We start from the raw sequence: 144,179 nt of genomic DNA on the forward strand, positions 1-144,179 counted from the left end.
AGACAGTGAAGGCAGAGGAGACTGGAACATGATGCAAATGGGCCCCTGTGGCTGTTGGACTGAATATTTATGACCAAGGAGTCTGAGCCTCACAGAGTTTAACTTCTGTGGATACATCCATCCTGAGCAGTGTCACGGGCAAAAGAGCATTTGGGGCCTGGTTTTTAAGTAAGTTAGGTGTTCAACTGCACACATATGTTTATGTGCCCAACTTCTCCATGCAATTGCCACAAATTAGGGAATTGTGTGTGCACACAGATAACTGTGCCCTTTACATGCAACGATAATTATGTCCCTTGCAATCACAGTAATTGCGCATATAGTTCCGTCCCTTAAAGATCAGGCTCCTAGAGTGTTAGTTCTTTGGGGCAGGAAGAACATTTTACTATATGTTTTTACAGCACTTAACACAATGAGGCCACAGGTGGTTTACTCTTCTAGGTGCTACCACAATATAAATGATAAATAATAACAGTACCAATGCAGGTTGTATGTACTGTATCCTACTCCTTCTTTCAGAGGTATTTAAGACAAATGCCTGATAAAGGTAAGGTCCCCTCTCTGTAGGATCCATCTACAAACCATAATCTCCCTTTCCCCTGCCCCCAAACTATCAATCACTGTTTCTTTAGCCCTTCTATTTGGACAGCTGTAATGGTCCAAAGTGAACGAATTGCTCCCATCCTGTATCCTCTCCCCCATAGAATCATAGAATCATAGACTATCAGGGTTGGAAGGGACCTCAGGAGGTCATCTAGTCCAACCCCCTGCTCAAAGCAGGACCAATCCCCAACTAAATCATCCCAGCCAGGGCTTTGTCAAGCCTGACCTTAAAAACCTCTAAGGAAGGAGATTCCACCACCTCCCTAGGTAACCCATTCCAGTGCTTCACCACCCTCCTAGTGAAAAAGTTTTTCCTAATATCCAACCTAAACCTCCCCCACTGCAACTTGAGACCATAACTCCTTGTTCTGTCATCTGCTACCACTGAGAACAGCCAAGCTCCATCCTCTTTGGAACCCCCTTTCAGGTAGTTGAAAGCAGCTATCAAATCCCCCCTCACTCTTCTCTTCTGCAGACTAAACAATCCCAGTTCTCTCAGCCTCTCCTCATAAGTCACTTTGTTTGATGGTCTCCAGATGATCTCTTTGTTTCCATTCTAGACTATGGTTGATGGTCTGGTTTTAGGAATCCACTTTGCAGGAGTAGATTTGGGAGTTAGCTTTCAGTCCTTCATATTCTGATAAGTTCATGGAACATAGGTCCATCAGTAGCTGTTAGCCAAGATGGTCAGGGACTCAGCCCCCGCTCTTGGTGTCTATAAACCTCTGATGGCCAAAAGCTGGGACTGGACAACAGGGGATGGATCACTCGATAATTGCCCTGGTCTGTTCATCCCCTCTGAAGCATCTGGCACTGGCCACTGTTGGAAGACAGGCTACTGGGCTAGATGGACCACTGGTCTGACCCAGTATGGCCGTTATGTACTTTTTATCAACTGACTGATGGAAGAGAGAAATACAGACAGACCCTTGGGGGTAAGTTCTACTCTCATTTATACCTGTGCAACCCCATTGGCTTTAGTGACCCGGACATTAGGGCAGCAGAGCCTTACATCATTCCTACACTCAAACTGGGTCCTGTTAATATCTCTCTGCTACCCTGGAGATCCTCAGCCACCTGTTCCCCCAAGGGGTGAAGCACTGCACCACAGCTGTAGCTGTGGCATTCCGCTAGCCAGTTAGAAGCTGGAGAATTTGTTACATTAACAGCCCTCATCGGCTTCCAAAAGAACAGGGGCTTTAACGAAAAAGATCAGCAAAAGACATTGGCAGCAGGTTGTAAGCGAGGGTCTGTGATACATACCCAGGAGAAGCCAGGGCTTTCTGACTACAGGCTTGTGCGCTATCTGTGAATCATAGCTTCATTCCTGGGTACTGCAGCGGTCTGACAGTACTGTGAGACCTTACATAATGGACGGTGCGTGCTGGCTGTACGCAGGAAGGCTTGGCTGTATGAGCTGAAGGCAGCCTGCCAATGCTCCCTTCACTTTGAATGCCCTTTGCCTTTCCCAGCCTAGTTTCAAAACATTTAAATTCTTTTTAGTGTACGGTGATGTGTTTTAATGACTGGAGAAGAAAGGGCAATAACACACATTTGGTCTCAGGCACAGGTGTTAGGAAGCTCAGAGGCCTGAATCCAGCACTGGCTGAATGCTGCAGTATCTGTGCCTCAGTTTCCCCATCTCTCAATGAGGATAATGGTACTTTACCCACCTTTGTTAAGGGTCTCGATTATCCTCATCTGAAAGATACCACAGAGATGCACAGTATTATTATTATTAAACCCAGTGTGCTGACAAATCTGTGATCTTCCACGGGGTATGACCTAGGAAATGGACCGCGTTGTTATAGGCACCGTGAAAACACATAGTGACAGACCCGCCCCACACAACATATAAACTAAACAGAAAGGAAGACCTATTATCCCCACTTCACAAGTGGGGAACTGTTTCTACTTGCTCTCAGACAAGGTGTCAACATAGATGTCTTCACCACAATACCACCTTCCCTCTCAAGGAGCGTGAGGGTAGAGCAGGAGGAGGCAGGTTTATAGATCGGGTGTTTCTTTTCAACCAGAACATTCAGTTCCCTAGTGAGGAAAGACAATGAGTGAAACTTTCCAGATCAGAATGTTATAAACCAACCAATGAACAGGGGAGTTTGGATGACTCATGAGATTTGCAATGGGATACTTTTGCTTCTAGGTGAGCGATTAAAATCTAGCTAACAGCAGCAGTGACTAAAAGTTGTTACTATCTGATGGCTTCTGGGTGGCCTATGTGAAATGAGTCTGCTGTCTTAGTCACATTCCTTGTATCTACATCACAACCAATATTCTGGCAGGCAGGCCAACAGAGAGGGAAGGGTTTGACTGGGCCAAGGATGGACTGTGGTTCTTCCTCCTGGTCAGAACTGAGAAACATTGTTAATATAAGGTGTTGGTGGCCTAATTAGTTAGGGTGACCAGACAGCAAATGTCAAAAAATTGGGATGAGGGTGAGGGGTAATAGGAGCCTATATAAGAAAAAGACCCAAAAATCGGGACTGTCCCTATAAAATCGGGACATCTGGTCACCCTATAATTAGTTAATGCAATGACCTATTCTCTCTGGACAGCTGGGATCAAATTCTGGCTTAGGTTGCAATGAGATAGGAAGTTTTGGTGGTCTTGAAAAGTCCCACCGGCGCTAACGCACCACGGTGTTCACCATAACTGGACCTTTTGAACTCAGGAGATGCTCAGGACTGGAGGGACCAGGCATGAAGCCAGTACTGAGGTGTACTCATAAAAGCTATTGTAGGGAAATTCACACCGCACCTCCTGGCATTAAGCCTGGGTTTAACCAATGCTGCCAGTTGCTTAACTTCATGAACTCTAGAACAATGAGTTTTTTAAAAGTGGGAATTCATTCAAATAAACCAGAGAGAAGAAATGGCAGGAGGGAACAAAGAGAATGAGGAAGCTGCTGCTTAAAGCTGCTAATAGAGCAACATGTCACCTGAAATAGACTCTAAGGCCCAACCCAAGCCTGGCTCAAGCGACAATAGGGATCATGTATAAACAGTGCTCTGGTCATTTTCTAGCTGAGTTTGCCCAACCTAGCATACACAGGAGGGAGGCTTAGCTCAGTGGTTTGAGCATTAGCCTCCTAAACCCAGGGTTGTGAATTCAATCCTTTAGGGGGCCATTTAGGGATCTTGGGCAAAATCAGTACTTGGTCCTGCTAGTGAAGGCAGGGGGCTGGACTCAATGACCTTTTGGGGTCCCTTCCAGTTCTATGAGATAGGTATATCTCCATATATTATTATTTTTTTATTTACAGGACCAAATCCTCACCGACCCATGTCCAGAAATGGTGTTTCAGCCTATGGTGGACCAGGTTTTGAATGCTAGAACATTGCTAGAATGTTTTCTGTACAGGGTCATGTGCACGGATGGCACTCAGCAATAAATACATGCTTAGAAAATAAATGAGCCTCACCATAGAATCCCAGCCTAGGTTCTGACATAATTCTTTTAACATAATTTGGTCTGATCTACATTGGCTAGCTAAGCCACAGGCCAGACTGTGAATCCCTTGCTCGTACTGATGAGCGGTAACTCATGCGAGTAGGTCCATTGAAGTTAATGGGAGCTGGAGGTACTCAGCTTCTTGCTGTACTGAGGCCATAGTTCTGATCAGGAAGTCTTCCTCAGGAACAATCTGTGAACTAAAAATAGGCTGGAGAACAGGGTGCTGCAAATACCAGGCTGGATCAAGGCCTGGCCAGAAGTTGAAGGTAGACAAATTCAAACTCGAAATAAGGCGTACACTTTTAACAATTAGGTCATCAATCTTTAGAACAACTTACCAAAGGCCGTGGTGGACTCTCCAACACTGCACATTTTTAAATCAAGACTGGACGTTTTCTAATCGATCTGCTCGAGTTCAACCACAACTATTAGCCTTGAAGCTGGAATTAATAAGTTCTCTGGCCTGTGTTATACATGAGCTCAGACTAGGGGATCACAATGGTCTCCTGTGGCCTTAAAAATCTATGAATTTATTAAAGCACCCAGCACCCAATCCTAGGCCTTCCGCAAAAAGCAAGACCAAATGGATAGAGGAGGAGGAGCAGCATCCTGTAGGGAGGAAGGGCCTGGCAAAGCTCCGGGTGATGAAATTGGCTGGAAATATAGAAAACTTTCCCCTGCAATACAGAGCAACAGTAAAATCAGCCAGGAGCACTTCCCATCACTGCAGTTTCCAGGAACGGAGCTGAATCATTCTCCCAACACACGGCTGCCAGAATCTTTAACAACATACTAGAATCTGCCTGATTCGGAGGAGTTCTGGGCACACTTGCATGGCTAGAGATATTTTTAAAGCATTTTCAGTGGATTGAAAATGAAATGCAGACAACACTAATACACATTTGGGGGGTAGAGTGGAGGGGATTTTGGCTTTACAGTATAATAATACTTTGCACTACGTAGCCTCTCTCCACCTGAGGATCTCAAAGCACTTTTCAGAGGTTAATATCATGGTTACGCCTCATTACAGCCTCTGAGTTAGGTGACATTTTACCTATTTTACAGATGGGTAAATAAATAGACGGAGAAGTTAAGAGCCAAATTTTCCAGTGTGTTCACTAATTTTGGGCTGTCCACCTGAGAGACTTTGGGCTTGATTTGCAGAGGTGCTGAGCTCCGCTTGTAGTCAATGGGTCTTCAGAACCTCTGAAAATTAGGCCCCAGGTGTCTCAAGTTGGCACCCAAAATTAGTAGGTGCTTGAGTGTGAGTGATTTGTCCAAGGGCATGCAGTCAGTCTAGGCCTGGGACCAGAAGTCTCGACTCCCAATCTGCTGCTTCACCTATTGGATCTCCAACTTAAGCAAAGATCCATTCATCTTTTTACGTGTGCTTTCATAGTTCTATTATGTTTGCTGCTGAAGCCATTGATTTTTAACCATTCTCACCTTCCACATCATATCCAAGTTTGGCATAACCAACCTATGTCTCTGCTCTCTATTTCCTCCTACTCCCCCACCTGCTGGCTTTGCTCCACATAAGCCACACTTCAGAACATTCCTCTTGTCTCCTTCTCCCACCCATGTCTTCATAAATTCTTCCATGGTACCTTTTCTGGTTGCATCCCCCTCCACTCCAAACTAACACCGTCTGTTCATTCAAACTGAACCTTAAAACACACTCCCTCTGCAAGACCTTTAGCTGAGAACCCAGCAAAGAAAGAAGAATGTATCTCAATAAATAAATGGAATAATAGTGCTGCGTCTTGCATTTTTCACTATGGCTTGGCCTTGTCTGGGAGTCCTATTGATGAATTTGTGACCTATCATCTCCCTAGGATCCAGCTGTGATGTAATACACACAGGATCATGGCTTCACTGCCCAACCAGTGCAGAAGGAGACACTGGAATTGGGGGAAAGGAAGCCCTTATTAAATGCACAAATACAATTGAACCTCCAGCAAAGCCAATAGGCTGCTCTGTGTTCCCAGCAATCACTTGAGAGCAGAGATGAGCCCGAATCAGAACCCTGGATCCAAACATCCTTGAAATCTGAGAGAGGTCAGGTCCAGATCCAAATGTGATATCTGGAACCGAAACCCCCAATCGGAAGAACTCCTCCAAAGCTGTGAGAAAGTCTGGGTCCCATTCGTTACACTATGCATCTCAGACCCATCTCTACTTTAAAACAATGTCAGGGGTTCTAGCACCGTTGCATTTGGCTTTTCATTGAAAATCCACCTGCACTAGACTTTTACCGGCCTCTGGGGCATTTTTCATTCCGGAGGGAGCCATGTGCAGCAGGGGAAGAAACTCAGCATGGCTTGGGTGGGGGTAGCTGGGAAACAGGGAAGATAAATGTGGGGGGGATCTTGGGGGAACTTCCCCTCCAGAGAACTGTGCGGCTAATAAAACATTTGTCAGACCTGAAGTAATTCTTGAACATACAAGAATGTGTGTGTGTGAGAGAAAAGAGAGAGAGAAAGATCCTGAAGGTTCCATCCATTACACTTTGTTTTTGGGGTGCATATTTATGATTTTTTAGACAACTGACCATCAAAGCCAAAAAATCCCTGACCTTCCGCTGCTTGAACTGCCTGTTTTGACACCTTTGATCCTTGCATCGGTGCACACGGCCTTATTTTGTCATGGATCCACAGCCGGGGAGGATCTAGACAGAAGAGGTGAGAAGGACACCTCTAAACAAATATGGTGTTGGGGTGTTTGAGAGATGCCAGGGAGGGAGGATGGGGGGCTGCTGGCCAGTATATTTCTCAGGGACCATCTGGATATTCCTCAGTACGCGGATGGCCTTTGAACTCCGCAAAGGCCATCATTCAGAGCAGTCAGACAAGTTGGACAGCAAAACTCATGTAAACTAATATTTGCCATTGCTGAGATTGCAACACAAAGGCAAAGACAGATGGATCATTTCAAGACTTGGTGTCCTTATCTCCACCTACTGCCGCCCACAAAATCACATCAGAAACCAGCACACGGGAGGCGGAAGTTTGGGTTGGAAACCTGGAGGGAGATGGAGCAGATCTGGCAGCATGGAGTAGCAACGCTCTCAAAGAAAGGATTTTAAGGTTACAGGAGTGAAATTTGAGGCATATAAAGTCGCCCACGTATTGGGTTCTGAGCTCAGATTCCACCAGATAATCAATGTGTCACCACACAGTGGAGTTCACGCTCTGCCTCAACGTTAATGTGCTCTTCACACAGTGAATCTGAGCTCATCTCTCACCTGGCAGTCCATATCCAAAGGAGGAGCTGAGTTCAAGTCCCTTTCTACATGGCTGGAGAAGCTTAGAGGCACTGCAGAGACACCCAAACAGAAATGAGAAAGCACCTGGCATCTGGCATAGCTGACCCAGAATGGGAGGTCTTAGAGGGAGCTTCAGTCAATGCCGCTCAGCCAGAAGGACTGTCTTGTCCAGTTTGGGTCCTTTCCAGGCCAAAGAAGGAAAGACAGTGCAGAAATTCTGCTTCTCCCCACCAAATATACCGTAGTGTATACTGAGTCCCTGCTGAACATATACACGTGGACAAGCAAATAGCTCATACAGCTAATGCTGAAAAATACCCAGCATGCTGTGCCCAGGTGGATGGCTTTCTTGTTTGCATGTAACTCCAGCAGGTGAAACCTTACTGAATAAGGAAAGAGCTGAAGAAGGTGGATATGTTGTTTGCGGTAACTAACGGTTGAAATATCTTACAGCACACATACATACATACACACACATGCACGGGGCAAAGGCAAAGCTGAAATCCATGAGAGCGGCTGTGTTTTTACTAGCCGGAAGAGCCTGAGCACAGTAAAAGATGATGCATTGTTGCAGCTGACATTCTAGCCATCAGCTGTGTTTAATTGATTATTCAGGAGACAGAGCTATGTAGAAAACCTGGTGCCACAGAGGAGTGAAATCCCTGCAAGCTGCATGGGCGTCTTTTAAAGACACCATAATAGAGGCCCAACTTAAATGTATACCCCAAATTAAGGAACACGGTAAAAAAACTAAAAAAGAGCCACCGTGGCTTAACAACCATGTAAAAGAAGCAGTAAGAGATAAAAAGGCTTCCTTGAAAAAGTGGAAGTCAAATCCTAGCAAGGTAAATAGAAAGGAGCATAAACACTGCCAAATTAAGTGTAAAAATGTAATAAGAAAAGCCAAAGAGGAGTTTGAAGAACGGCTAGCCAAAAACTCAAAAGGTAATAACAAAATGTTTTTTAAGTACATCAGAAGCAGGAAGCCTGCTAAACAACCAGGGGGCCCCTCGATGATCGAGATACAAAAGGAGCGCTTAAAGACAATAAAGTCATTGCGGAAAAACTAAACGAATTTTTTGCTTCAGTCTTCACGGCTGAGGATGTTAGGGAGATTCCCAAACCTGAGCCGGCTTTTGTAGGTGACAAATCTGAGGAACTGTCACAGATTGAAGTGTCACGAGAGGAGGTTTTGGATTTAATTGATAAACTTAACATTAACAAGTCACCAGAACCAGGTGGCATTCACCCAAGAGTTCTCAAAGAATTCAAATGTGAAATTGCAGAACTATTAACTAGGGTTTGTAACCTGTCCTTTAAATCTGCTTCTGTACCCAATGACTGGAAGATAGCTAATGTAACGCCAATATTTAAAAAGGGCTCTAGAGGTGATCCCGGCAATTACAGACCAGTAAGTCTAACGTCGGTACTGGGCAAATTAGTCGAAACAATAGTAAAGAATAAAATTGTCAGACACATAGAAGAACATAAATTGTTGGGCAAAAGTCAACATGGTTTCTCTAAAGGGAAATCGTGTCTTACTAATCTATTAGAGATCTTTGAAGGGGTCAACAAACATGTGGACAAGGGGGATCCAGTGGACATAGTGTACTTAGATTTCCAGAAAGCCTTTGGCAAGGTCCCCCACCAAAGGCTCGTACGTAAATTAAGTTGTCATGGGATAAAAGGGAAGGTCCTTTCATGGACTGAGAACTGGTTAAAAGACAGGGAACAAAGGGTAGGAATTAATGGTAAATTCTCAGAATAGAGAGGGGTAACTAGTGGTGTTCCCCAAGGGTCAGTCCTAGGACCAATCCTATTCAACTTATTCATAAATGATCTAGAGAAAGGGGTAAAAAGTGAAGTGACAAAGTTTGCAGATGATACTAAACTGCTCAAGATAGCTAAAACCAAAGCAGACTGTGAAGAACTTCAAAAAAATCTCACAAAACTAAGTGATTGGGCAACAAAATGGCAAATGAAATTTAATGTGGATAAATGTAAAGTAATGCACATTGGAAGAAATAACCCCAACTATACATACAATATGATGGGGGCTAATTTAGCTACAACAAATCAGGAAAAAGATCTTGGAGTCATCATGGATAGTTCTCTGAAGATGTCCACGCAGTGCGCAGAGGCGGTCAAAAAAGCAAACAGGATGTTAGGAATCATTAAAAAGGGGATAGAGAATAAGACGGAGAATATATTATTGCCCTTATATAAATCGATGGTACGCCCACATCTTGAATACTGCTTACAGATGTGGTCTCCTCATCTCAAAAAAGATATACTGGCACTAGAAAAGGTTCATAGAAGGGCAACTAAAATGATTAGGGGTTTGGAGAGGGTCCCATATGAGGAGAGATTAAAGACGCTAGGACTTTTCAGCTTGGAAAAGAGGAGACTAAGGGGGGATATGATAGAGGTATATAAAATTATGAGTGATGTAGAGAAAGTAGATAAAGAAAAGTTGTTTACTTATTCCCATAATACAAGAACTAGGGGTCACCAAATGAAATTAATAGGCAGCAGGCTTAAAACAAATAAAAGGAAGTTCTTCACACAGCGCACAGTCAACTTGTGGAACTCCTTACCTGAGGAGGTTGTGAAGGCTAGGACTATAACAGCGTTTAAAAGAGAACTGGATAAATTCATGGAGGTTAAGTCCATTGATGGCTATTAGCCAGGATGGGTAAGGAATGGTGTCCCTAGCCTCTGTTTGTCAGAGGGTGGAGATGGATGGCAGGAGAGAGATCACTTGATCATTACCTGTTAGGTTCACTCCCTCTGGGGCACCTGGCATTGGCCACTGTCGGTAGACAGGATACTGGGCTAGATGGACCTTTGGTCTGACCCAGTACGGCCGTTCTTATGTTCTTATGAGATTGCTTGCTTTTAAGCTTTTTTAATCTCTATCATTCCTTGGAAACTTTGGCTTTATTTAATAAAACCAAAGCATTTTTGTGAGATAGATTTAAGCAGGTGCTTCGTGATTTATTGGTCCACAGGAGGAGACGAGCACAGAGCTTGGTAATATGCCAGGACAACGGCAAGTAACGTTAGGTCAATGCAAAGGGTGTTCCCTGCGCACACTCTATCAATTAGAGGTCATCGCTCCAATATGACATGTGCGAGGTTGAAATCTCTTTTGATTAAGAAAAGCAAATGCAAAGCCTGTTAAGAAAAATGTCCTGAGACGCCCACCTCACCCAACAGCAGCCCTGAGCCAGATTTGCAGCTATTAACCTTTTGATTTCTTATTCGGTCATGTCTAAATGAACCGGATGATGAAATGTTTTTGCAGTAAGCACATTAAGCCCACAGAGCCAGGTTTGTTCCTAGTACAAAATCTACTAGGTTACATTAGGGATGAATTTGATCTAGAGCTCCCCAGAGTGTTAACTATGTGTAATCCTCTGTCCGTTCCAGGTGTGTTGGATGTCCCTTGCTGTGGCCAATCCACAGATGACACAAATGTGTTCCGGCTCCCAGCTCCAAGAATTAGCCCTTTGGTTCAAACGTCAATGGGCTTTGGATCCAGCCCATATTCAGTAATCATTTCAATGATCATTGAAATGCAGTCCTCTCTGCAGTGGAGCATGGCATGTAATGCAGCAGTGGATTGAGGTCAGTGGCTTAGACTAATGACTCTTTGGAAAACGCCAAGGATACTAAAACGGCATGTGCTGTCCTTAACACCGAGCCTTTGTTTATTGTATGCTGGGAGACGGGATACTGGGAATTTATATTTTGTCAGCTCCAGGCCATATTTGCTTCCTTTGCAAAGTTATATAGTGTTGGGTTGTCACAGGCTTCAGGAAGGAGAGGATATTGGTGCACTGCTGGTCTAAGATTATTAGCAGTGTTTAGTGAATGATTATATATATGTTTCGCAATGCAGCTTCGACACACTCTAAACCCTGATCCAAATTTTTCAGACAGGGCATTTTTCCTGCCTCCAAGTTGGTGGCTCTTCATATGAAAGATACCTGACTGACAACACTGAAGACGGAAGCCTCTCTTTTCCGCTACAGAGCAGGTGCAGCAAGCAAACAAGCACACACACGCATGTGCACACACACACACACAAACTGGATGAAAATTAGCCATGTCATCTACTGCCACAGATGGTTTCTTCAGCACTGAAACTACCAAAGTTTCCTTAAAATATGCAGGAATGTTTCCAGGTTGCAAAACTAGAATCACGCTGCCCAGACTCATTACATTCAAAGTCGGAGAATATCCCTTTGGCATAGGCTTCTAGGCCTTAAAGCCAAGCTGATCTCTAGCATAGCTCCTCTGCAGTCAGGGGGAATTACACCAAGGGATTAATTTTGGCCCAATATTGAAAACCACAGGCAAATAATAATAATCTCTGGGATTGAATTGATCCAATATACACAATTTCCCCTTAAAATGATCAGCTCGTTAATAATGTTAGATAAATGAAATGTTCACCAAAATTATTGAACTCTTATGGAGAGGAAATTAACGATGATTTACTGACGTGTCGAGATTAAAACGTCCCCCATAGTATAGAACTGCCTATATCCTTCAGCATCTAACTTATTCATCCCTTGAGTGTTTTTTTCACTCTATTTTCATTTGGCTTCTCACTGGAACCTGCTTTTACTAGCTGCTCTTTGTAGTGTTGGCTCGTGGTTAGAGCCACAGGTGAGAACTCAGGAATATTCCCACATGGACTTGCCATGTGATCGTAGGCATGTCAGTTAGGTCAGGGATTTCCAACTCCATAGCTATAGGCACCTCAGTAAGTGGCCGAATTTTCAGATGTGCCGGGCATGTGCAGCTCCCCTTGACTTCCAAGATCCGGCCCTTGATCCTCAGTGGAATGGGCTGCCAGTGTAGCGAAGTAGACCAAGAGTGCTTGATAGAGGAAGAGACCAAACTTTCTCAGGTGTTGCACCGAGGTCACAGGGCTCATTCCCACAAGAGAGGAGAATGACCATGCAGTACGATGCTAGACACGTACCTGGGCACCCTCCTGTTGCTTGGGCCGTCATGGCTAAATTCCTCATTTTTAGCTTGCTGGCTCAATTAGAGCTAGGACGGGATTTTCTACCTCCAGCTTAAAGTGTGCACATACCCTGAGGCGCCTTCATAAACTCCTTTGGCTGTTTCACTCTCTGTCTCTCACTCCAATCATGAGTGATAAGGGGGACTCCTATACACACACACACACTGAGAGCCGTTAAGGCACCCTCAAGAACACCTCGGTCTCTTTCACGCAATGTTTTACCCTTGCTTCCATTCTGAGAGGCAACAAGACTTTTCCTGGCGACTTCTCCCCACGTTAGGGACTAGGACTTTCTTCCTCGGTGACCCGTTCTCATTCCACCCCGTTACACAGTGCCTTTTTGTTACAAAACTAGGCCAGTCTTTCCCAAAGTGACTTGCGATTTTCTGACTCCACACCTTTCAGACCTGAAAGAGTCTGTTTCTCAGAAGGCAAGCGGTCGGCACCTTCTGGAAGCCAGGCCCTCAAGCTGGGAGCTTCAAATCATTAGTCGCTTCTGAAGACGCGGGCCACATATTTCACAGTCATTAGCAGAAAAAAGCTAAAGCGATGACGCGGCTATTTACAAGCAGACGTGGGAGGCGCATGGGAATTTTGCTTTTCCTTTCACCACTTTTCACCCGGTCAGAGAATTTGAAATCCAGCCTCGGGCCTGATTTTCTTGTAAAGGTCAATTTTAGCCCCTGTGTCTATAAAAAGGGCCACTGTGCTTTATGTTTTTCAAAAGAAGCCACACACACAAGCGTACACACAGAGTTACTGTTTTGCTGATGTCTGGGTCTGCCACAAAAAGCCAACTCAAAGGGATGCCCCCACGTCACTTGACTCATGTTGCATAAGGTTCTATAATTCAATCAAAGCGGCTGGCTGCTCTGGCTCAGACAATGAAACACCAAAGCAACAAGACGCTCACCAATTTCCAGTGTCAGGGAATGGCTGCCCGAAGCAGGTCAGGGTGGATTTTAGGTAACGCTAATGACCAACAGTGTATTGCGTTTGCTGGTTCTTGGGTCCTCGGCCCTGGGGAGTGATCAGTGGAGCGCAGTTTCGTAATTAGCTCTTGCTGGGTAGGACCTGAACACCTGATAAGTTTTGCTGAGAAGGTTTTGTTCTGTCTGAGCTCTTGGCTTTTCCAGCTGTATTGGGGGCAGGCATTGAGGGGAATAGCTGCTTGTAAAGAGTGTCTTTCTGCTTGTGCTTATAAATTCTTGAGTTTCTGTTTCATAGGCACCAACTCCATGGTTGCTCCGGGGCTCACGCATTCCACCGAAAAAAATAGGGAGTGCTCAGCACCCATAGGGCCAAATTAATCTTTGGTGGGCCCTGGCATCCAAACTGTGGCTTGAACCCCGCTCTGCCTGCACTCTGTCCCGAGGCCCCGCTCCCACTCAGCCTCTATCCCCCGAATCCCGGCCAGCCACACGCCTGGGGGACAGGGGGTGAAGAGGAGCACCCATGGGCAAAACCAAAAGTCAGCGCTTGTGTTCTGTTTAATGAAAGTACCAGAGTGAGATACGTGCAGAATGAAGGAGCAGGCACAAGACTCTGGAACAAAAGATCAGGACTCTGTTCTTGACTCGGGCACAGCCTTGTTATGGGACCTTGGCCCAGGCATTTGTAAAGAGAGTGGGCTAGGAGGGCTTTCCCCCTCCTGGGAACATTTTTGAGATTTTTTGGAAACGTTTCCTGTCCTGAATCAGGCTGAAAACTCAAAATTTCAAAAAAATTTGTGAGCTGAAAGTCTGTGGGTTTTTTTTTTTCCCAGTTTCAACTATTTTTTTTTTAAAAAGTGGTATAATTAGCTTAAATTTCTGAATGAAAAGTCATTTTCAAACTGAAAACTTTTGTTTAAAAAATGTCAAAACAGGACAGTTGGACAAGTCTGAAACTTTCTCCCAACATTTTTTTCACGTTGCGAAATTAATCAAACCGACCCTGTCCCGTGAAAAGTTTCCGTTTAGATGAACTGAGAGACAAGGTGGGTGAGGTAATATTTTTTATTGGACCACCTTCTGTTAGTGAAAGAGACAAGCTTTTCGAGCTTACACAGAGCTCTTCTTGAGGTCTGGGAAAGGTATTCAGAGTGTCAAACAAGGTGGAACAGATTGTTAAGCAAAGCAATAAATGCATGTTGCAAGAGACCAATCCAGGTGAAATGGGCAGATAATTCCTCTGCAGTCAAAGGACAAAGGAAGGTTAGTAGGTTACAGATTGTTGTAATAATGATTTTTAGTGTCTAGCAAAGTTATGAATTTAAGCTCCCAGATTCATCTTTGGAAGGTGTTGTGCATGTTTCCTTTGAGGACAAGGACTGAGAGGTCAGATATGGAGTGATCGCTTTGTGAAAAGTGTTTGCCGACGGGTAATAGGGTGTTTTTGCCTTGTATCATGTTTGTGTGAATGCCTTCAAGAGCGTGGTGACTGTCTCATTTCACCCATTGGCATTATCGATGGGGAAAAAAATTTTATCGAGAAATTCCCAACCAGCTCTTCATAGAACGTCTTTCTTCTTCAGTGCGTTCATCTGTAACAATGGAACGATAATCCTCGTCTACCTTGTGACAAGGAATGAGGTTTTGTTCACCAGGGTAATATCAGATGGAAGGTGCTACAGGAAGGCAATGTGTTATTGTTCCTCTATGTATTTCTAGTGCAGCTCACGCTTCCCCTAGGCTGCCTCACCAATGTATCTCAACCATCAGCTGGAAGGCGCAGAGGTGTCCATTTAGTCTCATGTGAGATGGCTAGTAATAAGGCCAAGGAGCACTAGTGAATTCTGATCACTGATAAATCACTTTTAGTCCTTTTTCTTCTTACTCCTAGCATGGTGGCCAGCAGGATGCTGTCTTGCTTCTGACTGTGTCTGGTGACTGAAGGGATCAGATTTGTCCGTGGTGTAACACCACTGAAGTCAGTTGGAGGCCCACTGGGGATATATTTGGCCCACTGTTGCTGGGTGATGAAATAGTCAAGAGAAATTAACCAACTGCTAGCTCCTGGCCGGTAGCTGCAGACGCACTATGTGTGCCTCCCAAGGGATACCGTGCAAGAGGTGCCAACCGGAACCACCACAGACCCCAGTTTTGATCCCGTATATACCCTCGCGAATCCAGGAAGTCAGTGGTGCTACATTGACTGGGATTAGTGAGAGGGAATTGGGCTCTTGCCGCGCTACCAAGTGAGCCAAAAAGGAGCCCCCTCTGGCTGAATTCAGTAGTGTATCTCAGCTGGGAGTCACTTTTTAGGTGGGACATGGAGATGGTTTATTAAGACTCTTAGGATGAATCTTAGTTTTTCAAAACCAAACTCAGGGTGATTCAAATCCAGGTCCCATTTTCTAGGAATATCAGATAAATGGTTCTGGGTTCTGGACCTTGCAGCTTATCCAGCAGTCCCTTCCATAACTGCAAAGTCCAGGCCAGGAATTATGAAGCCTCTATGTGGTGACATTAGGTAGCACAGGACGTGTTTAGTCAGCCTAGTAGTGAGACATCCAAGAAGAACTATAGGGTCTCTCTGTGTCCAGCAGCCTGAATAAGAACCCTCCCTATAACCAACCACTAGAGCTGAGTCCTGTCTCTTCCCTACCACAAGGGGGCACCACCTTTAGCTTCTAGAGATGGCCCAAGCCATGAAGTTCAGTTCTACATCTTCATCGGTATCCAGACCCAGCTTCCCGCAAGCTCAGGGTCGTTTGGCTCAGGCACGTTGGTTAGGGCTGATCTCTGCTTTTCTTGAACTTGTGTTGAGCAAATGTTTATTAACGGTACCATCTCGTATACCAGTCTCCAGACGAGAGTTCAGCGTGAAATTGACCAACCGGCGAGTTTGGATGGTGCAGGCATCAACCCAGCCATGTCGGAGGCAGAAGAACTTTATCAATTGACTCCCATGATGAGCATTTACATGCCATCTATAGGGATCGACTCTCTCGCCAAGCTGATATTGGTATTTATGTTTACATTTGTCATAAGCAGGATGACCAGATGTCCCGATTTTATAGGGACAGTCCTGATATTCGGGGCTTTGTCCTATATAGGCGCCCATTACCCCCACACCCATCCTGATTTTTCACACTTTCTGTCTGGTCACCCTAGCATAAGCTTTTCTGCCTCCGAGGAGGAATGTATAATGCCAAAGGAATGGAAGAGCTTGTGTCTGGGTATTTGCAACATCCAGGAGCTGATTGCCCTGAGGAAACTGAATCTTGAAACTATATTTGAGACCCAGATACTGGATAATTACAGATGCTGCCCTTCTATCTCCTTTGTCTTGCACCACACCTGTTATACTCCTCCTTGCCTGATGCCTCCTTTCCCTGCACAATGGCATGTGGAAGGCTGAAAGCTCTAAGCTGAAAGCTCCCTGGGGCACGGACTGTCAGGCCTTCAGATCCAGCGAGGCCGATGTCCCTTTTTAGGGCTTTAACGGGTTCAGAATAACAACAAGAACAATCAATAACAGCAAAAGAATCAGGTCAGCACACGGAGAGAGGTCTCGCGTTTCACGAGCTTCGTCCACCACGGTTAGGTTTCCAACTCAGCTCCAGCTGTAATTGGCAACTCTTTGAAAGCTCTGCCGCCCCGAATGCTCCAGTGCAGAGTTCAGCGTGAACTCACTCACAATTCCTAGCGGTCAGGTAGTTCCACGCGCCACATGGACAGTGGACCTGATTCTCTGCCCGCTTATGCTGGTGTAAATCAGGTATAACACCACTGAAGTCAATGGAATGTAGCCAGGCCAGTTCACACCCACCAAGGAACTGGCCTGTTTTCTCCGGCCTAGAAAGAGAACCTGCAGGTTGGCAACCTCCCACTCCCAACTGGGCATAGCAGAGATACCAAGAAGCTCTTCTCAGCAGGAGGGATGATGGATGTTACACAACAGGACACCACCAATGCCCTTATTTAAGGCTGAGCTCTATTTACAGCTTCCTTTCCCAGCACACACACCACCAGCATATGAATCAGAATGATCCACAGGCAGTCCTGGAGTAAATCATAGAAGCATAGAATTGGAAGGGACCTCGAGAGATCATCTAGTCTAGTCCCCTGCACTCAGGGCAGGACTAAGTATTATCTAGACCAGGGGTCGGCAACCTTTCAGAAGTGGTGTGCCGGGTCTTCATTTATTCACTCTAATTTAAGATTTTGCGTGCCAGTCATACATTTTAACGTTTTTAGAAGGTCTCTTTCTAGAAGTCTAGAATATATAACTAAACTATTGTTGTATGTAAAGTAAATAAGGTTTTTAAAATGTTGAAGAAGCTTCATTTAAAATTAAATTAAAATGCAGAGTCCCCCGGACCGGTGGCCAGGACCCAGGCAGTGTGAGTGCCACTGAAAATCAGCTCATGTGCCGCCTTTGGCACGCGTGCCATAGGTTGCCTACCCCTGATCTAGACCATCCCTGACAGTGTTTGTCTAACCTGCTCTTAAAAATCCCCAATGATGGAGATTCCACAACCTCCCTTGGCAGTTTATGCCAGTGCTTAACCACCCTGACAGTTAGGAAGTTTTTCTAATGTCTGATCTAAACCTCCCTTGCTGCAATTTAAGCCCATTGCTTCTTGTCCTATCCTCAGAGGTTAAGAAGAACAATTCTTCTCCTTCCTCCTTGTACCAACCTTTTATTGGTAACTTGAAAACTGTTATCATGTCCCTTCTCGGTCTTCTCTTCTCCAGACTAAACAAACCCAATTTTTTCAATCTTCCCTCATAGGTTATGAAGGCAACTCCAACCAAGCTGCACCTGCTTACAACAGGAGTGCCTTTGGCCCACTACCTGTCTCTCCCGAGTGATTAGCTGCCGATATAGAAGACAATTTCCCAACAGCAGCTGTTATCAGTGGTTTATCACCTCACTGACCTGGTCATATCATTAATGACGGCTACGTCCATGGACATCCCCATTGCAGAAGGGTGCTACTGGGGCACCAGCCTTCCCGGGTTTGTGCTATGAATCTTCTGCTAAGAGGACTGTGGCAGAGCAGACTAGTGACAGGGTAATTCCCTCGTCCTTTGGGCCAATGCTGGCAGCTTCCCCGTGAGCGAGAGCATTTCACAGGGGGGCTTGGAGGGTAAGGCGTCCCAGCACCATACTGGGGTCCCTATTCTTTTACCGATATTTCCAGTTGTCAATGGATTTAGTGCTAGTCAGAGTGTAGACGTACCCTAAGAGAAATGACCTGAGCAAGGCAATAGCAGGGGTAGGCGCTCAGCAAGTTACTTCCATTAGCATCTCGGCTCATGCACTCTGGATTTGGCCATCCTGCTGTTCCAGTCCTGCGGTCCCCACACACAACTCTGCTGACGCCCCTCGGTCCTGACTGATTGCCCCTCCTGATGTTCCAGTCCTGAGCCCAGTTCTCCCAAAAGATCTCTGTCCTTCCGCACCGTCAGAATGTCCCGTGTGGCAGAGACATGGTTCCTAAATCACTAACGGTATGTCTACCATAAGAACATAAGAATGGCCATACCGGGTCAGAACAAAGGTCCATCCAGCCCAGTATCCTGTCTACCGACAGTGGCCAATGCCAGGTGCCCCAGAGGGAGTGAACCTAACAGGCAATGATCAAGTGATCTCTCTCCTGCCATCCATCTCCACCCTCTGACAAACAGAGGCTAGGGACACCATTCCTTACCCATCCTGGCTAATAGCCATTAATGGACTTAACCTCCATGAATTTATCCAGTTCTCTTTTAAACGCTGTTATAGTCCTAGCCTTCACAACCTCCTCAGGTAAGGAGTTCCACAAGTTGACTGTGCGCTGTGTGAAGAAGAACTTCCTTTTATTTGTTTTAAACCTGCTGCCTATTAATTTCATTTGGTGACCCCTAGTTCTTGTATTATGGGAACAAGTAAATAACTTTTCCTTCTTCACTTTCTCCACACCACTCATGATTTTATAGACCTCTATCATATCCCCCCTTAGTCTCCTCTTTTCCAGGCTGAAAAGTCCTAGCCTCTTTAATCTCTTCTCATATGGGACCTGTTCCAAACCCCTAGCCCTGCAAAAAAACCATCCCACAGCAGTGAGTCCCAGAGCCCAAATCAACTGACTTGTGCTGGTGCTACGGGGCTAAAACTAGCAGTGTAGATGTTCCCGTTTGGGCTACAGCTTGAGCTCTGAGACCCACCCCCACGGCATGAGCCCCACAAGCCCTGGGCTCTGAGACTTGCTGCTGCAAGGTTTAGTGTGGGTGTACCTTGAGACACTTTTGAAAATGTAACCCTACGTTGAATTCCTCTATGTTTTGCATAGCAGTGAGTCGACTGATGGCTGTGATAAATAATAATATCTCTTTTCACCTAGCACACTATTTACAGGCTGTTGATTTGGCTGAATATGCATTTTTAACAGTAAGGATAATTGTGATGGGGGGTGTTTACCCCTCATAGGCCGGGAAGGAGATATTGTGGGACTGAGGGGCCAGTTAGGGCATCTGGCTGCACCTGGAGGGAGATCCAGGCCTAACTGAACAAGAAGCCCAGCTGGGCTGCAGTGGGCTGGATTACAAAGCCAGGAAGTTTGCAGCAGAAGGGGGTTGCAGAAAGAGTCTGCAGTCACTGTCTGAGAGCAGAGAGGAGGGGAGGAGAAAGCCCAAGAGGGAGAATTAGCCCTGGGGTTCTAGATCTGGAAGAAGGGGCGACCACAGAGGAGTTGAGAGGAAAGGAAGCCCTGAGAGGGGTAGGTAGGAAGAACCCCAGGGAACAGCAGCAAGCGATAGGACTTGTGCAGACCTTAGCTGCCTGTTATAGGGTCCCTGGGCTGAAACTGAATGTAGAGGGTGAGTCTGGGTCCCCCTACCAGCCACTGGGAAGTGGCACTGGGGTGTTGGAGATGCCTATCAGACAGCTGGTCCGGAAAGACTTTGTTACCCCGGAAGGAAGAGTGACCTGGTCAGAGAGCCCAGCCACCAACGAGGAGCACCCAGAGTCATGAAGTGAGACAGGGGTCACAGCTGGAGTTACCAACAGAAGAGGGCACCAGACCAAGCGTGCGCTTTCCCCTAGAGCAGCCACAAGGAGGCGCCACCTGCAGCGAGTGAACCCCCTCGCAGTAACTAACCACTGAAACAGCTTACCTAGAGACATGGTGGATTCTCTGTCAGTTGGCGTCTACATCAAGATTGGGCGTCTCTATCTAAAAGAACTGCTCTGACTCAGCCAGAAGTTCTGGGCTAGATGCAGGAATCACTGAGTGGAAAGCTTTGGCCTGTGCGATGCAGGGGGTCGGACTAGACAATCATAACGGTTCCTTCTGTGAATTTATAAATCCATTCCTCTGTGAATTCCTGGGCTTCGGAAGTGAATGGCTTGTGCATTCAAAGCTTTCAGCTCACATTCTGCTGCTTGCTGCTTTGAACATGTCTAATGATCTTTTAAAAATACTTCACCTCTGACTTACCCGAGTGCATCCCTAGTACAAATGAGAGAAGCTAGTTAGTCAGGTCCAGTTCTCAACCAAGTCAGTAGCCATTGTGTAACACAGCACGTGCTCTCCACTTCAAATAGACCTGTCTACGTTCTGTGCGCTGGATCGAGGAGCTATTTTTGAAGGGAACCCTTTAAAGAAGAATACAATTCTGTTTGTTTTCCTTGCTTGCTTGCTGCCCCGTCCCTGTTAATACAAGAGCGGTAATTAATGACTCCTGAAAATGTTGATGCTTTCAGAAAAAGCAAAACCAGTTTTCCGGTGCTTTCTTAAAGGGTCATCCCAGCAACTCACATGCACAGTTCAAAGCCCTTATAAACTACAATGCCCCTTCCCCCCCCCCAAACCCATTCATAACTTGGGTAATTATATTCTGCCAACCTGAACAAAAACCCTTCATAACGTCGGATGGCAAGATATTCTTTACTTCCCACCTGCAAAACTGACCTATACTTTCCCTGGCACAGAATAGTTACCATGATCCTCCCCAGAGGTGGTTGGATTTCAGTAATGGACACACAATTGGGGTTGTCAACCCCAGTCACTCCAAAATCACAAGGAAGGCCCCCAAATTCAGGAAATTATCTTGAAAATCATGAAACATTAAAAACATAAGAAATGGTGGGTGCTTTTTATTTGCCTTTTGTTTTTCGGGTGCCTTGAGAATGCAGTCGGGACACATTTTTAAGCTTTTCTCCACCATCACAAGGGCTAGAAACATACACTTAAAAAAAAAAAGATTAAAATGGAAGCTGAGGGTACTCACACAATCACAGGATTCCAGGAGCTGGGGCTCTAAGGAAAACACCTTGCAATGATGACACTGAACGAGCCTTATACAGCAAAACAGCAGCTGAGGGCCCCACCTCTGTTAGGTATCACCCTGATTCACAGGCGCTGACTTTCTGCTTTCCCCGGGGGTGCTCCACCCGCTCTCTGTCCCGAGGCCCCACCCCCTTCCCCCAAGTTCCCACCGTCACTCTGCCTCTTCCCGCCCCTGTTCCACCCCTCCCTGAGGCTCCACCCCACCCCACCTCTTCCACCCCCGTTCTGCCCCCTCCCCCAAGTGCGCCCTGCCCTCACTCCACCTCTCCCTGCTCCCCCTCTATCCCCTCCCAGTGCCTCCCGCCCACCGCCAAACAGCTGATCAGCGGAGGGTAGGAGACGCTGGTGGGGGAGGGGGAGGTGCTGATCAGCGGGTGGCTGGTGGGTGCTGAGCACCCACGGAGTCAGCATCTATGCCCTGATTGATGTGACCACCGTAAAGTACCCTAAGGTCTCCAGTATGTTGTGTTCAAACTTTAGCTCAAGGCAACCCCTGTCAGATGACTGGAGTTTTCCTGGTCTCTCATTGGCTGCTTGCGCTAGGTGTCCCTGTACAGCCTGTCTGTACAACAGATTAGGATGAAAAACACTGTGGACCCTCATGTACCGCTCCCAGGAGCCCTCCCGCCCCATGCCTCTGCACAAGTACTGGCCAGGGCCTGCTTCTCAGCACTCCATGGGCAGGAGGTGTCTGAAAGCAGGAGGAGAGGGGCAGGGCCAGGGCTCGATCCCTCCCTCACCCCCACCTAGCAGAGCTAGCCAGGCGTAGAGGGGCCAATCAGAGGCACTTGCTTCAGAGAAAGGGGGCTCGCTGCTTGGCAGCCAGAATTTCTCCTGAGGAATGTCCAGCGGCTTTGAGGCCCTTTCTCAGTCATCTTCCTCGCACTGAGCCGCCGGGGTGGGAATCCCACTCAGATTAAACGATGCCACAGTGCAAGAGGCTGTCCCGCCGGGGCTGATTTTGTGCCCTGGTGCCCACGCTCTGCCATGTCCCCAGGACGGACCCACCTGCCAGTCCGGACTAGCTTGTTCTTGTGCAGTCGCTAAGTACTGAGTCAAACCGGGGTGCTCGCCCACGGGTAGAAATAGCAGTGTGGGGGCCGTTCAGGCTAGCTGCAAATGTACATCCCCAGATGGGCGTGTGGGTTTGTACTCGTACTGCGCTGCTGTGGCCACGCGACTAATTTGAGTCACTGCCTTGCTCACAGCTAGTGTGTGGATGTCTTCCCGAGCTGGGAATTCCATCGTCCAGCCACCGTGTAGACATAGCGACAACAGTCACCACCTTTGCCTTGTGCTACACACTACTAGGACCATTGCTGGGTGATGGCAGTAGCCTGTGACACATTGCATCAACTCATCTTTGGGGATGGTTTAGGCATCTTTAATTTGGCCTAGATGGGGCAGCAAGAGGGGCAGCTTATTGTAACGGATAGAGCCTGAAGCCGGGAGCTTCTGAGTTCTAATCATGGCTCTGAACTGCCCCAAGTCCATTTCCCATCTCTGTTTCTCCATCTATAAGTTGGGGGTAATTATGCTCCCCACACATGAGGGATGTGCAAATTAACGTTGGAAAAGCACCGTGCACCTGCTAAGAGATGCTCTACACAGAATTATTTTTTCCTGCTGCTAAAAGTTGTAGATGGGGGTGAGCCATTTCAGGCACAACTATAACATTTCTAGTTTTGTATAAATCTAAAGAAATTAACAATAAATAAAATACAAATCAAGTACGATCGTCCCTTGAGACCTGAAGCGAATCTTTTAAAGCTTTGGAAAATTCAGGACAACCGTTTATACATATTCCTATTCTCCGGCCCCTTCATTTCCAGATTTTGAAGTGGGTTAACTTATTTTAAACTGTAGGTGAGCTGGAAACATGGAAATTTATATCTGAATCTGGGTCGGCATTTGGAACCAGGTTTCTAGATCAGCCCCTTGTAAATATAGGGACCATTTGCAACAGTTGGACCCAGATTCACATTGCTAACTCTACCAACGTTTGCAAAGGGGGTGAGGATTGGAGTGTTTAGGCTCTGAACCACCTCTAATTATAACCTGTGCCATAGTGCCTCTCCTTTCCTAGGGTTCTTGTGATTCTAGCTGACTGCCCTGTACGATGACTGGATTGCTGGTGGGATAACAACTTTCCATTTGTTTGTAGTACTGATGTCCTACTTGGCAGTGCTCACATCCTTCCATCAGACATACGAAGGGAAGAGCCCCAAGCAAAGCCGGTTTGCAGCCGGCTTAGCAACACTTCAAATGCATTCCTGTAAATTTCCAGGTTCAAGTGCGGTTTGTTTTCATTTGCTGTCAAGCCAGCTGAACTTCTCGGTCCTTGCTTGTCTCACCATTTCACTTCCTGCGGCTGTTCTAGGAACTGGGGCCTCTGGAATCAGAGCGAGGTAACGGGCGCAGCTCACAAACGAAGAAGAAGCTGGCACATTAAGGGGAAAGTGTTGCTTAACCCCCTCACCCACCCCCCCCAACAATGATCTTCCAAAGCAAAATGTGAGGTTCAGGTCCAGGTAGGCCCAGATATAGAGCGACACTGATTTACAGCCGCAGAAGTTCTGACCCATAGATATTATTCCTGCTGGACTTGTTAGATGGAGATTGTTTTGTTTTCAGTGGGTGCCTCAAATTACTTTGCCATTGACTTTGATGACCGAAGGAGCGGGGCTCTCCCGGACAAAGGCCCTAATCAGATATGGATATCAAGTTAATGTGAAGCTTTTCCTTGTTTAGTTAGGGTGTGGCCAGGGCTGCTAGGAAAACAAAGGTTGTGCAATTGTCGGTATTTACCTTCAATGTGTCCGGATTATAGAGCAGACAACACAAACACAAACGATGTGGCATTACCCAAGGAGCAGGGGCAAAGGGGTATTAGCCAAGGTTCCAGAGAATTGCTTCCCAGGGGTCTGGCTGGTGGGTCTTGCCCCCTAGCTCAGGGGCTACTAATTGCCATATTTGAGTCAGGAAGGAATTTTCCCCTACGTCACATTGGCAGGGGCCCTGGGGTTTTGCTTTTTGTTCATTTTGCCTTCCTCTGCACCATGGGTCATTTGCGGGCTTACACTTGTGTGAATGGTGGATTCTCTGTAACTTGACGTCTTTAAACCATGATTTGAGGACTTCAGTGTTGCAGCCCGAGGTTAGGGGCCTATTACAGGAGTGGGTGGGTGAGGTTCTGTGGCCTGTGATGTGCAGGAGGTCAGACTAGTTGATGACGATGGTCCCTTCTGACCTTAAAGTCTGAGTCTATGACATTGTCACCTAAGTTCCCTCTAAGCTGTGCGGGTGCGCAGCAGCTCATTAAGCACCGCGCAGGTGCTCAGGGCTGTGGCGGGGAGAGATGCCTCTCCCGCAGCCCCAACCCAACCTAACCCAGCCCCGGCCTGGACCTGCCACGGCCGGGGGAGAGGTGCCCCTCCCCCAGCCCAGGTACTGCTGCAGGGAGAGATAGCTGGGGGGAGTCCTCTCTGGGGGGAGTCCCTGGGGCACCCTGCACCCCAAACCCCTCATCCCTGGCACCATCCCAGAGCCCGCACCCCTAGCCAGAGCCATCACCCCCCTGCACCCCAACCCTCTGCCCCAGCCCTGAGCCCCTCATCCCCAGCCCCACCCCAGAGCCCGCACCCCTAGCCGGAGCCATCACCCCCCTGCACCCCAACCCTCTGCCCCAGGCCCGAGCCCCTCATCCCCAGCCCCACCCCAGAGCCCGCACCCCCAGCCGGAACCCTCCCCGTCCCACATTCCAAACTCCTCAGCCCCACCCCCACCACATGAATTTTGTTATGTGCACCAACATGCAGGTGATATGTCACACATCACCTCCATATTGGTGCACATAACAAAATTAATTCCACACATGGGTGGGAAAAATTAGAGTCAATGATGATTGTCACCAAAGCTATGGGAAAAAAAATGCTCTGGATTTAAACTTGCTACTCATATCCTTTTCATTCTTGATTTCAGAGTGAATTTCATGGTTTAAAAACAAATGGAAACCAGGAGATTTGGCTTTAAAAATGGCTACTGATTTGGGGACACACACACACACATATGCGTGAAGGATCCCAAGATTCATTGTGGAAACCTAGGGTAGAGCAAACGTTGCTTTGGGCCCTTCAGAAAAAGGTGCTGTCCATCTTTGGGCCACGCTCCCGTGTTTGGATCTTCTTGGTCAGACCCTTGCTCCCACTGAAGTCTATGGAGCTCTGTGCTGGGTGAGGATCTTCTAACGTGGCTCCACTTACAGGATCAGAGCCTGGATGAGGTGAGAGAACATTTTGTGGAACACCGTAAGCCTAAAAAAATTATATGGAACAACTCGGCAGCTAATTTGCAGGGCACTGTCTCTTTTGGCTCGAATACACCGTATGGCTTTGCGTATGCATCTTGTCCCTTGTGTTTTCCCCCCTCTGTTCCCCAAACGAATGGTGCGATAAGAGCAATCATGAACACAGCAACACAGTCCAGTTATTTCCATTGTACGGCTTAGCTCAATACTGCCTGCTGTTGGCTACATTTTCAAGGCAACCACTTAGAACTAGGGACTACGTGTCAAGCGAATCTCTGGATTCTCTCCAATGCTCTGCCACTAAGTCATGCTTTACTTTTCTATGCTTTCTTTTCCTGTCTATAAAATGCGGATAATTCTTCCCTGCCTCAGAGAGGTGTGGTGATGACTCATTAACTGTAACGTGTAGGTGATAGAGAAGTGCAAAGTATTGGTAATTATCATAATAATTAATCAAAACCTCTTGTTGCCTCAGTTTACCCAGCTGTGCAATGAAGATCTATTACTCTCCTACTTCTCAGGTACTGGGAGACTTAGTCAATGTTGGTTGCTTTGCTATCCTTGGATGAATGTGCCAGAGAACTGCAGAGTAATATTCATAATTTTTAAAAGATCTCACGGTGGATGGAATTCGCAAGAATCTGAGGTTCATTTTTCTGCTGAACTTTTCACTCTGTTCCCACTTGGCTCTTTCCTAGCAAGGGAAGGACAGAGAGTCAGGAAATCCCAGGGGATACTGAGTTCTTGCTGCTCTCCAGGTATGGCACAGACAGCTGCAGCAGAAGTTTTGCCATCCAGTCCTATACTCTGGGGCCAGAGAAGTTAATCTCGAAGAGTGAGTGAGATGAGTCAGTTTCCATGCTCAGCTTCAGTTATGTGTGGCTTCCTGAAAGCAAGCATCAAATTACAAAAGACTGATTTTTATTTGTTTTTTTGGTTTTTTTAATTTGCCCACCAGATCCGGAACTGAAACCGTCAATTCATTTCACTTCAGATCTCACTCTAGACTCAAATCAGCAATAGCGCCCCTGGGATAAGACACAGGTTTCACTCACTGAAGTCACTCGGCCTTCTCAACATTTGGTCAGGTTAATACGGAATTAAAAGGTACCTGTTCTGCAGTGTGAGAGATGTTTATTCAGCAAATGAAGCAAGAAACATTCTAAGAGTTTATCACACCCTTAATTCCCTTCCTTCTTTTCTGGAGAGACACTAGCCTCCAGTAACTTCCTTGGGGGCACTGGGGAAAAACGGAAGAGTTTGCGGGAACATCGGCTTTCCCATACCACATCAGACTCTTAGCCCGGGGGCTAGAACCTCCCATCGTTCTCCAACTCTTTCCATTCTGAGAGTAGAGAGATCTTCTCGTGAATCCAATTCTTTGGGCAACATCCCCCCAAACCCGGCTCTCAAATGATTTAATTCTGGAGACTACCAGAGAGGTCTCGTCGACCACAGATTTGTCACTGCCATCTTAGGCTCCAGAAGAAAGAGAAAGTCCATCATGCACCTTGCCAACTGTGCAATGCTATGCATGGAGGGGAAGATAGTTCATCCATGGCTGCTTTCCAGCAATCACCTTATGCTTATGTTCAGGTTATTTCATGCTCTTAGGGTCTGATCTAAAGCGCCTTGGAATCAATGGGAATCTTCCCACTGGCTTCGATGAGTTTTAGGCCTTGAGTTAGTATAGCTACAAGTTTTGGAAATGAGCCTAAAGGATCCATTTGTTTCAACCATCTCCTTTGATGGTGGATTCTTCAGGATGATTATAGACTGTGTGAAGAGGTATAGCCACTGGAATGTACCGGGCCTCCTTCTTAGTTACACTACAGCTATGTTACACGGCTCTGGCAGTCAAAGCAAGTGTAAATGTAATTCATGCCCAGTTTAAGATCGCTTTATACTGCCAATAGGGTGACCAGACAGCAAGTGTGAAAAATCGGGATGGGGGTGGGGGGTAATAGGAGCCTATATAAGAAAAAGACCCAAAAATCGGGACTGTCCCTATAAAATTGGGACATCTGGTCACCCTAACTGCCAAAGTCATATAAAGCAGCTGTAGGCCTGGCTTATACATAGTTTTTGTACTGGTCTTACTGTTAGTTAAGGGTGTGATTTTTATATATATAATACGCACACACACACCTATAGTTACACCAAGAAAACCACTAGTGTGAGCACAGTTATAAAGATGCCTGATGCCAGTATAACGTATTCCCCTTCCCATACAGAAATAAGCTATACTATATGAACACCTATTGTACAGGTAACACTGCATTCACAGAAGGGGTTGTGCTGTTTTAACTATGCCAGGATAGTTCCAGCGATACAACGTTGTCTTGAAGTCCAGGCCTGGGTGTAAGTGAGAATCAGGCCCACCCTCCTCAACTATCAGCGAATGTCCCTTTGTTATGGGATGAGGTCAAAAGAAAGGGACCAATCAGCTGATTTCACTTACTCCCTGAATTTTGACTGTCTCCACCAATTCCGCCTCTGGGCCAGCACTTGCAATCTCATCTTGGTCTGATGATTCGAGAGCGCGGCAGTCAATGGGAGTCTTTCAATTGGCTTCAGTGGGCTCCGGAATTGCCACACGGCCTCAGAGCAGGTTACACTAATCCGTACCACTAAACTCTAGTTTGGGAAGTGGCCCATGGACATGAATATGCCTATGAATACAGCCAGAGACACCCACCAGGCTAAGAACATCACACGCTGAAATGCACTCCTGCCAGATCTTTATCGGACCTCCTGCTAACAGCTCACCATGTAATACTTGTGTCTGATCTGGGTGTTTGGTGGTTTGGAGTTTTTTTCCTGGCTGCACTACTTTGCACACTCCTTGGGACGTGGAATCTTGTCTCCTTCAATTGTAAAGTACTAACAACCTCGCTGGTGCAGAATAAAGAATAAAACCAGAAGTGCTATGCTTTTGACGTGTCTCCTAAGGTAAGCCAGGGCTGAAGGACATGCTGTCTTTAGATTACCCACATTGTAGATCTCCTAAGTATAAGGGAAGGTGCAGTCTCAAAGGAAGGATTTGAATGTGTTATATTTCGCAGAGCACGCATACACAGAAGTTAGAAAAAAATATAGGATACTCTTGCTGGGAGGCTGCAACGTAACACAACTTTATTTCTTAGAATCCAGAACACACAAGAACCCCCACAGACACACACTAGAAAAGAGACAAAGCAGGCTGCTCCTTAAAACAGGGAGGCACAACTCACCCCACCTTGCTCTAGGCTGCCTCTCTGCTGCCTGACTGCTGAGACCCAGATGATCACATTCTTTCCCATAGAGCCCCCTAGCCAGCAAGCAGGACCAGGAAATCCCTTACTCTTAAAGTGACTGCTTGGTATTTTAACATCTTTTTTCAATACATCACAGAATGTAGGGCACCCAAGAACAGCAGGGGTAGAGCAAAGGGGAGATAAGCTCTACTAAAAGCAGGGAGAACTCCTTTTCCGCTCCCTGACTTGAGGGAGCAGTGTACCCCCACTACTCCCCCACCACCTTGGTTGATACAAGAGGCTCCCCCATCCCATCTGAATCAACTTTAACCTCTGGGGAAGAGGGAGACATGTTCTCTGATTCCCTGCCTCAGATAGAGTTCAGGGTATCGGGGCACGTTTTCACCACCCAGCAAGGGTCCAATCCCTTAGCAGACATCTCGCTGATGTCACTCCACTCCCAGTGAGCCTCTTAATTTTAAGCACATGCTTAAATCCCATTTAAGTCAATCGGACTCAAGTGCATGGTTAAAGTTAAGCATGTGCTTAAGTGAGTGACTGAATTGGGATCCCGATCAGGGAAGAGAAATTTACCACATGATCCAATCAAAACAGCTCAAAGTTAGAACTCACGATGACAAAGAATGATTTGCATCAGTTAGGTGGCAAATAATTTTGAACTCCAGAGATAGATTTAGGGAAATCTCAACCTATTCCTGGATGATTTATCAAATTAAAATGCGGTAAAATTCCTCCCATGACTGATTTGTTATGAATGATTTATCTGGAACCATTATTATTATTATTATTATAGGAACCTGCTTTGCCCATCTTAAAATGTTCTGAGACAAGATGAAAGTACTGAAACTTCTAATGCTTTCCTGCTGAGTTGCCACTGTGGGAGTGAAAAAGAGAAGGATGGCTCCGTTTTTAGTCAAATCTATGGTTTATGTAAAGCATCTGATTCAAAACCAATTCTCACAGTAGCCTTTTTGCAGACTGAAATAGTAGGCTGCATTCAAAATAGACTCCGAACTCAGTGAAAAGGAAACGCTGATGAAAATCACGACTCAGAAACCCTTGTATCATTTAATTGCATTAATTTTATTTGTTAGATTTAAACTGTGCCTCTCATGAAGGAAATTCACCATCGGGCAGACAGCCCATGTATCACTTAAGTCCAAGCCTATAGGTGAAATCCAGGATCCGCTGACGTCAATGGAAGTGTTGCCACTTATCTCAATGGGGCCAGGATTTCACCCTGTAAGCGTATGTGGAATAAACATTAAAAGTACAAACATAAGGAAATAAATGTGTATTACTTACTCAAATGCACAGTATTTGCACAGAATGCAAGAAAAAGACATTCCCCCAAACAGATAGCACCTCCTTCCACCGCGCCAGTTCTTTTCCACACTCCCTCACTTCTTCCCCACCTGCCAGGCCTGGGAATAGAGATCCATCAGACACCAGGGCCTAAAGACCATGACCTTCACATTTACATGGGTAAGGACGGTGGGGGTCTCCTCTCCCCAAGCCACCAACGCTGAGTTAAAGATACTCTGTCAACTGCCCCTCTTTATTTCTGTTTCACACCCATGTCTTTCGAGGCTGGTATCTCGGCAGCAATTTCAGTTTCTGAAAATCATTTCAAACACTCCGACTCAGCAGGCTTTAGATACACAGGCCGACGTCTGGGAGCAGCTAAGGTCACTGTGACTGTGTGTGTTTGTGTGTGTGTGTGTGTGTGTGTGTGTGTGTGTACAGCTGTGTCATTCTACTCTCTCATTATCCCTCAGCAGCTCTGCAGCTGCTGGAGATGAAGGAAACATTCATACATAGGTATTTATAAACATTTATAGGTGCTTCCTAGTGTCACTACATAGGGGCTCCTGGACTGGACTAAGCAGGCAGGCAAGGGATTGCTGACTCCACGCTGTTTTGCTACCTGTCTGACAGGGAGCCAGATCTCAGTCGGAAGGGAGCTCAGCACACTGCTGTTACACAACACAGAAGTCTTTCTAAAGCTGGCCTAACCCAACCCCTGAGAATCTTCACCACAACTTTCAGAGTAGCAGCCGTGTTAGTCTGTATCCGCAAAAAGAACAGGAGTACTTGTGGCACCTTAGAGACTGACACGTTTATTTGAGCTGTAAAAGATGCTCAGCCTGTCATATTGATCAAATATGCTAGGGGATCAGGGTAACCGTTTCTTATTATGGTGAAGTGCATTAAGAAGAACTTGGCTGGAGGTTTGATTACTGTATTGTGTTTGTATTACTGTATTGTGTCATGCTCGTGTTGCTGTAGCTAAGGGCCTGTCTTTATTTCCATGCAGGCATCACCGAGCAAGTTGATTTTTTTTGTATTGTTTTACATATTGGAGGGGGTCTAAGACATGGGATTCAGCGGAGCACTTAATCACATGCTTAACTTTAAGTACGTGCTTATTATTGACTTCAGTGGAACTTAAACGGGTGCTTGTGTTAAGCACGTGCTAAGAGATTTCCTAAATAGGGATCAATTTAAGTGCACAAAGCATGTGACAAAGTGATTTTCAGAAAAGGGGCTCACATAAGCCACAATAACATTAATCCAGTCTTCATTTATTCCCATCCTCATAATGCCATTACAATGAAATCAACAAATGTAGAGCCCAGTCCTGGAATCATGCACGTGATCAACTCCGTGCCTTCAAAAATCACAATTCAGGCTCCCGAAAATCATGAGATTCGCTTAAAAATCATGAACATTTTAAAAGAATACATTTGGGGGAGCGTCTTTTTGTAATTTGCCTTTGGGCCTTTGCGCATCGTGTTTTCCAGCTTTTCTCTACAAGCACAAGGCCTAGCAGGTTTTTTCCTAATGAAAGCTGAGTGTCTCATGTAATCACCTGACTCAAGGAGCTGGAGCTTTAAGGAGGTCTAGGTTGGACATTAGGAAAAAGTTCCTAACTGTCAGGGTGTAAACACTGGAATAAATTGCCTAGGGAGGTTGTGGAATCTCCATCTCTGGAGATATTTAAGAGTAGGTTAGATAAATGTCTATCAGGGATGATCTAGACAGTATTTGGTCCTGCCATGCGGGCAGGGGACTGGACTCGATGACCTCTCGCGGTCCCTTCCAGTCCTAGAATCTATGAATCTATGAATCTATGAAACAGAGCAAATATGGTGAGAATTGGCAACACTGTGTCACTTGTCTTACATGTGTAGTCCCCCTGAAACCAAAGAGATCTATTCATAGGAGCAAAGTCACTCATGTATCTAAGGAGTTGTATGACCAGGACCTAACAAATATAAAGGTATAGTCATCCCAGGAATAAACCCTTTTATAAACTTTTCATTTCATGGGGGGAGAGGGGAGGAAATATCCTTATTCTAAACGAAATGTATTTCTTCTGATCCCTTTCTCCTTCCATGTATAAAAAGTACCTGTCTAGACATATGTGTTTGTCTTGTAAGCCCTACTCTTTTAAGTCATTCCTGAAGTGCTTGAGTAAATATTAAGAAGGCTCAAGGCAATAAAAGAACTTTATGACTTTTTTAAGCAGCCTGCTCCTTTCACTCCCACATTATGCTTTCAAAAAAAAAAAAAAAGTCATATGACCTACATCTTTATCTGCTCCAGTCTGAAGGTTGCTATATATAGGTTTTGGTTATGAATGTTTTTTCCTATGAAAAGGTCAGAGCGCGTACATGTACACTGGTGCGAAGCCCTGCTTATTAAAAAGCAAGCAGACGGATTTGTTAAAAAAGTCATTTCATAATGCGGCTGCTGTGAAAGGAGAATGCTTTAGCAGAAACATCCTCAGATCAATTTATGAGAAAAAGAGGTAGAAGAGTTTTGTCTTGTGATTAAATCATTTTTTTCCCTTGCCCAGCCTCCATCTCCCCCTCCACCCACCCCCCCACATACATTATTTCTCTCCCCACCCGGCACCTCTGCTACCTACATTGTCCTCCACATACACGCCCTTTCCAGCACCCACTGCCCTGGAAAATCTGGAGGTGGTGTCAAAAGTAGGAGTCTGCTATTCCACGCCAAGCCCATCCTGATCTCAGCACAGACGGGCACCCTGGCCCTACCAAACACTCAGTGCACTCAGGTCCTGTTGACCTCAAGACAGGTTAGGGGTGCTCAGTGCCTCTTCGGGGGTGCTCAGCCCATCACAGGATCAGGCCAGGAGTGTCCTGTCGAGAGCACTGTCCTCTGAATCTATTGTTGGGGTTTCACAACACGCGCTCCTTAGACAATAACAGAAATAATCTATGGTTTAGGAAGTGGCATTCTCAGTGCTCGGCCAGGAGGCTGTGGGTTCTGGTTGCACCGGCGCCTACCCAAACCTGATGCTGCACTGAAGTATGATTTGAAAGGCGCTTGGATGAGAGGGGCGGCTGCCCTGGGAAAGTGACACAGGAAGGTCCCATGCTGCTTAGGACCAGTGTAGAGCAGGGGGCAAAGGTCGTAAGGCTCAATACCAATGTAGAGCAGGGGGCAAAGGTCGTAAGGTCGCTGATCCAAACTGCGGAGGAAATTCTCCATGCGTGCCTTGCAGCAGTGCAATTCCTTCAGATGAGACAGGAAACCCAGGTGCCTTCTGTCACATGACCATGGCAAAGACTCACACAATGAGCTGCCCTCTTCTAGCACGGGACAAGGAGCTTTATTGGCTGAAGAACAGGATTATCTCTAGAGCTGCCCTGCCTCTCTCTCTCTCTGCATCATCGCAGAATTTCCTAAACACTTCTTCCACCTACTCCCAGCCCTGCTGCTTCAGCAGCCTGCCTGCCGGCTACAGATTGAAAGAGACACGCACATGTCCTCACGCACCCTAAGTGTCCATTGCAGTCAAAGTGGAAGAGCCTTCCCAGCGTTACAAAATTACCGTATAGGCTGAAAATTCCCCCACCCCCATTTTTGGAGGAAGTTTTGAAAATTTTCCATCAGTCCTAATCCCAAATTATTTTCTGCCCAGAGTGGGGGATAAGCCCAATCCTCTGACCTTGGGAGAAGAGGTTCTCCACCCAACGCTACATGTGTGGACTATGGCGGAATACAGAAAGGGCTCTTCATTTGTCTCCCCAGGCACTACCCGATCGGTATTTAGTTGATTGTGAAGCATCTGAGACCCGTTCACCACGAAAGGCCTTCTCTAGACTAGCCATTATTTCAGTTTCCCCCCGAGACAGGCCGCCAATGGGATTTTAACCGCCTAGACCTGTTCCGAGCAGGGACAGACAACCCGGTGGACAAAACCCTGTCTCCGCTAGTGCTCTCGTCACTCACGTGAGGAAAAAGAAAGGTTGAGTTTGCAAGTTCTTCCAGCCTAAAAATGAAACATCTCCTCTACCCCCACAGTGAGTTTGTTCTCAACGCCCCCACACGTAACCTCCACACATATTCATCAGTTTCTTTTCCCATCATGCAGCCTCTGCGTAGGGGAAAACAAAGCCACAAACTGCCCTGATTGCAGGGCTCAGCTTTCCAGACCCCCTCACACACATACCACCATGTTCCCACAGAAGCTAGAGATGGAACAGTTGTCTTGGGACATGCAATCCATCCCCCATCTGCCAAAGTAGGACTGTTCTCCTACAGTATGTTCACCTGACCCATGGGAGACAGTTCTGTGCTGTCATAGATCTCACCATGAGGAAACGTTGGTTGATCTGCACAGGGGTCTTTCTGCTTAGCTACCCTCCTGTACTCCTGTCCCTGTCACCCCTACTTTGGGGATGGACTCTGGCTCCCCGCCCTGGGGCTTGTGGAACTGAGAGTTGCATGTGTCATAAGTCTGCAGGGTTCAAGAAACTTGCTGTTGCACAGCCCTCCAAATGGGCTCCTGAGAGCAGTGCTTCCCACTGCCCTCCAGCCCTGTGTCCAAAGGACCAGGCGGCCAAAGTTATCACCCGTCCACACAAGTTTGTCAATGTGCAAAGCCGAAGCACCACTTAAATCCTGATGGGGCTTAAATGAGATGCAAGTGGTGCCTAGAGCCTCTGTCAGGGATGGATGTCACCCCGCAGGGAATTTGATCCAGTGTCTGATGGGTTCTTTAGAGACCGTCTGCATGGCATCATTTGGGTGCGGGAAGGAAAGGGATTGAAATGCAGAGAATAAAATAAAAATAAAAAAAAACAACCTACCACAAACGCCAAATTCATGATCTTTAAAAAATAGATATAGAACCTGGAACCCAGCCTGAAACATGAAGCCGGGTTGTGCATATGGAAGCCCAGTGGCATTCTGGGGTGGTTATTCTGTTGTTTGCAGTGAAATCAATAAAAGGTTTAGAAAGGCAAGAATGAAAAAAAAAAAAAGGCTTTCCGGCTGACCTGTTGTGTCACTCGGCTGAGTGCTGTTATAGTGTGTGAGTTACTGATCGGAATGGAGAGAACCACTCAGCAACCCACTGTGACCTTACCTGGGCTCACCCCTCATGCCCTGCCCCGGTCCCACTGTCCAGACTATTGGAAAAGCTTTTCAGGAGAGAGAGCATCTAATTGCACCACAGGGCTTGATGAGTCTCAATGGGATCCATTAGATCAGGGGTTCTCAAACTGGGGGTTGGGACCCCTCAGGGGGTCGCAAGGTTATTACATGGGGGGGTCGCGAGCTGTCAGCCCTCCACCCGAAACCCCGCTTTGCCTCCAGCATTTATAATGGTGTTAAATATATTTAAAAGTGTTTTTCATTTGTAAGGGGGGTCGCACTCAGACGCTTGCTATGTGAAAGGGATCACCAGTAAAAAAGTTTGAGAGCCACTGCATTAGATTATTAAACACCATTCCCCTGTGTATGTGTCTGAGCTGCATTGTCCAGATCTGAATGAGACTGGAAGCACCTCGGGGCAGGAATCCTGCTTCCTAGCGTAGCACTCTGCCAGCATTATCATTAAACCCAGGCACCCGGCAGTATCAGAGACACAGAGGCGGATATTGAAAGGTTTCTTTTTTCTGCGGCGGTGATTGTCATCCTAGAGAAACCAGCTGAAAGGGCTCTGACCTTGGAATAGGGACTGGCTGTTTGTTCTAAGAGATGCTGTAGTTCAAACAGGAATTATCTGGGGGCAGGTCTCCGGCCTGCGTTATGCAGGAGGCCAGACTAGATGATCACCATGGTCCCTTCCGGCCTTGGAATCGGTGACCTTGAATACAGCTGGACCCGGGACTGATCAGTGAATCAGGGGCTGAGTCTGTCTGAGCAGCACCTTAAGCCGTGTGTGGAGTCCTTGGGTCAGATCCTCAGCGGGTGTAAATCAGTAGCAGTGGAGCAACCCGAGCTGAAGATCTGGCCCACTAGCTGTGAAGTAAGGGTCCGTAATTTACTCCTCAGCCTGCATCAGGGTGAAAGAATGTGGCCCTTGTAACTGTGCCTCTGGGAGCAAAGATCCTACTGTAGGTCGCTCCAGGGAGGGTGAGGCTCTGAAGCACAATTCACTCCCCCTCCCCCGTGCGTCTCTGCACCTGGCTGCCTCCACAACACCCCCACGTGAACCGGGGAAAGTGAACTAGCTCTGGCCACGTCTCTCTTGTTGCGGGGGGTGTGTGGAGGGGGGGGTTGTACTAATACCAAGAAAAAAGAAGAGTGCACCAGCTGCCTTAGTCAGATATTTATAATGATCTCTCCCCACACACGGCAGGAAGTGAAACCCAGGTCCCAGCCAAGCCACCTCCTCCCTCCCCTTGTCGGCAGCCCCCAAGGCAGAGCGAGGACCGAGCTGTGGCCCCACCACACTGTCACTCTGTAGCCAGAGGTGAGACATATTGTTTTCAGTCATCACTGTTATGATGCCGCGCGTCCGTCCTGGCCCTCCCCTGTTTCCCACGCCTTCCTGTCCCATGAAGGCCTCGCTAGCAATGTGAAGCTGGTCACACTGCTCCCGGTAACAGCGTCAATCTGGAGTAACCTGCATCAATCCATACTTACCTCTGACCACGCAATAAGCAGCATTGACTGAAGAATAGGTTCCTAGCACCCCCAATCGCTCTCTCTCTCTTAGGGACCGTGGATGCAGCCACTGGGACTGAGAGTAAACATTTCGAGCCTGCTTCACCTGATCTTCCAGAAGCTATTTTCCTACCTGGCCTCCCCCTGCCCCCAGGACTCAAGAAACCCAAGCCCCAGCCATCCATCAAAGCCCAGCGATTTTCCTGGCAGATGCACCCCTATGGAAGTCTATGCTTGGGTTCATTTTATTCGAGTAATACTAAAGACTGGCGTTTATTCAGTGCCCCTTCTCCCAGTGATTTTCCAAGCACTTGACAAGCCATTGAGAGGGATCACACAGGCACCCACTGGAAAGCAACCCCTTCTGGGGCAGGACACAGCTACTGTTTAACCATGCACTGCAACGCTGGAAAACAACCAAGGGCAGAAAATGAAAAGGAATGTAGGCCGAATACCAGGGAAGAATTCCTGCCCATGAGCTCTGTTGGAGCTCCACGGGGCTATTCCACAATCTGCTGGAATAGCCCCGTTGCACAAGTTGTCGGACACTGGACTACAAAAGTGCTGGAGTATACGCAGTATTCTAGGGAAACTATTCCACACTAACCCCTGATGGGACATCATCAAACGCGCCTAGCCTACTGAGGATTGTAATGCCAGCCTGCGTGCCCACGGCCGATGGCGTCTCACCAGGCATTGTGTAGTGGAGTTCCCAGATCTGGCTCAGTCCTGTGAATCCACTGTCCCTTCCTTGTCCTTTAGTTGATTGACAGCATCCCTTCTGTAGTCCTAGAACATGTGAGCCACACAGAATTGGGCTAGCATGGCTGATGATCAGCTGAGCCAAGTGAAACGATTTAGCATGTTGCCGCCTCGAACAATCACAATCAAAGACCAAGGGACAGATTCTGATCTCAGTGAGGTCCCTTGGCTACAGTGCGGATTTACACGATGGGTCTGTCTTCATTGCAGAAGACCAGGTTAGCTACCTCAGGTTAGAATAGCAGTGAAGACATGGCGGTTCAGCTTTGAGCTCACCATAGCAGCTCACGTTAAAGCCTACTAGGGAGCCTGGGGTTGACCTCGAGTTGCTAACCTGAGTTAAACGTGGAGTTGCCATGTCTTCCCTGCTATTTTAACCTGAGTTACCCAACCCGAGCTAAGAACTCAGTGTAGACACTCCTTGTGTAACTGAGATCAGAATCTGGAGCCAGATGTTGGGCATTGCATTCTGTGGGGGGAGGAGAGGAATCCTCCAGGATACCCCAATTCTGTCTCTATATTTGTTCTATGCTTGCTCCTTTAAGTCAGCTCCCGAGTAGTTATAGGGGATGGGCGGGTGTTAGCTCCGTCTCCCACCCCTACAGTGTAGCCCCCGTAATGGGCATTTAAAACTGCCCCTCAGAGATCCCAACAAGAGACTGCAATCATGTTTTCTCCTGAGGAGATTGAATTGCTCGCTGAGTGTTATTTTTGTATCAGACTATTTGTGATGGTCACAGTAAATTTATACCGTTGGCAAATTGGCCTGGCAGAAGGGGCAGACGGCGATCTGGATTCAGACCTTGGGCCAGTTCCATGGAACGAGGGCTGCTTGAGAGAGGTGTTTATAGGGCTTGGACCACGGCAGGGTGACCTTTTGTCTCATTAGCTTGATCTGCAAGGCCTCAATCGAAGCTCTTTTATTACAGCTCCTCACTCCAATAAAAAGGCTCTGTAGATGGCACTTGGCAGCCACCCGCTCACGTCCAGAACCAGAGGACAAAAGCCTGTTACAAGGACACAATCTGCTAGGTTTAGTGAAGGGCAGGAAGAGAATTTGCCAGATTTCGTGACAGTTTAGTGGCTGTTCCTGGGCCTGCTTGTTCCTTGCCTCTGCCCTCAACCCATCCCTGCTCCTACTTTGCCTCACTCCAGGTAAACCAGTCTTGACCCTCAGCTGCAATTCCTGGCTTCTCACGTTGTCTCTGACCCTGGGCTCTGGCCTCTCACTCTGGTTCTGAGCCTGGGCTCCTATTCCTGGCTAGTGACTCCTGCTCTAACCACTAGGCATGACTCCTACTCTAACCGCCACTTACAATTAGGACGTCAAACACAATGGCACTGTACTAGGGCAGGAGAGGCAGAAAAAGAAAACTGGCCATCAAGGGTCTGTCTACACTGCAAAAAAACCTCCACAGCAGTGAGTGTCAGACCCTGGGTCAAGTGACTCAGGCTCGTGGGGCTCGCGCTACAGGGCTAAAAGTAGCAGTGTAGACATCCCTGCTTGGCCTCTCAGATCCACCTTCTTCCCTGGGTTTCAGAGCCCAAGCCCCAGCTAGAGCAAAAACGTCTACACTGCTACTTTTAGCCCCAGGGTGTGTGCCTGAGTCAGTTGACACAGTCTCTGAGACTAAATACTGCTTTTTCTGGTTGGGGTTCTGTACGAGCCCACGTCTGGAACTTCCACTCTCACACTCAGACCTGCCTCGATTCGGAGTCCATCGCTTAGCAAAAGCTTCCCAGCACAGTAACACAGACTAAAGAACAGCTAAGCATCATTCCTCATGAATGAGAAGAAGGGGGTGGGAAGAGACAGAGGAGTGAGGCTTAAAATCAGTAGCAAAATACACTAAGTAACCGGAGTGGAAGCAAGGAATGAGGGTGATTTGTGCCCTCTCTGGATAAATCCAGTGTGACTCTTAAATCCTTCCAGCAGCCAGGTACCATAATGAGAGGTGGTTAGAAATACTGATGGATAAAGGGATCGAAAGAGAGAGAGGGACAGAGTGTAACTGACCAGTTTAGTTTCCTTATCCAAGACAAATTAAATGCAGAGTGAAAAAGCCACTGATGAAAATGAGAGCTGGTCCACATCAGTCAAGGCCTTTGGATCTGGGGGCTTCGTTCTAGTCCATCTCTAATGGAAAGTAAATTTAATTTTTATGATTCATTCTGTTTTAATGATTTACGGTGTTATAGTGACTGAGCTAAGGACGTATGCTTTGGGTTGCTGACTTTTACATGGACAGTGTCCCTTTAATTACCACCTTAGTTTTTTTTATCTGTCATGACATCACCTTTCTTTATTGATCCAACACCGGTCAGCAAAAGCATGGCTCAGTGTGTCTTCTGCCTTCATTGAGCAGCACACAGGGAATGTGCCTATCACAAACTGACACAATAATCCCAAAGTATCAGACAACTGAGTGTTTCTACACCTAACAGGAACACGGGTAAAGCAAAACCACCGTGTGTATAATCTGGAGATTCTCCCCACATACATTGTTGGCCTGGACCTCAGCTAGACCAACTGGAGTCAAAGAGTGCCCCCCACATCATATGAAAGGTCACTTTTCATTGATTTGAGGGAAGGTCTCTGATATAACTTCTGATCTCAGCGCCGCAAGGAAATAAGGGTCTCCACAGAAATAATATCTAGGCCAGAGATACTCAGACCTCAGTGGTTCAGGAGCCAAATTAGCGATCAACATTACCCAAAAGAGCCACGGTCGTGTGGATTCATTGTCTCATTTACGATAGCACTGTATATTCAATCATACACTGTTTTAATATCATGTGCTGCAAAGAGCCGCAGGAAACACATTAAAAGAGCAACTTGCAGCACAAGAGCCTCAGAGTATTACTGATCTAGGTGGACAAGTCTATGATTTACTTTGGTAGCCTCTGTAGTATTTACAGGCCCAGTCTGCAACAAAATCAGGGCTTGTCTACACTTACCGTGGATCGATGCTGCAGCGATTGATGCACCGGGGGTCAATTTAGCAGGGACCCACTAAATCGACCACCCATTACTCTCCCATCAATTCCGGTACTCCACCAGAACGAGAAGCATAAGGTAAGTCAACGGGAGAGTTTCTCCCGTCGACCCAGCGCAGTGTAGACACCACAATAAGTCGACCTAAGGTACGTCAACTCCAGCTACGTTATTCGTGTAGCTGGAGTTGCGTAACTTGGGTCAACTTAACCACGTAGTGTAGACCTGCCCTCAGACATCCATCCACATCAACTACGGAATGTGGTGTTCCTATGAAGAGCTGGATTTTGTGCTTAAATATTTGGGGAACAAAATTCCCACCCTGGTTAAAATTGTAGGTGTAATTAAAATACACGCACCATCATAGATTTCTACAGATTTATAATTATGTAATAATTATAATATTAATAAATCTATAAATAACTACAGAGCAATACAACTTTGGGTCCTCTGAAGGTTCAATTCAACTGCCATTGTACATGATTCATGTTTTTTCCTGGTTTAACTACACTGACTATTCATAGATTGCAAGGTCAGAAGGAACCATTGTGATCATCTAATCTGACCTCCTTGATAACACAGGCCAGAGAACTTCCCCAAAATAATTCCTCGAGCAGATCTTTTAGAAAAACATCTAATCTTGATTTAAAAATGGCCAGTGATGGAAAATCCACCACGACCGTAGGTTAATTACTTTTGCTGCTAAAAATTTGCAGTTTATTTAGAGTCTGAATTTGTCTAGTTTCAACTTCCAGGATTTGCAATGATCATGTTATAGCTTTCTCTGCTAGATTGAAGAGCCCATTGTTAAATATTTGTTCCCCATGTAGGTACAGATTATAATCAAGTCACCCCTTAACCCTCTCTTTGTTAAAATAAATTGATTGAGCTCTTTGAGTCTATCACTATAAGGCACGTTTCCTAATCCTTTTCTCATTTTTGTGGCACTACTCTGAACCCTGTCCAATTTATCAACATCCTTTTTGACTTGTGAGCATCGGAACTGGACACAGTGTTCCAGCAGCAGTTGCACCCGTAGCGGTAAAATAACCTCTCTGCTTCTACTCAAGATTCCCCTGTTTATGCAGCCCAGGATTGCATCACACTGGGAGCGCATGTTCAGCTGATTATCCACCACGACCCCCAAATCTTTTTCAAAGCCAATTCTTCCCAGAATAGAGTCCCCTATCATGAAAGTGCAGCCTATATTCTTTGTTCCTAGATGTATACATTTACATTTAGCTGTATTAAAACATATATTGTTTGCTTGCATCCAGTTTACCAAGAGATCCAGATCGCTGTGAATCAGTAGGGTGACCAGATGACAAAGGTGAAATATCGGGACGCGGTGGCTGCAGCGGGTGGGAGCCGGGCCGGGGGGAGCCGAGCCGGGCCAGGCTGGGGGAGCAGCGGCAGCTCCCTGCAGCCCGGCTAGACCCCCTGCAGCACTAGATGGGGGGCTGGCGTGCCTGCAGGGCAGAGTGTTCTTGTGACGGCCGCCGCCAGGCAGCATAGCCCCTTCTCCACCCGACTCTATGGTGGCCGCAACAGCTGAGCGCGCCCCGGCCCAGAGCTGCCAAGCCCGTGTGCTGCGTTAGATCCCCGGGGCAGCCTGGCTCGCTTCCCAGCTGCCCTCCCAGCCCGGGCCGGGCCGCTCCTTGAGTCATGGGCGCGGTGCAGGAGGCCCAGGCCTGCCTCGCCTCCTACCGGGGGCTCGGGCGGAGGGAGCCACTGCGGGATCTCTGCTGGGCCGTGCTCACCTTCCTGGAGAAGCTGGACTGGAGCAGTTTGCAGGGTGAGTGCTGGGGGCCACCCCCTCCCTCCAGCGCTTGCACCGCCATACAGCTGATCAGCGCAAGCCTGGGAGGGAGGAGGAATGCGGTGTGCTTGGGGAAGAGGCCGGGCCAGGGTGGGGATTTGGGGAGGGATCCAATGGGGGAAGGAGGGGGCGGAGTCAGGGAAGGGGGGGGCGTGAGCCCCTCCGGGCTCCGCCTGTGCTCCGGAGCGGAGGGCAAAATTGCTTATTTGTCCAGTGCCCCGACCGAACATCGGTCGGGACGCGGGACAAACAAGCAAATATCGGGACAGTCCTGATAAAATTGGGACGTCTGGTCACCATATGAATCAGTGACCTGTCCTCTTCATTATTTACCACTCCCCAAATTTTTGTGTCACTACAAACTTTATCAGTGATAATTTAATGGTTTTTTTCCAGATCACTGATAAAAATGTTAAATACCGTAGGGCCAAGAATCAATCTCTGCAGGACCCCACTAGAAATATACCCACTCTATGACAATTATCCATGTACAGTTATATTTTGAGACCTATCAGTTAGCCAGTTTTCAATTCATTTAATGTTGCCATGGTAATTTTATATCATTCTATGTTTTAATCAAAATGCCCTGAGGCACCAAGGCGAAGTCTAAGAAATCTAAGTATTTTACATCAGCACGATCACCTTTATCTACCAGTCTTGTAATCTCATCAAAAAAAAGTCATCCAATTAGTTTGAGAGGATCTATTTTCCATAAACCCATGTTGATCTGCATTCATTACATTGCCCTCCTTTAGTTCTTTATTAATCAAATCACGTATCAGCTGCTCCATTATCTTTCCTGGGATAGATGTCAGGCTGACACGCCTATCATTACCCAGGTCATCCCATTTCTCCTTTTTAAAAATTGGCTTTCTTCCAGGCTTCCAAGACTTATTGAAAATCAACCTGAACGGTCCAGGAAGCTTCTCAGTCAGATCTTTAAAACTCTTGGATGCAAGTTCTCTGGATCTACTGATTTAAAAAACGTTTAACTTGAGTAGCTTCTGTTCAACAGCCTCCGGAGGTACTAGCAGAATGGAAAGACTGTTGTCATCATCATAAGATGAGACAATATCATCTGTTTTCCCCCCAAATGGAGAACAGTAATATTTATTGAACACTTCTGCCTTTTCTGCATTATTATTGATAATTCTGCCATTTCCATCTAGCACCAGACCAATAATTTCCAAGTAGCTACTCCTGATTTGCACCAGCATAAGGGTGGGGGAAGTCAGGTCTATTAATGTTTCAAGAGTAACTCATTTCCCTATTGGGAAGTACCTATTGCAGGGGTTCTCCAACTTGCTCATGGCATGCACATTCTAAGATAGCCTTGTGGACCACCTGGCCTGCCATTCATGAGTTTGTGATGTCCACCCTTTGGGCCAACACCAGGGACCTCCCGAGCAATTAGCCTGAGTCTGCAGCTTGAGATAAAGAGATAGGCTGTCCAGCTGGAGCTGTATCAGACCCACATCCAGTGGAGACGGGGCACAGAGCAGGACACGTCACACACATCCACCCAAGGGTTAGAAGTTAGAGCTGGTTGGAAAAATCCCATCAAAACTGTTTTTCAACAGAAAAGTAGGTTTTTGACAAAAACCCCAAAACTTGAGAACCCTGAAGTTTCAGTTTGGAAAGTCCGCTGCTGTGGTTCATGGGACTTGTCATTCAGCTGCCTCATTCCCCTCATGTGCCACCCTGCAGCCGGGGAGTCCCATTATGCCAGGCGGATCTGCAAGAGGGAAGCCCGTGGAGTATCTTGGGAGATGTAGCCCAACCTGGTGGACCAGGTCATTAAAGAGCATGGGGTTATGGGACTCCCAAACTACAACTTCCGTGATCCACCATGTCATGGACTCCCAAGATGCACCACTGTTCCTCAGCAAGAGGGGGCAACCATGGTGCATCATGGGAGATGTAATCTAGCCAAAGAGCCCTGTGCATAGAAATGAATGGGGGCTTGGGGCCCCCAAACTGTAACTCCCATGAGGGCCTGCAGCAGTATTCCCGAATCAACATTTTTTTTATTTTTTTGCTGAAAAATTGAAATTTGCCACAGAAGCCCCCACTGCCCCCCTCCCTCCACCAATTTTCTGACCAGCTCTATTAGAAATGCATGGATCATTCCCCTCCAGGAGGCAATCCTGGAACATTCCTCTGTCTTCTACCGCCAACACTGGATCAAGGCAGCTAAAATACAACAGCCCCATTAACAAGCATCTCAGACCCTGTCTCGCTTGGTAGCCGTGCATGCAGCAGCCCTGACGGGCCAGCTCCAGGCCGAGATGCTGTCCCTCTGCCGGAGGCATCTGCTGCATTTACTGGGGGTCGCCTGTGTGGGGAGGGGCTGCCTGTGTTTCCGAGATCCTGGGGGTGAGAGTTCCTAGGTGTTGCGGAGGAGACAAGCCAGGCTAAGTAATTAGCACCCAGGGAGCGGGGTCTGCAGATCAGGGCAAAACTGGATCTGCCAACTCTCGAGGTATCCAAATCTGCCTCTCCCCCAGACAGACTCTCAGCGGGTGCCTCTCATCCTAGCCTTTCACCCCTCCCCACCCCCTGGCCAGACTCTCATTCCCAGCCCTTCATCTTCTTCCTCCCATTCCCCAGCCCTTGATCTTTCTGCCAAACGAGGCAGCCCAGCCTACCCCAGCAGGATGCTGATTGGAACGACTCCCGACCGCATGGCACCTTGCTGTCAGCTGCCCTGACTCTCACTCCTGGGCCTGCCCCAGAGTTTGTGGTACGGATCCCCGGGATCCTGCCTCACCGCCCCTCCACCCCACCCCAAACCGGGAAAGCAGCAGAACAAGCAGCACGGATTGCAGGTCGGGGAACCCTACCCACGGGCAATTCATTAGAACTTCTACGGCCACTCGTGAGCTGATGGGCTTCCCAAGCAGGTACGGTATTGACCGTGTTTCCCAGGCAGGCATCGCAGAAGACGCAGTTATGTAAGGATTTCGGGGACAGCCCGGGCACTACCTGCACCTCCAGCTCGGTCCCCGCCTGTCTATGGCATAATGTGGAATGTGATTCTTCATCATCCATGTCCTCCTTGGCGTAGCCCGCCCCCCACAGGCCGAGGTTGGCATTGACCTAGATCCACAGCCTGGCAAACTCTGGAGTGGATACTAGGGAAAACTAAGCAGCCTGTGGCTGTATCACCCCACCCCCTCCCCACCCCACACACACAACCCATCCCAGAGATGTCAATTCCCTTTTCATTAATGAATTGGGCTCATTTCCTGCGTGTGCTGTCGGAGGAATACGATCTTGGCAGGAGTCGTACATCCCCAACATTCACCCATATGGAAAGGTGCCCAGCCAAGGAAGACACTGTGGGATGCAGGCGATGCAGGCTGAAGGCCACTGAGTGCAGGTCCCGGTCTCTGGCTTCCCCGACTGGCAGGAACTGGGAACACTATGGCGGTGGCGACAAGAATGCAGTTAACCGAGGGTGGGAGAACTTCACAGCAGTGACTCCGAGGGTTGTCACCCATCCTGTTGCTTTTCTGTCCCGATTTGAACAGGAAGCTCCCATGTCCTGCAAGCCCCAAATAACTGAGACATGCCCCATGCACCAGCAGTGAGCATAGGGGCAGTGCATCCAAGGCAGATGGCTAATGTGGTGCCACTCTCCCAGTCCCCTCTTCCCCGCATGTAGGTCCCTGCTGGTGCTGGAAGAGAACTGAGAGGCAGACACCATGCTGTTCCATCATCCCTTCCCTCCCTGCCCCGGGGCCCTCATGGGTTCAGAGATTCACAGACTCTAAGGCCAGACGGGACCACTAGGATCATCTAGCCCGACCTCCTGTACAAACGCTCTCTCTTCCATCCCAGAGCCTCTTTGCAGACCCGGGGAGCAGGGCAGCGTCACCATTCACAAACCTTGGACAAACGGCCCGCAGAATTTTTCCCAGAAGCTGGATGAAGGCAATTCTTGTAGAAAGAGATCTCATCTCATTATAAAGACTCCAAGCCTGCCACCACGCCAGCGAACTGTCCCACCCTCACAGGTTTAACCATCCTCACGGCTAGGAAACTGCATCTTAGCTCAAGGTTGAATTTGTCCAACTTCACCTTCCAGCCACTGGATCTTTTTATGCCTCTGTCAGCGAGGTTGAAAAGTTCCTCACTCTCTTTTCCACGTGTAAGTAACTACCAAGTCACCTCTCAGCCTGCGCTTCAATCAGATGGCTAGATCGAGTTCCTTAAGCTTCAAATCACAGTCCCTGGATAGTTTTTATGGCCCTCCTTTGAACTCTCTCCAGTATTTCCACATCCTTACTGAAGTGTGGACAGCAGAACTGGATACGGTGTTCCCGCAACAGTCTTACCAACTCTGGGAACAGAGGCAAAATCACGTTGCTACTTGACAGTCCCTTGGTTATACATCCAAGGATCACATTAGCCCTATTAGTCCCAGCCTTGCACTGACAGCGCATGCGGAGGCGGTTAGATGACCCCAAGTCCTTTTCTGAGTCACTCCTTTCCAAGACAGGCTCCCATCCTGTAGGTATAACCTGCATTGCTGGTTCCCAGGTGTATTACCTGGCATTTGCCTGTATTAAAAAGACATTTTGTTGGATTGTGACCATTTAACCGGGTGATTCAACCGTAACTGGTCCTCCTCTCTTTACTCTTCCAGTCTTTGTGTGATCTGCAAACGTTACCAGCAAAGATTTTAGTTCATTCTCCAGATTCTTGATAAAAATTATTCAAAAGCATTAGACCAAGGACTCATCTCTGGAGGACCCCACTAGAAACAGCCCCACCCATTGATCTCTCCCCATGAACAGCTACATTTTGAGATCTGTCAGTGAGCCAGTAATCCATCTAATACATCCCGTTAACTCCATATAATGCAAGTCGCTAAATCATGTACTACTAAATCAGATGCCTTTGAGAAACCCAGGTACACTGTATCAAAGCCATTGCCTTTATCAACCAGACCTGTCATCTTGTCAAAAAGGGCAACAGGTTTGTTTGACAAGACCTACCTTCCCTGGAACCATGTTGACTGGACTTAATTATATTTTTAGCCTCTACTTTTTTATTGCTAGAGTCCCGAATCAGCCATTCTATTATTTTGCCCAGGATCAATGCCAAGCGAACAGATCTATAGTTCCCTGGGTTGTCCCTTTCATCCTTCAAAATGCTGGAATTACGTTGGCAGTCGTTCACTCCTTTGGAATTCTCAGTTCTCCAAGATTTGATCAAAATTAACCTTTCTGGTCCAGAGGACTGGATCCTTTAAGACTCGTAGGTATAAGTTACCCAGGAATGATGATCTGAAAATGTTTCATTTTAGCAGATGCTGCCTCACAGCCTCTTTTGTTACAGCTGGTAAACGTTCTCTTCCATCCACGTCATCATATGGGATGGCTACGTCCTCCCGCTTTGTGCCAAACATACAGCAGATATACCTGTTGAACGTTTCTGCCTTTTCTGCATCCCTGTTTATGATTTTTACCCTCTGCATCTAGCAAAAGGCCTAGACGTAAGAGTTCTTTGTGTTCCTAATAGATTCCCTGCTTCACATCCATTCTCATAGAGCCAGACACAGGTAGTGCCAGCGCTCCTCAACTGGAGATAGAGCCATTGTGACCTGGGGCTTTCGAGCATGTCGGGGACAGTGAAAACAGAGAGGATGGTCCCACCAGGCTGCTGACCAAGACTTTGGTAAAGCAGTAGAGAAGCGCCAAAGAATGCAGACCAGGTTTTGCATTATTCAAAGAATATATCTGGGGGCAGGACTCCCTGCGACCCCATGAGTTAGGGAAGTGTCATCATCCCAATTTTACAAATGGGGAAACTGAGGCACGGAGCGGTTTAATTCCCCTGGGGCTGCTCTAACTTACACCAGGGACCAGAACAGAATGCTGGCAGGTGGTAGCGGGTCAATGTGACTCCCTGCTCCTAAGCTATGTTGGGCGCAGCTCAAAATCCAGCCCATTGCTCATTTATTAACTAATCAACATTACGGCTGTAGTTTCTTGGTTTAAAATGCTGTTGTGGATGAAAATAAAACGGTTTCCTCCTTCTCGCCTCCGACACACGGTGTAGATCAACACCACTCGTTGGAGACAGAAACTTCGCTAAAGCCGAGGATTAAAAGAAGCATAAAAATGCACGGGCAATGCAGCAAATATTTCCACAGCAAAGCTTGACAATTTGCTAGCACCTGGGGATAATATTAATCTCCTTCTCAGGAAAGGCCTCCATCCATATTTACCAGGCCATTCTTCACCATAACCTTCCCGGAGTAATGCTGCTACCTTTCACTGCAAAGCGGGGACACGTTCGTCACCTCCCCTGCAAAGGGCAAGCGAGGTTCCGAGAGTAAAACCAGGTCGTCTGACTCCAGCCAGCGTATTGACGGGGCAGTAGAGAGAGCATCGGTGCCTAACTCCATGACTGCTAGCTGCCAGAGAGGAACTCTCGCTAGGAAATTAGCTCTCCGCCTTTCAACCCTTTTGCTTATACAAACCTGGAGTTCCAAGCAGAGGGTTGCTGCTTAAATGGAATTTTTGACTGATTAACCTCCCCATACACCCAAATGGGGGTGAAGGCTGGAGCAGCAGTTGGTTAATATTTTTAGGCCCGGGTCCACGTGGTGGGAGGATCCGATGTACATTCCCAGGCATTCATCTCATACGACATAAGTCCAGCTCCCCCCAAGTCCTAGCTGCTCCGACGTGATGAATCAGAGAGCAGCAGCCGTTTCTGCCGCTGGCCTGTCATTATGGGGTTTTATGATTCAGCCCCCTTCCACCACCACACACAGATGCCACCTGCTCAAGGCAGGAAACCTCCAGTGAAACCAGGCTTTCTAGGAAATTCATGCTCCTAGATCATGAATAAATACTTGAAAGTCAAATGCCTCCCCCAAGACAGAGGGCACTTGCTGCTGGCTGGCTCATGGCATCAGGAGCTCACAGAGGGCAAGGACTCCTGGGAGCTAAATCCTTGCCGAGGTCAGACAGAATACAGACGCTCGTGGGAGCCGGGCACTAGCAGCGGGCCGAGAGTTTGCAAGAGCCAGGTGCTAGCAGTGGGCTGTGAGAATACGGCGGCTCGTGGGAGCAGAAGCCCGGCACAGAGCTGGGCACTAGCTCATGGGAAATAAATTCTGGTCTGACCCGAGCTCTGCCATTGAGCGCTAATGACACCCGAGCTGCCTGGGGCCAAAAGCCAACATTCTTTGCCATCCTTGTGGCACTGAGCCATAGCCACTGGGGCTAGCTAGAGGCTCTTCGTAGAGTCTCTGGGCCTATCTCATTTGCATCTTGCCTTGCTCAGGATGACATCAGCTTTCCCAGCTGCACAACTGTGCGGGGCCCGGGCGAGGGATGGTGCGGGTCAGGAGGAATTTAAATACCTTTTTCAAAGCAACTAGGGCAGCCCCCGGACTTTGCCTTGAGAAAACAGGCTGGTCTGCTGCTAGGAGGAAGTTGCGTTTTAGGGATTAGAGCCAGAGGTCGGGGTGCCTGGGTTCTGTTCCCAACCCTGCTACTGACTGGCTGAAAGACCTAAAGTAAGTCACCATCCTGGCTCTGTGCCTCAGTTTCCCCACCTGTAAAACAGGGGTAACGGCACTAGTTGGGAGACTTAATTCATTAATATTTGGCAAATCTCTGTGCTCCCCAGAGAAGAGGTGCTCTGTGCCGTGAATGCAGAGGGTTGGTGTAGATGATTTGCTGAGCCAAAGCCTTCTGTAATGCCCCTTTCGCCAGTGCAGTCATTCCGAGAGGCTTGTCAGCCAAATCCAAAGAGAGACGCTGTGCCCATGGATTCTTGGCAACTGAGCCCGCAGGCCATCACTCATCCGTCTCAAAACACACACACACACCCTGAGCTTTGGTTCCTGCAAAAGTGGGGGTGGAGAGTTCGGTGAGCCCTCTCTCTGCGCTTAGGAGCAGGTCTCTGTGTGTGTCTACACTGCTGGGTCAGTGAGACTTGGGCTTGTGGACTCAGTGTTTCCAAGCCTATGCTAGAGCATCCACACTGCATTGGAAACCTGGGACTCCCAGCCGTGCTAACGTGTCCACGCTGCACCAAGCAGACTTTCTGACTCAGGTCTGCAGCTTGGCTTGCGTCCACACTGGAGCATGACCAGCTGTGGACCTGAGTCACGTGGTACTCTGTCTCCGATCTACCCCTCTAGCAGCGTGCTGGGGCTGGGTCCTGAGAGCTTGCTGACCTGAGACAGACTGGTTTGTGTGTGGACGGAAGGGGGGATTGGGCTCATACCTGAGTCAGAGCCTGGCTTTAGTGTGCAGTTTTGGGCTTTCCCCAGGGGTGTGTTCCTGTCTGAAATCTGCCAGCTCCTCACAGCTGCACTGCAAAGTGATCAGTGAAACTCCAGACTTCAGAGCAGCCCAGGCAAACCTTTGCAGCTCTGGGTTTATCTTGGCATGTTCATTTGATCCCGGCCATAACCTTTGCCAGTGCATAATGTTCTTCCCTTAAAAAAACTCTGATATTCTCTAGCTATTAGCCAGGAGACAAGTTTGCTGCACTGTATTAATAACCGTAAGGATCCTGAACCTTCTGTTTCACTTTAGCAACAACCCCGAGCGTTGCGGGGAGTGGATTAGCTAATGCTCCCTGCGGATTTCCTTTGAAATCTCCTGCACCCTTCCCCCCCCCCCAAATCATAGTAATTCCTCGGTCACTGTGCCTGCAGCAATAGCTGCAGGTTAAAATCAGGTCCTTTGGCTAAGAGGGCCTTCCCTTGTTAAAATGACAAACACAGAAGGCTCTGGCCGATTTCTCTGCCTGATCTCCCGCGCGAGCACTTAGCACCCATGCAGAAAAATATTATATGCAATTATTGTGAAATATTCTTGGTCACATCTGGTCACTGCTCTGGGAATCCAGCACACTCACAAATGCTGCTCAGGGACCTTACAAACCACAGGCCTTCCATTCCCCACTGTCTGTCTCTTCATTCTGCAACTCGCTGCTGCCCTTTAAACTCCAAACAGCCAATCTAGGGGCTGGTTTCCCCCATGAATGTCTGGATAGTAATTATTTCCTTTCTAGCGCAGCACAGCCACTTAACTAAGGCCGGGATGTTGTCTGTCTTCCTCCAACATACACACAAATCCCATCCTCGGGCAAATCCCCTTTGGCAAGGGAGGCAGTGTACCCTAGTGGACAGAGCACTGGCCTGGTGCTCAGGAGACCTGGGGATCTATTCCTGGCTCTGACCTGTTCGGTGACCTTAGGCAAATCCCTTAATTACTCTGTGCCTTAGTTTTCCCATCTGTAAAATGGGGATAATGATACTGATCTCCTCTTGTACAGGGCTTTGAGATCTACTGATGAAAAGAGCTCCCTGTGTAATAGGGGCCAGATTTTCAGAGAGACTGAGCATCTCATTGACTTCCATGGGAATTTAGAAGTGCTCTGAAAATCAGGCTACTTATTTAGCTGCCTAAATATGAATGTAGGAGCCAAATTCTCCCTTGCCTTACACCTTGTGTACTCATTTACAGCAGTCGGATCTGTGGTAGATTTTGCACCCGCTTTGCACCAGTGGCAATGCCCATACAAGAAGCAGCCCAACAGAGAATCTAGCGCCTCGTGGCCTAATTTCAGTCCTGATCCTGCGAAGATTTAAGCACGTGCTTAACTTCATATACGTGAGCAGTCCCCTTGAAGTCAATGGGATTACTGGCATCCAGTTAAGCACCGTGCTTACGCCTTTGCAGGATCAGGGCCTTAGTTTCTAAATGTTGGCCAATAATAATAAGAGCAGGCGTTAAGCCTGGAGGTTTGGATGCTAGGTTCCATCCCAGGGCTTTGGTTCAGCTCACTTCAGGAGCTCCGGCTGCAAAGTTGGGACTCCGACGCCCCCAGTGTTGGACCTAGTTTCCGTTTTAGTCCGAACTCTAACTCAAAAACCACCCCGGGCCCCTGATGGCGGAGGCTGGGCCTCCCTCTGCGTTTGTGCAGCCCCAGCAGCACAAGGTGGACTAGGCGGTCCGGGTGCTGTGGTCATACAAATATATAATAAAAATAGCACTATATAAAATATATAAAAAAATTAAAACGCTGTAATTATTAACCCATTAGCACGTCTCCAGCCCGACTTGTTACATTTTCACAGCACATAATAGACATCAATAATCCTCACACACCCCGCTGCCCACTACAGGACAGGTCTGTAGCCCTCGCAGGGGACCAGGGGCACAGGGAAGCGATGGCCAACGTTTCTAAAAGCGTGTGGTCCGTAGGGATATGCTCATTGCAAAATGCACTACCCATGTGCTTAAAGTTAAGCATGTGCTCAAGCATCTGGCTGGACTGGGGGCGGGGGAGGGCATATCCGAGTCAGAGAGGTAGATTATGGACAATGGGCCCTTCTAACAATGAAAACTGTCCTCTGGCCGGATTCTCCTCTCATTTCCACCAGATCCACACCAGTGCCGTTCTTGATTTAATTGGAGTCACTCCTAATTTAGGCTGGGGTAAATGTGAGAGGAACCAGACACTTCTCTCCGACATTATCAGAAGAGGGTGGAAAAATGGGATCGGCCCTCCAACCCCTTCATGCAAACCTCTTATAAAATTCACAGAGCTTTGGTTGACTGTATCCTCTGGTGATCGCTCGTTCCTGGGAGTACAAAGCCCTGTGGTGATCTCCGCAGAGACCTCATCCCCCCAGAGATCTCTGGCCCAGGGCTATGGGTCGAAGCAGCTGGGAGAATTCGCACAGTTGGCAGAAGCATTCAAACCCCTTGAGTTCCCACCATCCCCCTCCTTCATTGTGAGGCCACGCTGAGTCAGACAGGAGAAGGCTGCACAGAGCTGTCCACCTAGCCACCCCCAACACCTCTTCCTCCTCCCCCGAGCCGAGATATTTTCAGAGCCTGTTTTGATCTCCTTTGCATGTCAGTTACACTATTTCTGAGCGTATTTATTTTTATTGTTTTCCGGTGGTGAGCTTGTCACCCTGAGCTCTCCGCTCACTCCTTTCCACTTCCTCTCACTTTCAGGCCTTTTGCTTTCCCCCTCGCCTGATTGGTCGGCTGCTTTTGTTGCAGCTGACAAAGGGAACTCTGCAGCCCCCTCCTTGTAAAGGTTCCCCACCCCCAGTGGAGACTCCTGGTAGCAGGTGGGTGGGGAGTACCTGACCTGAGGTTCTTGAGGTGCTTATTGTCAGAGGCAGGCTGAGCTGTGGGTGTCTGGTGTACTTGTTTTCAGTCTCTAGCAGCCCAGCCGAGGCAAGGGCTGAGGAGAAAGCGTGGTTGACTCAGTGAGTGTCACAATATATAGGTTAGGGGTAAGTTAAGCAGAGATGCTTTCAAGCCCTACAAACATGCTTCTTCCAAGAATGCTGTAAGCGGGTGGAAAAATACGATTCACCAATCAAATGACATAACATGGTTATAATTAGAGCTGGTCAGAAAATGGGGATGAGGGGAACAATTGGACTGTTCAGAAAAAATGAACCCCTGAAAACGGGTTGGTTGGTGGGTTTTCAGCAATGTGGAAGGGGACTGTTGCCCCCTTACTAACACTCAGTGGGGGGGGGGGGGGTTGGCTAGCTCCCAGCACTAAAAGGGGAGGGGTCGATGGGAAATCAGGAGCCTGAGATTGACAGTCCCCGGGAACAATGGGGAGAGGCCAATGCTCCAGATCAGCCTGATTGACAGGGCGGGCAGGCTAATCAGAGAGTCAGGAGGCCAGGGGGGTCCCGTCCTCTGTGTGAACTGGAATGGCCTGGGTCAGACAGAGTGGGGCAGAGCTAAGGAGAGAGCAGGGGCCCGAGCTGAGCTGCTGGGAGCAGAGCTGCAGCCCCAAAGCCAGGGCACAGCCCAGAGAGAGCAGAGCTGCCCTGGGGGCAGAGCTGCAGCCACCAGAGCCAGGGGGGCCAGACAAGCAGCCCAGGGAGCTGGAGGCAGAGCAGCAGCAGCAGCCGTGCTGAGGCCGAGTGGAGCTGGAGCCGGGGCTGGAGCAGGGGCTGGAGCAGTCCGGAGCCGGGTGCGGTGAGCAGCTGGGGAGAGTGAGGGGGACCCTGGGCAGTGGGCCCAGCACAGGGAGACGCCTCAGCCAAGAGGCTCTGCAGGCCAGACTTGGAGGGGGATCATAACCCCGACCGGGCAGGGGCGACGCTGGGAAGACGGGTCCTGCCACCTAGAGCCTGAGAGCGTGTGGCCACCGCCAGAGCAAATGTCCAACCCGCAGCGTCTCTGCAGCACAGCCAGGGCCTGAGAAGGAGCCTGGGACCGACAAGGAACAGCCTGTGACCTGCCCTGACGTTCCCGAGACACGGCTTGTGATGTTCCTGGCCACAGAGCGGGGTGATGTGTTTCCTTTAACCTTTCCCCTTTTTCCTTATTCTTTTTTTAAATTAATTGTTAATTAAACAACTTGTATTTGCTTTAAATTGTATGAAATGATCAGTGGGTCAGGGAGGTGCCCAGTGCAAAGAGAGTACCCCGGAGTGGGGACACCCTAGCCCCTGTCCTGGGTGACCACAGCAGGGTTGGGGGTCGAGCCCCCCAGGAATCCTGCGCCCAGCCTTGTCGGGGTTTACGAGGACTCTGCCAGACAGGAGAGTGGAAGGGGAGTCCTCGAGGGCAGGGAGGCCTCTGGGTAAAGGGAGTGGGAGCGAGGACTCAGATCCTTTCGCTAGCCCACTTCACCAGGGTAGTGCAGAAGCCAGGAAAGTTCCCCACAATAGCGGGACCATTCCCCCGCTTACAAATGGAAAACCAAAAAATTCAGCCTCAAACTGCTGAAAAACGGGGAAAAAAAATCTGCAGAAAACTGCTAAAAAAATTCAGCGTTTGGGGATTTGAGTTTTTTGACAAAAAAATCCAAAGTTTGCAAGGAAAGCTGACACTTCCCACCAAAAGTTTTGTTCAGTCAATAAACCTAATTCACCAAAAAAAAAAATTAAGATGGAATTTTTTGACCAGCCCTAATAAAAACGGCACCACCCCCCCTGAAAAACTATGGAGTTATCAAGCTGTCTGATCCTCCTCTCACATTAGTGGTGGCATTTTCTATCCATATAACACACCCTTCCCCCTCTTCCTCCACCTCCCACTCCCAGCATGTCCCCGCTCCACCTGTGGATTCCCCCCATGGAGGGTCCTACACCAGTCCTGAAACAAGGACTAGTGCTGTGTATGTGGTGGACACCTCCTCCTGTCCGGGTAAGCATAGCTCACATGGGGGTGACATGTACATCCTTCTGCACACAAATCCAGGCAGTACAGACGGGACCATAGCGGAAAACAGATGTTATGGTGATGAGGGTCATATAAAGGCACAGACACACAGATCAGGAGTCTGGTGAAACTCTGCGGATAGGTCTCTGTAAGTGTATTGAACATAAACACCCGAGTATGCTGTAGTCTTAGCATTAGTTTAGCGTGAATAGAAGGAAGCCTTTTTTTTTACAGCATATGCAATTAAGCCGGCATACCTTGGCAGGGGATATTTTTGAGGCAATGACCTTAGTAAGATTCAGGGAAGAGTCGGACACGAGGATGAGAACAGCGTTTGCATTAATAGAATCATAGAATCACAGAATACCAGGGTTGGAAGGGACCTCTAGTCCAAGCCCCTGCTCAAAGCAGGACCAATCCCCAACTAATTCACGCTGATGCAGGGCGTAAACGGCAGGTGCTCGGACTCCAAGGCATAAACCCGCTGCCAGCTGCAGGTCAGAAAGTTCTGCCCCGGTACAATGCTGCACACCTGTAGCCGTGCAATGCAGCAGCTTCAACGCACATTAATGAACGGACACAGACTCGGTACAGCGGAGCATATTTCAGTAACAATGACTCATTAATATTATACAATGAGGTGCATTATGAGGCTTTTTAAAAACAGCATCACACCTTCCACTTGAGCATCTGGGCTCAGCCACCGTGAGAGACGTGCTAGCAATATATGTGCACTGTTGATCTGAGACAGCCTGCTCAGTCTCCTGCTCCTCCGAAGAGCTAGCAGTTTTCAGAATAAGAACAGACTTTCCTCACTTACCGTTGCAGAGCCATACGATCGCTGCAGCTCTTCCAAGCAGTTTTCCTAGCTCAAGGTCCCACCCTTCTCCCCTACCCCTTATTTGTCTGGTTTCTTTCCAGTTTTCCGCTTGCTCTGCTTACGCGTATTGGGCTTACACTTAGTAGATCCTCCGCTGGTGTAATTCAGCACAGTGCTGTTAAAATCAATGGTGTTTCACCAGTTTCCACCAGCTGAGGCTCTGGAGGGGCAGGACGGCCCAGTGGTTAGGGTGGTAGTCTAGGACTCTAGAGACCAAGGTTTAATTCCCTACTACGTGACGTTGGGTAAGTCAGTTAGGCCTGATGCTTGAAGGCGGGGAAAGGGTGACAGGGAATGAATCACTTGATTACCTGCTCTGTCCATTCTCGCTGAAGCACCTGGCACTGGCCACTGTTGGAAGACAGGATACTGGGCTAGATGGATCATTGGTCTGACCTAGTATAGCCGTTCTTATGTATTCAGGTGCCATGGGAAATCAAGGGGAGTAGGTGCTAAGTACCTTTGTGGATCTGGGTCTTAATCTCGCTTGTGCCTCAATTCCCCATCTGTAAAATGGGGATAATGCTTCACAGGGCTGCTATGAAGATAAACGCATTAAAGCTTGTGAGGTGCGTATCTATTATGGTGATGGGGGACAGATAATTACCTAAGCTAGATAGATACCTTGGTTTGCTGGGTCCTTATGGATGGGCTCACTCCACTCTACCTCTTGGATCATGTCTGTCTCTGACTCCCTGGCACTGGTCTCCTCTTTGTTCCTGCACAGAATTTCACCACTTGATGCAACAGCCTTCTCCTCTGCAGCTCCTGGCATTTGGAACAGCTTCCCCGTCTCCCTCCTGGCCACGACTCTCCGCCTATTTGCAATTCTCCTTGGTTATGCTGCTGTGATTAACAGTGCTTGTGTCCCTTTTTCCCCTTTAGCTGTCCTCTTCTGAGCACCACAGAGCCATTCATTTACTGAAGGGTGTGTCCTGACGCCATGTGCCAGGGCCCATTGGTGGGTAATAAGGTAGTGGGCCCCAGGAAAGGAAAGAGTGTTCACTACCGAGTGTGTTGGGTCAGAACAGCTCAGGGACAAATCTTGCAATTCTCACTCAGGCAAAGTTCCCAGTGCGGGGACTATGGACGGCAGGATTCAGCCCTTGATTTGCAAAACGGTAAAAGGATCCATGATGGGGGGAGAATGGGCTACTCAAAATTGGGAGAGTGGCCCACTAGCCCTGCCCCTCTGCAGGTCTGAGCCTGGATTAGGGGCAGCAATCCCCGACCGGCCGGAGCGCTGGGGGGAGGGCGGAGAGCCCCTGGCGGCCAGAGTGCCAGAGTGCTGGGAGCAGGGTGGAGAGCCCGGCCGGGGCTCTCCGCTCTCCCCGGCGGCCAGAGCGCCGGGGGGAGGGCGGCAAGCCCGCCGCGGCTCTCCGCTCTCCCCGACCGACCGGAGCGCCAGGGGGAGGGCAGCGAGCCCGTCCGGGGCCCCGCTCTCCCCGACCGGCCGGAGCGCCGGGGGAGGGTGGCGAGCCCACTGCAGCTCCGCTCTCCCCGGCGGCCGGAGTGCCGCGGGGAGGGCGGCGAGCCCAGTCGCGGCCCCGCTCTCGGGCCGGAGCGCCCCGCCTCGCCGCCCCCCTCCAGGCGCCGCCCCAAGCACATGCTTGGTGGGCTGGTGCCTGGAGCCGGCCCTGCCCGTGACGCTCTGGGTGCTCCCAGCCAGGCTCCATAGAAATCTTGCCGATTCTCTCTGCATCATGCTGGTGAGATCCGGCCGCTCCTGTCCATCCACAGCGCTAAGCCTCTTGCCCAGGCCTTGTCGTCTCGCGACTCGATTACAGCAGCACCCGGCCTGGCAGAAGTAGGCTTGCCTTGCTCGTCTCCGTTCGGTACGCTGCTGCAAAGGTCATTTTCTTAGCCCGTCGCTGTGACCCTGCCACCCCTCTGCCTGCATCCCTCCACTCTCTCCCCCTTCCCTGTCGCATCAAACGTAAGCTGCTCGTCTGCACGGTCAAGGCCCTGCATGGCCAATGCACCCCTCTCCCCACCAGACCCGCCATATCTCTCCGTTGCTCTGGAGAGGCCAGCTCCTGCCTCTGATCCGCCCGTGATCCCAGCCTGGGTCTCCACTAATTACACCGTCAAACAAGCCCCTTCGTGCTTTACGCCAGGCTGGCCCACACGCTTGGGAGGAGCTCCCCCTTGCACATCCACAAAGCTACCTCACTAGCCTCCTTAAAACTCTCCTCTGCTGTCACACCTACAAAAAACTAGACAATGGTTCGGTTGCTGGTGTGCTGAGACCAGTCCTGTCTTACTGTTTCCTTCGACTCCCCCCGAGGTCTGTCTGTATTCATCGGTTCTCTCACAGCTTAGACTGTCAGCTCTGTGGGGCAGGGACCATCATGGGCAGTGGGTGAACTCCCCCTTTGGGGAGGCTAGCCTGCTGGCCCTGCCCCTTCTGCCCAAGCCCAGAGGGCTCCCCACTCTGTGGACGGAGGAGCCCCGGCCAACCCTGCGCTACCAGCCAGCCCACCCCAGCCATGCCAGCCGGCCCCAGTACCAGCCCTAGCACCGGGCCCACCCAAGATGCTGGTCCCAGTGTCTCCACGGGCCACTCTGAGCCCCGCAGGCCACTGGCTGGAGGAGAGCCTCTGCCGGCTTCAGGGGAGGGAGGTTGGGCCTGGGGACAGAACATAGGCAAAGCCACAGCCTGGGTCAGGGGAGGCTTAGCCTGCCCTGGCCTTTGATATCTGCCACCATGAGGACCATCTGTTTGCTCTGTGTTTGTACAGCACCTAGCACACTGGGGTCCTGGCCCATAACAAGGGCTTGCAGGTGCTAAGGTAATACAAATCATTAACAAGCCTAGTGATAATAATTGGCAGAGGTGTGTGTGGAGAGAAGGCGGCTGGTACAGCCGGAGGAGCTGAAGTTCAGGAGTGAGGAGCGCTGGCAGAGCTATGCTGAGAGACTCACACTGGAAAAGTAGGCGCTGGTAGCACGGTGTGGAGGAAGTTTGCTCGCACTTCCTACGGGCCCAGGTGATGTAATGAGGCTCTCACTTCTCCAAAGCACTCAATTCCCGCTTGCAGGGAAAGAGATTTCAGGAAATTTCCGCTCCTCTTGACATCACTGCTGAATTTTCTAGTAAAAGCGTCTGCCAGCCTCCCACAGCCCAGTTCCCGTTTTTTTTTATACAGCTACGATTCAAGCTGAGTTGGCACCGTGGCTCAAGTCTGGCAGGTGCTCGATGACATATGTTCGGTGATAAATGTTTATTACATAAGTTCATTCAGGCTAACATGGCTTTTGAGGTATATTCAGCTTTCATTATATGATTTGCCTTCAAAGCTGGTAGCCTAGATTATGTCTCTCTGTCTGTGTGTGTGTCTGTGTGTGTGTGTGTGTCTCTAACAGTGTTTGTTTTTTCTTCGCTGCATTTGGCTAACACTTGATTGGTTCATCCAGCTGGTTAATGATGCATTCAGATTTACTCCGGCGGAGGGGGGAAAAGAGTAATTATGACTTAAGCTCATTCAAGCTCATTATTTTAATCATGGTATGTTGCATTTGATGGAAAAACATCTCAAGGTATTAAACCCATTATATCTTCTAGGTTGACATCACTTATAAACAAAGGGGTTGATTCTGATCTCACATGCACCCGTCTGACACCAGTGTTACTCCATTGACGCTGGTGGCGTCTCTTGTGGTTTTGATCTGAATTACACTGGGTTTACACAGAAGTCATTCCACTGACTTTGCTGGAGTCACTCCTGATTTACATTTGGGTGGAATCGGAATCAGGCCTCGCACTGCAGGAGATCTCGAGTCAGTCTGATACACAGCTCATCACAATTCAGATGGCTCTGAAGAATCATTATCCCACTTTTGTCTTTTTTATGAAGTTCAGTCACTTTTCAGTTGGTTTCTTTAACTCCAAAGACAAAATTGGGACTTTAATATGGAGATATCCCTACTGCATAGAATGGGAAGGGACCTCGAAAGGTCATTGAGTCCAGTCCCCTGCCTTCACAGCAGGACCAAGTACCATCCCGGACAGATTTTTGCCCCAGATCCCTAAATGGCCCCCTCAAGGATTAAACTCACAACTCTGGGTTTAGCCGGCCAATGCTCAAACCACTAGCGTGAACCTGACCATATTCAAGTCAATGGGTATTTTGTTATTGATTGGGGACCAGGTTTTCACCCTGCAGCTTATTAGACAGCCCAAGGAAAGGCTAAAGCATTTTCTGCTTTGTGTTGGCAGAGGGGGGCATGGCAGGGCACAGATCTGTCTCAGGGTTCTGTTCTGCCACCCATTACTGTGGTATATGCACCTCTCACATAAGATGGATCAGGAATAGTGCAGGCTGTAATGGGCTTCCTGGAGTCTCTGGCGCTTCTCCCATATCAAGGTATAAAAGCTTTGCTTGGGTACGGTTTGTTCCTTGGTTTTGGGCAGAAGCAGAGGTCTGGATGATGCTGTGAAGGGCAGTCAGGTTATGGTGCGTCTGACGAAGTGGGTATTCACCCACGAAAGCTTATGCTCCAATACATTTGTTAGTCTATAAGGTGCCACGGGACTCTTTGTTGCTTTTTACAGGTTATGATGGAAAACTTGATCAAACAGGATGGTTTAGCAGCATGCAATGCTGGCCAATACTGTCTCATTGTTTACGTGTACCTCCTTTCTGTATCCATATGTTGTTTCTTGTCTTATACTTAGATGGTAAGCTCCTTGGGGCAGAGACTGTCTCTGTTCTGCATTTGTACAGCAGCTAGCGCAACAAGGTGTTGGTCGACTGCTAGGCTTCCTAGGCGATACGGTAATATAAACAATAAGAATAGTAATTTTCATAAAGATGATAAGATTTTGGATTCATCTAATCTCCTCCAGAGGAGCCTGCCTCAACTGGGACAGGGCTAGCATTGAAAGGGTTTAGCAACCCCCCCGAGATTCCCCGAAGGAAAGCATCAGCGGGATCCCACGCAGCGAGGGCAGGACCGGCGTGATCGCAGAGTCACCAGAATACACTGGCCCTGCGGGCTGACAGGACGAGCCAGCTCCAGTGAGGATTTCACAGAGTGCACTGAGGGGGAAAGCAGGCTGTGTACTTTACACTTGATCAGTTAACGCTAAGGCCAGTGGAAACAATAATACATTTCTAGACAACACATGTGTCTTCTCTGGCAAATGCTGAAGCAAACACACTGGTAACTGGCTGCTGCCGAGTGGCTGCACTGTTCTGGGGCCGTGACTCTGTGCGTTAGACTGTTCGCTTAGTCTCTGAAGGCTCTTAATGAGAAACCGACGGAGCTCTGACGACGCGGCCGATCGGCAGATGGGAGGGCTTTACAGTTAAAGCACAGCACTGGGGTATGACATGCGGTTACAGTCATCGTGTATGCCTGGGTTACTATGGTTGAGGCCAGGGTGGGTTTGCTAATACAGCTGCACAGGATAGCACGTCAACCATTCGGTGAATGTTGCCCGTTTTAGCAAGGCGTGCAGACGTTATGCAAAGACTTTGGGGCTCAGCATGCCTGAGCAGCAAACCTCAGAACGCAGTATTACCCGGCGGTCCCCGGCGGTCCCAGGGCGCCTTGGAACAGGCTCGCGAAAGGAGACGCTCCGAGGAAATCCTCCCAGCCGCATTGGGGATCTGAAACGGAGGGTGGCGCTGATCAGCCAGCTCTGGGCGAGCTCCGCAGTGGGCTGGTTGCACACCTCCATCAGGTGCCACTGAGCCTAGTTTGACTCAGAGCCTTGGGAGCCTGCTGGCCGGAAGCTGGGGTAGGGACCTGGGAGTGCTGCTCTTGTCTGCTGATTTGGTGGTCCCAGACACTTACACTGTAGGGAGGGAATGGGGCCAGAGACATGGTTGCTTTGCATTACAGGGGATTGAACAAGAGCCTGGTAATTAATACACCAACGGGCTGGGAAGGGTCTCCTATGAACCTTCTGACCCTAATCCCGCCATAGCAGGCCTCCGGTCTCCACAGAAGTCAGACGCACAGGTGATGACACTTAGGGTATGTCTACACTGCAATCAAACACCCATGGCTGGCCCAGGTCAGCTGACGCAGGCTCACGGGGCTCAGACTGAGGGGCTATAAAATTGCAGCCTAGACATCTGGGCTGCCGCCCAAGCCCGATGAGCCTGCATCAGCTGACCCAGTCCAGCCACGGGTGTTTGATTGCTGCGTAGACAGACCCTTACGTAGACTGTTCGATCTCTGCAGCAGGGGCCGTCTTTCTGTTAGGTGTGTGCAGCGCCGAGCACAATGTGCCCAGGCTTGGGACCTGTCTAGGTTCGACTGCAGTATCAATAACCAGTAATACTCATTGGTCGCCCAGTTTAGCCAATTAACAATCAAGAACCTTCAGTCAGCCAGATGCCTCGGACCCAGATCAAATAAGAATTAGCCCTGTTGGGGGTGTGATTGAAACGTCTCATGTCGTCCCTTACAGGGAGGGTAAAGATGGTGTAAACTCGCGTAGCTCTATCGACATTGATGGGGTTCTGCCACTTGAAACCAGCTGTGGATCTGGTCCAGACCCCTTCGATGGCACCTTTGACTAACCTGATCTCCCCGGGCATAAAAATGCCTACGATTCTGCCGGCTTGTCTTTCAAAGGGGAGATGGGCACCAGGCGCATGAGGGCATTAGACAGCCCTTTCAGTGGAAGGTGTAATGTTCTGCCATAAATCAGCTGAGTGCAGCGTTCGTCCCGGCGGAACAGCCTCGTGGTGACCCCAGGCTTGGCAAAGGGGCCAGATGCTGAAATTAGAGCCCGGAACTCTCGTCAAAGAATCAATCAGCCGGACAATGTGATCACGGACATCAATCAGCCCGTCACCTAGGCCTCAGACAGCAGAGGGCCCTCTCCAGTTCCAGGCCATTTAGAGCAGCTTGAATCCTATTTCTGGGTAAACTATTTGGGCTACTCCAGAGAGGAGCAGGGGAAGCAAGAGAGGGATCGGAGAAGAAAGCAAGAGAGGGGAAGCAAGAGAGGGGAAGCAAGAGAGGAATCGCTAGGAATGGATGAACCTTGGAGGCTAGTGGGTTCCCGAGTCTATCAGGCTACTCTTTGGGTTGGTGAGCTGTCCCTGAGCGCCCAAGCCTGTTAAAACCTGCCAACTAAAAGCAGGGGGGGGGGGGCCTTTTCCCAGAGGGGTCGGGATTCCGGTTTTCTAATGAAAGGGCAGCCCGTGCGCTGTCGGAGGTATAAAAGAATTCCCTTGACCTCACACCTCAAAAGTGGGCATCCCATCTTTGGTAGAGAGACTATGGGCAAGATTTTCAAAGGTGACTCGTAATTGTGGGTGCCGCCATTTTGGGGTGTCCAAATTGAGACCCTGAAAGGCGCTTGGTTTTCAGAAAGTGTTGAGTCTCCCCACTCCCCCCACCTCTGGAATTCACATCCCTTTAAGGCACCTCCAGCTGGGCACCCCAACAACCGAAGCACCCAAAACCTCTAGTTGCTTTTGAAAATGTCGGACTGTTTATTTTTCACTCCCTCCCCTCTCTGTCTTTCAGGACCACCCTCCACTCCCTCTGTCCCCCCGTTTTTTTGCTGGGTTTTTCTTTCTCTCACACTCCTGTCTTCTACAATCTCCCCTCGGCAGAACTCCAGGCACACAGCATTCAGGTTCAAAACCCTCATGTGTACATAGATTATGTATTAGGTGAAACGAGGGTGCCCATCTCTACTCATGATCATCTGTTGACGTGCCAAATGAAGACAGGATACGGCACCAGCTCTATCCAAAAGGCAGGCCTGCTGTGATGGAGTCCAGCGCTAGAGGGACTTCTGAGGTTAGGGGAGGATCCATAGATGCACAAATCTGGGCCCATGAACCCCTAATATTTGGCTCTAAGGAGCAATGGAGGACCATCGGAGAGGAAAACAGGGTAGCATTGGCAGGTTCCCCCTTTTAACAACTTGCAAGTCGTGATCAGACAGCAAACTTTGAATCTAAATTTCAGGCGGCGCGGTGTCTATCTTGTGCATAACTCCCCACCCAATGCCATCAAACATCCTAAAGATCTAGATCCAGATAACTCCTCCACTGTTCCGTTTCTCCCGCCTCATATATGCTGAGTGACAGCAGTAGGCAACAAAGGTACCTCTTTGTGTTATCAGAGCATCCTTCTGTCACATGAGCACGGATGGTCATGCTTCCTCTGTCTTTAACCATGTTTGGGGAGAAATACTTTGGCCAAGGAAGGACCATCTGTGGAGAGAGCTCAGATGTGGGAAAGTGTCTCAGCTGGATAAGCTACATGGAAAAAATTGCCCAGTGACTCCACGGCTGCAACCTAGGGACATAACGAGTCCTGGTTCATGGCCATACAGCTAAGGTGGGGGATATGCGCACCATGCCCTCTGAAGATCATTGCAGTGGGTGGGCTTCCCTCTCCTTCCTCCCTGCTCTGTTAAAAAGAAACCAGACCGAGAGGCCCTTCCTTGTTTCAGCGAGCGAGAACCAGCAGCAGATGGTCCCTCCTGTGCCCAGATAGTTCCAGCCAAAACAAATCCACGGCCCCCAGCTGAAGAGACGGGTCCAGGAATAGAACAGGAGAGTGACTCAGATCCAGTGACTCAGGCGGGGACGGAGGGGGCTGGGAGTGAGAGGCTGAGGCTGGCACAAGGGCCTCATACCAATTACGGTGAATATTGCTATTATCCTAATGAGGGCCCAGGGGCACCAACGACTCTTGTTCCTGTTCCTGCTCTCTCCCTTGCGTGGGATAACTCTAAGCTGTCCCTTCTGTAGCTTGGTCTGCTCGCTGGGTGGTAAATACCGGGCAAAACACTTGTGTGCCAGATATCCGATCTGTTCAGCTGTTTGCATGCCACGGCTGAGCAGTTGGCAGAAAATGCCACATGCCACTTAGCCCTAGCTCAGGATCAGCCAAGGAGGCCGCCCTGGCATGGGTGGGGGACGAGTGGGAATTCCAGAGAGAATCACCAGCCCTCAGTGTCTTTCTTCCCACCTGCCCCAGCTCACCTCTTTCCTTCTCCTGGTGCCTATGAGGTTGTTTCCCCTGCTCCATGGTGGTTGGTGGTGACTCAACACTTTGCCCTACCCCAGAGAGTCAGATTTGGAGTAACAGACTCAGTGGCTCACTCACCCACTTTTGGGCTGCCCAGCAGGTCAGGTTCCTCAGAGCCAGATGTTTATGGGTATTCTGTGTTTGTGGCACTCACAGATGCGGTAGCAGGGGAGACATGCTTCCGATCCCCTCTGTCCCTTTCTGTTTTCCTCTGACCCCCCACGGAAGGATTTTGCAAAACTCTTGCAGCACTTACAGGAGAGTTCTCGCTGGAGAAACTAGAGCATTGGGTAAGCTCACGGATTAAACACCAGGGATTGGCAGAGCAGGTTGTCCCAGATACAGGCTCTGGGTTAATTCTGCACTAGACTCTGGCTACTTTGCACTGCACAGGCGGGGCAAAGAGGCCGGACTCTGACAGGCTTATAAGTGGAGAGTTTCCCTGACTGGCTCATCAGCAGAAAATTCCCCTAGTGGAGGGGAATCCCAGGTGGTAGAAAGCGGGCTCCAGTGCCACTCGGTGTAGAGGCATAGTGAGGGCGGGCACAGAGGTGGCTGGGCTCTGTTCCACTTCACCGATCCTTCACTGGCATACGGTACCCTAAGGGCCACAGGCCAGTGTTTAGGAGTAGCCCCATGGCTTCTCCAAGCCAGGGTCAGCTCCTAGACAACTGTCCCACCCCTGTACCAAGAAGAACTTGGACGCAAGAGAGATCTGAAGCCTTTGATTTTTGCTCTCGCTGGCTAGCTGTGACACATTAAATAAACATCGATTGTATACATCTCTAATCCTCAGAGAAGACCTTGTTAGCAGGGAAAGTTCAGGCGCAGCAGTGGGATATTAATATAGTAACTCTGGGTTGGATTTTCAAAAGAACCTAAGTCTAAGTCCACATTTGGAGCTGGGGTGTGTCAAATTAGCGCACTAAAGATAGTAGTGTAGTCGGAGTCGTTCTGGCAGTGGAGAGCAGCGGCACGGGCCGGGTGCCCCGAATACAACCCACCAGACTCGGGGGTACCTGCTCAGAGGACACCTGTGCCGCTGGTGCTACTGCAGCTGCATTGCCATTATTCGCATGTTAGCTCAATGAGAGCTAGCAGAAGTATGTCTACACAAGCTGGGACTCACACCCTTCGCCTGTAGTGTAGACGTAGTGCAAGAGACTTAGACACGTTAGTAGAGTATCACATAGGGCACGTCTACACTACAAAATTAAGTCGACCTAACTTACATCGGCGTACAGCCACTGCAGCAGTTACATCACTTGTGCGTATCTTCACTTTGCTCCATGTGTCGGCGGTGCACGTCCTCGTGAGGAGCGCTTGCACCAGTTGTTCTGTCAGCACGGGGCACTGTGGGACAGCTTCTGAGAGCCAGCAATAGTCGATGTAAGCAAGGCAGCATCTACACTGACCCGGCGTCGACCTAACTATATCGACACTGACTCTACGCCATTTGTGAAGGTGAAGTTATTACGTTGGCGTAGCGGGCAAGTTACGTCAGCAGGAGCGAAATTTTAGTGTAGACACTTAGACCGTTAGATTGATGTAAGCTGCCTTGCGTCAACCTAACTCTAGTGTAGACCAGGGCTTAATCTCATTGATTTTCATTGAGACCGATGCTCCTAAATTACTCATGCTCTCTTCCTAGGTGAGTCCTTTGTATCCCATGTGTTTTAAGACCAGTGGAGTCAATGGCACTGCTTGTGGTCCCTGCCCCAAAGAGCTTACAATCTAAGTATACAATACAATAACACATGGATACAGACAAACCGACGGGGGAACAATGAGACAGTATTGGTCAGCATGATGGGCGGTGGCTTTATGGGAAAGAAGCGTGGTCTTTGAAGTCATGGCACTCAGATGGGAATCTGGAGATCTAGGAGATGGGAATCTATTCCAGACTCTGCCATAAACTTCCTGTATGTCTCTGGGTAAAGCCACTTAGCTTCAATAATGCTTCAATTTCTACAGCTTGTCAAATGGGAATGGTGTTACCCAGGTGTGTCCTCTAGATTAATAACTCATTGATTTATGCACAGCAGATCGATAGCAGAGATTCATAGACTTTATGGCCAGAAGGGCTCGTTAGATCACCCAGGCTGACCTCCGAGACAACGCAGGCCATTAACTTTCACCCAGTTACCTCTCTACTGAACCCAATAACATATGCTGGACGAAAGCATCCCCTCCAGAAAGGCTGGATTTGAAGACCTGAAGAGATGGAGAATCCACCACTTCCTTTGGTGGTTTACTCCAGTGGTTCATCACCTTCATTGTTAAACAATCAGGGCCGGCTCTAGGCACCAGCGTTCCAAGCATGTGCTTGGGGCGGCACTTTTCAAGGGGCAGCACTCCGCTTTTGTTGTTGTTGTTGTTGTTGCTTCGGCGGTGGCAAAAAACCTGGAGCCGGCCCTGGTCAGGCTTCATCTCCCTCTTGTTCTGCCTTTCTCCTCCTGTGGTACCTGGTGTTTTCTCCCCAAGACGGGACTTACACCCTCTCCCTGTCAGGCCTTTTCTCCAGCTTCAGAATCATTTTTTGTGGCTCAGTTCTGCACCCTCCACACTTTTTCAACTTCCTGTTCAAAATGTGGACACCAGACGTGGACGCAGTGTTCCAGGGTCGGTCTCCCCAACGCCGCCTACAGAGGTGAACTCACCATCCTGCTCCTACTCACTGCTCCCCTGTTTATCAGCCCGGCGTGTGTAACCAGCTCCTTGGGTCTGGGCACTCAGGAGCAAGTGGGCGCTGCTACACCTGCCCCAGAGCAGGTGGCTGGGGATTGGACAGTCTTGGCTCCACCCCTGAATGTGCCGGCAGCTGAGCTGACCGGGGATGGAGCGAGGAGGGGATGTCATAACTGTCTGGTGGCAAAGGCCCCAACAGCTAGACCAAGGTGGCGGGGAGGGAGGGAATTGTGGTGCTGGGTCTGTCTTCACTGCAGAGTGAACATGACTTACCTGCACTCGGGGTGTTCCTCGAGAGTCGTCCTGGCTCGCACGTTGGAGGGGCCAAACTGCAGAACGAACCTCAAGCTGCTGCGTCCACATGGGCGCCGCAGTCGCTTGTGTGTTGCTGAGATGTCTGGGGGCGCATCCCACGGGTCTTAGCGCTGCACTAAGCAGAGCTGGGCTATGAATTCTTTCCCAGTGAATTGTGGGAGAACTTGTCCGTCCTTCCCAGGCACACGGGGGAATTTTAGGAAGGCCCTGGAGAACTAGTCACACTCAAGTGGGACTAGCCCACGTCCATACAACAGAGAGGTCATTTTAGCAGCTGGCAAGTTGTGCTCACCCATGCTTTAGTCTTATCACTCACGGCCCCGCCAGCTCGGGAGAAAAGTTCAGAGTGTCACTGTGTGGCCAGGACTGGAGTTAGGGGCAATACTTGAGTTATAACTAGAATGAACTTTGCAGTGAAGACAAGCCCTCAGAGTGGTGGCCTCCCAGGACACACACTACTCCTTCCTCATGCCCCAGGATGCGTGCTCTGAATTTTGTGCTGAGATTTCCTCTCAATTTCTTAGCAGCGTCCTCCTCAGGAATGCTGCCCCTCTGATCTTCTGTGTCTCTTTATAAATATTAACAATAATATGTGTGGAAGTAGAGGGAAGAATTTGTAAATAAAGAGTAAAACACCCTGGCCCGAGATGTGTAAAAACACCTCTGTGTATTATTGGGCCAGCGACTGTCCAGGAGTGCTCAGTAAGATCCAGATTCTGATCTTAATCACGCCTGGGTCATTCTGAGGTCTCTCCCCCTGGAGTCGCTCCTGATTTACGTAGGGGTCCCCCGGAGCAGGTTCTGAGTCTGCAAGATCTGCCGTGTTTCTATTGCAATTTCCATGTGCCAGTTGCCCGCTCTCAGACTTCTGCTGCAGTGTGTGTTTATGAGCGCGAGAAGGAATGCACACGCACACAGCTGCAGTCGTAAGTCTGCCTAGGCTCAGCGTACACGCCGCTTTCAAGCTCAGCGATGCATTCAACTAGAGAGAAAGGGGAAAAAAAGTTCTGTTGTTGTAGTAATGTCCGGATTCCCAAACACCCTGCACATGGGCTTCCTGACATTTCTATAGACATTTGCATCAGCGATGCAGCTGCCTCTCATTCACAGAGCAGCGTGGCCTTCAGCTGAGCAAAGGGTTTTCGCATTTCAGTTTTCCTGTTTAAAGAGAGTCCAAGGGTTTATCTAGATGCAGAATCACAACGATTTAACTTACATTTGTCCACATGAGAACATCGCACTGGTCTGAAACTCATTTAGTTGAACAGCTTGCAAAAGACTGTCTTTACCCTCTCGTTTCAGTCTGGCTTCAGCTGATGAAGAATAGGTTTAAAGTAAGTCACAATAAGCCACTCTCAAGCTGTCCATGGGATATTGCACCATATAACTAAACCAGTTTAAATGAAATGGTGTAATTTTGTGTGTCAGAGAAGGTCTAATTTGGCCACACTCTGAATTTTGCTGGGGAGGGGGGGCTAACAATTGTAATTATTTGAAGGGGTGCTAGTTAAAAGTTTATTACTGTTGTTGTTTCTGTTGTATTTATGTAAGTAGAAGTTACTCAGAAGGCTTCAAGGAGCTTTAAAGACAACTAAGAAAGATCTGGGACCAAATTCTCATCTGCGATCTACTGAAAAACAGACAGTCCTCCCCCAGCTGTGGATTCCTAATGTGCCAGAGGCTTTCATCTCCCATTGACTTCAGGGCCCTTGGATTGGGCCCTTTAAGAAAAAAAAAATCTCTTTACCTACCTTACAGGTAACTAGATCATTAATACTGGAGAGAAATCATGTCATGCAGTAACTTGTAAATTTCACTCACCCTGGAAAAAGGGAATGGGGATGCGTGCCTGTAGTCAGCGTTGCTCTCCGGTTCTGATGCACTAGCATAAAACGGAGGGGTCTGAACGTGCAAGTCGCTCTGGGGGAATCCAAACAAGCCAGATATCTTAACTGGATCATTTAAAAAAAAAAAAAGGCAGAACAACAGTGGAAATGTTTCTGTTGACCTTAGATTCTGGAAAAACACTTGTTTTAACCCAGCCTAGATTTTGGGGCTAAATCAGCCTGACAAGTTTCCCCTTAAATAAACCTCTTCCGTAGTTTGACTTTTAAAAAAAATACACAAAACCTCAGAAACACAAAAGAGATTACATCTGTTATTCAGAGGAGGGCTCCTTTGTCCTGAATTTTGAAGGCGATGATTGTTTAAATATATACCTATATATAGAATAAACTAGGCGTTGAAGTCACTCTTCTCTCTTCATAAAAACAGTTCAGATGCCATTTCTTGAGCATTGTTTATGTCAAAAGCTTTCAAAGTTTTATTTCCTCTGTGGCCACATCACTGCTCTCTGTAGACTCTTAAGGCATCATCAAATGTTTCCTCATTAGATAAGATCATCACACCCTAATGATTTAGCTCAGTGAGTCATCTACCCTTCTGGAGCACTGCATTCAAACCAAAACAGGGCGACTGCCCTAGGACAGACCTCTCTTTCCTTGTCCCACTGAACAGAAATGTTTCCAGAACACAGTCAAGCCACTTCAACAAAGTAATTGACTGGCATGTTGTTGCTGTTGTTATTATTAGAAATCATTTATATTACATCACAGGCCCTGATTAGAATTGGGGCAGAGAAGACGACACAGTCCCGGCTCCCAAGAGCTTAGAATTTGAAAGACATGGAACCAGATGAAGGGTGGAGAAAACACAGCGGTGGTCAAGGTGCTGATTGGCACCCGGCTTGTAAGTGATCCTGGTTTGTTTGTGGAGTGAGGGGGGATGACAGGAAGCAGGGAGCGAATATAAACACCAATGCGGGGGGGAAAAGGAAGAGGAGAAAACGTGAGGGGGAGGTTGGGACAAAGGGTCAGAAATAGGACTGTAAGGTCCCACAGGTCTAAAACCCAGGCCTGTAGAACTACCATGTAGTTGGCAACCCCAGGCTGCCACCCAGCAGCAGTTGCAACCTGTCTGCACTCCACTTTCCATGACCCACTGTGGGGGACAGACCATAGGAAATTCCACTTCAAGGGTTTGACAGGCAGCAGCCCCATGGCTCCTGATTGGCTCCCTGCCCTATATACAGGGCCGCCCAGAGGGGGGGACAAGTGGGGCAATTTGCCCCAGGCCCCGAGCCCCACAGGGGCCCCCACAAGAGTTTTTCGGGGCCCCTGGAGCAGGGTCCTTCACTCGCTCCAGGGGCCCCGGAAAACTCTCGTGGGGCCTGGGCCCTCGGAGCTTCTTCCGCTCCGGGTCTTCGGCGGCAGTTCGGCAGCGGGGGGTCCTTCCGCTCCGGGACCCGCCGCCGAAGTGCCCTGAAGACCCGTGGCGGGGGGTCCTTCCGCCCCGGGACCCGCCGCCGAAGACCCCAGGCCCCCTGAATCCTCTGGGCGGCCCTGCCTATATAAACCCCAGGGGCCTTCCAGGAAGTGTCCATGCATCAGTGCAGATCTTCTGCAGCTGCCATGACTCTTCCTGCTCTCGAATTCTTGGCTTGATTGGGACTTTGCCCCCTGAACCTGACTTGGACTCTGACCCTTGGTATTGACCCTGCTTATGAACTCCTTGGCTTACTCCTAGCCTCCGGTTTGCCCCTGGGCCCTGACTGCCCTTGCTGGGATCCTGACAGCAGCCTCTTAACTTTTCTTAAAATACCCTCAGCTACTTTCTGACCTATCAAGCAGGTACTCAGCTCCTTGTTCCCCACACCTTCCCCTCTGGCATCAGCTCCTGCAGAAAAGGAAACCCTACCCGACTTCTGATTGGAGCGGAGCAGCAAAAAGCGGGTTTTTTGGTTCCCATAAAAAGGTTGGTGCAAATCCAAGAGCTTTCGCCAAAGCCGGTCTTCCAAACTTGTCACTAAAAAGGGAAATGTTTCAGGCTGGGGACAACATTTATCAGGTTTTTGATGAAAACCCAAAAGAATTTGGTCAGAAATGGAAGTTCCCTCTGGATGTGTCGCTTTTGATATCATTAATCTAAGATACTTATCTGGGCCCCATCCCCGTAGTGTCTGGAGAACTCATAATATCACAACCTCTGTTTGTCAGAGGGTGGAGATGGACGGCAGGAGAGAGATCATTTGATCATTACCTGTTAGGGTCACTCCCTCTGGGGCACCTGGCATTGGCCACTGTCGGTAGACAGGATACTGGGCTGGATGGACCTTTGGTCTGACCCAGTACGGCCGTTCTTATGTTCTTATAACACCCCTGTGAGGCAGGGCAGTGTTATTATCCCATCGTAAAGATGGGAAACTGAGGCGCAGAGAGAGGGGGGCGCATTGGCGCTGTGATTAAAAAACCTCCAGCACTGAGTCTCAGAGCCCAGCCTGAGTCCGAACGTCCACCGTGCAATTTTATAACCGCACAGCCTCAGCTCTGTGACGCGGAGTCAGCTGACCTGGGCCAGCCGCAGCCGTGCTGCAGGTCTTTTATGGCCGATGTACCCTAAGGGTCAGATCATTAAAAGTATTTAGTTGCCTAACTCCCATTGCCACTGGGAACTAGATACCTGAATACTGTACCTCTAAAAATTTGGCCCTATATGACTTGTCCAACATTACAGAGGGGATCTGCAGTAGAGGCGGGAATTGAACTGGGTTCTCCCAGGCTACCTCGCTCACCACTGGGCAATTTTTCTTCTCGTAAAACGCAATTTTTCACGAACAAACTTTTCAGATGAATAACTCTGGCCGGCTCCGGTCCTGACGTCTCTCAGCCTCCGTGTTGCGTCCTGACACGAAGCGATCAGAGGTCCTCGTTCTCCAGCTTGGAAGGCCGGTCTCCGGACAGAGGGGAGAACTGCTCGCTGCAGTGGGGAGCAAGCACTGGCTGCTGTCTGAGGTCATGTCTGAATAAAGGATTCATGGGATTGCTCGGTACGGGCTCTCATGACTCGAATGCAAAGAACACCGGAGCCGTTGAGTTTGCAAAGGCTCCTCAGCCGCTTCTGCTGGGCTGCCTCCAGCTTTCCTAATCCTGGGGAGCGCCTGCTGAAAGGCCCCCGCCCTAAAGATGCTGGGATCTTCTGTTCCATGTGCCTCTGGTGGAAAGGGGACGTCTTGGGGGAGGCTGTTGTCCCAAAGTTTTGGTCTAGTGGGAACTCAGCTAGCTTCTCTTCCTCCCCATCCTCGCTCATTCTGTACTGCTCTGATCCTGCAAACGCAGCCTCCTAGAGACCAGCCTGGCTGGAGCTGCTGGGTGAGGGATGGAGGAAGTCTCAGTGAAAACTGATGCCCCAAAGTTTGGAGACAGAGCTGGCCTGTTCTCTCCTCCCTGATCCTTGCTGCCCCCAGCCCTTCTCCCTGGAGGGGGCTTTTATAGGCCTTTCCCCTGGGGATGCTGGGGAAGGCTCCCATGCCCCTGTCCCTGCCCCATAGGCATACACTCAAGGGATTTCCCAATGTTGCTATGTGGCAGTGAGCAATGCCAATGGCTGGAAATGCAGATAAAGTTGTATTAGTCAGCCACAATTAAGTAATACACTGTCATTTCCCTGTGTCCCCTGCAATATGGCACTGCATACACCCGGATTAATGAGACAGCGTTTTCACTGGGTGTTGTGCGTCTGTGATACAATATGCCTTGTTGTCGGTTCTCCAGGCTGATGTTTTCCTAGAGGAAGGACACACCAGAATGCCCACGCACGGCACCCTCATTAGATAACAGCATCCCAGAGAGCCAAGCCCTTGTTAACCCAGGGCGGCTGTTTGCGGTTGGTTTGTGTGGCTGTGGCTGGAATCTCTGTAGGCCACAAATGATAAATACTGAACACGGGGAAATTCCCTTCTTGTTGCCCACCCCCAAGGTACGGTAAAGCCCTTTCACAGCTGGTCCGACGCGCAGCTCTGCTGCCAGGCATTACAATGCCTGTGGGATCAGGAGGCCCTTAGTATGTTTCTGGAATATTTGCTGGAAGCACAATAGGTGCATTCTCCTGGGCTACCGTAGGAACACTCATCCCTGGGTATGCCTGGAGTGATCACCAGCAGGACAGCTCAACGCACCAAGTCCAGGGGCTGTTTGCCCTGTCTATCTAGAAACAGCGGGAATGCAGATGCCGTCTACCTGGTTACACTCATAACATTCACTAGCCCAGCAGGTGAATGCTGCTTGGCTCAGCCTGGAAAGTCCAACGGCACAGTAGTTGCATGTTAACTGGGATGTACCTGAATTCTACAGTGGCATAAGCAGGTGTGTCTTGCTGTCCCCTGCAGGGTAGCTGTTGCAGCTTCTCGGGGTGCATCTGGAATGGTTGGCAGCCCCACAGCCGTCTTCTGCTCGCATGTGCCTAGTCCATGCAGGAACCAGACACGCTTTGGCATGTTGAGCAGCTGGATTAATGATACTGTAACAAAGGGGAATCGGGGAGTTCCCCTGCTGTCCTGGAACCCACAGCCCGTGTAGCGCAGCAGTGCTGATCAGCCTTAGGACGATGCAGTTAGGACTCTGTCATCATAACTGAAATGCTAGGGCTTACACCGTCACTTGCTTTAGAAGAGATCCGAGCACTTTGCAAGCACGAACCCTCACGTATCACAGCATCCCTGTGAGATCAGGAGGTGGCATTCCCCCCCCCCCACACACACAGTTTATAGGCAGACAATGAGCAGCCCCCTTGTCAGTGGCAGGGTTGGGGACACGACCCAACATTCTGAGTCCCAGGCCTTGGCTTGTTCAGTCACAGAATTTTCTTCCATCACAAGCAATGATTTCCAACCTGCGTGCCTGCTGTTATCCAGATGCATCTAATTTAAAAAAACAACAACAGTGCATTACAAGCTGAGCTAATGCTGAATGCAGCACAGTCGGTTGAAAGACTGTGATCTTCCTACACTGGTTTCAGTTCCCCCGTGTTCCCTAGGAAATGTGTGTGCAGGGGTAGTCAGTGGGAATGTGCTAGTGGCCAATTTGCTTTGAACTCCCCTATCTGACATTCAATCTCATTACACAGCAGCAGCAGCGGCACAAGGGCAAGAGGGAGGAAATTCAGAGCAAAAGGCCACTAACCACAAGTTTTTCAAGCAAAAAGGCTTCACATACACGCCCCTTCTGAAATATTCTCAGTTTAAACTTGAGACAGGGCTGCTCACACATCCAACCACCATCATTCCTCAGCTACCCTTCTATCATACGGCGCTTTGGGAGGGGAATTGTGGGGGGGGGGAAGGTTTGTGTTTTTCTAAAGCACATTTGTCATGGGGATATTTTAACATTGGATCAGCTTTGTGTTTTGGAAACATTCATTTAATAACGATACCCAGACCGCTCAAGCATACGAAATGTTCTCGCTCGCTGTAAAAATGAACACTGGAAGGGGATAAATCATTCCAAAGGTGTTCTTATTCTTGTCTTGATTATTCCACCAAGATTTTCCCATTTGGTCAAGCTCGGCTCCTTTTTTAAAAAGAGATCTGGAAGGGAAAGTGTGCAATTTATCCTGTAATAAACTGAGGAGGGTGTTTCCAAATGAAGAATATGAAATCAAAACGTTAACAATAGGATGATGAGGAAAATTCAATCGCTGCATGAACTCAGAACTGCTTAACCGTCTGCCATAGGTTACCACCAGCTGCCAAAGCTTGTCTATTTGTTCACATAGCAGCGAGCGCTATGGGCTTTGGAGTTGAAGGAGCTAGGTTCTAGCCCTGCTACCACAGCAAAGTTCTGAGCAGTTGTGTGGAGCAGTGTAATGGTGCCAACTGTGTATGCCAGGTGGCCATGGATTTGAGCAAGCTCAAATGTTATGGTGCTTAGAGCTGGGCCTGAGTTTTATGGTTAGGCCCCCTCGTTAGCACATGGGTGTGACGGGCTCACGGAGGAGAAGAGATCATTGACTTTTCCCACCATGGCTTCAGGAGGGAGGGGATGTAGCTACAAGTGATTCATGGACAGGGATTTGGAACGGTGCTGACCCGTGGGTGGAGCTTGGTGAAATACACCGCTGATGAAGTCGAGCTGTGGTCTCAGAGAGTGCTGGTGCCGTAGACTGGGCTCCGTGTCCCTCGCCTTGCTGATTCTCAGTGGCCGTTTCAAATTCACTCCTGAATATCCCTGTGGCCAGTTTGCTGTGAACTATGAGACTAGGCAAGCTTGAGACATGACAGCAGCCGTGCTGCCCTGGATAGAGAAAGCCTCACGGACACTATACGGAGCCAGGGCCCGCAGCTCGACCCACGGCTCTGCCACGCTTTTCAGCTGGCAGGGATGCCTGGCTAAGAGGAAATGAAACTCCTTGGTTTACGCAATCCCCTGTCCCTATCTCAGTCTCACTTCCCACAGTCATAAATCGTGCGCTGGCTCCAGGCAAATCATTTCAAGAGCCACTTAGTCAGAACTGGCAAATGCCCTCCCACCACAGAGGAGACGTGGTCGCTGGATCATTCCATGCCCTCCCACCTCCATCCAGCCCTGCTCTGGAGAACTGCACTGAGGTTCGCACGCCCAGATGGGGACATGGCACAGCCAGGACAGGGCACAACGTGCCCCCTTCCTGGGAGCTGCCAGGAGCCCCATGTGAGAAATGGGTTAGTTGTGACAGCGTGAGCCCCTGGGTCAGCATTTGCACGGGGCCCTGTCGGACGCTGGTCCCTTGCTGTGACATTCTATACCTTCTATACCTGTAACCCCCATATTCCTCATTTTCACATAATCGTGATCTCACATAGAAAGCTTGCCTTGTAAGGTATCGGGGAAAGGTTATGATCTGCTGAAAGTCATTTTTCTATCCATATATGTGTATCATATGAAGTTAGGAGAATTGTGTTGTATGGTTGTCACTAAAACATGCTGTAAGTTGGGGAAATCAGCCAGATATTAGCCCCCACGCCCACCCCGAGGCAACAGCACGGAAAGTAACCATCGCCCAGGTGGGGTGTCAATCAACCCATCAACAACCATTGTCCAGCAAGGGAGCTACAATGCAATGACTCACCTGCATGAGGCCACACCAGGGGAATTGCTCAACCTTGCCTGGAGACCCAGCAAAGCCCCCAGACATGCCTGGACTTGTGCTCCCCAAGCACATGGACTGAGGGTATAAAACAGTCAGAGCGGACACATACTGGGCCCTTCTCCTGCCCCCACCTATGCTGCAACCAACCAAGACACTGAGAAGAAGACAAGACTCCAACACAGGAGATTGGCCCAGGTTTAAGGAACAAACCTGTATATTAAGGACTGCAGTATCCAGTGGGGTGAGAAAAACTTCATCTAGTTGCTGCCCAGTCTAATAGGGTTGAGAGTTTAGACTGGGTGCTTAGATTTTCTTTTCTTTTGGTAACTACTCCAACTTGTTATGCTTTGACTTATAATCACTTAAAATCTATCTTTACAGTTAATAAATTTGTTTGTTTGTTCTACCTGAAGCAGTGCATTTAGTTTGAAGGGTGTCAGAGACCCCCACCCCCCTTGGGATAACAAGCCTGGTACATATCAATTTATTTGTTAAATTGACGAACTCATATAAGCTTGCAGCGTCCAGCGGGCATAACTGGACACTGCAAGATGGAGGTTCCTAGGGTTGTGTCTGGGACCGGAGATATTGGCTAGTGTCATTTGCTTGCAAGTAGCTGGGAGCTGCTTACATGCCAGAGGCTGTGCGTGACCAGCCCAGGAGTGGGGGTTCTCACAGCAGAGCAGGGTAAGGCTGGCTCCCAGAGTCTAGGATTGGAGTGACCTAGCAGATCACCAGTTCTGACAACACCAGAGGGGAACGTCACACCTGCCAAGGTAGCACAGAGCATGTGCTGAAGGAAAGCTCCATAGGCAACTTCTGTTGGTTTGGATTGTGCTCGCAGATCCACCCTTTGCTGTGTAACCCATGGAGCTCGGCGCAGGCACATCCCCCGCTGTTCTATTGCTCATGAATCTTTAAGCAGGAGGAATGTTCCTTGGGGGTGAAGGGAAACACTTTACACACACTCCTTCATACACACTTGCTCAGATATGACCTACCAAATTTAAATCGGTGAAACTCCACTTTCTAGTCTACCTGTCGGCTTTCTCCAGCACCCAGCACCATAGCACCTATGCCAGTCAATCAGATTTGCATGGCGTCTTCTGCCTTCCGCGGTGGCAAAGGCTTTTCATGGACTATACTTCCACATTGTGTATTCTTTTCTTCTCTTCTCTGCCCGGTCTCCTCCCGCTCATTCTGGTTATGATGAGACAGCTTACTCTAAGAAGAGGGTCTCGCAGCATACCCTAAATGTGGTCAGATTTATGCAGAAACTCATTCCCCAGCCCAGTCCCCCATTAATAATAATTAATGGAGATATCCCATCTCCTAGAACTAGAAGGGACCTTGAAAGGTCATCGAGTCCAGCCCCCTGCCTTCACTAGCAGGACCAAGTACTGATTTTGCCCCAGATCCCCAAGTGGCCCCCTCAAGGATTGAACTCACAACCCTGGGTTTAGCAGGCTAATGCTCAAACCACTGAGCTATCCCTCCAAACAAGCGCAGATGTGGCTTGCACACTTTGCTTGGCTACATATTGTATCCCTAAGGCCTTCAAGAAAGAGCTCCAAAATGCGTGATGGGGGCTGAATTTTCTCCAGGGGGTGAAGTGGCTAATGCCACTTGCTCTGGGATCACGTCCTCCTGGTTTCTCCTTTCTGTAAAGCAGGTGGAGGATAGAGCTGGTTTGAAAGATCGGAGATGAAACACGAAGGGGGCAGATGAGTCTGGTAAAAAGTTATATATAAATTCACCAAAGCCCAGCAACAAGTGGTGCCTCCCAGACGAAATGAAGCAATCTCCATAGGGGATGATATGAAGAAGAGTGGTCTGGGGGGGGAGAGGGGGCACACACTGACTCAGAGGTGTCCCTGTTCTGCCATGACTTCCTGGCTGACTTTGGGCAAATCGCTTGGAGTTAGATCCACAGAAGGGACTTAGACTTGGGGTTACAATGCCTAATCTTTAGGAATCCTGCAGCGTACAAGTTGAGTACAGCCCCAAGGTAGGAGCTTGGGCTCCTTATACAAGGCAGGGGCAGATAGGTGCCTGAGAATGGTATTCACATTGAGCCTGGAGCCACCTAACCAAGCCAATGGGAGATGCCAAGGAGAGGGGGTATTGCCTACACCCCAGCCCTTAAAGGCAGATAGGACCTATTAGGAGGTCAGGTCTGTCGGACACTGACCGGAGGAGGCCCTGTCTGCCCGCCCCACACTCCCCTTTCCACCCTATAGCCCAGAGGTTAGAACACTCATTGAAAACACGGCAGACCCGGGTTCAAATTTCCATTCTGCCTGTTGTGCAGGGACTTGAACCCGCATCCCAGCTGAGTGCGTTAGCCCCTGGGGAGCAGCACCCCCTCCAGCTGTGTTGTGTGCAGGGCCTGATCAGGCCCAGACACTGAGATAGGCGGGGGGAGGGGCTAGTTTAGCCATGAGGCACCAGGACTAAGGTGGTTTTGCACATGCCCAGCAGCAGAAATTTCATTGCAAGAGGGTTACGCTGCCGCTGAGCAGGGGTCTGGAGGATCTAAAGTTTGGATTTCGGTGCTGGAAGTGGCAGTTAGGGGATCTAGCCCTTAGTCTTTCTGGATCTCAGTCCCCCACCTGCAAAACAGGATAATAATACTTCCTTTCTCCCATCTTGGGTCTGTCTTGTCTATTTAGACTGTCAGCTCTTTGGGGTCGGGCCCATCTCTCAATCTGTGTCTCTGTACAGCGCCTAGCACAGTGAGGCTATGATCGAGGTTGGTACCTCATGGAGCTACCAGAGCATCATCATAATAATAACAGGGGGACCAACATGTGACCACCACCCCCCCAAGATAAATCCCCCTGCCTTTTATAGCCACTGAGCCCTGGCTTGCAGACACTTCAAGTCCCAGCATGCAGTGCTCCCTCTTGAGCCGACCGATGAGTAAAAGGCAGTTTGGATCAAGGAGATGAGTTACATGCTAGGACTTGTAGTCTCTTCTGGGGCACACCTGTGGGTTGGCACTGAGGATGGCTGCACCCAGCTCTGCTCTATTGAAGCGTGTGTGATTGGGAGGCTCCCAGGCGGGCAAGGTTTGGGTTCCCCTGTTGCAGAATGACAGACAGGAATAAACTGCTGTAGAAATGTCACCCCCACCTGCTCGTCGGTCGCCACGCTGCAAAGGTCAGAGGAACTGCCAGGCACGCTATGTGGCAGAGGGCTTGCAAGGGAGGGATCCAATAGAAGATCGCAGGGGAGGAAGCTGCCAAGGCTGCGGGATTCATTTCTTAACCAAGAAACAAAGTTTCTTTTCCTGTAACCCCAGACTTGTGAGTCAGCATTTCTCATGTCAACTATTTACAACAAGAAATGAGTGGAGCAATGCCCGGTTTCCACGGGATGTAGGCAAATCTGGGTCTAAATCAAGCTAGGAGGTGTTCCTTGTAATGCCCTTAGTTTTATACCCTTCCTCCCCAGCCCCTCCTCTGCCCAAATTCCCTTGATTATTTTCAGAGATCAGTTTGCACATACAGTACGTAGCAACTCTAAGCCTGGGACCTCAGAGTGTTTAACCAACATTCATTAAGCGTCCAAACCATCCCCATTTTACAGATGGGGAAACTGAGGCACAGGGGAAGTGACTTGCCCAAGTGAGCTGGGAACAGAATCCAGGAACACTAATACCCAGCCCCATGTGCTACCAACTAGACCACATCCCCTCCCAGAACCAAAGGGGAGGCAGCATCTGTAGGCATAACAGGGGAAACCAAGGAAAAAAGCCAAGGGCTAACAATGGCATTGGTGTAATATGGCAAAGGGCCACCCCCTGCCGTATGGAGGATATTGAATTGGAGGAGACCAGTTGTATGTTCAGCCCAAGTCACAAGTGAAATCCATGCAGTGGTCTCACTCCATCCCCAGCCGAGGCAGCAGAAGAAGTTAGCGGCAATGAGACCCATCCAGACATTCCCATAGATTCCATGGATAGTTGGACTGAGTGTTAAGAGGCTAGAGAGGCCATTCGTCTCAAGGCACTGCATCTAATACAATCCAGGGCACTAAGGCACTCGGGTTTTTGACTTCCACTGCTTTCATGGGCAGTTAGGAGGCTAAATAGCTTTGGGAATCTGGGCTTAGCAGCCTGATGCCATTGGCCACTTGGAAAGGCCGTTTGGGAGCTGTGGTGATGATTCAGGCTAGCCGCAAAGGAAGCAAGCAGTGAGGGATGCTTTACTGATTCAACAAGCAAGAGGAGGTGTTAATAAATACACCCAGAGCACTTAAGTTCCACGTAGCATTTTTCAGTGGGTAAGGTTCAGCTCCTGGGACCAGAGAAATACCTGCTGGCCATGGCCCTTGGTAAACTTTCCTCCCCCCATTTAGAAACTGGTACAGCCCATTTGAATTGCCCCACCTCTAGGAGGGGTGGAACGCCAATGGAATCTTCCCTCTGGCTCCGCCTCTTGTCAGTCTCCATAAAAGGGTGGAAACAGGCAACCCCCAGCCCTTAGGGAAGCCACAGCTTCAGCTGGCTTGTTGTAGTCAGAGGGGCTCTTGCTCTTCACACTCTGTGTCCTGAGACCTCTTCACAAGGCAATCTGGCTCCGTGTAAGTAAGAGTGTGGCAATCCGCTGGGCTCAGTTAAGAATGTGAAGTGGCTGCTGGTTGCTTCTCAGCTAGTCCCAGTGATAAGGGGTTTCTACGGATGCACCAGCCCAGCTAAATGTGGTCACATCAATACACTACAAATGCCGGAGCAGCCAAAGGCTGTCTACGTGAGGGTTCTCTATGGGGGTCTTTTTTCCCCTCTGCCTACGTCTGCGGATGACGTGAGCAGCTCACTGGTTAGACTGGCCTATGTGACACTGGCAATTCCAGATCATGTGCTAGAGACTCAGACTGGTTAATGGAGTCCCAGTGCCATAGCAGAGGGGAGTGAAATCTGCTTTATTGTAGTCACTGCAGCGCAGGTCACCTCACTGAAGAGACTTTAGCGATACGTGTATCTGTGCCACACGAGCACTGGGGCTAGTGGGACCAATTGTCCCCATGGGTGGTCTACGCAGGGCAGCCAAGCCTTGAATGGGCTACAGCTGGTGGTTCTCAACCTTTTCCATGCTGTGGCTTTGTTACAGCATAAGATTCCCATCTAGCTGTAAAGAAAGGGTGTGAGAGCGCCCCTGGGCTCGAGAGACTGAATGCTCCTCTCACCCCCAGAGTGGTGCTAGGCCAGATTGGAAGTGTGTTCATTAGCCCGGCAATTTGAGATACAGAGGCCTGTGCTGTAGCTAATGGGAAAGCTTCCATTTCTGTCTAATCTATATCCTTATATTCTCCTCTTCTCTCTGGCATTGGATCTCTGGGGCTGCAAATCCAATGGCTGTTCAAAGGACCGGATCCCACAATGATGGGAGCAGAATAAGAACCTGAATAGATTCGAGAAATCTTAATGGAAAAATACAGGCAGGAGCATCAGTCTGCTCAGGAGACGCTCTGCACCTGCCGCAGGTCAAGGCGAAGAGGTGCATTGTCAGAGCTCTGTATGTCGCCAGAGTAGAAGCAGCTGGTGGAGAGATGCTGCGGGCTCAGGATGGGTGGTGCATGGGCAGAGCTGGGCTGGCTGAGGGTCAGGCTCAAGATGCATTCACAGAGCTCTAGCTATCAGCCCATCATTGGAAGCGTGAGGGCGTGGCAGACAGAAGTGTATTGGCAGAGTGTGTCTGATCCAACCCAAGGCTATTATTAGTTTCTCATTGTTAGTCGCTCAAAGGTCGATTTCATTCTCCACTCCCCAAAGCTAAAAGTCCCATCCCCACACCCCTGTCTGAATCATCTGATATTACAGCCTATTCCTGGAAGCAATTGTGTCTTTAAAATATTAGAGCCAAACAGGCCAAGTTCTGAGCCCTTATTCACATAATACTCTCAAGTTAAGTCAATGGGAGCTTGCCTGAATAACAGCCTTTGGGATCTGGTCCCTTGTGTAGGCGGTGCTGCTGTGACCGAGGTTTCCATTTGGGTTTTTTAAACGCGTCGCTAATTAGTCACGGCTCGTGGCGCTGTTGTAGCTTGCTATGTACGCTGGTTGTAAGGGGCTCAGAGCAAGGGTGTCAGGAGACGCGCTCCTTAAGCACTTTTATTGTTATCCTCATTGTACAAGCTGTGCCAAATAAATACCAGGCATTTCCAGAAATTGCTATTGATTTGGCAACTGCGTTTACAAGGCTAATCAATACGTTTTCCCCCACCAGATAGTTGTGTGTGATAGAGCGCCTCTCTCCACATTCCCGGGGTGCTTTCTAGGGCTTGTAATTTGTCCATTCTAAATGGATGATTTCATCCTTTTTCCTGGAGGGGAAAAAAAAAACCAACCCAGCCATTAAAGCGACACACTTTCCCCCCCCAAGAACTGCGTGTGTCTGTCCCTTTGGGAGGGGTAATTCCACCCTTACTAGCAAGAAGGAAAAAAGATCCTGGTGTGTATGGATGGGTGACTGGACCGAAGTCTTACACCCTGCGATCCGGGGAAGCTTTCATAGCATCCTTCTCTCTACGCAGTTATTTTTCAATGCTGCTGCCTCTGCAAGTCTAGGCAGACGGACCAAGTAGAACTAGGCCTCACTGCCCCTGTGTCAGAGCAGGTGAGCCCAATGCAGCCACTTAAAGGGGTCTATAAAGGGCTGCCAGGCGGCAGGAAATTAGGGGGTGGAAGGGAGTGATTGGGACAGGCTGTGTCTGGGGAAGGGCAGCTAAGTCCTATGGTGGGTCCCTGAAGCAAGGGGCCAGGTGCTCAGGGCGGTAGCAGAGCTGACTAGAACTGGGAAGCTACCAGGAGGGGAGTGCCCGAGACCCCGGGGAGGGGTGTCCCCAAAGCCTGAGGGGAAAAAAGTGAGCGAAGACTGTTTTCTGTTGCTTGACTTGCTTGGGTCAAGAGAATAAAACTTCTCAGAGGAGACCGGGTGAGGTTCTGGAAGCAGGGGAGAAGCCCTGCCCTCTGATACCTCCTCTAGGGGACTTTCCCCGCCAGCTGCAAGCCCCAGAATTGCGAAAGATCCTCTTGCAGGCCCGGGACTCAGAGATCTGGGTGCAGTTCCTTGCTCTGCCACAGAACTCCTGGTGTGACCTTGGGCCAGTAATGCCCTCTCCCTGCACCTCCATTCCCTGGCTCTATAACGGGAAGAGTATTTCTCCTGGAAGCCGTGTTTGAAAAGATAGGCCCTAGGCTCATAAAGCCTGGCTTTCCTAATTCTAGAGGGGTTTCCTTTCCCAATCGGATTTGCTGTGTGTGACTCCGATGCACAATGAACTGACGTGTCCTAGTGGAATCAAGTAGGCCTGTGTATAATGTGACGCCTGTTTAATGCAGACCTGGGGGAAGAGCCGGTGGAGTCAAGCTCCCCAAATATTTCTCTTCCCCTTTGCTTTTTGCCTTGAGTCTTTCAGGCTTAGTGCGAGATGTAGCTGTTTCTAAAACCTGAACTCTTCCTCTGATAGCCAGTAGCTGGCACATCCCCCCACCTCGCTGGTCTATTGGCTTAGGTGTTGGAATGGAAAACTACCGAACTCCAGTTTATTGCAATGAGAGGGAGCTCGGTAAACACCTTTGCTCTTCATATGCCGCTGGGTTCCCCTTTGTTTACTGACTTCCCCAGTTATTTTCAAGTCACTAAGGTCATTTCTAGTTAATAGTTGGCTAGAAATCAATAGCCAGAGAGATGGTTAAAGATAAGATTTAATAATAAGTGTGATCAAATTCTAGCGACTTTCGTGTCTCTGCTGCCGGTGGTAGTGGGGAGGGGGTGGGTGGCTTTTCTGCAGAAACTTCATTCACATTCCAGCTGTGCAAACTCCATTCAGGGTTTGTCGCTTTAAAAATAAATAAATGAGAAAAGCCATCATGGCCCAGCCCAAGATGCACCCAGAGCACCCAGGGGTGGATTTTTAAAAGCATTTAGGTGCCTAACTCCCATTTAAATCAATGGAAGTTAGGCATTAACATTGCTTTAAAAATCTGGCCCTTAACTCCTAACTTTCAAGGGGAATTGGGCATCTCAATCTCTTAGAACCCTTTGAAAAATCTCTGTCTAAAGTGTTTGCAAATATTTTCAGGAGTGCACCAAACTTGGCTTACTGTGATTAGAGAGGAAGGATGGCCTAGTGGTTAGAGTGCTACCCTGGGACTCCAGAAACCCATGTTCAGTTCCCTGCTCCGTTTGACCTTGGGCAAGTCACTTAATCTCTCTTTGTCTCAATTCCCCATCTGTGTAATGCAGGTGGGTAGCAGCACTTCCCACCTCAAGGAATGTTGAGGATAAATACATTACCAATTGTGAGATGATTAGATATTAGTGGTGCAGGCCAGATAAGTACCTGAAGTAGGTAGATAGTTATTTGCAGGCATTCAGGCAACTGCTGATATTTGCAAATCCTGAAAGTTTCAGAAATTTTAGCTTGATGGGTCATTTGAAAATTCATACCTGAAATTTGATGTTCTCTGTTGCTGCTGTTCTGTTTTAAAAAAATCATTCGTCCAATAGGCAGCAGAGAGAATACCACATGATATTATTCTGTAGATGAATTGCATAGCACGAATAACTACTAGTCAAGGCAAACTGTTTGCGAACAACCTATAGCCTGAAAGTTACGGGAAACTGAGAATACTTGGGAGTAACAAATATCAGATAGAAAATCAGGACACGTTTTCAAACAATTCACCAACAAAAAGAGCGGGGCTCCATTTATAACGACTCTTATTTGAGACCAACAGTTTGAAGAGCTCTACTGGTGATTACGTCGAGTTCTGAGAAGAGGGAAGGGAAAGATGAGAATTCGTGGTAGAAGGTGTGAGGTCTGAGAAGGCCTTCGCTTCACAGTCATGGGAAAGAATATCCGGATTCCACATCCAGCCAACTTTCTGATTCTGTCTAGCTGAGACCTAAATGCAAATAACAATGTACATGTCTGAGAACTCACATTTATGCTCCGTGTGCAGTTTACGAATCAGCAGATGAAAGTCGAGAAAGTTGAGGCTAGTCAGTTTATTGGTGTCCAGCAACAAAGTACGTCTTGCTGGACTCAGGACGGTGATGTTTTAATAGATATCCCAGAGGGAACCTTGGCAATATTGGAAATGCTCCCTGGGTCTATATATCAGCTTGACAGCCACTCCAGGAATCATCTGGGTGCATCTCAATTAATTCCCTGCCCTTGCAAGGCCCTTGGGCGTTGGTGCGCCTCGTTCCCGCTTGTTCTCTCCCTGTGGCATGCCATACATTAGTCTTCTGAGGGCTGTAATATTTTGGTCTAACTTTGGTTGTTGGGCTTGGTGCGTGGGTGACTGGGAGGAGCTTAGCGACTGATGATATATAGGAGGCCAGACTAGATCTGGTGGTCCTCTCTGGCCTTAAACTCTGACTCTGTCTCCATGGTGGAGTCATCGTTTAGCAAGTTAAATTCTCCACGTTAATGTTCTCGATCATACAGCAGAGGAAACAACCTTCCAAGCCCCGTCCTCTGTTGGCATGTAAAGGGCGCCATGCCCCTGAAGTCCGCGCACACCAGCTGAGGCTTTGGCCCTGTGTTTCAATGGGCAAATTACAGAATGTCCCGCAGTCATTCAGTTGAAATGTAATTTCATTTCTCACGATCCATCTCCCGGAGCTAAGCCCTGAACGTTTGTCTGTGAGGAATAGGAGGGAGCAATTTTCTGGAGCGGGCGACAGAGTGTAGTCTGTGGCCTATGTGTATTCCATGAACTGTATGTGGCGAGACACATGTCCCATCTGGCACCGAGCCATGCTTGAAACCCAGGCCTTTGCTGGGCTGATAAGGTAAGTGGTGTAACAAGAAAGGAACATTCTTTGATGCACTCAGGGACGCAAACTATGCCAACTTGTCCTCCGGCGGAAAGGGTGGGGGAGCATGTTTTTAATAGTGAGCAAACAAAATGAGGCATTGGATCGCTCAGGGGATGAGGGGTGGGATAGGGGAGGACTCTAGTTTGCGTTTCAAATCAGGCAGAAGTCCACAATGACCAAAAGTCCTGGTGTTTTAAAGTCGTCCCGAGGTCCCACAGTCAGGAATCAAGGTCTCCGTGTGGTAGGTTCTGTATAGACCAGCAACAAACATAAGACTCAGCCTCAGAAGGCTCACAAGCAACCTGCCAGGATGCAGCACAGGGATGAAACAGACCAATGGGGGAGCCTGAGGCGAGCAGGAGAGAAGTCATCACATCTTGCCAGTCGCCAGCTCAAGGCCAGAGGGCTGAGAGCTGTAAGGAGGGATGTGAAGGCTGCTGCTTGGCCTGCGACGTGAGTTTAGCAGCTCAGTCCAGTGTCTACCTCCTAAAAGCCACCCCTGGTAGTGGCGCTCCTTGTCCCTTTTGCCGATAGTCTCCCCTGAAAGGCCAGAGACTGAAAGGCGCCACGGAGAATGAGTTTCCTTAAAATCTCCGCAGTGGTGCCTCCAGGTCAGGGTGGAGGCACGCGGATAGGAGGTTGCGTGGGGCAGTCTTCCATGGGAATTGTCTTGCTGTAGCCATTCTGTGGCTACATGGGGGACCTCTGCCTCCAGGACTGTTCATCTAGCAGCTTTTCCTCTGTAGGATAAACTCAGTTCATAGATTGATGGTCAAAACCTACAGGCCAAAATGTTCAAAACTTGGGGGTGTGAAGGAGGAAGCTGAATAAGAGCCCAGACGTTCAGAACTGCTGGATGTCTTTTGAAAATGGACTGCAGGCCACTCATTTAAGCGCCTACATTTGAGCCCCCAAGTCTGAAAACGAAGAGCGAGATGGGAGGCAACACTGGCTAGGAATAGGGGCGATTCCAGGGCTGACTTAGCTTGGGAGGCTCTTGGACCAGATCATCTGGGAGACCTGCCAAGTTCATTCTAGCCTGGAAGGTATCGTGTTGAAATCCTGCCGTCCCTGTACTGAGCAGCAGCTGGACTCTTGTAACTGCTCTGCACGGTCGGTCTGGTGTCTGATTCTGGAAGAACTGGGGAGATTAAACAATGTGCGGATTCGCTTTAGTTTTGCCTGGAGATCAGGGGACTGGCAGTTGATTGGCAGGTGTCAGTCAAAGCGATAGAGTCATGAAACCCAGCAAAGAGTCATTGAGTGGTTTGCTTTTTCCTACTGGACCTGGGAGTTACTGACAAGGGGCTAAGTACAAAAGATAAACAAAATGTGGAGGGTGGAAACAATTCCACAAGTGAGTTTTGTGCTGGCGATGCTGAAGTCCGTATGGGCACAGTAGAGGCAGCGGCAGTGCCAATCTCTCACTGCCTGCTTCTCAACTCTGGCCTGGAGGTGTCATCTTAGGGGTGTGGGCATAATTTTGTTTCCAAGCCTGCCATCGAATGGGGTGATTGTTTCCAGTTGTGCTTTTTCTGAGATACGGGCGCTTGTTTTCAGAGACATGGACGAGACCCGTCACGTCGCATCAGCCCCTGGCTGGTATCCACTTTCATTTACTACCACCCGGGTCAAACGGTGAACCTGCGACCTGAGGCATCAAAGTCTCCGGTAATCCATTACCAACCCCCAGAGCCACCTGGCTTCCCAGACCTCTCCTGTTTTGAACTGATCTGAGATCAAGATCGGAATATGCTCTAGAGCTCCAATCCAATTAAAAAATTCAATTTGGATTAAAAATGTATTTGGGCAGGAGTTTCCTCCCCTCACTGGGACATTGCAGAGAAAAGCATGTTCTATGTTATTAAAATGACTCACCACGCTAGTGTGGTGGCTTAATGTGATTGCGCGGAACTTACTGTACTTAATGGGGCCCGGTGAGATACCCGTCACTGTCTGCCAGCTCAGGAGTTGAAGCTGCGTTATCTGTGAGATATTTTCCAGGATGCCTGGGGCCAGAGGAAATTAAAAGTCGCTAATACTTGCAGCCCTCAGCCAAGACTCAATTGCAGGAGAAGCACCGGCAATGTGGGACCCACACGCCTGCTGTTTCCTCTTTCCTTGTCTGCTCCTAGGTGAATTTTCATGCTGGTGAAAGATGTAGAGTTGATGGTTCTGGACAGTGAAGCCAACTCTCCGCAGAGCAGGCTTTTCCCAAACTGCCCCATGTGCCTCAGCCTTCTGGAACCACCATCTTCAGGTGGGCAGGTAAAGGCCAGTTCAGTCTCCATGACCAGTTTGATCCTTGGTCTCCTGCTGAGCCCGCCAGCGAGGTGGCCAAATGGTTCATGTGGCAGGTGATGGCTTTTGTGAAATGGACCTTTGCCCGGTAGGAAATGGACTCAGACAAGGGCTGGTCCAAAATGTTCTGTGAAAACTGGTTTTCTGTGGGGAAAAATGTGCTTTCAACTCAACACGTTTTGTGCAAAGTTTCTGCTTTCCACAGAACACCTCCTAATTGTCCTCAAATAACCCAAACACGCCAAAATCAAAATATTTTGTCTGAATGCTGAAATATTTTTATTTGAAAAGGCCATGTTGCCTTATGAGAGTTGTATTTCAGTTACCTCATTTCCCCATTCCCAGGGGTGAAAGTAACTTAAAGGACTTACCGGTACTCTGGAGTCCTGAGCAGGGAGCGTGGCCTCAACCGGAAGAGGCGGGGCCTTTAAATTCCCGGGCCCTTTAAATCAAGATTTAAAGGCCCCGGGGCTCCGGCTGTGAGGGGCCTTATTTTCCTATCCATTTGTATTATGTTTACTATTATGGGTCCTGAGTGCTGTTTGGGACTCCTGGGTGCAACCAAAACATAAAGCAAGACTTTTCTTCTGGGCAATGACATTCAGAGATCATAATATTTTATTCGGATTGCAGTTGCACTTGGAGATGCCCGCCCCATTGTGCAAGGCACTGCACAAATATAACAGTCCCTCCCCTCAGAAGTTTACAATCTAACTTTCAGACTCGTATGAGTAAGTGGATACAGTAGACAGACAGGGGAGCACAAGATAACACAGGAATAGGTGCTCTTCCATGATCTCGCTACATACTGGGCCAAATCACAGAGAAATACGCAGGGATACTTCTACACTGTAATCAGTGGGATACATGTTCTAGACTAAGACGGGGGGTTGTTCTTTATCTCCTGTTTGGAGACAGCAGCCGGTGTTTGAAAAGTGGACTATTTTTTCCCCACGAGGACAAGTTCAGGGAGCGGAGATGGTATCCTGACGCCTTTGCTCATTCAGTCCTGGGTGCTTTTTGATAACACTCAGCCATAGTGGATTGGAGATTAGGTTCCTTAACAGATAGGGACCACAGGTCACTGAGTACTGGACTGAAACCAATCTGAATGGGGTGTGGTGGGATGGGGGAGGCTCTGTGCTTTGGCTCCTGGCTGGGTATGGTGTCCCAAGTCCCCTCCAAGGTGAGATGCTCTGGCTGATGGATTGATCAGCCCGAGGGGTTGCCTATCCCCAGGGAAATCCATCCCAGCAGGTGCAATGGCTGCATTTACATCGACTGATTATTTGCAGGGGTGGATTAGGGCAGTCTAGTTGGGACTCGGGTTCCACCTGCATCCAAGCCCGCCCAAAACCCTGGGTCTGAGGCAGGGAAGAAGCAGGAAAAACGGAACTGGCTAAAGGAGGTGTCTGCCCCAGGACACACAGCTGTGGCCTTTGGGAGCAAAACTCAGGTGTGAGGTGCCGCCGCCTGGGGAGCTTAGGGTTGCCAATCTTGGTTGGACGCATTCCTGGAGATTTCATCACATGACATAACCTTTAATTAAAGGTTAATCTTTAATCCCTGGAGACTCCAGACCAATCCTGGAGAGTTAGCAACCCTAGTGGGCTCCTTGAGATGGGGGAGCTGCCCTGACACCTCCACAGGGGGTGTCTGAGCTGGGAGGGCTCTGGTCGCTGTGGGAGAGAGAGGGTGGCTCTCTGTCAGGTTGGGGGACAACCAAGGTCCCCGCTCTGTGGAGAATCATAGAACCATAGAATATTAGGGTCGGAAGAGACCTCAGGAGGTCATCTAGTCCAACCCCCTGCTCAAAGCAGGACCAATCCCCAACTAAATCATCCCAGCCAGGGCTTTGTCAAGCTGGGCCTTAAAAACCTCTAAGGAAGGAGATTCCACCACCTCCCTAGGTAACGCATTCCAGTGCTTCACCACCCTCCTAGTGAAATAGTGTTTCCTAATATCCAACCTAGACCTCCCCCACTGCAACTTGAGACCATTGCTCCTTGTTCTGTCATCTGCCACCACTGAGAACAGTCTAGATCAGGGGTGGGCAAACTACGGCCCGTGGGCCACATCCAGCCTGCGGGACCATCTTGCCCGGCCCCTGAGCTCCTGGCCCCCGGCCCCTCCACCGCTGTTCCCCCTCCCCCGCAGCCTCAGCTCACTCGCTCCGGCGCCGGCTCAATGCTCTGGGTGGCGGGGCTGTGAGCTCCTGGGGCAGCGCAGCTGCAGAGCCCGGCCTGACCCGGTGCTCTGTGCTGCGCGGTGGTGGCGGCGGCGTGACTGGCTCCAGCCGGACGGTGCAGCTGTAGCGCCGCCAGCCACCGGTGCTCCAGGCAGTGTGGTAAGGGGGCAGGGAGCAGGGGGGATTGGATAGAGGGCAGGGGAGTTCAGGGTGGTGGTCAGGGGGCAGGGGTTTGGATAGGTGTCGGGGGGAAACAGAGGGTTGAATGGGGTCAGGGGTTCCAGGGGGGCAGTCAGGAAGGAGGGGGGGTTGGATGGAGCGGCAGGAAGCAGTCAGGGGCAGGGCTTCCAGGGGCAGTCAGGGGACAGGGAGAGGGGGGGGTTGGATGGGGCAGATGTCCGGGGGGGGGGGCAGATAGGAGGTGGGTTCCGGGCCACGACCCCCTCCCCTAACCGGCCCTCCATATAATTTACAAAACCCAATGCGGCCCTCAGGCCAAAAAGTTTGCCCGCCCCTGGTCTAGATCTATCCTCTTTGGAATCCCCTTTCAGGTAGTTGAAAGCAGCTATCAAATCCCCCCTCATTCTTCTCTTCTGCAGACTAAACAATCCCAGTTCCCTCAGCCTCTCCTCATAAGTCATGTGCTCCAGCACCCTAATCATTTTTGTTGCTGTCCGCTGGACTCTTTCCAATTTTTCCACATCCTCCTTGTAGTGTGGAGCCCAAAAATGGACACAGTACTCCAGATGAGGCCTCACCAATGCCGAATACAGGGGAATGATCACGTCCCTCGATTTGCTGGCAATGCTCCTACTTATACAGCCCAAAATGCCGTTAGCCTTCTTGGCAACAAGAGCACACTGTTGACTCATATCCAGCTTCTCGTCCACTGTAACCCCTAGGTCCTTTTCTGCAGAACTGCTACCTAGCCACTCGGTCCCTAGTCTGTAGCAGTGCATGGGATTCTTCCGACCCAAGTGCAGGACTCTGCACTTGTCCTTGTTGATCCTCATCAGATTTCTTTTGGCCCAATCTTCTAATTTGTCTAGGTCCCTCTGTATCCTATCCCTGCCGTCCAGCGTATCTACCACTCCTCCCAGTTTAGTGTCATCTGCAAACTTGCTGAGGGTGCAATCCACGCCATCCTCCAGATCATTAATGAACATATTGAACAAAACTGGCCCCAGGACCGACCCTTGGGGCACTAAGCTTGATACCAGCTGCCAACTAGACATGGAGCCATTGATCACTACCCGTTGAGCTTGATGATCTAGCCCACTTTCTGTCCACCTTATAGTCCATTCATCCAGTCCATACTTCTTTAACTTGCTGGCACGAATACTGTGTGAGACCATATCAAAAGTTTTGCTAAAGTCAAGGAATATCACATCCACTGCTTTCCCCTCATCCACAGAGCCAGTTATCTCCTCATAGAAGGCAATTAGGTTAGTCAGGCATGACTTGCCCTTGGTGAATCCATGCTGACTGTTCCTGATCACTTTCCTCTCCTCTAAGTGCTTCAGAATTGATTCCTTGAGGACCTGCTTCATGATTTTTCCAGGGACTGAGATGAGGCTGACTGGCTTGTAGTTCCCCAGATCCTCCTCCTTCCCTTTTTTAAAGATGGCCATTACATTAGCCTTTTTCAAGTCACCCGGGACCTCCCCCGATCTCCATGAGTTTTCAAAGATAATGGCCAATGGCTCTGCAATCACATCCACCAACTCCTTTAGCACCCTCGGATGCAGAGCATCCGGCCCCATGGACTTGTGCTCATCCAGCTTTTCTAAATAGTCCTGAACCACTTCTTTCTCCACAGAGGGCTGGTCACCTCCTCCCCATGCTGTGCTGCCCAGTGCAGCAGTCTGGGAGCTGACCTTGTTTGTGAAGACAGAGGCAAAAAAATCATTGAGTACATTAGCTTTTTCCACATCCTCTGTCACTAGGTTGCCTCCCTCATTCAGTAAGGGGCCCACACTTTCCTTGACCACCTTCTTGTTGCTAACATACCTGAAGAAACCCTTCTTGTTACTCTTAACATCCCTTGCTAGCTGCAAATCCAAGTGTGATTTGGCCTTCCTGATTTCACTAGAAGGCTCTCTAAGTGCACAGGGTGGGCAGGTCTGTGTGGGAGGAGCCTGCTCTCTGTCTTGGGGGGGTGGTCCCTGTGCAGTCTCTATCCCGGCCCGGTGCTGAGGGGAGAACCCCAGGGTTGGGGGTGGGAAGCAAGCCCACACCACAGCGGGGCCTCCTGGGGCGGGCCTGGCTCCCCACTCTGGGCGTTGGCTCTCACCTCTGACAGGTTCAAAGGAGTCCGTGGCTAGAGTTACCACCTGGCTGGGTTTTTTTATGGATTTGCCAGTTGCCAGAAAAATACCTTAATCTGCTGGGTTTTGTTTGTTTTTTACATAGGTCTAAAGATTTGCCTTGTCATCACAATACGCTGGGATAGCTCCTGTTAAAAGTTTGTGTGTGCAGCTAAAGATGCTGCCGTGTTCCCACTTCTGCAGTTTAAGCGATAACAGATCAAAACTGTTGAAAATACAGCAGCTGTCTGCTCACCAGCACACCGTGTGTGTGTGTTTGTGTGGGACTGAGTCACACCAGAGTGAAGAGGCGTGCGAGTCACCAGTCTTATCTGTGTTATCTCTCTAGATATTATGAGTGGCTGATGAAGTGGGGGGGTGTTGCGGAGTTGCCTGGGAGTTGGGGTTGTGCAGGTTTGTCTTGTGGGTGGGGGCGGGTGCCAGGTTTTTTGCATTTCAAAGGCACATTTCAAAGCCTGCCACAGCATCACGTGACACGGGCAGCCATGTGCAGGCGGGGCCTTCACTCTGTGACGCCCTGCCGTCTTTCAGGCCTTAGTACCACCACACGTGGGGCTGCGCCTGCCAAGCTGGGCATGGCGTAGCTCAGAAAATGACATGGGAGAGATGGATTTAAGGGGGGGCTGAATCTCCTCTATCCCTAGCCCCCCACCTGCTAAGCCGAGCGACCTTGGAAAGCAAGGCCAAAGGGTGCCTGGGATGGAAGGAAGTATGTAGAATGGGAACCGAAGGTCAAGGGGTGAGCTGGGAGGATCATGTAGCCTGGGGGTGCGTGCTGGTATTCAGTGAAGGAAGAGGTTTGGACCCAGAATTTGTGGGTGCTTGGATACTGGGGCTTGGGTCAGGCCTCCTCTCTCATCTTAAGATGGCCCTGTCTTTGTCTTGCACTCCAATCCTCAGAAGGCTGGCAGGCCCCGATTAGCAAAACAGACAACGCTCAGAGAGAACTTCTGCATCTCTGGATCCGGGCTGGGAAGCGTGTGGCAACTGCCCTGCAAGATTGTTCGCTTCCTCCAGGGGCAGCAGAAATACTGCAGGAGCGACAGTGCTTGGCTGATTCTGCTTCTGCTCCTGTGAGTGCAGGGGTAGGATTGGGGGAGGGGGACTTTTTTTTAAATAAAAAAGGAGGAAAAAGTGAAGCAGAGTTTTTTCTAACATTTTAAAATAAAATTAGATTTGGGTTTTGCCTGAAGATTCAGCTCTGTTTAGCTTTAACGGCACTGGTCTAGCCAACCCTGTTTTCCTTTGTGGATTTATGTGGGAGTGGGGAAGCATCATCTAGTGGTCACGGGAGTCAGGAGACCTGGGTTCTATTCCTGTCTCTGACTCACTGCGACACCTTGAACCAATCACTTCACTGCTCTGTGCCTCAGTTTCCTCATCTGTAAAACGGCAATAATTAATAATACTTAAACCTACCTCACTGCAGGAGGTTGAATGGCTTAATAAAATAGTCCTGATTTTTCAGAAATGCAGTCAGGCTATCTTGCCTGCACAGTCACCATGACTGTGCGCCCGAACTGGGCATTTGCATGTAATAATTAGGCATGCAGATTAGGCATGCAGTTGCAATGCACACCTTTGCCTACTTTTTTTTTTTTTTTTTTAAACTTGGACTTTAATGTTTGAACCCCCCTGTGGTGATGAGGCAGTGCAGGAGCGCCAAACATTATTGCTGTTGATATTTTTCCCCATTCAAGAACTGGAAGAGCAATCAGCTCCCTAATTTCACTTTCAAATGGTTTCTCCTCTCCCCCCCCCCTTATCTTTTTGCTTAAACGAAAATGGCAGGAAGGCAGCAAAAACATTCCCATCTGTGCAAACTCCATACAAGGGAGAGGAGCTAGATTCAACAGGCAGCTCTTGCTGCTAGGCTAAGACGCCTGGCTTCCTTTGCTAGTTGCAAACTGCACTTCCTTAAAAGGAGATGGCTCCTGGAGCCAAGTCCCGGCTGCCCTCAGACGCTGTTGTAGCTTTCCATTCCACTTCTCCCCTCCTCGCTGGCACGGGCCGTGAACGTAGCCCGGGCCGCCATTTCCTTCTGGGCCCTGGCCCGTGGCTGCGAGGAGGGTCGCTGGCAGAGTGGCCCTTTGGGCTTGCATCAGCTCATGGGTATTGGCCAGATTCTGCCATGAGTCCCGGCCCCTCCCTCATGCAGGCTGGCTGCTTTTCCGAGTACCCTGACGCTCGCGCTTCCCTTGGGACATCCAGTGGGGAGCGAATGTCTTCTGTTTCCGAAGGGCAGGGTTGGGTGGAGTCTGTTATGGTGCAAAGCTGTATTTTTGCCTCTTCTTAGTCACGCGTGTGGCTATAGTGCTGGGTTTTTTCTGGTCCCATATTCCCCTTTACTCTGCCCCTTCTGGGCCTGTCTCTTATCTCTCTGCTGTTCCCTCTGCTTACCTGGCACTGGCCTCCTTGCTATCCTTATCTACAGTCATGCCCGTGTTGGAGCAAGAACTGTTCTACAGTCATGCCCCCGTTGGAGCAACTAGAGGATGATACATTTTGCTTTCCAGTTGGATAACACGCCATGCTTATGAGCTATAATATTAAGAGAGACATTGTCTGTATGCGTCTCTTAAACAATGCTGGGACAGCTTAGCAATAACTTTTTGTGCAAGAAGCAACAGAGAGTCCTGTGGCACCTTATAGACTAACAGATGTATTAGAGCATAAGCTTTCGTAGGTGAATACCCACTTCTTCGGATGCACCCACGAAAGCTTATGCTCCAATACGTCTGTTAGTCTATAAGGTGCCACAGGACTCTTTGTTGCTTTTACAGATCCAGACTAACATGGCTACCTCTCTGATACTTTTTGTGAAGGAGTTTTATAAGGCCAATTCCTCTATCTATATTTGTTTTTCACCAAGGAGCTCTCTTGAGTTCGGTACTTCTCTTTTTTTAAAAAGTGTGGAGGGGGTCTATTAAACTGTGGAATAGTCTCCCAGAGGAAAAGGTGAAAGCCCCTTTAAAACTTGGAAGAAGCAATACTAGTTTTTAATACAACATGCGGCTACCTGGGGAACTCACTGCCACAAGATACTGAGTCAAAGGGCTTAGTGCAGAATTAAAAGATATTAATCAGTTTAACAAATTTCCATAATTACAAGACAAAAACATGTAAAGGATATAAATCTTTGTGCTTCAAGATATAGGAAAACAGCCTGACTGAGGTTAGAAAGAAATATTCCCTATCCCCCATGGCATATGACTGCATAAGCATCCATTTATGGAGGTTTGACACCTTCCTCTGGGGCATCTGCTCCTGGTCACTGTCAGAGAAGGTCACCGGACTGGACGGACCATTGTCAGACCAGATATGGAAATGTGTGTTCTTACTTTCCCATATCTTTGTTCAACTAACACTGCATTGGAGAATACACCTGTAGGATACAGATCAGCATTCGCAGGTGGAGCCGGGTTGGATGACTTACTAGCCATTTTCATAGATTCTAGGACTGGAAGGGACCTCGAGAGGTCATCGAGTCCAGTCCCCTGCTGCATGGCAGGACCAAATACTGTCTAGACCATCCCTGATAGACTTGTATCTAACCTACTCTTAAATATCTCCAGAGATGGAGATTCCACAGCCTCCCTAGGCAATTTATTCCAGTGTTTAACCACCCTGACAGTTAGGAACTTTTTCCTAATGTCCAACCTAAACCTCCCTTGCTGCAGTTTAAGCCCATTGCTTCTTGTTCTATCCTTAGAGGCGAAGGTGAACAAGTTTTCTCCCTCCTCCTTATGACACCCTTTTAGATACCTGAAAACTGCTATCATGTCCCCTCTCAGTCTTCTCCCATCCCTAATGTTAGATGACTCTAATATGTCCTCTCTCTGATAGGTAGGGTAGGTGGGTCTCTATGGAGATAACCTCAATGGAATCTGTGCAGATTAACAGGAGTTCCTCACACAACCCAAGGGGTGAGTTACTCTGTAGCCATTTTAAAGCATCAAGGAGACAAGGAAAAACTCTGCCAGAAATAGTGTGTCTACACTGCAGCTGGGAGACACTTCCCAGCCTGGGCAGATAGCTAGCAGGCTTGAGATGGCATGCTAAAAATAGCACCATGGACAGTGCTGCACTGGCAAAATCTTGCGCTAGCCACCTGAACTCACACCTGGGATGGGGGGTCCAAACTCCAGCGGCTACCCCAAGCCTCTGCCGGTGCACAGCATCCACACTGGTATATTTACTGCACTAGCTCAAGTCCCGTGAGTATGAGTCTGTCTCGCTGGGCTGGGAGGCTGCAGGGTAGACATACCCAAAGAGGTGAGGCTCCTTTCTTTTTAGTTGTCCTTTTCACAAGTTGCAGGTTGGGCCGTATTGTTTACATTGAGCAATGCAAAACCAGACCAAAATCAGCATGTCTTTGATTGTATATTTGCCTGTCAGACACCTGCGTATACAGTCTCTGCCCATCTACTTTGTGAATCTGCCACGAACCTGAACAGCTATTCAAACTAGTCAGGGAGGTTATTAAATAAACAAGGGCAGCTAGCTGTTTATCTGCAAAATGGGTATGGCATATTCAGTGTGAATTAGCTCAGTTTGAGGAATTATCCTTTAAAAATACTACTGTACAGAGCTAGTCAAAAAACAGGTTCTTTTTTTCCTTGTGGAAAATTTTGGTTTATTTCTGTCAGAAATTTGAAAATTGAAAAACTTAGGCTGAAAAAAATAATCCATTTGGAAATGCTTCATAGGTTCCTCATTTTCCTCTATGGGCCAAGCTCCCTGGTCAGATTAAATCTGCTCTGATGAACCACACGCCCCCCTCTTGGAGAAGGGGGGCTCTGCATCATGGCATTCGCATGGCTGCAGTGCATCAGGGGAGATGTAGTCTGGCTGGGAAGCCCAGCTCCTAGAGCAAAATGGGTCTTTGAAGCAACTGGACTACGGCTCCCATGAGGCATTGCTGCAGCAATTCCAAGTGGAAATATTTCAGTTTTTGATGACACGTTGGAAGTTCCCCACAACGCAGACACTTCCGTTACAAAAATGTTGTTGGGAACCCACTTTTCCACTGAAAAATAGTTTTGCAGTTTTCAATCAGCCCTGCTCGTGTGTTCCCCAGTAACGGCTAAACCACTGGACTACGGGTACTGAAAAGCTAGGAGGGCACTGGCAGCAGATGGCTTAAAGTGCGTGCTACACAATGCTGGACGCTGTGCTGTGGCTCCGCAGGAGGTGACGAGAGGTTTTTCACTTTTACCATCACATCCATGCAGCCCCAAACATCAGACCTGTTTGCCTCTGGTGGCAGGCCCAAGTGCGAGTCCCTGGAGTTTTTCAGTTACTTTGTGGGTACAGTGCTGTGTCTGGGAGACAGAGTCTTCTCTGCTTGAATTATGTCCTGCATTTATTTGCTAGGTGTATGTGACTTGAATGGAGATCATTTCATATCTTGACATCAGGGTCAGAGGTTAAATCCAGGACCTTGTTATAAATCCAACAAAAAGTATTTTCAACACAACCTCAACTGTAACAGTCCAGGACGAGGCCAAGTTGGGCTGATCATATAATCGTTTGTCCAAACTATACTCACTCAAGCCCCATCATAGAATGTAGAGCTCATCTAGACCATCTCCCTACACTGAGGCACAATTAAGTAAACCTAAACCATCCCTGACATGTTTGTCCTCCTTGTTCTTAAAAACCGCCAATGATGGGGATATGCTAAACTATAATGCCTTATAATTAAGGCTACGATTTAGTCATGGATATTTTTAGTAAAAGTCACGGACAGGTCACGGGCAATAACTATAAAGTCACGGCCAGTGACCTGTCCATGACTTTTACTAAAAATACCCCCAACTAAATCTTACCGGGTGAGGGGGCGGTGCTCCAGCAGATGCCACTGCTCCTGGCCGGGGGGCCACGGCCCGGGGCCCTGCTGCGGCCACCGCTCCCGTACCGCTGCTCCAGGGCAGCGCTCAGGACCAGTTGCCTGGGGCCGTCAGAGTAGCGGTAGGTGCGGAAAGTCACCGAATCCGTGACCTCTGTGAAAGACTCGCAGCCTTACTCATAATTCTCTCACACATGGGGCAGTCTTTCCCCACTTCTCACAGATGTAATTGCCAGGCCTTGTGGTGTTCCCTTATTACTAACATTTTATATTTTACCCGATATCAGAGCATTTTCTGGTAAGACCGAGCACTGGACTGGGAGTTGGAGGACTCGAGTTTTTTTGCTGGCTCTGCCACTGATCTGCTGTACAACCTTAGGCAGGTCACCTGATCGCTCTGTGCCTCAGTTTCCCCATCTATACATTGGAGATAATTACACTTGCCTGCCTTAGCTTACAGTGCATTGAGATTTATGGATGAAACGGGCTATAGAAAGGCTGATGATGATGAACAGTAGTTGCAAACTATTAAGTATCATCACATATTTAAAACAAAGCAAAATTGAAATAAAACGAACCTCATGGTGCAGTAATCTGGCTTTTTATGCTAATTTGCAACATGCTATTCTATGCTATCTAGGCTTTTGTACTGCGCTTATCACCAGAGTCGCTACGGCGACTACACAACGTGACTACGCATCTGTCACTTGTTTGTTCTCTCGTCCTCTCTCCGGAGGGAGAAGCGTGTGGTGTATCTTGCCTTGGTAGGGTTTTTTTGTTAAATATACCTGCAGCTATGTGTTTATAACCGAGAAGCCAGGGTCAAAGAAATGTGCCTTGCGCTTGGGTTGGGAAAAGATGGTCCTTAGCTCCTGGGGGAGTCTCAGACCAGCCCCGGTAGAAGGTTCTGTCTCCTGCACAGAGGAACTTGACTTTTATTGCTAAGAGTCCCATTGTGCCAGAGGAGCGAAGTTGTTGACCATGTTTTTTGTCCCAGGGCTCTACAGGGTCTTGTAGCTCTCAAGGGTCCGGGCTATGGAGCACTGCAATGAAAGTTATCCTTCTCTTCAGTCAGGGAGGAGTCTCCCATCCGCTTGTGTGAAACGGAGACGTTCTGCTGAACATGGTAAACCTCCTGAGCTGGGCGAGGTGGTGGGGAAGAGGGGAGGGGGCAAGGCTTTTGAGATTGAAACTAAAGAGAAGGACATGATGTTGGACCAGCTTCTGTGCTGCCATGAACCTTGATGTGCTGCTATTGAAGTCAATGGGGATTCCCAGGAGTATCATTCCAGGCAGATTGTCCCCTGCGCTGGTCTCTTCCTCTCTCTGTCTTCTACCTCTAGCTCTGAATGCTGGCAGGTGAGAGCTGGCAGAGCAGCGGGAGTGCTTGAACACAGGAAACAGGCAATATTTGGCACAATTCTATCCTCATACAGGTGGCTGAGAAATCACTCCCTCAATTACACACGTGTAGGGGAGAGAAAAGCAACGTTTGGAACTTTATGGGCAACATAAAAGGCTAGAAAATGAGATTTTACATCAGCACGTTCGGTGAGAGGAGAAGCGGGAGGCTGTTTCCCACCCCCTTACATATGCTTGGAGCACGTGGGGCAATTGAAGTGCTGCTAACGATGTCTGCTCTGGGATTTGTGGCTGGCATCTGGCTGGGGACTGGCTGGACCAACTCCCTTTTCTGGTTGTACATGCAAAGCTCACATCAGATCCCCTCCTCCCTCTAGCTCAGTGGTTCCCAAACTGGGGTTCGGGAACCCCTGGGGGTTTGCAAAATGTTACAAGGGGTTCTCGGGGGGGAAAAATTCTCTAATGGTGGACATAGCTGTCCCTAGGGACCCTGGGCAGCACGGGGCCAGCAGCCTGGAGCCCCTGGACTTTCAAGAGCTAAGCAGATCAAAGCAAGCATCTCTATCACACTGAGGAGATTTAAACTTCAAGACTCCTTATAAGAAATGGAAAGGGAGGTGGATATATTTTGCTGTTTTTAAAATTAAATAGGCAGCTAGTATTGTTTTTAAAATTATTATGAAGAACAAGTTTAAGCTTTGTTGTAACATGCGTTGTTTGCCTGGACTGCTCAAGACCTGAATGCTTGTGTAGGAGGAACTCTTTAAGTTGGCTTCTTAAATACCTTCATGCTGTTTCACATCTGATATCTCTTGATGAAACATAAGAGCCTTGTCTTATAACAGGCGTATTCAAAGTGATACAAGCTATGAAAGTGAGATCTTGGAGGAGTGTCGTTATTTTCATAATGTAATAAAAATACTGTAATGATAAATAATAATTAATAATGAAGTGTGTAATAAGCATGTCATAAAAACAAATTTTATATTTCCAAGATCACTGCTTTTATAATTTATACTCAGATAAAGGAGAAAATCCCTGGAAATATTCATTTTTATGAGGGGGTTCACAGGTTGTTAAAGTTTGGGAACCACTGCCCTAGGTAGATGCTCTCCTCTGCCCACAAGTGTCAAAATAAGACATGTATTTAAAGAAAAAGTCTGAACTGTGCTATAGATAAATAGATTTTTAAAGCAGAAAGGGTTAAAATATCGGATTTATTTCCTCACCCTTACCCCTACCCCCCACACTGCTGGTATATTTTTTGCACTTTGTGAAGCTTAGAACAGTTAAGAAAAGCAGGATTGTGTCCAGTGTTGCCAACTCTTGTGATTTTTATCATCAGTCTCATGTGTTCTTAAAGCCCCAGCTCCTGGAGTCATGTGAATATGAGAATCTCCGCTTTCATTGAAACCATAGTGTATGTTTCAGTCCTCCTTCTCCCCCACATGGAAGTGGGACCCCGGTGCACCCCAAAGGCTAAGAAGCCAAGAGACAAAGAAAACCCCATTTTATTTTTTAAAAATCTCATGGTTTTGCAGAGCTTGACTCATGATTTTTGGGCAGCTGGGTTTAGCAATACTGTATCTCCAAGGCGACTGTATTCTGTGTCCATCTCCTCTTCACCATACAGCTTCTGCTTAGAACCTTCCACATGCCCTTCCTTTTCCTGTGACCGATTTAAAAGAAACAGTACACATCCTGGCAGACGGAAACTCCAAGAGTCAGTTTCTCTCACCTCCTGGTTTTCATGCACTAGCCCAGTGCTCTTGTGTTTGCACATCCAGTGCTGGAGGGAAATGTTTCATTTAAGTCTTTATTAAATTACATAAATTCATGGAAATATTTCTGCTAGGTTTTATGACAAAGCATAAAATATGGCCCTGTAGCAACCAAACCGTGTACCTTCAAGCTGAGGCAAATGGGATCTAGCTGCTGTGCCCTGACTGCTATAGAAATTATGGGGCAGAACAAAGCTCAGAGAAGCCCTTGGTCTTCACCAATTTATTTTCATCTAAGGATCACAAAGTTTATGAAGGTGGGCTATGTCCTATAATCCCATTTTAGAGCGGGGCCGCGGGGGACTGAGACAGAGGTTTGGCAGCTTCTCCAAGGCAACACAGCAAATCAGTCACAGAGCAGAGAATAGATTCCATGGTTCTTGACTCCTGTTCCTATTATACTGCAAGATCTTCAGGATGGGGGCTGGAGGGGCGTTAGGGTTGCCTACTGTCATTAGCTCCCTGCCCCACCCCTTCTCCTAGGCCCCACCCCTCCACTCACTCCAGCCCCCCTCCCTTGGTCACTCGCTCTCCCCCATCCTCGCTTACTTTCACCAGGCTGGGGCAGGGAGAGGGGGTGGGGCTGAGGGGTTCAGAGTGTGGGGAGGCTCCAGGCTGAGCCTGGGGCAGGGGATTGGGGTGCAGGAGGGTGTGGGGGCTCTGGGAGGGAGTTTGGGTGTGGGGGGAGGCTCAGGGCTGGGGCAGGGGGTACGGGCTCTGGGAGGGGGTTGGGGTGCAGGAGGGGAGTGTTGCAGGAGGTTGGGGTGCGGGAGGGGGTGCAGGCTCCGGCTGGGCGGCGCTTATCTCGGGCAGCTCCCAGAAGCAGCGGCATGTCCGGCACCAGCTCCTAGGCTCAAGGGCGGCCAGGCGGCTCTGCGCACTGCCCCCGCAGTGCCCATTGGCCGCGGTTCCCCGTTCCCGGCCAATGGGAGCTGTGGAGTCGGCGCTCGGGGAGGGGCAGTGCCCAGAGATTTCAGTCTCGGCATTTGAAGAGTTTAAACTCCACTTACGATAACCATCAGCAGGGTGCCTCTGATGCTACAAGTTTCACAATGGCTACCAAAGGCCTTTCCAAATACATCACTACAAATGTCCTCACGGGGAATTTTCCTTCTCCTCTTTGTTATACCTGGGCACTAATCAGGCCTACTTCCACATAACCAGGCAAACCCTAGTCATGAGATGGACCCCCTGAGCCAGATCTTCAGAGGAGCGGCACCAAGCGACACCATCTGAAGTCCAGAGAGCTACCTCACTTGATGCCAGCTGAGGACCTAGTCCTGTATTCCAGTTCAAACTTGCTTGCACTGTCTTGGATTACAACCCTGTCAGATCTCACAAGCTTAGCAGGGTTGGAGCTCATTGGTGCTTGGAAAACCCAGGTGCTGCAAGGAGCCGGGTTGGTGATCAGTGTGGTCTGCTCTTCTCTCCGGGTTAGTCAGTCTCTTTGCATGATGCCGGTGCTGTGCTGCCGAACATGCACTGAGATCCTGACTACGCATGGTAAAGACCCCCCGAGAGGCGGCGTGTTAGCGTTGGTGTCCTCCTGGCTAGCTTGCTGTTTGGATAAGTTCCCCGACTTTCCGCAGTTTCAGCTCGCTCCAGTATCTTCACTTCCTCCTAGAGCGGTTGGAAAAGCTTTGACGGAACCCTTATCCATCAAAATCAAAACACTTTATGAAACCAGGTGGATTTTGCAGACATTGTTTTGGAGAAAAGCCAGAAAAAAATAGTTCCAACAATGTCAAAATGTCCCATTTCAATGGGTTTGATTGAATGAACCATCATTTTGAAATTATTTTGTGTACAATTATTGTGTTATATGAGCTGTAGTATATTCGAAATATATGGTCATGTCAATTTGAAAAAAGGCCATTAAAACAATGTTTGTTTTGTCAAAGCAAAACATTTTGAATCTATCCGAGATAAAATTGGGCTGGGGTTTCGCTGCAGAGAATGCCTAAATTTCTGAGATCTTGAAATCCTTTGCAAAATGGAATTGATCCTCCACATAGCTCCGCTTCCTGTCTGACAGCGTGTGTGAAGGGACTCTTGCATTCAGAGTGCAAAGTCCTTTGGGAGGCAGCGGCTATACTTATGTAAATATACGCTATTATGATGAACTGGCTAGTGTATATGTTTACCACTGGCCTCTACTGGATGAAATGAGAACTGCACATCTGTTTTTAGGCCATATACTGCTCATCCAAATGGAGATTCTCCTTTAGCATAAGCCTAAGCTTTTGGAGTAAAAATACCTGAGTTCTGTCCTTTTGCCCATGTAGTTGCCTGTGACTATGCCGTGGATGTAAGATAACTTCTAGGTAAAAACTGTCTTGTGCTGTGAGCTTATCACACTGCTCCAGATGTGAACTAGCGGTGCTCCAAGGACAACCCCGCCTTGCAGTTGGGAAACACCTGCAGGGAGGAAAACAAGAAGGCAGTTCTGAAATAAGTGGGGCCCAGAGATGCACTAGAAAAAGGCACGTCAGTTTGCGTCTATCTGCAGTGGTGCAGTGCGGTCTGTCAGTGGGAATCTAACTTTGCAGCGGTTCTGGTTGAGAGCTGCCTAAAGCTGCCCTGTGCAATCCGGAGTTCAGGTGTACCATGGCTGACGATGCCTAATCATGTCCCCCAAGAACAAGGAAGATAAGGGGATAAAGCAATGCCAGAAATGGCTGTATCAATTGGCAAAGCTACCTCAGGCCCTTTCATTAAAATCGCAGAGAGCAGGACTGGGCATCTGTAGCTTCGCTTGATAAAGAGATCTCAAAAAAATTAAAACCATTAGTCTCTATCTCGCCTGTAAAAGAGCCCAGAGGGGAGGGAGTTAGTCACTCCTAGAAGGGAGAAAGGAGTTTTAAAAGGCCAAAAATCACATCTTGTCTCCCCTTTGTGTCTCTAAGATGTTGCCCAGCTGCTCCCTTTTAAAATGCATTAATGCATTTATATAGCCCGTCGTTCAAAGAACTCAGCGTCCTTTACAAGCCCGAGTGACTTTAGCTTTGAAACACCTCAGGGAGGTAAGTGTTCATTGCTTCCAGGTGACCAAGAGGTTATGTGTAGAGAGAGAGGCCCAGGCCAAGGAAGAGAAAGGGGCACCTTGCGGTTAAGGCGCTGAGCTGGGACTCGAGACCTGCGTTCTATTTCTGGCTCTGCCACCGACTTCCCATGTGACCTTGGGCAAATCACTTAATGTCACCAGCGTTGCCAACTCTTAATATTTTTGCAGGTACAGGATGGGCTGGGGTTGGAGCCCATCTGGGGATGGCGTGAGAGGCTCCAGCCCTCTAGCAAATTTCAGCCTTGCCTCAGGGGGGGAGGGGGAAGACACCCTTTGATTGGCTGCCTGCCCCACTTGCCTGCCTCCCAGGGAAGAGCAGCCATTCTGAGCTGCTGTAGGAAGAGTTCTCTCCTCTCCCCATAGCAACCTGATGCCATTCTTACAGGAGACAGGGTGTGGAGACAGGATGCCATCCCCCCTAGGATGACCAGATTTCATCAAATGAAATTAATGGGCAGCAGATTTAAAGCAAACAAAAGGAAGTATTTTTTCACACACGCACAGTCAACCTGTGGAACTCCTTGCCAGAGGATCTTGTGAAGGCCAAGACTATAACAGGGTTCAAAAAAGAACTAGATAAGTTCATGGAGGATAGGTCCATCAATGGCTATTAGCCAGGATGGACAGGGATGGTGTCCCTTGCCTCTGTTTGCCAGAATCTGGGAATGGGCAACAGGGGATGGATCACTTGATGATTCCCTGTTCTGTTCACTCCCTCTGCGGCACCTGGCATTGGCCACTGTCGGAAGACAGGATACTGGGCTAGATGGACCTTTGGTCTGACCCAGTATAGCCATTCTTATGTTCTTATATTATGATCATCTCGATATTAGGGGCTTTGTCTTATATACGCAACTAGATCTCACACATCCACCCTACCGAAAAAACGTGTCCTGATTTTTCACAGCTATCTGGTCTGGGAGGGGGCAGAAGGGGGTGGAGAGACCCTGAAGCCGCCCGCAGACTGGAAAGGGGACCCCACTGCAGCCTCCCAAGCCTGGGAGGGGTGTGTGAAGAGCCCCAGGAAGGTCAGAGCGGGGTCTGGGGTCTGAACTGATTGTGGGCTTGGAGGGGCAGGGGGGCGAGCTGTTCTGGGGACTGGGGGACAGGATTGACTTGGGCAGGGGATGGGCAAACGTGGGGTGAGAGCTCCTGTAGTGGGAGCCAAAATCCCTCACCCAATACATTTGGGAGAGTGGGCAGTGCCAATTGTCAGATGTGCGCACACACCGGGCACGGGCGGGGGAAGTTCAAACATCAAGAGACCAAAAGCATCATTTTTTTTTTTTTTTTAAACCATCAGGATTTTGAGGGCCGATCTCATGAATGTTGGTGAGTCTGACTCATCATTTTTGATCTCTTGAGGTTGGCGGTAGTGTCAGTTTCCCCCTCTGTAAATGGGGATAGCCTTTCCTCCCTCCGGCCACTTGGTTTGCCTGTTTGGATGGTAAGCTCTCTGTGGAAGGGGCTGTCTCTTACTCTGTGTTTGTACTGTGCCTGGCATGATGGGGCCGCTCTCCGTTGAGGCCTGTAGGTGCTACCGATACAAATAATACAACTCTTGGGTTGGGATCTACACTTTGGGACTTGGGCCCGTCTCTGGTGAGCTGAAGTGAGTTAGTGACAGAGCCAGGAGTTCTGCCTCCCCATCTACTGCTCCAGTGATGCTGTGTCTGTTTTTCTCCTGCTTATATACTATCTTCGGCTGCTATCGGAGCACCAATGCCAGGAAAAGGAAAAAATAAACCCTGGGCTGAATGTAATAGTTCAGGTCAGAGGGCTTCTCTGCTGGTTTTTGACTGATTCTCTTCATGAAATGAATCTTTCTGAATCTCGCCTTACGCTGGGCAGGGTACAGCTGCCTCGGTTGTGGCTTTCTTTTGCTGAGTCTCTTTCTTTTGTCGCCTTTCTCTTTGTGGAAGAGCGAGCGAGAGGAGATAAAACGGCCCAGATGCAAGGTTATTCTCTAGATAGAAAGGCGTCCAGGGGAGGAAGGAAATAAAGGCATGCAGTCGTTAAGTGTGTTCGAGGTACAGCCCAAGTGCCACTGAGCAGAATTCTTAGAGCCATTAAGAACATCTCAAGTTCTTCAATGAGACAGCAGCCAATGCTCAGCTGCAAGATTTTATTCTTTCAGTGAAAAACACTCTGTCTGCTTTGAAACTAGATAGCTCGTGGTGGGGCTTAAAATCTACTCAGTAGGGCTACATGGTGCCACTGATTTACCACTAGTGATTTAATCACAAACCTGACTCTGGGCAGAGTAAAAATGCCTTTTAGCAGTGCCGACCGGTCCTTAGTAGATTTCTCTGCACTGGAAAAATCACGGTGCAGTCGGGCATAACTGGCCGCTTCTGCTTGTGAGAGGTCCAGGACTAGATTAGCAGAGGGTTTGGAGGTCAGGGTTGTGCTGCATGGGCCCAATTCTATATAAATCCAAACGTTGCAAGCGGTACTTCAGATTAGGAGCCAAGAACATAGCGGAATTTGATTTATTCTGGGAGCGTCTAAAGACCCCAACGGAGATCAGAATCCCAGTGTGGCAGCCACTGTACAGTTGCACAGTAAGAGTCCCTGCCATGAAGGGGTTAGAGGATAAATAAATCAGGTGCGGATAAAATTCAGGACTGCCACCAAGCCTGGGTTCTATTCCCAGCTCTGGCCAACGTTCCATTATGCAACTGCTCCATTAACTCACTGGTAAGGTTGGGGGATGCTACGTGACTGCCTTCACGGCAAGGGGGGCTGGCTCAATTTCTGGGCGCTGCAGAGCCTTGCTGTTAACAGCTACCTGGGGTGATGAGACCAGTGCTCCTGGCTCCCAGCTCGGTGCACTTTCTCTTAGGCTGCAGGGCAGTCGGATGGGGATGGCTCCCTCTCCGAGAACATCGCCTGACTTGGTGGTGTAATGACTCTTTTTCTGTGATTGGTTACCATTGTCACATAATTGGGGCCATCAGCTATTCCCCCCCCCCTCGAGAGACCTTTGGTATCCTGTTCTGTACGTCCCCACGCATATGCGGCTGCTTTCAAAGGACTGGGGTTCCTCCCTGCTTGGGGAGGACCCTTGGCTCAGGAACAGGTGTCTGTTTCAGTCAGAGAGGATGAATGAGACACCAGAACTGTCTGTACGCCCTCTCTCCCTTGGGGTGATCTGGCAGGCTCCGTGCTCGCTGAAGTTCAGTGGTTTGGGAAACAGAGCTGGGCGGATGCATGATTTCTCTTGCGCTACATCCTGATTGAAAACTGATAAGGGGGGGAGGGATAGCTCAGTGGTTTGAGCATTGGCCTGCTAAACCTAGGGTTGTGAGTTCAATCCTTGAGGGGGCCACTTGGGGATCTGGGGCAAAATCAGTACTTGGTCCTGCTAGTGAAGGAAGGGGGCTGGACTCAATGACCTTTCAAGGTCCCTTCTAGTTCTAGGAGATGGGATATCTCCATAAATTAAAAAAAAATATTAATTAAGGAGGCTGCTTCTTATTGATCCCATCCCGTCCCCCCATACTGGGCCAACCTGTCTGAAGGGGAGCCGGATGTGACTCTTTGGAGTCTAATGCTGTTCCTGGGTCCGCACGAAGGTAGCTACCAGGAGAGCTGAGCGAATCATGGGAGTTTTTGGGGTCACTGGCCATTCCAAAAAAATGAAGGGAAAACAGTTTCCAGGCCAAACCAACATTTTCTGAAACTTTCAACGAATCGAAAAGTCGGGGGGGGGGGGGGAAAAGGTTCATTTCAACAATTAAAATGGTTTATTTCCATTTAAACCATTTTGGGTTGTTTTTAATAACGCTAAAGGAAATTTTGAAAACTCAGTCATTTCAAGCAAAAAATCTAACACATTCTGTTTAAAAAACTGTCCAAATGAAACGTTTCCAGTCTGCAATTTTTACATTTTTTTTTTGTGTGTGAACTGAAACGAGCGAAACTAACACAAATTTACCACGCTGTGAAGAAGAGCACTGTGTAAGCTCGAAAGCTTGTTTCTCTCACCAACAGAAGCGGGTCCAATATCACCTCACCCGCCTTGTCTCAAAAATTCACGTCAGTGTTGTCAAAGCCGCGTTTTCTTGCACAATTTTTTTTTTTTGGGTGGAAATGTCACCCAGCTCTAGTTATTGGAGGGTGATACAAAAAGAGTTCCCAGAAAGTCAGCACCGCTGGCCCCAGGGAGGGAGGGAGATGAAGGTTTATCTGGTGGAACTAAAGGCAAATGGTTCCATTCTCCGGTCTAGTATGGTCCCAGAGACTCAGAGAACTACGCAGCCTGCAGGGAGGGAGAGTGCCTCCTTAAAAGGTGTCAGGCTTGAAGTCCCATGACCTGTGTTATGCAGGAGGTCAAACTAGATGATCACAGAGGTCCTTCCTGGCCTTAGCATCTATTAATGAGTCAATGGCAATCGCCTGATAAGGCAAGAAAGCCTCCGCTGGGCAGGTGGAATGTTAAGGCCTCAGGACTAATGTGTACAGAGAGATTGATCGGACTTTGGGTGAGCTGGATGATGCTGTGGAATAAAGGTTTCCTTAACATGATTCTGAGTGACCTGCATTACCCTTGAGATCATCCCAAATAAATACAAATAAAATCTTTACACACATACCCTCATGTATTTTAATAGCATATAATCTCCATTATTTTGTTAAATGTTTCGGGGAGTTTTGCTTGGACTGCCTTTTTATATCCTGCTGCCTATACATCCAGGCTCCCGTAGTTACCCTGAGTCCAGTTGTACAGGCTTAAAAGGAGAGAGAGATTACAACTGTGTTTAGGGACACGCGTCGACAATATTTACAAAATATTTTTAAGTATCAGTGTTGTGTGACTTTGCTAGGGTTGAACAAAATCTGAATCCTATTGGAAAGGGGATTCATAGTGCGCCTCTTCATGATATATAGAATTATCCTGGTTTAAATAGGTGACATTTATTAACGCAAACTACAAATTGGAGACAGATTTGCACACAGATCAAGATCCAGCTTTGTTTCTCACGTTTACCAGGAACCACGCCTCTCTATGGCACCTAGACACATAGTAGCTGAATTATGTGCAGATAAATGCAACTACATTCTCCAATGAGTTCGTTTCTGTTGCTAGCTATGCTAGTCCATGAGACGCTGGGCCTTAAACCTGTCATCGGTCCAGGACTGAATACTGCCTATCCTGCACCTCAGACCAGTGGTCTTTGTGGTGAAATCTCACATTTGCAAAGAAATATTTTTGTGGTTTGTGGTGTTTTTTGTTTTGTTTTATTTTTTTTTAAAGCTGCTTAAGGGCCTGGAATGTTGGAACCAGTCCAGGCAAATACAGATTAGTGGGCAAAGTTTAGGTGAAATGATCTATCATGCATTATGAATGCAGTTTATCACACAGATGTCACCTCCACTTAAATGGTGTGTGTTGATATAATAATAATTAACACTTAGCACTTATCTGAGGATCTCAGACAAATGTACAAAGAAGTTTCGTTATCACCATTTTGTAGATAGTGACAGAGTCAGAGAGATGAAGTAACATTCTGAGATTTAAACAAGCCATTATGTGACCGTGAGAATTACAGAACCCAGGTATCCTGACTCCCATTCCAGTGCCCCGTCCACCAGACCACACTGCCTTTTCACTCTGTGTAGGATTCTGTATCGATGTATGTGAGCATATACATTCTTAAAGCACCGGTGAACCAGACCAGGCACTGCGATCTGTCCCAAAACGTCCCAGTACACTGTCTTATTAAGGGACTAAACCAGAAGAAGGGGACCCTGCAGATGACTGCATCGGGAGGGAAATTATCTAGGGACAATGTTCTGTCTGCGTTCCTTAGGGCAAATCTGCCTTTCTTCAAAAGATGAGTTGGTCCCTGCGTTGACTTGGCTTTTTCAGGCTGCAAGTGAACTGGGCACGAGGGTGGATGGCATCTTCTCACCGGTTTGGATTCTTTGCATTGAGTAAGACAATAACTTCGGTTGGGCCCTGCCCCCCCCCCCCAGAGAGAGAAACTCTGCCGGTGAAGTCTCCACTTTCCCAGGGGTAGGGGAGGCAGGCTTTGGGCTCTGTCCACGTGGTGGCAGGCTCTGGTTCCAGGCTCTGGCCCTGGGCCCCCACTGCCTCCCTGCCCACCTCCCCATTCGGGACTTACATTTGTCCCAGGGCTTGCCGGGGTTGAGTAAGTCTGCCATGGAAAGTGATACGAACAAACATACAAATATCACTTTTCACAGTGGAAGACTGACCCGCTAGCAAGTCTTAAAAGAAAAAAAAAAGTGCAACCAAAAAAGCAGAACAACAACAAAAAGACAAGAACATGCAAAGCGCCTTATTTGTGTTTCTATTCTGTTTCGGTCCAGTAAAGAATAGACAACTGTACATTATTTTTATTACCGAGTCAGAAAAAAACAACCCTACATGAATAAATGACAATGATTTGGACATGTCTATGTGCATATTTATTTGTTTTTCCTAAAGTTAATTGAGTATTTTAGGAAAAATTGTTAGCGCGGCCACCAGCAAGAGTTGGTGGCTGCACTCTGAGGCCATCAAAAAATTTGTGGTGAGAACTCCTGGTCTAGACTCTAGTGGATAGGACACCTGACACGGCCTCTGAGTTGGGTTCTGTTCTGGCTCGGCCAGTGACCTCCACGACTTTGGGCAAGTCGAGTCACCCTCTGTTTCCTTCCCACCCTTTGTCCATCTTGGTTCTTTGGGGCAGGGACTCTCTCACTGTGTGTCTGTGCAGCACCCAGCACGATGGGCCCTTCATCTTGGTTGGGGCCTCTAAACGCTACTGTATGTAGAAAATACAGATGAGTGATGGGTGAACCTCAAAAGGACAGAGATTCCTCTCCAATGACCTCCTCAACAAGTTGATTCTTATCTGACCAGATGATCATAGTGACGCTTTCTGGCTTTACAATCAACACAAACAAGCTTTCTTGCGAGATGTCTCGTACTTCCTGCTTCTGGTCATTCTGGAAAAGCATGCACAGCCTTTCTCATTATGTATTAAGATGATTGTTTCTCACATTGTGTTATTTCTGCTGGCAGAGAAGCCAGCGAAAATGAGGGGAGAAAGTTAACCCCCAAACTATCCTAAAGTTGAGTTTGAGTTTAAATCCATGGGTTGTGGCCAATTCTTATTTTATCAACATGTAGTCAGGCTGGCCCTGAGCCGGAGGCTCCCCAAGTTCTAAGAACATAGGAACGGCCCTACTGGGTCAGACCAAAGGTCCATCTAGCCCAGTATCCTGTCTTCCGACAGTGGCCAATGCCAGGTGCCCCAGAGGGAATGAACAGAACAGGGAATCCTCAAGTGATCAATCCCCTGTCGCTCATTTCCAGCTTCTGGCAAACAGAGGCTAGGGACACCATCCCTGCCCATCCTGGCTAATAGCCATTGATGGACCTATCCTCCATGAACGTATCTAGTTCTTTTTATAGTCTTGGCCTTCACAATGTCCTCTGGCAAGGAGTTCCACAGGTTGACTGTGCGCTGTGTGAAGAAATACTTCCTTTTATTTGTTTTAAACCTGCTGCCTATTAATTTCATGTGGTGACCCCTAGTTCTTGTGTTATGAGAAGTAGTAAACAACACTTCCTTATCTACTTTCTCTACACCACTAGTCATGATTTTATAGACCTCTATCATATCCCCCCTTAGCCGTCTCTTTTCCAAGCTGAAAAGTCCCAGTCATATTAATCTAGCCGTTCCATACCCCTAATCATTTTGGTTGCCAAAAGCTGTCCCCTCTCTCCCTTCGGCAGCAGAGCCAGATGGGAAGGAAACAGTTCCCCGCCGGACACATCCCTGCCCATACTAGAGGCCTGATCTCCTCCTTCCCCATTTTTCTGGCAGCTTGGTGTCCTGTTAGGGTGACCAGATGTCCCGATTTTATAGGGACATTCCTGATATTTGGGGCTTTTTTTAATATGGGCTCCTATTACCTCCCACCCGTCCCGATTTTTCACACCTGCTATCTGGTCACCCTAGGTCCTGTCCTAATTGCAGCCCCCAGTGGAGATCCTGTCACAATGTCCTGTGCAGAGTTCATTGTAATGGAAGCGTCGTGATAAGGAGGCTCCAGACTGGGAGAAGGCTTGGACTCAACCGCAGCCAGCCGAGTGAGTGGGAGTAATGAGCGTGGTCTAGGCTGGGAGGCAGGAGATCTAGATCACATTCTTGACTGCACAGCTGATTGACTGCATAATCTTGGGCAAGTCACCACATCGCCTTGTGCCTCAGTTTCCCTACCTGTAAAATGATGCTGAGCTCCCGTTGCGTAAAGTGCTTTAAGTTTGTTACAGGTGGCAAACACAGTCTAGGAGCGAAAGCGGGAAAAGTTTATCACGCTGACCTTTTCAGGCAGAACTACTGGGCCAGCTCCTCCGCTGGTGTGAACTGGCCTAGTGACGCCGAAGTCAGTGGAGTCAGCAGGGCAAGTGGCGCGGTGCGATTTGACCCCAGCTGAGGATCTGGCCCAGAGACGTTCGTCCTCAGTTCAGACACAGTTCAATGGAACCAAAACCTTAAGGAAACTGAACAAAAATCAGCTCTATTAAAAACAAACCCTCTAGAATTTGAGATGGAGCTAAAACTGCCCTTCTCCTGTGAAGAACGCTATATGGCGTTAGCCTGGCTTTTCGCTGTCGCTGTTAGCCCTGCCAGCAGAGTTCACGTAGGGGGACAGGTGCCCCAGAAGTGACTAGGATCTCCATTCCCTTGGAGGGACCCGTGCTATGTGCTGGTATCGTGAAAGGGCACTGCGCAGCTCCGATGCCCCGGGAGACACGTGCTAATTGCTGGGGGAGATGCGACTCGGCGTATATTGTGCCGGGGGGGGGGGATCCCTTCCTGACCCCTGTGGCAATTAGCTGCTAACATGGGTGTCGACTACCCTATTCTAGTGACTACAAATAAGATCCCTGGAGTTCAGTGCTTTAAGGGGTTCCAATGGTCATCTCAAGGCCCTTCGACCAGCAGGGAGGATGAATGCCATCGCTTGCTAGGACAGGCCTGAACCCCATGACTAAAGGCCAGTGCCGTTCATGTTACCAGTTAGCCCCCATGTTGTTGCTACTCCCATCAGCCTTTGCAGCGGCTGCTTCTCCCGTTGCGCTTGTATTACTGTAGCACCTAGGAGCGCTCCAGTCGTGGATCAGGGCCCTCTTGTGTTAGGCCCTGTAGAGAGAGAGAACAAAAAGCGCTTACGTAGGTAGCAAACTCATGTCATCCTCTGTCTCTTTTTTCCCCCCATCTCAAACGCTTTCTCAGGAGCTTGGGCAGATTCTGATTTGTGAGACATTCTGCAGGGGCTAGAAAGCACGAACTCCAGTGCTGCATTCATGAGAACAACCATCTCATTGACGTAAGCCTGCCCTGTCTGGGGCGATGACTCTAAACAAGTCTCTGGGTATGAATCAAACCATGTCACCGAAACACATCCATCCTGTCTCCTCTTGTCCTGAAGCAATAGGCTGCAGACAGCTTAAAAGCCAGGTCTTGGGGGTGAGGCTGCTGGTCTCTTGGCAACATGCCATACTGCTGAGCAAGGAATGGAGATCAGCTCCTCAATGCAGTCCCTCTTCCCCCTGTGGAGGCAGCCCACGTAGCAGCCAAACTTTTGAAAAGTTGCCATCATTTTCCCAGGGCCCAACTTGAGACACTGAGGGTCTGCTTCTGATCTTGCTCACCTCAGTTTCACACTGGTGATCCCCTCCCAGAGGAAAACTGGCCTTGTAGCGAGGGCCCTGAATGGGTCCCCTCTGCCACGGACTTGTGCGTCTTTGGGCAAGTCGCTTCGCCTCTGTATGCCTCTGCTTCTCCATCTGTATAGTGGGGATAGCAATGACCGCTGCATCCTCCCTACGTCACAGCAGGGCTGAGATGAGTTAACGGTTTGGCAACTTCTTCTGAGGTTGAGTTCTGTGGAAGTGTGATGATTCCTTTCCATGGGCCTTTCCGAATAGACTCAAGGAAGCTTTTACCGTCCATTCCAACTGACAGGGCCAGACACGTTGAGGTGTTTAAATCTTGATGCAAAGGGGAGGGCTACACGCTGGGCTCCACTGAGAGAAGCCCCCTGCTTTCACATTCACAGAGCATCCCAGAGCCGCTTACAAACCCCGGTTAGGTCACAGCGGCTACATTTCTGCGAGGTAACTGAAGACCGTGGCATCCACCCTGGGTAAGATGGTTCACATGCCGTCCGTTTAAGCACAGGAAGCTGAAATCGCAGTAAGACAAACCTTTGATTAGCACATCTACAGGTACCACGTGGGACCATGAAGAGTGAGAGTCCTTTCGGGCTCTGCTTCCCCGGGAGATGGAATGTCACTCTGTTGCCAGCACAGCTCTCTTCCTCCTCCCCCCCCCCCAGGAATTTGAGGGGGGGGTGATTGTAATTGGGGGAATCACTAGCAGAGGATTTATGGTGGGTTCTCACGGAGCTGAGCTTAGGGTGTATTTTAAGATGTCGAGGGCGCCTAGGACATACAAGAGTGACCATGTTAGCATTTTTATAAATCTGAATGCTAAGATTCAGCCTTCATCAGTCTGTGTCCGCGAGAGAACCAGAGCCATAGCATGGGGACAGCACCCATATAAACAGTCTCTCGATACATTTCACGGAGTTCAATACAGTTCCAGCTGATTTCTCTCGCCAGCTGTTGTTTGGAAGAGGCTCTGGCGAGGGGAGAACATGGAAGTGGAGGTGGGATCTGATCAGAGGAGATGAAGAGCCAGCAAGGCTGAGCTAGCAGGGCTGCTGCAGATGCAGGGGTTGCAAAAGAGAAGGCTCGTTCTCGCTTTCCCCCCTGAGCAGCATGGAGGTTTGTGGTTTGCTTGCTTGTGCATGAAGAGCTCATTGAGGTCAAGCTAAGTGAAATGAAGAGTGTTGCTTTTTAGTTCTGAACATAGGAATTGCCAGACTGAATCTGACCAATGGCCCAGCTGCTCCGGGAACCTGCCCCTGACAGTGGCTAATATCAGCTGTTTTAGAGAAGGAGGCATAGTGTTTCTACCTGCATAGGGTAGTGATGGGATAACCTGAGCCCAGGGAAAGTCACTTCCGAAGCCCCGTTAGTTAGAGATTGGTTTGTGCCCTGAAGTAGGTGAGCTTCTCTCTTCCAAGGCTTTCGGTTATACTGTAATTAGGGCTAGTTGAAATGGTTTTCGATGGAAAACCGGGTTTTCGACTAAACAAATTCTTTTGAGACAAGTGTCTGCTTTCCGTAGAAAACTGACTCTTCATCAGAACAAAAAACGAAAGAAGGAAGACCTAGGGGGAAAAATGACAAGTTGACTTTTTCCATGGAAAACCCCATTTTCTGACCGGCTCTAATCGTAACCCTCACTGTTAGAACTCTGGGTGCTCGTTCTTATCTCATGGGGGAGTGAGTTCCACAGGCTAAGTCCAGCTCCTGTGGCAGTTTCATCTCCTGCACTCCCAAGCCTGCCCCAGTCAGAAACCTGTGGCTGTTCCCTTTGGGTCTCACCATTGGCTGTACCCATCTCTATTTTTCTAATGCCAATTTTTCCAATTATAAACCTGTGGCTGTCAGCCAATCAGCTCATTTGTCCAGCTTTGTTATCTGGCCTTGCATGTCAGACTGATTTCCCTGCCCCCCCAAGACAGGGGTGAAAGTAACTTAAAGGACTTACTGGTACACCGGAGTCCTGAGCAGAGGGGCGGAGCCTCAACCGGAAGAGGCGGGCCCTTTAAATCCCCGGGCCCTTTAAATCTCGATTTAAAGGGCCCAGGGCTCCGGCTGTGGTAGCAGCGGCCCTTTAAATCACCGCCGGAGCTACCAGCTGCAGAGGCGGCTGGGAGCCCCGGCGATCAGGGGCGATTTAAAAGGCCCTTGGCTCCAGTTGCTGCTACCACAGCGGAGCCCCAGGCCTTTAAATCACCGACGGAGCCCTGGGGGCTCCCTGCTGCCGCTATCCCGGGGCTCGGGGCTTTGGCAGAGATTGAAAGGGCCCAGGGCTCTGCTGTGGTAGCAGCGCCTGGAGCCCCTGGGCCTTTAAATCACCGCCGGAGCTCTGCCTCCGCTACCCTGGGGGCTCTGGCAGTGGGGCTTGGGCGGCGATTTAAAGGGCCCGGGGCAGCTTACTTTCACCTCCGCCGTAATAATACTAGTAATAAACAGTTTTCCACCAAGAGACAATTAACCTTCTTAAAGTTAGTGTCTCAGGCTCTGCCTCGGAAAGCTTTCCTCTACAAAACAGGCAATTCCCGTTGGTTAATAACCTTTCCCTTTTTAATCTGATATTAGTGCCAAAGGAAAGGTAGAGGGCAGCCATCCGTCCCCTCTTAAGTACTCGCCATCTCTGTCCGTGAAGGATAACTAGCTGCCATCTTGCTTGTAATGTGTATTCTACGTTTGCTGTGGATTTAATAATGCTCTTCAGTGTCTTCCTCTGGGAGCTGTAACCTGAAGGTACGACCGTTATTTTAAATAGAACTTTAATTGAAGCTTTATATAGAGAAAGAGAAATAATAAAAACCGAGTAGCATAAAGCAATGGCAGGTCACATTCTGCTCTTTGACACTCTAGTGTCAAACTGGAATAATTCTATTAACTGATATGTTCCTGCAAAAGTTTTGGTTTTGACAAATTGGCGTTTTCTTACCAAAAAATTTGCTGAGAAATTCCCGACCGACAATCAGAAGGAAAAATGAGGTTAACATAATGAAATCTGGAGTATAGCTGTAAAATGAAAGATAAGGAAATATGGTTTGAGATGTACAGATGTAAAGCACTTGGGAAGTGCTCTTTTATTATTTGTGTAATGCATAATTGTGTCAGTGTATGCACGTATGTGTATATATGGACACATTGCGGGTGTGTATATAAAAAATAAATACAAACTCCCCTTGGTTTAAAGAATCTGACAGGACGTGTCCTGCAGCACTCTTGGGTGTTAAGATTTTATCATTTGGAAAACAATCTCGTCAATGTGGACTTCATTTTAGAATTCGTTTTGCATAAGTTGATCAATTGCGGTGAACACATCTGTCCCAGTCAAACCCTTTTAATAACAGATAAAAGAAGAGTCTACAATGTCCAAGTAGAAGCTGTGATACCATGACCAGTAATATCTTCTACAGTGGGTGTATTTATTTAAAGAGATTTTTTAATTGCCTTCTTTATATGGCAGTGGGTGGGTGTGTATGGCGGTGTGGGGGGGATGAATTTGCTGAATGCTAGCAGTCACTTGTAGGTGGAAATGTGATAATGTGGGTGGGTTCTTGTTAAGCTTTCTCTATAGAAAAACCTCCCTGCTGACCCTGTTGGTCCAGTCCTGGGTCTTCCACGCAGTTCTGCACATGCACTTGAATTCTTCCCTTCAGTACCCTTTACTCTAAGGGCCGGTCCTCCCGGGTAGCTCTGCTGGTTCAGCTGCAGTGTTCATTCCTAGTCAGAGTTCTTGATCTGAGCCCGGATGGACAATTGATGTGTTCAGAGTTGTGTAACTGGTATTCCAGGGCCTGGTTGTGAACGCAGGGGGGTTCCCCTACAGCGGTGGTTTTCAATTTGTGGTCCGCGGACCCCTTGGGACCAGGCCTAAGATTTCCAAAGGGGTCCAAACCTCCGGTCGACATTTTTTAGGAGTCCGCAAATGAAACAAGGTTGAAAATCACTGCCCTACAGTGAGCCTTTTCACACTGGCTCCTTGATTGTCTGATCAATGTCTCTTACATGCTCAGGGGTAAACAGCCACCGGCGGCTGGATGTGTGCAGAGAGTAATGAAGAACATCCCAGAGAAGAAGCTCTGAGGTTTGTTTTTAAGCAGTGCATGGAACCGAAGGCAGATAGACAGGAGATCGTGTGGCTCGGCAAGTGTTTCCTGTACTATGTGACTCACTAGTACAAGTTCGGTGCTCTCCTGCAAGGGAGGGAGGCACTACAGACTTCTTGCAATTCAGAGCTGTAAATTTCCTTCCTGAGCTGCTTAGCAATGAATAACGCGTGTAAAAACTTTTGTAGCACTTTAGGCTATTTCTGATGGTACGATGCAAGTGACCGAATAAATAAGCAGTTGGCTGTCTTCTGGAGGAGCTAACGGGACACCAGCCACCGCTAAAGACTGAAATCAGAGCTGCGGTTCTCCCAACCTCTCAAGTGAGGAAGGGATGGGTAGTAGGAGTGGCTGAACATTTTCCATTGAAACTCTTTGATGGAAAACTGGGCCTTCAACTAAACAAAATTTTTCACACAGTTAGCTACTTTCTCTGGAAAAATTCAACTTTTCATCAAAAAAGCAAACACCCCAAAACTGAAAAATTTTGGTTTGGAAACACCATTGTGGTGTCTGATAGGAGTTGTAGTTCAAATGTCTCATGCCCCCATTCTCCTCTCTGGGCTACGTTCCCCAGCTGGACTACGTTTCCCATGGTGAGCCAGGGTCAGGGGCTCCCATGATGACTCAGCAAGAGGAGAGACCATGGTGTATCCTGGGAGATGTAGTCCAGCCAGGGCCATAGAGGAGCATGGGGGTCAATGAGGAACATGAATTACTACTCCCACCAAGCACCGTGATGGCATTTCTACATCCAGATTTTCTGTTTTCAGGTGAGAACTTTCAGCTTTTGATTTTTCGCTGAAAGGTTTAAACTTTCCATGGGAGTGGGAATGGGACATTTTCTGACCATTTCTAATATTTAATTTTAAATTAGGAAAGTTCAGGGTTTTGCCTCTAACTGTGATGTTACTGTCCAGGTGCTGCAAAGCCCTCCAGGAAAAGAGAGAACAGAGGTGTTCAATGAAATCTGGTATTTCTTATGTTAAAACAGGTTTGTTTTAAAAAAATAAATTGACTACTTAGACGACATAAAGGAGAGTAACATATAAGTAATGAAGAATTTTGGTTACAACACAGAATACAAAGTGTAATGTGCTCATTTTATAGTTATTTTTGATTACAAGTATTTGCAGTGTAAAAAACAAAGAAATAGTATTTTTCAATTCATCTAATACAAGTACTTTAGTGCAATCTCTTTATCATGAAAGTTGAACTTTCAAACGTAGAATTATGTACAAAAAATGCATTCAAAAATAAAACAATGTAAAATTTTAGAGCCTGCAAGAACACTCAGTAATACTTCTTGCTTACAATGTCACCTGAAAGAGAGAATAAGCATTCTCATGGCACTGTTGTAGCCAGCGTCACAAGATATTTACATGCCAGATGCACTAAAGAACATATGTTCTTCATGCTTCAACCACCATTCCAGGGGACATGCGTCCATGCTGATGACGGGTTCTGTTCAATAGCAATCCAAAGCAGTGCAGACCGATGCATGTTCATTTTCATTATCTGAGTCAGATGCCACCAGCAGAAGGCCTATTTTCTTTTTTGATGGTTCGGGTCCTGTAGTTTCCACATCAGAGCTGTTGCTCTTTTAAGACTTCTGAAAGCATGCTCCACACCTCACCCTCTCAGATTTTGGAAGGCACTTCAGATTCTTAAAGCTTGGATCCAGTGCTGTAGCTATCTTTAGAAATCTCACATTGAGACCTTCTTTGCATTTTGTCAAATCTGCAGTGAAAGTGTTCTTAAAATGAACAACGTCCTGGGTCATCATCCGAGACTGCTATAATATGAAATATATTGCAGAATGTGGGTAAAACAGAGCAGGGGACATACAATTCTCCCCCAAGGAGTTCAATCACAAATTCAATTAATGCATTATTTTTTTTAATGAGCGTCATCAGCATGGAAGTACGTCCTCTGGAATGGTGGCCAAAGTATGAAGGGATATACGAATGTTTAGCATATCTGGCACATAAATAACTTGCAACGCCGGCTACAAAAGTGCCATGCAAATGTCTGTTCTCACTTTCTAGTGACGTTGTAAATAAGAAGAGGGCAGCATTATCTCCTGTAAATGTAAACAAACTTGTTTGTCTGAGCGATTGGCTGAACAAGAAGTAGGACTGAATGGACTTGTAGGCTCTGAAGTTTTACATTGTTTTGTTTGACTGCAGTCATGTAACAAAAAAAAATCTACATTTGTAAGTTTCACTTTCACGACAAAGAGATTGCACTACAGTACTTGTATGAGGTGACTTTGAAAAATACTATTTCTTTTGTTTATCATTTTTGCAGTGCAAATATTTATCAAAAATAATATACCTTTTGATTTCAATTACAATACAGAATACAATATTTATGAAAATGTAGAAAAGCATCCAAAATATTTAATGAATTTCAATTGGTATTCTACTGTTTAATAGTGTGATTAAAACGGCGATTAATCGCAATTAATTTTTTTTAATCGCAATTAATTTTGAGTTAATTGTGTGAGTTAACTGGGATTAATCAACAGCCCTACAATTTATAAATGTCATAAGTACCATTCGTCATAACTCGAACGTCAGGAAGTCGAGGACTGCCTGTATTTGTTGCTTTGCCATTCATGTTTAAGAGCCATTTCCCCCTCCTTTTTACAAAAAGACGTTAACACATACTGTTTTTATTTGCCGATTTAACAGTCAGATACTGCAAATAAACTAATCACGAGAGAGCATTAAAAATCAGAATTCAATACTTTGTGAATGATGTTGGGGTTTATTTTCTGTAGCAGTTGTAACTGAGTGAAAATGGCTTTAGATATTTAGCCTCTTGCAGCAAACTAATTTTCCAAAGCCTGTTTTTGAGCTGCTGCTAATTGAATATGGTCAAATATTTCTTACCCAGGACCTTGAGTTTGCTTGATTTTTATGAGGCACATCTTAAATGAGGCAATAGACAGCATCCTGTCTTGGTAGCTTAACATCTAAATACCGCCTAGGAGAGCTTGTTTGCGCAGAGAAGGATGGGAGATGGGCTGTATCAGGGTGTCTTTAGTGAAAATCTTAAATGAGCCACGGTCTAAAAGTAACATCTTCGCCACGCTTATTTTTAACCAACTGTGAACTTCTGCAATAAGCACCAAGTGCTGCTTGGCTCCTTAAATAGCTGCAGTGACAAGCTGCTGCTTGCTTCGGTGACTATGTGAATTTATGGAGCTGTTGTCACGCACTTCGTTAGAGAAATATATGACGGTTCTGCCATGGGGACTGGCCACCTATAATTCTTGTTTCCTTTGCCTGCTCGTAAATCCTTGACACTCAGCTGCCTGGTTATCATCATTGTTAGGTTATAATCCCCATTGCTGGAGCAGGGCTAATGCAATGCCTTTGCAGAGAAAACGCTGAGTAACCAGTAACCTTCCAGCTGGGATAAGTACTGTATACAGAGCAGTAAATGCCTGTGCTGCAAAGGAGATTCATGCGAGTACATCTGCTTCTGGGTCACTTGAACAAAGAGCGCTTGGTGGGTAGTAAAATGCACAGGATGCCTTTGATAAGTGTTTGTTTACATGGGGGTTTGCCCCCTTGCATCACTTTTCAGAGCAGACCAGTGCCTGGCTATGAAGGAACCATGAAAGGTTGGGTGATTTAGTGAAGGTATAGGCTTCAGTTGGGCTTACAGAGAGTGGGAGGGCTCAGGCCTTGAATGCAAACTCCTCTTGATGTCAGCGAAGGGGTGCACAAGGAATGCAAGAGCGGACGTCTATAAAGTGCTTTGAAGGCTTGGGCGGAAGGCAATATAGAAGTGCAAGGTGTTACATTATTCAGACAGCTCCAGTCAAATATGGCTCAGCCTTGCTTGGCCATGTCATTCCCCTCTTTGAGTCATTTGGTTTCCTCCCCACAGCTCTGTGCAGCAAGTTCAGACTATTTCTCCTTGCAACATGAGCAGTCTTCTGAGCTGGTTTCCTTTCCCGTTCCACTCTGTCCTCTCTGCTCCTCCACCGTCCGTACCTCTTTAATTCTTCCTCCCCAAGCCCCTGCGTGCCTCCTTTCCCGTTCTCCTTTGTGTTTGGGATGCTGCTCTCCCACAAGCGCCGTCAAGCCGCCACCCTCGCCTCACCGGAATCGCTCCTAAACGTGCCCTTCTGCAACATCAAAAATGGTGTGTTCACACTGAACACCCCGACCCCTCCCCCCCCCAAAAAAACCCAAAACACTTGAATCACCAAGCCATGCAGCTTCTCCCATCCTTGCAGGTCCTCCTCGGTGTTGGTAGTTCCAGAGCCCACGTCTGTAGTGGCTACTCCTCGTTCATTTGCTTGGCTATTCATTGTGTCCAGTTTGTAATTTAATTTTTCTTCACCCTTGCTGAAGTGGGCTAAATTGGCTGTAATCTGTGCCACTGTTTTATTAGTCATCCCCCATGGCTGCTGAGTCGTCCTCTGACTCACTCCTAAATTTGCATAATCTCCTCTTTTTCTTTTTACCCTCCTTTTCCCCCTTCTTTGTGTTTTTTCGTCCAGCGTTGCAGACTGTCGCCCATGTTCCTGGATAGACATATTAATGGTGCGGCCGCCTGTAGTTACCCCTCTGTCTTGTCGTCCGTGTTCCGGCACAGCCGCTGCTCTCTGTGATCCTCCGAGTGGGGGGGAATGGACTTCCCAGTCGCTCCACTCAGTTTTCCGGCAGAACGTTTGTTTCCTGATACTGCAGTACCCCGAGTTCAGCCACTCATCCCTGCCTCCAGCTGTGCTGAACATGTAGCGTGGGTGGAGGGGCAGCCACAGCCTGCTCTGCCCCATTCCTCCACTCCAGTCTCACCTGTTCTCTGCTCTCCTGGTCCAGGTCTTATCAAAGTTATAGGGTCTCATTGGAGGGCTCTGCTGAAAATGAGGGAATAGGTGAGTGGTACTTCCCAACTGTGCTTCCTCGTTCAGCCATGACAGTCACATGCCCACCACCACCCGCAGCCATCCATGGGCCTGAACTAAACAACTGAGTAATCACTAACCTGCTCTGAAACCCCTGCCTGGCCAAGGCAGCGTGGCTGGTGGTCAAAGCACAAAACTGGAGCTCAAGAGACCCAGGTTCTATTCCCAGCTCTGCTGGGTGATCTGGGCAATTCCTTTGCCTCAGTTTCCCCCATCTGTAAAAAAACTGGGGGTATTGATACTGACCTGACCACCTACGCAAAGCACTTTGAAGCTATGTATTATTATTGTTTCCCCTCTCTGGGCCTCTTTTCAGCTTCTCAGACTCTGTCTCGTCTGCTGACTCCTTGGGGCGAGGGCTGACAGTACACGAAGGTCCGATCTCCATTTGGGACTCTAAGCATTACTATAACGCAGATAACAATCATGTGTCTGTAACCCAGTCTCTTGCCCCTTCCCGGTACGTACTACAGCCTATTGCCTCTGTTCAGTCCATCACTTCGACCGTCAGCTCTCCAGGGAGGGGCCCACCCTGTGTTCTCTGCCACAGGCCAAGCACCTTGTAGGCACAGTAAAATAGGAATAAAAAAGGCTGGGAACGTCCCAGCATCAGGCTGTCCCTAGCTGGGTCAGAGACATGTCAGTGTCCTCTTCCTGTAACAAGCCTCTCCTTCTGCCCGAAACCAGCGCATGCAGAAGCATCAGCCTACCCTGGAGAGCAGGTCTTGCTCGCTTAAACCTCCTCCTGACAGGGCCGCCCAGAGGGGAGGGCAAGTGGGGCAATTTGCCCCGGGCCCCGCAGGGGCCCCCACGAGAATATAGTATTCTATAGTATTGCAACTTTTTTTTATGGAAGGGGCCCTCGAGATTGCTTTGCCCCAGGCCCCCTGAATCCTCTGGGTGGCCCTGTCTCCTGACAAGCTCTTGTTGCGCCTGGATTCCCCCCACCAAGCTCTCCTGCAAAGCACAAGGACGCTGCGTTCCTGAGTAGGGCCCGTTGAGTGCCCTGGTCCTAAGTGGAGCATGAAGATTCAGAAGCTCGGCAAAGTCTGTTACGAGCTAGTGCGCACTACGAAAGGCTTCCTCTTTGTACCCACAACAAAAAGTTTTATGGGTCCCCAGGACCATGCACTGTATGCTTAAGCGCCATCTACCAGCACCTTCTCTATTAACTAGACACACATACAGGCACAGAGCACTCTCGTGACAAAACACATGCAAGGTCTCACCAGGCTGTTGAGGCCCAACCTTGCGGGGCTGGCGCGAATTGGTGGAGCCCTGACTATATTCCCCCTGCCCCCACCAATGCATGAGCCTGTACAGTTGAGCCAGCAATGGGAAGTAATCTGCTATTGGTCGGACCTAGCAGCAAATTACTTTCCATAGGAGCAAGGGGAGAGCGGAGCAGGAGATTTTGAGCAGGGGGTTGGACTAGATGACCTCTTGAGGTCCCTTCCAACCCTGATATTCTATGATTCTATGATTCTATGATTTGTCTCTGGGGCATTGATGGGGGCTAGAGCAGCTACCCGAGAGCTGGAGGTAAAGCGACAGTCTCGCCTTAGGCTGTCGTTTCTCTTCAAGAGACAGAGTGAAGGAGAGGCCCGACCGAGGGAACAGATTGCAGGAATTCAGTCCTTTCCCTTTGCATGGACTTGACAATAAAACGATGCTTCGGCTATTGAAACGTTCCCACCTTGAAAGCCCAGTGAAAGAGGCTGCGTGTTTGGGTGCCTTGGGTTCTAGGTAGGAATCGGCTCGAACGTTCTTTCCTTGGGAGCTTTCATACGCGGGTTTCTTTTGCTACCACAACAGAAAGAACACCTCTTTCGTAATGAATTGCATTCGATTAAAGAGAGCCCAGCTCAGGGTGGTGGTTTTTTCTTTTCTTTTTAAATGCGGCAGCATGGAAAATTAAATCTCTATAGGATTTTTTTAAAGCAATTATTTTAAGTACTGTGAATAAACAAGGAGTGCCTGACAAACACCTGTTATTTTTCCCATCGTGAGCTTGGCTGCTGCTGAATGCCCAGAAATGCTGCTCTTTACAGGATCAAGTGTGTTTTTCTGACTGAAAGAATAGGGTTTGTTTTCACTGTGGAATAATATGCCAGTTTTCACAAAAAGTGCAGTGTCGCTCTCCAGAAGGGTCTGTTGAATCGAATGGGGAGGCCCGTGTCTTCCTCCACTGCCTGCCGCTCTCCTCCTGGTCATGAAGGGGGGAAGCAGAAGTCAGGGCCTCCCAGAGGGGGGGGCAAGTGGGGCAATTTGCCCCGGGCCTTGCAGGGGCCCCCACGAGAATATAGTATTCTATAGTATTGCAACTTTTTTTATGGAAGGGGTCCCCGAAATTGCTTTGCCCCAGGCCCCCTGAATCCTCTGGGCGGCCCTGGCAGAAGTTGGACTAACTTGCATCTCTTCTAGCATGGACATCTTGATGCTGAGCTGGAGAAGGGAGCTCAGTCTTCTGCTGAGACTGCCGGCAAGGGGCCGCCTCATAGAAATGTAGGAAGGGACCTCAAGAAGTCAAGTCCAGCCCCCTGTGCTGAGGTTGGCCGAGTAATTCTAGACCATCCTGGATAGGTCTATCTAATCTGTTCTGAAAAACCTTCAGTGATGGGAATGCCTGAATGATGGTAGCTCTGGTGACACAAGTGTCGACAAGGAACATATTGCTAAGCTGGAGCTCAATAAATCAGACCTGCACTCAGGTCTGGTTTTAAATCCCCCTTCCCCTGAAGTTCGAGGGTTGGGGCTTTGATCCTAGCCCCTCTTTGTTAGGACCTGGAAAGAGGAGATCAACTCATTTCCCTGCCCATATTTCTAGAAGAGGGTGCTGTACTGAGAAGCAAACCTTGAAAGGAGAAGTCCCTGCAGAAGGCCAGGGAGGGATTGGGGTGGGGTCCTGTTGCTGCCGGAGGTTAATTGCTTTTACCCTTTTCCCCCATCTTCTGCCCTGAACACCAAGTGTCAGAAGCATCCCTCAGAACAGGGCTGTGCAGATGGCTGCCGCGAAGTGCTGGAGACTCAGGAAAAGGGCCCCCCCCCCCCCAGAGCAGTTTGCTGACCCGATTGGGATGACACTTCCTCCTTCTGCAGCTTTATCGGAAGGTTGTCACCTCCTTTAGCCCATCCGCCCTCCGGGGGGAGGAGCACCATGGCACAGCTGAGTTGAAGCTCCATGAAGAGGCTACAGATGCCATTCTAACCTTAGGGAAGGGAAAGGGGAGGTCAGAAGGGAGAGGATGGGACATCACGGCTGATGGCGGCTGACAAGAGTGTGTCTGACGTGTTCACATCTGACCTGCAACAGCAAGTGAAGTGACCTGACAGACCCATTCCTCAGCTATGTTCTTAATCCTCAGCCGCCTTCCCTCAGGTAGCAACCTACCACCCGCCTTAGTCTCAGATGCATGTCTTAGGATGGGAAGGCTCTCTAATGAGCCAAGACAAGCAGCACATTAGCCCCCAGCAGCGACATTTTTAGCAGGGATACTTGAAAGGCTCATTTTAAGTCAGCCAGCTCTCTGTCTCCTGGGCCTGGCTGGCTTTTGTATTTTCTCTTCAAGTTTCTTGTAAACAACGAGGCTCTTTAAAGCACTGTTATAGCCCAGGCACTGACTGTAAAATGGACATTCTGGGACCTCCAAATGAATTCATTCCCAGTGGCTTCTCTGTTGTTCTCAATCAGCTCACAAGTCCAGATGACTTTTTCTTTCTCATCTATCTACATTGCTTGTTCGGCCTTGGATGCAGTCCCCAGCCATAAAGGTTCATTCATTAGGATTTAGACAGGAGTGGCATTCATGATGCACAAGGTGGAGCAGAATCCAGCTTGCTCTCCTGTAGCTGTATTGCTCTGCAGAGCAATGTCAGTAAAGTGAGGCTGACAGTGAAATGAGGAGAGTTGGTAGACAAATGGGGGTGAATAAATAGTGAGTAAAAGGAGGCCATTTTTTACTCTTGCTGCTCTGTGTGTGGGGGAGGAGGATACAGCTCTTCACAACACCTCCGGCTGAGCAATGTTGTGAACAGGGACATTGGTGACCTTCCTAATCTAGTGGACAACAGGATGTTTTTGTGGTTAAGGTGTGAGACGGGAAGCAGTGACTAGGGTTCTATTCTAGGTTTGCCATTGACTCATTAGTGTAAACAATGAAAATTAGGGCAAAATTTTCACTGCTGAGCCCTTCTGAACATCAGGCCATTGAAGCCTGTAGGCAGTGGGAGAGGTGCCTGGGAACAGGCAGCCAGGCTCCTGTTAGCTCCAATTTCTGTGCCATAGTTTCCTCACTTGCAAAATGGGGATACAGTGGAACCTCAGAGTTACAAACACCTTGGGAATGGAGGTTGTTCGGAACTCTGAAACGTTCGTCACTCGGAACAAAACGTCATGGTTGTTCTTTCCAAAGTGTAAAACTGATCGTTGACAATACAGCTTTGAAACTTGACTATGTAGAATAAAAATGCTGCTTTTCCTTTATTTTTTAGTAGTTTACCTTTAACACAATACTGTACTGCATTTGCTTAATTATTATTTGTGTGTGTGTGTGTATCTGCTGCTGCCTGATTGTGTACTTCCGGTTCCAAATGAGGTGTGTGGTCAGTTTGTAACTCTGGTGTTCGTAACTCTGAGGTTCTACTGTAATTCTCTGCTCCCTTGAGCAGCACCGTGACGTGTAACTCATTCAGCATGTCTAAGCTCGTGGATGGGGTGGGTGACGTGCCCAGTCTTCTTTGGCGATAGCAATCAAACATGGCAGAGTTGAACGGCCTGGGTACGTTCTCTACTGGTGCGAGACCGTCTTCGGGTCATGAGCCGCTCTTCCTGTGGGGGAGGGGAGGATACGAGTACAGTGGCGGTGTTGCTGCTTCCTAGCGGAGACTTACAGGATACGTCTACGCTGCATCTGGGAGCCAACCTCCCAGCCCAGGCCCACAGACTCATGCTGGTGGAGCTCACAGTCGTGTGCTAAAAATACCTGTGTAGACAGTGTGCTGGCTGAGCTGGAAGGTCTATGCAGCTATATTTAGCATGCTAGAACAAGCCTTGCTAGCATGAGTCCATGGACCTAGGCTAGGAGGCCTGCTCCCAGAGGCGGTGTATGCATACCCACAAACAGCGTCACTCATTATTTTCACCAAATGACTGCTACCCTGGCACTGGAGTTGGTGTGGTGGGTGTTCTGACTGCCAGGTTGTGGATTATTTCTAGGGGAAGGGGTTAAAGGCATGCTGACCTCCACAGGGCAAATTCTGAAAACTCATCCTCTTTGGAAATGATTCCGTTCATGTGTTACTGATATTCTGCTGTTCGTTTTCCCCTCTCTTGTAAGTGTTTCTTCTTTGATACATGTTTGAGGCCATAAGATCTGCTGTTTAGGGCTTTTCTGCACAGGGAAGAGGACTGGATTAGCCATTCCAGAACTGCTGTCTCTCTTAATCCAGAAGAATAATGCCTTTGCCACTAGTTAGCTTAATCCACTAATAGAACAGGCATTCCAGGCAATTTCCCCATGTAGATAATCCCTTAGTTCATCTGCTCCTGCTCCTTATTCCCCATGAGCAGTCTGAAGGCTCTGATTGTGACGTTGTAGTACATTACTGTGGAGGAGTTTAACATTGTACTTCTCCACTTCTGTAGTGGCCGGCCATGAGGGAAGTCAATTCCCACAATATTTCCACAGCTCAGCCAGCACCTAGAAGTCTCCACACTGAAACCAGTGCTTCCTGATATTTCTCAAACGGTGTCATTTATCGTAACAGTTCCTAGAAGAGAAAAAAAACCCAAGTGCATGCAGAGAGTTGTGCACCTGACATAAAGAAACATCCCTTTTATGGTCCAACAGTTCTTTTCATCTGAAAATGTTAAATTTGCCCAGGGCTGGCAGAATAAAAGGTAGTTCAGCTTCTTGCAGTTAAAGTAGCTTCCTCAGTGCGCCATGCCCTTAGCTGTTTAAAAATCATAAGATATGAACAATAAGTGTTTCTATATGAAAAGCAGCCATATGTCATCTCTTTTGTTCCATGGAAAACTAAGTAGTACAGGAAATCTTGCAAGAAGTCTAGCTCTGAGATTTGCACGTTGGCACAGTGTGTTCAAGTCAATGTGGTTCTAAGACAGGTTTGGGCACTCATGAAATTCTGGATGCTGAATCCTCCGAGTTTCAACCCTCAAATTAATAACAAATTAACCTTCATGCCCACTTCTGTACCCAGCTGTTTCATGTGAGGCAGTTTCGCTACCCACACGCTGGCTAGATAACACGTCGCCCTCTGTTTTGCAATCCCCTTCCCTACTCAGGAGTCTTCTGCAATCTGCGTTGTCTCCAGCAAAGGATGAGCTAAAAGACGAGTGGGTTACTTCATTATAACCTCCGGCTGTGCAATGAGTCAACCCTGTAATTTTGAAATGTGAAACAATAAATTAGGAGGGCACTAGTGAAATTGGGTCGACAACCTGATAATAAAATTACTGGGCACCCTGTCAACTTCAGCTGAGTCATCAAAAGAAGACACCTTCTGCCCGGCTGATAGGAACCAAAGGCCACCTTTAGTTCCTATTAGAGTCAACAGCTATGCCTTTTGGTTCACTAAAACTTAAACACTGGTTATATTTTATAGCACCACTTTCTTCTCTTAAGAGAAGAGGGGATGGTATCTAGTGGTTAGAGGAAAGGAACTGGGAGTCTCGGCTTTCCCATTAACTGTGTGACTATAGGTAAGACTCTCTGCTTCAGTTTACCCAACTGCAGACTAGTTAATAGGAACAGAGGTTTAAGGAGACTTAAAGTAGTGACAGGTTTCAGAGTAGCAGCCGTGTTAGTCTGTATCAGCAAAAAGAACAGGAGTCCTTGTGGCACCTTAGAGACGAACACATTTATTTGAGCATAAGCTTTTGGGGGCAACCCCCATTTTTTCATGTTCTCTGTGTATATATATCTTCCTACTGTATTTTCCACTGCATGCATCCGATGCAGTGGGTTGTAGCCCACGAAAGCTTATGCCCAAATAAATTTGTTAGTCTCTAAGGTGCCACAAGTACTTCTCGTTCTTTTTAAAGTAGTGATATTCCTAGAGGAAAGATGCTATGAAAAATGTCTTCAAATAATCACTTATTGCAATGCACAGTCATTTCACATAGGTGCCAGCTGCTTTCCTTCGTTTGCTCTGAGGGACAAATCTATGGGATGACGGGTGACCCAAACTTTGCCATAACATGGCCACGCAGTATTCCGGTGCCACACTGTAGCATCCTGCCCACATGTCGGTTTAGGAATCTGTGAACCAGTCTTGCGGGGGAAGCAGCAGATACATGCAAGTCGAGCCTGTCTCCCCCATAGCTGGACTTGACAGTCGTTCCAACTTCACCGCATGGCAAGACTTGGTTCAAAGAAGGCGGACGCAGTTTTGTGGGAGGAAGCCAATCTTTTCAGTGCCTTTGCCCACAAAAAGGGACTCATTTGTCACCAGTTTTCCTTCTCTTGGGCATTTATATTTATCGGCATTCATCACCAGTAAAACTAACCCCATCTCTGTTCTGGGCAAAGAGCTCTGTCCCTTTGTTTGAGAGAGGATGGAATGTTCACACTGAGTCTTAGAAGGAAGGTTTAGAATCACTTCTAATGCCACAAGGAGTTAGTGTCTGGGTATCTTGTTTCCTACTGGTAGGGCAGCAGCTATGTAACTGAGATGTATGGGCGGGGCTTTGGCATGTCCTAAACTTCTGGACAAGAACAAAACCCAAAACCTCTCTTTTTAGAATAAAATCCAGACCCTGAGATCAAATCACATACAGAATTCTACGCCAGTGGCTGGGGCGGGATATGCTCCAGGTTTATTTGTAATCTGCTCCAATCAAAAATGGTCATGTTTTAAAAGTCAAAGCTTTAGAGCATGGATTCTCTCTCCATATTTCTAATGCACCCATCATTGTGGTATCTGAGCATCGGCCAATTCAGTGTCAGGTTGAGCGGCTGTGTTGTCTGTACCTTTGTGCGGGGAAAGGGACAGGTTATCTCTTGACAAAGGCCCTCGGAGCAGATGACATGCCTACAAAGACGCAAACACTAGCTAACAAGTAAGATTTTTTTCTTTATGTACATCAGAGGCAGTAAGCCTGCCAAACAGTCAATGGGGCCACTGGACAGCAGAGGTGCTAGAGGAGCACTCAAGGAAGACAAGGCCACTGCAGAGAAGCTAAATGAATTCTTTGCATCATTCTTCACTGCAGAAGATGTGGGGGAGATCCCTACATCAGAGAATTTTTTTGGCAGACCAATCTGAAGTACTGTCACACATCGATGCCTCAATAGAAGAGGTTTTGGAACAAACTGATAAATTAAACAGTAATAAGTTACCAGGCCAAGATAGTATTCAGCAAGCGCTCTGGGAGGGATAGCTCAGTGGTTTGAGCATTGGCCTGCTAAACCCAGGGTTGTGAGTTCAATCCTTGCGGGGGCCATTTAGGGAACTGGGATAAAAATCTGTCTGGAGATTGGTCCTGCCTTGAGCAGGGGGGGTTGGACTAGATGACCTCCTGAGATCTCTTCCAACCCTGATATTCTATGAAATTGTGGAACTCCTAACTGTAATATGTAACCTATCACTGAAATCAGCATCTACCACAAGACTGGAAAATAGCTAACATAATGCCAATTTTTAAAAGGGCTCCAGAGAAGAGCCTGGCAATTATAGGCAGGTGAGCCTGGCTTCAGTACTGGGCAAAGTGGTAGAAACTATAGTAAAGAACAGAATTACCACATTCTTTAGATTAACACGATATGTTGGGGAAGAATCAGCGCGGCTTTTGTAAAGGGAAATCGTGCCTCACCAATCTATTAGAATTCTCTTATGCTATCAACAAGCATGTGGAAAAGGATGATCCAGTTCATATATAGTGTACTTGGACTTTCAAAAAGCCTTTGAGATGGTCCCTCACCAAAGGCTCTTTGGGAAACTAAGTTGTCTTGGGATAAGAGGGAAGATCCTCACATGGATCAGTAACTGGTTGAAAGATAAGAAACAAAGGGTAGGAATAAATGGTCAGTTTTCAGAATGGAGAGGGGTAAATAATGGGGTTTCCCCAAGGACCTGTGCTGTTCAACATATTCATTAACAGTCAGGAAAAGGGCGTGAACAGTGAAATGGCAAAGTTTGCAGATGATGCAAAATTACTCAAGATAGTTAAGACCAAAGCTGACTGCGAAGAGTTACAAAGGGATCTCACTAAACTGTGCAGCAGCAAAACGGCTGATGAAATTCAATGTTAAGTGCAAATAATACATGTTGGAAAAAATAATCCCAACTATGGATATATAATAATGGGTTCTAACATAGCTGTAACCGCTCAAGAAAGAGATTGTGGAGTTGTCATGGATAAGGCTATGTTTTAGTCACGGGTATTTTTAGTAAAAGTCACGGGCAGTAAACAAAAATTCACAGCCCGTGACCTGTCCATGACTTTTACAACATACCCCTGACTAAAACTTGGCGGGGGGGGGGGCTGCCCAGGGGGGACATGGCGGGTGTGGTGGGACGCTGCCCAGGGTGGAGCCGCGGGTGTTCGGGGAAGGGTTGCGTCCCTGGGGGGACACCATGGGTGCTTTGGGGAGGGGGGTTAGCAAGGCTGGGGCAGGTTCCCTAGCAGGCTCCTGGGAAGTGGCGAGCTCCAACTCCTAGCTCCATGTGCTGCCTCTGCCCTGCCCCAAGCCCCGGTTCTGCAGCTGCCATTGGCTGGGAACCACAGCCAATGGGAGCTGCGGGGGCGGTGCCTGCAGGCGGAGTCAGCACATGGAGCTAGGAGCTGAGGGAGGGGAGTTCCTGTCGCCCTTCCGGGGAGCCCCCCCAATAAGCACCACCCACACTCCATCCCGAGCCCCCCCACACCCAAACTCCTGCTGCTAGAGGGTGGGGGGGCCCAAGACTGCCCCAGCAGCAGCCAGTGCGACTGGCCCAGGGGTTGCCCAAGCTGCTCAGGCAGCTCCCGGGCCAGCCGCACGGGCCGCTGCAGAAGTCACGGAGGTCACGGAAAGTCATGGAATCCGTGACAAACACAGAGCCTTAGTCGTGGATAATTCTCTGAAAACTTCAGCTCAGGCACAACAGCAGTCAAAAAGGCTTAACTGAATTTCAGGAACCATGAGGAAAAGGATATGTAATAAGATAGAAAATATCATACCACTGTATAAATCCACAGTGCACCCACACCTTGAAGAATGCACCCATTTCTGGTCACCCCATTTCAAATAGGATATCTAGAGGAGCTGGAAGATGTTCAGAGAAGGGTAACAAAGACGAACAAGAATATGGAACCGCTTCCATACGAGTAGAGACTAAAACGATTAGGGACTGTCCAGCTTAGAAAAGAGACGACTAAGGGGGGTGGATAGGATAGAGGTCTATAAAATCATGACTGGTGTGTGGAGAAAGTGAATAGAGAAGTGGTATTTACCCTTTCCAGCAATACAAAAACCAGGGGTCACCCAAAGAAATTAACAGGCAGCACATTTAATATAAACAAGAAGAAGCCCTTCCACACAATGCACAGTTAACCTGTGGAACTCATCGTCTTGGGATGTTGTGATGGCCAAAAGTAAAAATGGGTTCAAAAAAGAGCTTGGTAAGTTCAGAGGATAGGTCCATCAATGAGGATAGTAGCCAAGATGGTCAGAGATGTAACCCCATGCTCGGAGCAACTCTGGACCTCTTACTGCCAGAATCCGGGAGGGAAAGACGTGTGAATCTCTCCAAAATTACCCTGTGTACACTCCTCCTGAAGCTCTGGTACCAGTCACCTTTGGAGCCAGGATACTAGGCTAGATGGCCCATTGGTCTGACCCAGTACGGCAGTTCTTATGTTCTTGATAGATGAATAGCTGTTCTAGCAGACACACCTACAGAGCAAAAAGAACGAGGAGTCCTCGTGGCACCTTAGAGACTAACAAATTTATTTGAGCATAAGCTTTCATGGGCGAGAACCCACTTCATCGGATGCATGCAGTGGAAAATACAGTGGGAAGATATATATACACACAGGACATGAAAAAATGGGTGTTGCCATACCAACTCTAACGAGAGTAATCAGTTAAGCTGAGATATTATCAGCAGGAGAAAAAAAACTTTTGTAGTGATAATCAGGATGGCCCATTTCCAACAGTTGACAAGAAGGTGTGAGTAACAGTAGGGGGGGGGGGGAAATTAGCATGGGGAAATCGGTTTTACTTTGTGTAATGACCCATCCACTCCCAGTCTTTATTCAAGCCTAATTTAATGGGGTCCAGTTTGTAAATTAATTCCAATTCTGCAGTTTCTCGTTGGAGTGTGTTTTTGAAGGTTTTTTGTTGGAGTATTGCAACTTTGAGGTCTGTAATCGAGTGACCAAGGAGGTTGAAGTGTTCTCCGACTGGTTTTTGAATGTTATAATTCTTGACGTCTGATTTGTGTCCATTTATTCTTTTGCATAGAGACTGTCCGGTTTGGCCAATGTACATGGCAGAGGGGCATTGCTGGCACATGATGGCATATACCACATTGGTAGATGTGCAGGTGAACGAGCCCCTGATGGCGTGGCTGATGTTATTAGGTCCTATGATGGTGTCCCCTGAATAGATATGTGGACAGAGTTGGCAACTGGCTTTGTTGCAAGGATAGGTTCCTGGGTTAGTGTTTTTGCTGTGTGGTGTGTGGTTGCTGATGAGTATTTGCTTCAGGTTGGGGGACTGTCTGTAAGCGAGGACTGGCCTGTCTCCCAAGATCTGTGAGAGTGAGGGATCATCCTTCAGGATAGGTTGTAGATCCTTGATGATGCGCTGGAGAGGTTTTAGTTGGGGGCTGAAGGTGACGGCTAGTGGCGTTCTGTTACTTTCTTTGTTGGGCCTGGCTTGTAGGAGGTGACTTCTGGGTACTCTTCTGGCTCTGTCGATCTGTTTCTTCACTTCAGCAGGTGGGTATTGTAGTTGTAAGAATGCTTGATAGAGATCTTGTAGGTGCTTGTCTCTGTCTGAGGGGTTGGAGCAAAAACCTGACACCTACAGAGGTGTCATTTGGTCCAGGATGATAGACTGGGGGTCAATGACTCTTTATGTCCCAATTTCCTTATGTCCAGGGCCGGCTCCAGGCACCAGCACAGCAAGCAGGTGCTTGGGGCGGCCAAGGGGAAGGGGCGGCACGTCGGGCTCTTTGGCGGCAATTCGGCGGCGGATCCCTCGGTCCCTCTCGGAGGGAAGGACCTGCCGCCGAAGAAGAAAGCGGCGCAGTGGAGCTGCCGCCGATCGCAATCGTGGCTTTATTTATTTATTTATTCACCGCTTGGGGCGGCAAAAACCCTGGAGCCGGCCCTGCTTATGTCCTGATGCTTCCCTGTCTGTTCACCACTCTGATAGGCTTTGCTTGTCATTCTTGTGCTCCTATCTTAAGTATACGCTTTGCCAGAGGCTGGCTGCGAAAGTGATGGCTACTGAAGACTGAGACAGTCAGGGACAGGTAATAGCTGTATTGAACATGGCCAGTTTGATCTGGGATGGGACATGTAAACTATTCTAACTTTTAGGGATTGGAAAGATGACCTAATAGACCCGCTTCAGCCCATTTCTAGGGCACTCCTCTTGATGCTCACTTCCATGTTGTTTATTCAGTGCAACACATCGGTGCTTAAAACAAAATTGTTCTGCAAAGGTGCATATTGTAGCTAAGAAACACTGAAGGTTTTCTTCTCTCTGTGCATTGGCTGGTGAACAAAAACATAAATGCAAATATAGCAGACAGGAGGTTCAGAAGCAAACCTCACTGTTGAAGTGCAAATGTGACTGCAAGTGCTGGGGTTGCAGCTGCATGAATGCAGTTAGTCTTCCCAGTGCAATCCCATAATACTCTTGCTTAACCTTCACAGGCAGCGCAGGCCACTGGGTCTTTCACCTAGCGATCCACCCATGTCCTGGTTTCGTGCGGGCCTGGGGACAGCCAAAGCAGTACTCAGCTGGAGAAGTATTCATCCTGTCCTCAGCCCCTGTGACGGTCAGGTCCTAGAGCATCCAAGGTGATGCTGTGCCTGGCCCCCCATCTGGCGCCTCCAAAGGATCAAGAAAGGGCACATAGACCATGCAAAATACAACTTTTTGACCATCCAAATGATCTCTTTATTTAATATAAAAACGCCAAGGACAATGCAGTCTCCTTCGTCAGCAGCCACTGCACGCGCGCAGATGCTGGGAATGCATCTCTCACTCACAGCCTAGCGTGTTTGTGAACTTCCGAGGCGCTCGGTTACTGTAGTAATGAGGGTCGTGATTGAGAGGGCCACTGTGTTCCAGGCATCTCGTGTATTCCTGAGGTTTGAAAGAGAAAGGGACACCAGTTAAGAAACACAAGAAGGCTCACTTCCTACCACCACGTATATCGCAGATCACCACCCGCCTCACTGCCATAAACCAAGTAAACCCTGTTTCCTCCAGCCCTAACCCTCTGCATTAGTTGCGGGTGTGACGTTGCAGTCTATAGGATTTTATAAACATTTGATAATGAGTGAATACCATGTAACTGGAATATGCTTCATGCAAAAGGTCTCTTGTAAGGTATCATTACAAAGCTTATTGTCTACTGAGTGTGGTCATCCTATTTTTATCAAGGTATCACTCTTGTATCTGAAACTAGAAATATGACATATAACTCTGAGGGCCTATTGTAATTATGCAAAGTGTGGGCCATTAATGGTGGTTTGGAATCTTAATGGCTCCCATCAACCAGGACAATTGACTGGATGGTTCTGTTTGCAGGCAGGCCTTCCTGTGAGTCAGGCTGGGAGGAATGAAGGCTTGGGGTTTTACAGTGACATATGATCATGTCACGTGAACTGGAATCCATCTTTAACCTGGTGCTTTTCCAGTGAGCAGGGGGGTGGAAACCCAGAGGGACAAAGGATTCCCGCCTTATGCAAAAGATATATAAAGGGGTGGAACAGAACAAAGAAGAAGAGAAGCCATCATGAAGAATCCCCTAGCTACCACCTGAGCTGGAACAAGAGCTGTACCAGGGGAAAGAATTGTGCCCAGGCCTGGAAGGGGTCCAGTCTGAGGAAAACACTTACTGAAGCATCTCTGAGGGTGAGATTATCTGTATTCAGTTTGATTAGACATAGATTTGCGCATTTTATTTTATTTTGCCTGGTGACTTACTTTGTTCTGTCTCTTACTACTTGGAACCACTTAAATCCTACTGTCTGTATTTAATAAAATCACTTTTTACTTATTAATTAATTCAGAGTATGTATTAATACCTGGAGGAGCAAACAGCTGTGCATATCTCTCGATCAGTGTTATAGAGGGCAAACAATTTATGAGTTTACCCTGTATACGCTTTATACAGGGTAAAACGGATTTATTTGGGTTTAGACCCCATTGGAAGTTGGGCATCTAAGTGTTAAAGACAGAAACACTTCTGTTAGCTGCTTTCAGGTAAACCTGCAGCTTTGGGGCAAGTAATTCAGACCCTGGGTCTGTGCTGGAGCAGACGGGAGTGTCTGGCTCAGCAAGACAGGGTGCTGGGGTCCCGAGCTGGCAGGGAAAGCAGGGGGCAGAAGTAGTCTTGGCACATCAGGTGGCAGCTCCCAGGGGGTTTCTGTGATTCAACCCGTCACAGCGGGAGGGGGATGGAGAATTTGCTGTGCTACATGGAAGGGTCTGGAGGGATGTTCTTACCCTGGGGTCAGGTGACGACTCCTCTCTCTGGATCCTAGAGGGATCCAAGAGAGAAGGAAACTGCTACAAAACACAGCATGAAACAAGGGCAGAAGAAGCTACACAACAGTGATTGAATAAGTGACAATAAAACCATACTATTTAATCTCAAACAGTGGCACTCAACGGTTCTTCCTTCCTTCCTTCAAAGTCAACCTGGAAGTGAATCAGAGGAAGGCTGACTTTCTCTGGCATGGTGTGTGTTAAAGCATAACAGGGTGTAGTCCTTCCCACGCACAGATTCTTGGGAAGGACAGAGCCATTTGAAGGAAGCAATGGAGCAAACCAAAAATGGGAACAGGTGCAAACACATGTTCTATTGTGTACCCTCTCTGGGGAGCTGAACCACAAATAGTGGGGCAGGTGTGCTAAACCCCAGGCCACACAATGGCTGCAGGGAGTTCTGTGTGGACGCAGTGTGATGAGTCCACCCTGCCGGCATGGTCTGCCTGGACATGCCGCAGTGTTGCAACATGCTCCAGTTTTGTTGCACCGGTGCAATTATTCTAGTGTAAACAAGCATTGGGAGTAAAAGGAGTTTCCATGGTGATTGTCTTTCACCTCCTTACAGAGACTGCGGTCCAGGGCATTTTGTGTGGGGTCTTTTCAGTGTGAGGTAGACCCCCATCCACTCGGAATTGGGCTGAGCCCGCTAACTTGCTTCACTAAGTGAACTGGGCCACATTCTAACTGGCCAACCAAAGATAAAACTTCTGTAATCCCCTGACAACCCCCTGAGCCATTCAAAGCCCTGCTAATTACTGTTCCTAACCTCCTCCAGTGCCCTATGGAGGCTTAGTAGCTCTTCAGAACAGCACCACCTGCAAATTCTACCTGGGTGGTGCACAGATAGCATGGTGATGAGCTGACAGGCTCAAGAATGAGTTACGAGATGCTGATCTTATCGCCGATCTCTCCAAAATAACCTTCTCCCAAGGGAGAGAAGAATGGAGAGATGGAGACTGCAGATGCTTTGTCCAGTTGAGCAAGTGTGTAATGTGATATTGCTGGTTGGCATTTGGAGAACAGTGATACAGGGAAAATCGGGGGAGGATGTTGCAACCTACTTTATGCTGGTAGTGGAAGAAGTTGCGAAAAAGCCCTAGGAGAAAATAATAAACAAAGGGTGTAGCTGGAGAGAGCGCTGAATTCAGAAGCCTTTGCATAACATATAGCCAACACGCACAAAGACCAGGTGCTTCCGTGCTGTCTTTCCCATGTGATTGTGACTCAAGGGCCAAATTTAAAAGGGATATATAACTGTCTGCTAATTATGTAGTTATGCAAAACAGGGTGATATATAAGGAGCAACCAGTTCATTCTTCTGGTTGTATTCTGATCTGCTGCTGCATTCAGGAAGGGATTTCCCTCCTGGTCTCTTTAGTATAGAATTGCACAGCTAGGAGCAATGTGATGGCTTTTGGGCTCCCTTTGAAGAACAAGGCATCTGCAACTGTCAAGGCAGGAGACAGGACTAGATGGTCCAACAGTCATATCTGAGTCTGGCTGGTTTCCTCCCACGTAAAACTGTTCTTTATAGGAGGCTGGCTGTAAATGGACCAGTGTATGAATATTTTAGGTTCTTTCTCCTTGTTGTTTTGCCTAAAATAGAAAACCGCTTTTGCTTTTTTTATTCAATGCCAAACCTGGGCATACCATGGGGACACCAGAAGCTCCAGCAGCAGAATGAGAGAGGCTGAATCAGCATTGCTCTTGTGTTGAAAAGAAAATATATTTACTACTCCTTTTGGGTGTTTTGTATGCTGAATTAAGAGCAACAGTTCCCCAGCCTCCAGAATGATCTCCTCTTAATTGGCTCTGGTGGCTGTTCAGCCTGACCCCAATATCTCAATCTTTGACCAATGTAGCTGCTCTTCTGTGCTGTCTGAATTTTCTGAGCTTCTTTTATTTTTGACAGGGAAATCTTGCTCACAGGATGTTCTTGGGTTCTGAGAGCACTTCTCGGGCCCATGAAACCTCACAGCACGTTTTGTGTAGCATTTTGCCTGGTCTTCCCTCCCCTTTCCCCCCTCCCAAAAATCAGCATCGTGTTGATTCAGCGCTGTGTGACGGTGTTGCATCATGAAACACTGATGAGACATTAAGATGTGGTGACACCATGAGAATGGTGTAGCGAGGAATAAACCGACTTAGAAGTCCTAACTCCAAGAGGAGCTTCTCCGTGGCTTCGTGGCATTACTAGACCACCCACTATCTCGTTTTTCATTCAACCTTTTGAGGTCACCTAGCATCCAGTTGTCTTTTTATAAACTGAATTGGCTTCCCAGCTTTGAGTTATAACTAACTTGAATTGCCATGTCACTTTCCTTGCCTAGTAAAATTTCTGTTCTTTGGAAAGAAGACAGGTAGAAATGCAAACTACTATTTCTTGTCATGCTGAAAAGACGCTAGGTGGCTTTCCTACAGAAATGAGGCACAGTCTCTTTTGCGAGGCGCTTTAGGAAGATCGGGGTTACAATATGCAGAGTGGCCAAGGTGCTGCTTGGCTGAGTCTTGGTCTAGCCACTATAACTCAGCTAGATTCCTTGCAGACAGCACAGGCTTCCAGGCAGTCTTCAGGAAGGATTTAAAGGTGGAGAGGGTAGCAGCTGTATGGATGAGCTCAGGAAGGGGGCAGCACGGGGGAAGGCCTGGAGACGTTTGTGAAAAGGGGCATGTATAACAATGCTGCAACTCTGAGAATGAAGAGGCAGGATTTGGCCACTTGTGGATGTTATGGATAACTATGCCAAAAAGGAGACTTCCTATATTCACTGACATTAGCCATCTACATACGGTGCCCCATTTCTGACCTCCGCTCCTGCTGTCTGCACACATAGCTCCCAAGTGTTCAGAACTGAGTGTCCCTGCAATATTTTGCCATAATGTATTCATTTTAACAGCTTCACTACACGAACTATGTGCAGTTCTATGGGGAAAGAAAGGCCATTTTTCAAAGACTTCTGCTCAGACAATAAAAAGGGTTAAAACAGATTAGCATTTTGACTCGCATCAGTAAAATCGTACTGGAAATACAGTAGGGACTAAGCGTGCTGCTCCTGTTATATTTGCCTGACATTGCTAGGAATCTTGCATAACTTTGCTGTCTTTGCTCTTCACCATAAGTTGTTTCACTTCTTGATCAAAAGTTCTAGCAGATCTCACGTGAATAACTCCAGCCTAATGGGGCACTAGCAAATCATGTTATGATTGAGCTGTTTGTTCTTTAGTTTGTTTCTACAGCATCCTAGAATTCTTTGATACTTTCCAGTCAACGTAATGACAGAGGTACCAGCCACAAAGATTTCACACTCTAATTTAGACTTGACACAGGAAAGAGAAGGTAATAACGAGTGGGTAGTGGATGGGAATGTGAGGGTTACCCCAGTGAGAGGTCATGAACTGAGCTTTTTATGTGCACATCATGTTAGATCTTCTACCACATGTATGGTGGTTTCTTGAACATCCATGCAGAGCAAAGAGCGCTTTGGCTTTTAATGAGAGATTCTGCCCTGAAAAGTGACTGCACGGTTGGCGTAGTGGGTTTCTGTGACTTCTGTGCTCTGTTTTCAAGTGTAAAGATGTTTTTTTGTTGGGCCCGCAAATTCTGCCTCAGATCTAGGTGTCAAGCTGGGTTTATCCTCCCCATGCATCATCACTGCTTAAGTCTTGCCTACACACAAGCTTACATTGGTTTAGTTAAAGTGGTTTGGTGCAAAGCTCTGTGTGGACACTCTTATTTTGGTTTCAGAGTGGCTTACTACTGTTTAGTTTTAAACCAGTTTAAACTGAAATAAGCCTGGTTGAAACTAAAGAAAGAGGGTCCACATGAAAGGGGGTCCCCAAGAAAGAGGGAGTCTTTTTCACTGGTCTAACTAGATATGTTTGAAATTGCACCTTAAGTTAAACAAATGAAACTCTGTGTGACGGGGTTCCCGGGGTGCAACCTGAACTGTGGGACAGCTGAGCCCTCTGTCCCACCAACCTGGGGTATCCCTCTCATTCTGTGAAAAGCTCCAAACCTCCTGCGGGTCCTGCACTTACACAGACACCCACAGGCAGGGATGCATCCAAATGAGTTACATGAATGCTTCTCTCAGCCACTCATGAACCAACAATAGAGAGGCTCCAGCCAATTCCCCCCAGCCTTGCACCCCAGGGCTGTACTGGCCTGGCCTGGTCAGAAGCCTGAGCAGTGTAAGTTCATTAAGTTCGCCACTTCTACAAAGGGAAGTGAATGTGCACCAG

Source organism: Terrapene carolina, unplaced genomic scaffold, assembly GCF_002925995.2.
Source record: "Terrapene carolina triunguis isolate 2854851 unplaced genomic scaffold, T_m_triunguis-2.0 Scaffold88, whole genome shotgun sequence".
In the NCBI taxonomy this organism is placed as follows: Eukaryota; Metazoa; Chordata; order Testudines; family Emydidae; genus Terrapene; species Terrapene triunguis.